This window comes from Schistocerca americana, chromosome 1 (genome assembly GCF_021461395.2).
Source record: "Schistocerca americana isolate TAMUIC-IGC-003095 chromosome 1, iqSchAmer2.1, whole genome shotgun sequence".
NCBI lineage: Eukaryota > Metazoa > Arthropoda > Insecta > Orthoptera > Acrididae > Schistocerca > Schistocerca americana.
Window position 1 is genome coordinate 1,148,199,288 of NC_060119.1, and position 144,179 is coordinate 1,148,343,466.

General features: G+C 42.7%; 1 protein-coding gene and 1 pseudogene across 1 annotated transcript; both read right to left on the minus strand.

The window, feature by feature from the left end:
- Positions 1-519: 519 nt before the first annotated feature.
- LOC124619374 (SPARC) lies at positions 520-100,990 on the minus strand. The gene is made up of 8 exons (XM_047145704.1): positions 100,917-100,990; positions 19,992-20,077; positions 7,530-7,740; positions 7,186-7,301; positions 6,037-6,183; positions 5,172-5,374; positions 1,035-1,182; positions 520-947 (listed from the first exon to the last, which is right to left on the minus strand). Exons 2-8 carry the CDS (start codon positions 20,061-20,063, stop codon positions 906-908), a joined length of 939 nt encoding a protein of 312 aa, XP_047001660.1. The 5' UTR covers positions 20,064-20,077; positions 100,917-100,990; the 3' UTR covers positions 520-905.
- On the minus strand, positions 83,484-83,601 carry LOC124560140 (annotated as a pseudogene).
- Positions 100,991-144,179: the final 43,189 nt, after the last annotated feature.

Here is a 144,179-nt window from a genome sequence, read left to right on the forward strand (position 1 = left end):
GTAAATGGCTGATCATAGATATCCAGAAATCAATTTATCTAATTTTCCTTTCATTCACGTACATGAAATTGCAATCCAGTGATAACTACCAAAAGCACACAGAAATGCTGATTGCAAAATAAAAGGACATTTTGTATCCAATCAATGATAGCTAATGTGACAGCTTCTTATTATCCAGAAAATTTGTTTTGGCTGTCAACCCCTCTGCAGCTAAAACTCTGAAGCTTTGTTGACAAAATGAGAATCTACATTAAGAGAAACATAAATGAAAAAAAGAAGCATAAAGAAGATAAATTTGAGTGAAAGTGTAGATAGTATCCTAATAAATTAAGGATATTTAAATGCAAGAAACCAGCAAGAAAGCAATAAAAATGACAGCAGCAGAATAGACAACTATTATTAAATTTGTTCACGAAGTCCCATATGTTATAGTGTGTTGAAGATAATCTCATTTGTTCTATATGGTTACTGAAAGTAATAAGAATTTTTGTTGTAATACAGTAAATAACAAAGTATAAGTATTTTGTTGACATTTTATTTTCAAATGTACAGTATAATAATAAAAAACTTATTATTAAAACCTATGGCAGTGTTGTCAGATAATAATCACAATAATTAAATCAGTTTTCATTTAACACTAAAACTAAATATTTCACAATGCTGCACTTTTCTTTTTGTCTAGTTGGTCGGAAGTAGTACGGCAGTTGCACATCTTAAATATATAGTGTTAAAAACACGTTAACTTACAAAACTAAAAGCTTAGCACCACATGTTTGATTTCACAAAGTACTGAATAGTACTAATGCAAGTATTATCAATTTCAAAAGTGTGAAGTTACTTTGTACCACACTTTACTCCAAACAAAAAGGCCAAACAGGATTGGAGCTTTCAAGGAGTATAGCTCCTTAGCCTTCTCTCAGTTCATCACACCTTTCATCCAGATCATCCTAAAGGAAAAGAAAATGTACTTATTTATTTCATTCCACATGAAGAACAGTTTATTAAAATTGATATGCTGACTGAAAGTGCCTTACCTGATCCAATTCAAGACATTTCCCCCATTCTACCAGGGAGATGGTGTGATCGTCATTAACATCACAGCTGTCAAGGAAAGGTGCTATACAGTGCTCAAGAGCCATAAGTGGAGCACGGATTGGGAACAGCTCATGCCTTGACACGCTCCTGCAGACAGACATAGATTTCAAAGTAAAAAAAAATGTTCTCTAACCCATATTTCTCAATAAAAACTATGTTAATAAATAATACCATTACATGACTTATATGAGCAACCATTTTCCATAAGAGTTACAGAGGACTGTATTTTTTAACAGAATATGAAGGAACAGTGCAACAGAAAGTACATTGCTGAATCGCAGAAGAAAAGATATTACTGCATTAAATTGGGAGTACATCTCTAATATGAATGCCAGCCATAATCGATTGAAATGCTGTTAGAATGACATGAGTTAAAATAACCATAGTTGCATGCTTTTAGTTCTCCATAACAATGCTGTATTCCAAACAATCCCGTTGGAAGAACATCCGCAACTGCGCATTGTAGCAGAGGTTGAAAATACCGCTTCAGTTGTAAATTACTTTATTTTCACATGACTGGTTTCAGACTGTTATAAGCCCCAGGTGTCGTAGCTGTGCTGTGGTCCCCGAGTGCCATGTGTACCAGGCGCAGTGTGCTGCCTATGAGTGCTCATAGGCAGCACACTGTGCCTGATACATGCGGCACTCTGGAACCACAGCACAGCTACGACACCTGAGGATGGGCTTATAACAGTCTGAAACCAGTCATGTGAAAATAAAGTAATTTACAACTGAAGTGGTATTTTCAACCTCTGCTACAATGCTGTATTCTGTGATGCAGTACAATCAAAAGAACTAGAGTGCCTACAATTTCTTGATCATTAGCCACTAATAGCATGATGTGTAAGGAATGGTGAAAGTGAGGTCTGCGAAGTTCATAAGTTACCACAGGGAGACAACCAGTGTTGGAGGCACAAGCAACCCTTCCTCATGCATGCAGTGTATGTGCTTTGGTACTATGTATGTGCTTTGCAGCAAGTATCAATACAAAAGTAGAGAAGACTCATCCTTCACTACAGATTGTAAACTACTCTGCCACTTATGACTGACCCAAAATTGTTCCCTTACTTTTTTTTAAGCAAAGGACCGACAGCACATTCAGTGTATAATCTCCTGACACCTGCCATTTCAGAAGTGGTAACCTAACAATAAAATAGGTTTGACAAATACTACAAAGAAGTTATACTTTCTCTCTCTCTCTCTCTCTCTCTCTCTCTCTCTCTCTGTGTGTGTGTGTGTGTGTGTGTGTGTGTGTGTGTGAATGTGTGTGTGTGCGCACCTCTTTTTCCCAAAAGTGATGTTATATATTTCCCTCCTCTTCATAAATATTAGCGGAGTCACACATTACAGTTATACTGTGTCTTAAATCTATCATCTTCTCTAGTTTGCTGTACCAGTATTTGAATATGTCTTATGTAACCTGTCATATTTGTACAAAACAGTCTGCCTGCTTAGCTGCATGGTAACATGCTTGCCTCCCATGCAAGTGGGATCAGGTGCAAGTCCCGGCCGGGTTGGAGATTTTCTCCACTCATGGACTGGGTGTTATGTTGTCTTCATCACCAGCATAGTATATGAGGAAGTCCAGTTATGGCCATTATCCCTTAAATGTAATATCAATCACTTGTAATTTGTTTCATATGCTTCCTTCATTCTTAGTTTTTCACAGATACAAATTAAATATGTGATAAGGTAGGACATTATCTATGCAAATCACATTCGGTATGCATATAAAAACATCTGACAATTGCATATTAAATACTGAATATGAAGGAAATTATGTCAGTACTGAACCTACACTGTTGTTCAACAATTGCCAACTTACTTGCTGTTGGTAAGGTGAATGACACTGAACATTCATGGTATATATTATTCCTGTACCTTAAAATCATCATATTAAAAATTGTTTCACGTTAGAATGGTGTGATGAACCGTCATTGAATATTCCTACATACAAAAAAGACCAATCAACTGGTCTAGATCTGATAAAAACATGATGGGCTGGTTGAATTTGAAAACTAGAGCAACAAAAATGGGTAGTTCTTTTGCAGGAAGCAAACTGTAAGGCAAGAAAGTAAATAGGTTAAAAAGTAGTACAGAGTGTGTAGTTGCAGAATGGTAGTGCAGTTTCTTGTATCAGGAGATACACACAAATTATTCGAAAGAGTTACGAGTAACAGTGGTTCATTAGATACAGAAAGTGGATCCATTTTTCTACTGACTTCATTTGTTCACATACTGATGAGTACTAGAATTACCTTCTGCAGGATTTTTTCCATCACTTCACCAAGTTACTTCTGCCAAACGCTGGGATGGGTCCTTCTATAATGCCAAGACCAATTAACTGTCCCATACTTGTCATAGAAGATCTCTAAGTATGTAAATGACTGTACATACGAATGACTTTATTTTGTTATTTCTAAAGTGTAACATCAACAAGACATATCCAAAAAGATTGTAAAAGTGATCTACAAATGATTAAAACCACCACCATCACTACTACTACTACTGCTTTTTTTCATTTATGTATTATTTACTCCTGATTCAAGTCAACCTTTACGTTTCTAAATCACTTCAGCTATTGAATTTAAAAAAAATACACTAGCTCCTCTCTGTTGATTTTGGTTATCTTGTGAAGTATCTTTTTATGAGTTGAGATGTCTTTCAGTGATCAAGGACATAAGTAAGTAACTGATCAAAGACCTAAGTCAGGCCACATCAGAGGCGAGGACACCCATGTAAGCAACCTTGTCCTATACCAATTCTGCTGCAAGCACTGCACAACTTTTTATGTTGGTATGACTACCAACCAGCTGTCCGCTAGGATGAATGGCCACCACCAAACAGTTGGCAGGGACAAAGCTGACTACCCGGTGGCAAAACTTGCAGCTAAGCATAACACAATCAGTTTCAGTGGCTGCTTCACCGCCTGGGCCATCTGGATCCTTTCCTCTATCACTAGCTTTTCTGAACTATGCAGATGAAGTGATCCTTGCAACACGTCCTTCACTCCCATTATCATCCTGGCCTTAATCTCCAGTAAGCCACTACCCCAAACCCTCCACCCAACAGTTTGCCCTTCCTCCATCGTGTCACTCCCTCCCAAATTCACGTGTTGACATCACCTTCAGTGTGCACTTTTCCCCACCGCCTAGGGCTAGCTCATGCACCTGCCACCCCTCCCACATTTGCAGCCAGCAAACTGGTGAACCACTAGCCACCCACACCCAACCCCTCTCCCTACCTCCCACCTCTCTCTTCCTCTACCCACCCCACCCAACACAAACCCCACCACAACATAATCCACCTGCTGAATTGCAGAAATGTGCATCTAGCCGACACTATGTAGAGGCATAGATAGGTGTGTGTGTGTGTGTGTGTGTGTGTGTGTGTGTGTGTGTGTGTGTGTGTAGATAAAATCTAATGATGCTGTCCAAGTTCAGAAGTGCACTTGGTGATGGAGAATAAAATTATTTAAAAACTGTGTGTGTTTAGTGGCAAATAGCTGATTCTTAAATTACTTATGTTTTGATACAGCCCAGGCTCCCTCAACACATCATCCAGTGACAAAAATATCTTTAATAATTAAAGCAGTGCCAGGTATGTATCTAGTAGACAGAAAAACTTATAAATGTTGTGTGTGAACTGTGTAGTTATTTCATATATGTAGAAAGATTGTTTCATTACTGTATAAAAAGCAAATCACATGATTATAGAGGACAGTACATGGCCAAACTATGTGAGTTAAATTCTGTCACTCATTCTTACTCTACAGTGTGTTACTTATCTGTATAGCATTTATTTGTTTGTAGGTTAAAAAAAGAAAATAAAATAAAAGAGAGAGCAGAAGTGGTAATAAAAGCAGAGAGAGACAGAGGGAATGAAGACACTACTGGAGTGATGGAAGTCTCCTTCTGTATTTTAGTTAAGATGTTATCACAACAGAATAATTTTAATTCATTATTTTAAATTGTGAACCAAAAAATATTTAGCTGAAAAAATATATTTTACTGCAGCTAATGTGACTTTAGTGCTTGTATCCATGAAACTACATGAATCAAATATTAATATTCTACCTGTCATGTGGGTGTCCATCCAAGTCACACCATTTCCAGATGGCAGCATTGGTCCATCGGCGGGTCATATTATTTTCAGCTTCGCGTTCCATTTCCAGGTAGTGAGGTGTCAGTTCACGACGGTCAGCCAAATCACGCATTATGTTGAAAAGCCAGTCACGCATTCGGCGTGGGAAGTCAGCCATTTCATCAGGTGTGCATTCCTATTTAACATAATTTTAGACAATTTATGACAAATCAGTTTTTTGCAGTTTATTCTGATAATTACATTATCTGTGTCATGGGGTTTCTGTCAATAGCTATGGTATTCCAAGAATCATCTTCCCATTGCTTCAGTTTCCTGAAGATTTGCAAAAATTGTCTTCTCTAACTTTGGAACTGATAGGCACCAAAATTATTCGCACTGCCATCTGGGTTGGTCCAGAGCATGATGAAGGCACTGCGGTCACTTCTAAGCTCACATAACAACCATATCTGCAGTTGATCTTCAGATCTCTCCCACACAATGGCCTCCCAGTTCCTTGGATTACGAGTTTTAGTGTGCTCCTGTAATCCATGCTACTGGGAGGTAATTGTGTGGGAGAGATCTGTAGGTCAATTGCAGATATGGTCGTTTCATGAACTCAGAATCATCCGTGGTTACTTCATTGTGCTCTGGATCAACTGACATGGCAGTGCGAAGAAATTCAGTGACTGTCACCTCCAGAGTAAGAGAAGGCAAATCTCACAAAGCATCAGGAAACTGAAGTGATGGACAAATGATCCTCACAAAACCGAAGCTACTGATGGAAACTCCATCAGTCTGTTGTTATTTGTTTCAAGAAGAGCATATATTTTTCACTGTAGAACTATAAAGTAAACTCACAGGCATGTCTCTGCATTCACCATAATATTCAATGTGAACATGAGAGTATTCATCACCCCGGCAGCCATCCATGCCATGCTTGCACCAGCAACGCATCTGGTAGACCTCACAGTCTGAGCCCCAAGTCTCATTGTGATTGGAACACACCTGTTAACACATATTGTAAATTATTTGGGAACAAAGGAAACAACACATATTGTTAGGTGTACATTCATACACTGTAAGAAAAATTTCATGTAACTGGTTGAGTGTCTCATAACACAGGCAGTATCCAGTCAGGTAAAGAATGATTTTGAGATGGCATATTAGTTTAAAAGGTACCAAAGTATACTAAAGATGTTTGAGTACTCTAGGTATTGTGATGAATTTCGAATCACACACAAGCAAATTGTTGCAACTTCCAGAAATATGCCACAAGAAAATAAAGCAATTTATTATCAAACTGGGAAAGAGCTGTGACAAATATTACAGGCAGATGTGACATATCAGTTAACTAGGTAGAAGTTTGTGGAACAGGAACATGACAAACAGAAAAGAAGGAACGAGTCACATAATCACATAGAGGAAACCATATTCAGTGTCAAACATTTGGGCACTAGAGCCAATATTTGTACAGGACATAAAAGTTTTATGATGGGAAAACGATACCATCTACTTGTGGAAACAACAGACAGGTCTCTTACTCAGAATACAGGATTAATGGCATGGCTGTCATTGTTCCTGGATCACTGAGACTCATAAGCATTGCAGGTTCTAGATTTATCCATTCAAAAGTGTCTTCTAAATCTGTGAATCAACATTAGAAGGTCCATCTTTCTGTTTACGTAAGATCTGTAGATGCTCCAGCAGTGTGCTTTTATCAGTTCTCTGAGTATTTTGTATTTCAGTGTGTATGTAGTCTTGAGAAGGTCATTGAGCAACATAATGTGCTAATAAATTTCACTCTTAAAACGAAAGTTACATAAGAGTTCTACTAAATGTGTTTGTATACTAGATCATTGTGGGTTTGAGCATGAAGCAAAATAATTGTTTGGCAGAGAATGGTCATGAATGTGTTACGATGTAGCTTCCTAGCTATCTGTAGTAGAACAACCATTGCCACAGTATGTAGTGAGTGAAATACTAATTTTAAATAGCATCTAATAATACCTTCCTGCGAGGATCCACTTCGACAGGACAGTCAGGAATACACACACAGTGCCCTTCTCCTTGTTCATTCACTTCACACACTTGACCAGCTCCGCAGTGCTTCTCTGCACAAGGATCTACACCAGGCAAGAGTAAGGAATTGTTACAAAACTATAGAGATATTATGCATGTATAAAAGTAAAAATAACTACTCAAGAGTGATTCTGTAGAGCAAAACTGTAAAATGTCACATGGAAAGTATTGTATATGAAAGCTTACATTTTAGTATCTCAGTTTCTGTCATTCATACACAAAACGTGATCAGACAAGTTCGAATTTGATATTTCATCGTATGAAATTCATACCAATGGCTATGACTTCATTATCGTCTGGTTGCTGTGGCTCCTCTTCTTCCTCTTCTGGTGTCTTTTTTAAATCTTCATTCTCCTGTGCTTTTTCTTCTTCTTCTTCATCCTGTGCTAGTACTGAAAAAACATCACCATCCTCTGCTCCTTGAATGGCTTCTGTTGTGGTAGTAGTTGTAGTGCGGACTCGCCGATATTTCTTGTGTTTCCTCTAAAAATAATGAAAATTTTGTACATTGAGTCAATTAGTAATGGATTATTATATTTTATTAATGATAAACAAACAAAATAGATTCCAACTGGATCTCTCAAAACACCCTTCTGGACTTAATCTCTATTAGCATATCCCCACCCTCTGTTCTCAGTACACTTTTTATCACATACAATGTTTCCCTGATTCTTAATTGCACTATGCCTTTCTCTTCTTCACCCTAACCTATCTTTACTTCTCACTCCATCCTTATCATCTCTAGGTGGAAGCTGACATTTTGCTTAACAATGTACTATGCCACAAGATTCCAAAGAATTACATGACATGCTATCATTCATCCTTTTATTGGAATATTGTTCCCTGAGAAGAAAGATAAGTGAAGCAGAATGGAATGCACTGTTGTCATAACTAGAGCCACTTCTAGTACTCAGTGAGGTTTCCAGCGCCAACAGCAAAAGACCGGGGAATTTGTATAAAGACTGTCTGGGACAAAGCTTAGCCAAAGCAATAGAAGATAATTACGTTCTAATCATCAATGATGGGTCTCCTACCCTGGTATCTCTTACTCACAAAAGTGGCTCTGCTGTAGCTCTCTTCTTATACTTGCCACTAATTCCCAGTGTTTCTATCTGGTCGATACTGCATGACACATTAGGAATAGATCATGTCCCTGTTATTCTGACAATAGTAGTGATAGGAAGACTTGTGAAATTTGTTCCTAATGGCCTGTGGAACATCAGCAGAGCAAACTAACATTTCTTCCACAAAGCACTGAAGAATAAAATTGCTAAAGTACCAGAAAGAGGCCTTGTTGTTGTGGTCTTCAGTCCTGATACTGGTTTGATGCAGCTCTCCATGCTACTCTATCCTGTGCCAGTTGCTTCATCCCCCAGTACCCACTGCAGCCTACATCCTTCTGAATCTGCTTAGTGTATTCATCTCTTGGTCTCATTCTATGAGTTTTACCCTCCATGCTGCCCTCCAATACTAAATTGGTGATCCCTTGATGCCTCAGAACATGCCCTACCAACCGATCCCTTCTTCTAGTCAAGTTGTGCCACAAACTCCTCTTCTCCCCAATTCTATTCAATACTTCCTCATTAGTTATGTGATCTACCCATCTAATTTTCAGCATTCTTCTGTAGCATCACATTTCGAAAGCTTCTATTCTCTTCTTGTCCAAACTATTTATCGTCCATGTTTCACTTCCATACATGGGTACACTCCATACAAATACTTTCAGAAACGACTTCCTGACATTTAAATCTATACTCGATGTTAACAAATTTTTCTTCTTCAGAAACGCTTTCCTTGCCATTGCCAGTCTACATTTTATATCCTCTCTACTTTGACCATCATCAGTTATTTTGCTCCCCAAATAGCAAAACTCCTTTACTACTTTAAGTGTCTCATTTCCTAATCTGATTCCCTCAGCATCACCCGACTTAATTCGACTACATGCCATTATCCTTGTTTTGCTTTTGTTGATGTTCATCTTATATCCTCCTTTCAAGACACTATCCATTCTGTTCAACTGCTCTTCTAAGCCCTTTGCTGTCTCTGACAGAATTACAATGTCATCATCGGCGAACCTCAAACTTTTTATTTCTTCTCCATGGATTTTAATACCTACTCCGAATTTTTCTTTTGTTTCCTTCACTGCTTGCTCAATATACAGATTGAATAACATCGGGGAGAGTTTACATCCCTGTCTCCCTCCCTTTCCAACCACTGCCAAGAGGCCTAGCGCACATAATAGTCTATGCATTCCTAAAAGTATTAAATGAGGGAGTAGGCCTCTCTATTCCCAGAAAAATTCTACTTTGTTACACGTTTGAAACTCCATGTATGGTATAATACAGAATGCTCTCAAGTCATTACCCACCACTGACCAGCCTGTAAGCGGTATAAGATATCATATTGGGAAGATTATCTTCAATACCAGAAGATAGTATAAGATCTCATATTGGGACAATTATCTTCAATACCAGAAAATAGACGCTTAAGTCTCAACTAGCTAAATTACTGTGAAAATATGAACAGAGATACAAATAAATCTGGTGTGTGAAATACAATAAGTAAATTCAGAAACCATAACAGCAATCTGGATTAGGGCAGTATGGAAGTCAACTTAGAAGTTATTCTTGGCAACTTGGCTGATGGCAATTCTACAAACCTTTAATGGTATCTGGATTGAAGAAACTTTTGTTCCTGACTTGATAACTCAAATAATTGTTCCAGTTTCCAAACAGAAAGCAACACATGTAAATCCAATGTTGTACAGACCCACAGTGTTGTCCGCATGTATTGGAAAAATGCATGAAAGGCTTATTAAGGCTCATTTAGAATGGTGGCTGGAATCCGAGAATTTACATTCAGAAAACCAATTTGCATTTTGAAAGGGTAAAGGGATCCTGTAGTCTGAAATTCTTTGGGCATCAACAATAGGCAACATCTTACAGTAGCCTTCATTGCCATTAAGAGTGCATATGAAAATTTCAAATTATGATTCTACTACAAAAATTAAGCAATATGGGATTTCAAAAGATTCTGTGTTTGGCATTCAAACCTTTCTAGAGCACAGAACTATATATGTAAAATTCCACAATAAATTACTCAGCCCTCATACAATGTCGTCATGAGCACTGTCTCAAGGCTCAATTCTCAGCCCTCTTCTATTTTTAATACAGACATGAGATAATGCACACTATCATATCACCAGGCCTGTATGGTAAGTACATGATTATGGCTTTTCTCTGCCCATGAACATCTTTAATCTCTTGTCCTACTTTTAGACTAGGTCATTTACAGATTAACCCACTGGTTGGATGTTAACAGCCCAACAGTTTCAACTGAGAAAACTGGTGTAGTTTACTTCAGTTGTAAAGGGATATGATCAACCAGCTCAGGCATTTTATATAGGAGGTATCTCCTTCACACTGATGACGAAATTAAAAATTTTAGGTATGGTATCTGACATGTGCTTCACATGGGCTGATCACATATTAGCCATAACCAAGAAAATAAGAAACAATATTAACACAATAAATTGAAGATCTCAATAAGATCTGTTCCTGGAGCTTGGTGAAGTGCAGGTCCAACATTTTTTTGATAGTGTACAAGGGTGTCGTCCACTCAGGTATTGATTGTGGAGCTTTTCATATCAAAATGCTGCTAAACGTGCACTTCATGAACTTGACGCAGTACAATTTCAATGACAGTGAAATGCTTTGAAGCAATGCAATTGATTCCAAGAAACACCTTTATTATTAGAAGCTGCTGAACCTCTGCTGCATCTTCAACTTCAGCACTTTGCGGAATTTTTTTTTTGCCAGAACCGTCAACAGTCCAGTAATAGACTAATCACCCAGTGTGAAACAAGAGTTCTGCTCATAGGGTGAACATTGGAAATGCTGAGCTTTTGCCACCTTGTAGTGGTAGCACTAGACTCAGCGTGTACCATCAACTGTTGGATTCAAACAGATAGCTATATAACCCCATTAGGAATTCCATTCCAATATCTGTTGGAGAACCTCGGTATTGACAATTATAGTTTTATGAAAAATTCAAAGAGACTTTAGCACCAGAATGTGTATTTCTTGTCCCCCGAGCTGAAATATTTCCAGCAATTTCGTCTTGCCTCCATATTGTTCAGTTTTTACTGTGATTCAAGAGGCTGTCAAATTTGATTGCTGTACAGGGTATCAGTCTCAAAAAACATATTGCAGTCTACTGGAAACTCAAAAAGGAAGCGTAAATGGATATTCAAATACTGGAAATTATACAAGAACCATTGCTAAATAAACAAATAGGTGTGAGACTCCCCTTTCTATGGGCCTCAGATCATTTTGGATTGACTTAACATGACAAGATTGACCAGATGGTGAAGGAGGACAATGTTTCTGGCCTCGTAATGAACCTCGGTCTGCCATTTCCTGATTTCAAATTATGGATGCAGAACCGGTGAGGAAGAATTGGCAGGGGATTGGCATCTTTCAATTTGCCAGGAAAGTCAATCCCGCACAGTGATTCAACTGGCAGTTAAAAGCTCCCCTAGCTTTGAAAATTTCAGGTGAGCAGGAAGTTGATTACTATGAGGGTTGACTGAAAAGTAATGCCTCCACCTTCATAACTCTTCAACAGTGGGCAGCATTGGTATGCCACAGGTACTAGCTTGTTCCATAGCCTCTTCTCTATGGCTCCAGTTGGCGGGAAGCCTTAGCATTGAATGGTTGTGTTGTTAAAGTGTGAAATATGGAATCCTGCACAGACGGTCAGTCAATACGGTTATGGGGATTGTGTTGATGTGAATACTGTGCATTGTTGGGTGAGTAAGTTTAAAGATGTTGAGGTGGGAACATCTGACCTGTGTGACAAACAAAGAGTTGGACATCCTGTGATAGCAACCACCGAGTGCACAGATCTTCTGATATCTCAGCAAAGCAATAATGTGACCCACATGTTCTTATGAAATGCCGATTGTGCTTGCAGTTTCTCTCTGAGTGATACGGCAATAATCCTGAATCAATCTGTCAACATTTTGCTCATGGAACTCAGTGGTTGCTGTCATAGGACATCCAACTCTTTGTTTGTTACGCAGGTCAGATGTTCCCATCTCAACATATTTAAACTTACTCACCCAACAACGCACAGTACTCACATCGACACAGTCATCGTAAACTTCTTTCATTCTCTGATGAATCTTCTTTGGGGTGACACCCTCTGCTGTCAAGAATTCAAAGACTGCATGTTGTTTAAATTGCATTGACCGACTGTCTGTGCAGGGTTCCATATTATGCACTGTAACAATACGACCATTCAATGCTAAGGCTCCCCGCCAACTGGAGCTGTAGAGAAGAGGCTACCGAACCTGCCACATATCAATGCTACCAGCTGTTGAAGAGTTCCGAAGGTGGAACATTACTTTTCAGTCACCCCTCGTACTTTGATGTGCATAGGTACCAACCATAGTTCAACTCCTTCCCATTTACATTGGATAGGCATTGAGGATAACTGTTCTGTGACTGTTTACCTGCCGTTACTTCGAAGCACATAAAAACTGCTTACCAGGAAGATCCTCAATTATAAAATCCCTCTTTTTTTTTTAAGGTAGTAGCATGCCTATGTGAAACTTGGTGTTCTATCTGTGGTTGCAGGTGTATGCTTTACAATCTCTGGTGAATTCTCTTTTCTATATTCTATTTTTTCCACTGTTGACATGTCAAGATTCATTAACTTTAAGTATCGACCTATGTGGAAATTCTAAAATACTTTAATATCATTGTCAAAATATTTATATTGTGATTTCTCTGCATAAGTGGTTTTATATTTATAACAAGCTGTTGGCAATATTGTTCAACAACCCCAACACAAATAAAAAACATGTGTTTTACATTCTGTTTTATCTTACTGTTCTGAGTATTTTCTTGACACCCGTCTCAATCTGTTACTGAGCGGGTGCTGAAGACCTTGCCGTCGTGCGCCCATACAACCCTCTCCACCCATCATTCATCCAAATAAAAATTCTCTCTAACACCTCATCCTTCATCTTTGCCTACTACCATCCTGACTACAGGCAGATCCTTCTGATCCTATAGTCTGAGTGACTTGCCATTTCTTGTTTACTTTCTTTGACCTGTCCCTCTGCTGTGCAAAGAAGGAACTATTAGCCCTGAGAGCTAGAAAGTGTATCACTTTTACTTTTATACATTTCTGTTGGCAGTAGGCTACTACACATTCAACCTTCTGAAGGTAAGTACTCACTAGCAATTCTGTCAAATAATTTCTTATTGCATTACCAGTATAATTTTTTCTCTAATTCTCTGATCATTTTTCTTAAACACACAACCTGTAACTCAATTTTATTCACAATTTGAATTTTAATGTGACATCCACCCATAAAACATTCTTTAAAATGTCTTGCTAGCATGATAAATAGCACTTCCACATTTATAATAGTTGTATGAGGACAGATCACTATTCATCAAAAAGAAGAGGTTTTGATAACCATTGCCTTCTCTCTCTCTCTCTCTCCTCTCTCTCTCTCTCTCTCTCTCTCTCTCTCTCTCTCTCTCTCTATCTATCTCTTCTAACACACACACACACCACTCTTGGCTCACCTACTGATCACACAAACAAATGCTCTATTTGTCACTGAGTACAGCTTAGAACAACTGAATCAAGTTCTCTGTCTCCCATCCGGCCTTGAAATGGGGAAGATTCTCGCCATACTGCTATCCTTCCCGAAGTGATATTCTGTTGCCCATCAAATCTAGGCAACAAATGTGTCCGCCCCAGCACCCTCAATGCTCTCGACACCCAGCTGGATAGATCATATCCATGTGGGAGGACCAAGTACAAAACCTGTCCCATCATAAAATTTTTGATTGTGTATCTTTATTTTCATATCTAATATTGTTTTTGCAGATTCAGTTATGTAATGTTATGAATATAAAACACAGTAATCAGTAGTGACATAATTAGGAGCACTGAAATTCTACATTAATTTGTTTCTGAGAGCCTCTTTTTTTTGTCTGCCATTAATTGTTCGCGGCTCAAATGTACCACTAGCATAAGAGCAACTTGTACCTGAAAGGGAAGAATTATCATATATGCAAGAGTGGAAGATACTACAGAAAAGATTTTGATTAGAAAGATTTTCACTTAAAATCCAGAGACCACATTTTTTGCTACTTACCATTTAAGGGAGCTGCTGAGTCGCAGTTAGGTACTATAAAAAGACTGTCAGAAAGTGAGGTTTCGGCCAACAAGCCCTTTATCACGCACACACACACACACACACACACACACACACACACACACACACTTATGACCACAGTCTCTGAGTGCTGAGGCCGTGGTTTGCGTTATGGTGTGTTTGTGATTGTTGTTTATTTGCTCCGATGGCCTTGGTGGACAAACGCTCACTTTTTGTTGTGCCTATCTGCGACTGAGCTTCTCCGCCATATGGTGGGTAGCAACTATGTTTTGCATAATATTGCTCCATTGCATTATGGATTTTCCATTGTTTGAGAGACCACAGTTTAAAAGACGAAGAAAAACATTATTTCTGAGTTACATCACATGGAATGATCAAGATACTAAATAAGAGAATTCGGGGCTTATATTGACACAAAACAATAGCCTTTCATCCAAAATAGTATCTGTAAATAGAGGGAGAAGCGGATGAAATAGTAGTAATTCACTATGCTTCGTCTGTCACATGTCATAGAAGGTCTGTTCAAAAAATTCCGGACTATTCGTAATTTTGCGCCAATGGTGTGTTGGAGCGAAATACAGTTGGCATCCCTGCACATGCATGTAGTTAATGTGTAACTGCCCAAGTTTCATTGTCAGTTTTTCTCAGTGTTGTAATGAGTGGAACGTTGGGTCGCACAGTTTGCGAATTTCGTGGTGGCAGAGTTAGAGGAGCAACGCATCTGTATTAAATTTTGCGTGAAACTCAAGAAAAACTTTAAAGAGACACAGCAAATGATACAGGAACCATTCGGTGGAGTGCTTAACCCTAGGACTCACTCTGGGGTCATAGGTGATCCCAATCATCTTGACTATGGATAAAATAATATTTCTATTTCTTGTAAAAATCCAGAATTTTATGACTTTTACCACACAGTATTGTAATTCTCTCACAAAAATTTTTAGAGCGCTTGACGCAACATTTAAATCAATAATTAACAAAAACTACTGTTGGGGTCAATTATGACCCCAGATAGATTATATGTAACATTCATAGAATGTATAGATTATCAACTATCAATCTCTTTCTTAGGTATTTTGAGTTGGTAACACTGAATTCAGGTGTTACTCAGAACTAACCTCAAACTGGAAGTTCGTTTGTACGTTTGTTGTTGCAGTGTAATTTCAGCATGGATGGAATATGTTTTGCTCCTGGCTATAGTGTAGAACAAGCTATGGAAGACTTATTTCGTTGCAGTAGTGATTCAGAAGGTAGTGACGCCGAAGATGATGGAACAGAGATACATGTAGACCAAAGTGATGAAATTTGTTTACATGAATTAGAAGAAAATGATATTCTTGCTGAAAATGACGACAGTGGAGAAGATGAAAGTGCAGTACTGGTAAGCAGGGGTCGGGATATTGCATGGAGTACAAAAGAACCATCAATTCGTAGATTTCCAATCCGCAACATACAACGATTTTCAGCAGGTATTCCTAGTACAGTTAGTGTTAGCTCAGCTGTTGACTGTTTCAGGCAGTTTATTACTAATGAATTGCTGGATATAATAGTTCAGTTCACAAATCAACGAGGAAATGAATTGAAAGTGTCTGGAAAATTAGTTGACTGGCGTGATACAGACAGATGCGAGCTTCTTTCATTTTTAGGCTTGCTGATTCTGTATGGCGTACAGAAGAGCGGGGGGAAACCTATTGACGAATTTTGGGACTCTGAATATGGCCCTCCTCTATTCCGTGCTACTATGTTGAGGAGGCGATACCAGGACATTCTGCGTTCACTTCGTTTTGACGACCGCATCACAAGACTTGAAAGGAAAGTGAGGACTGGAAATAAGGCTGAAGCTGTACAGGAAATATTTGATTTGTTTGTCGAGCAATGTCAAACATCATTTATACCTTCCAGCAAAATTATTGTTGATGAACATCTTTGCATATACAGAGGTCGGTGCAGTTTCAAGGTCTACATTCCTTCAAAGCCAGGAAAGTATGGCATCAAGATATGGTGTGTAGTAGACTGTGTACATGGTTATCTGACAAATCTTCAAATGTACACTGGAAGGAGTGGTGATGTGAGAGAAGTGAATCAAGGCAAGAGAGTGGTCGTAGATTTAGTGCATCATCTGGCTGGCAGTGGTAGGAGTATTACCACTGACAATTTTTTCACGAGCTATGACCTTGGCCAAGAATTGTTGAAAATGAAGTTGGCACTTGTAGGTACTCTACGTTCTACAAGAAAAGAAGTCTCAAAAGAGTTTTTGCCTTCGAAAACTAGGGAAGAATGCACTACCAGATTTGCATACAGTGGTAAAACCCTATTAGTTTCGTATGTTCCAAAAAGAAATAAGGCTGTGCTACTCCTGTCAACACAACATCAATCATTTGAAGTGCCCAAAGAAAACAACTTGAAACGAAAACCAGAAGTAGTGTTGTATTACAACTCAACAAAATCATGTGTTGATACGCTAGATCAACTGAGCTCTTACTATTCTGTGAAAAATGGTACAAAACGTTGGCCATTAGCAGTATTTTATGATCTTGTCGATCTAGCTGCACTCAATGCCTACAGACTCTTCTGTGTTGCTGTTGAAAAAACAGAGAGACGTCTTTTTCTAATGAAGTTGGCCAAAGAAATGGCAAAGCCCCAAGTGGAACGTCGTTTGAGTTTACCACAAGCAAGGAACAAGGATGTTATTAGCAGTATCATACGGTGTAGATTTGATGATCTGTTAACAATGGACATCCAGACGTAACACCCGACAATCAGAAGAGAAAGCGAGGCAGATGCTCCATTTGCCCCCCGATCAAAGGACACAAAATACAGTTCAACATGCAAAAAGTGTAACAAATTTGTTTGCAAGGAACATCCTGAAATAGTTACTACTTGCAAAATACGTGCAGATGACTATGGTACGGATTCCGGTTAGAATTATGTTTCCTGTTGAGTTGTTCATCACATTTTCTGTAAATTTGAAGCCATTGTGAAACATTTATGAGTGAAACAAATTATGACTTAGAGTAATATTGTAACTTCTGATATGTAATTACTCTGCCATATGTAATTTAATTCTACTATGTACATACCTGTTAAAAAAGCTGTGAAATGTGTCTAAATAATAAATAAAATGTAAACAAACAGTATTAAACGACAGTACGTTGTTCTCTGAATGATTAGTACACACAGTCAATTATATATTGATTGGGGTCATGTATGACCCCAGATGGAGTACTAGGGAAATTTTAGCAGAGTGAGTCCTAGGGTTAAGCCGCACTCAGCGTTACGAATGGTTCACACGGTTTAAAAACGGCCGGACAGAAATTAAAGATGATCCTTGTTCAGGACTCCCTTCGAAGTCTACCGACGACGCTCATGTCACGAGCATCAACGAAATTGCGCGTGCCAATTGAAGATTGACTGAACAAGATATTGCAGAAGAATGTAACATTTCAGTTGGATCATGTCATGAAATCCTGACACAGCATCTTGGAATCCATCGTGTCGCCGCCACGTTCGTCCCAAGACTCGCGAGTCAAGATTGACACGTCAGTCTTATTCTATGGGAGTGAATCTAATGAGCTAGAATCTCTTGCTACTAGTGGTGTAACAGAAGTAACAAAATAGTTCAATGATCAGGGACTCAAGGTGAATGTCACCAAATCTCAATTACTGACATTTAAAACAGGCAGTTCTCACCACAACAATATGAATAGTGTGTGTAATATCTCTGCAGCAGAAAACGGTAACTGTAAATTCCTGGGTGCGTAAGTTGATGAAAATTTGCGGTGGACATACCACATTAATTTCGTATGCGGAAAAGTCAGTAGTGCCATATATCTCCCAGCCAGCTCGCAAAGATAGTTCCTAGCAAAGCACTGAAATTAGTATATTATGGAACACTTAACCCCTTTGTCATTACGGAATTGAACTATGGGGCTGTGCAGATGATGTACATTTAAAAACAATACTACAACTACAGAAAAGAGCAATAAGACATATACATGGGATGGGACATAGAGATTCATGTCGTGAAGTGTTTGTGCAGCACAAATATCTGACAATATATTCTCTGTACATCTTCAAAACAGTTGTATTTTTTGTAAGTCAACCAACAGAAGCTATCAAGGACAGTGATGTACATGATCACAACACTAGAACAAAGTGTAACTATTTCCGTAACAGAACAACGTTAAAATTGACTAATAGAAGTCCATATATCAGTGGTTTGATTTGGTATAACAAGCTCCCAAACTCTCTAAGAACGTACACGGGAAATGTTTTTAAAACAAAATTAAAATCTTTTCTAATAGAAAAATGTTTATACTGTTTCAACGAATTTTAAGGTAGTGATTTTGCATGAGGCATTAGCATATCAGTTGTAATGTGATAAATGTAAAAAATAGACATAAGAAGCAACAGCTACAGAATATAGAGTATTTTGTTTGTGTAAATATAACCATAGTATTAAGTCTGACGTTTGCAAAAGCCATCATTACGATGGCTCCACGCAAAGAAAATGTAAATAAATAAATCAGAAAGACCGCCTCGCAATCTGTGAAGAGCTTTTGGATCGCGCAAATGAGAACGAGATGGTCCTTAAGAGAATCAAAATTGGTGATGAGACCTGCGTCTACGGTTATGACGTTGAGACCAAGGTTTAATCTTAACAATGGGTCCTGAAAGGTTCTTCAAGACTAAAAAAAGCTCGTCAGGTCAGGTCAAATATCAAAGCCATGCTGATAGTTTTCTTTGTCTTTGAAGGATTAGTTAATCTTGGATTCGTCCCACAGGGACAAACTGTTAATGGATGGTACTATGGGGACGTGTGGCGGAGCCTGCGAGAAAATGTGAGAAGGAAACGATCTGAAATGTAGCGAGACAATTCATGGCTCTTGCGTCATGATAACGGACCCGCACATTCATCCCTGTTGGTGCGTGACTGTTGCACAAGAAACGAAATCACAGTGCTGCCTCATCCTCCGTATTCTCCAGTCCTGGCCCCTGCGGATCTTTTACTTCCAAAGTTGAAAACCCCGTTGAAAGGACGAATATTTGCAACGACAGATGAGATAAAAGAAAATTCGCAGTCGGGTCTTCGCGCGATCCATCAAGAGGTGTGCCAAGACTACTTCCGGAAGTGGAAACCTAGTTGGGAGCGGTGTGTCAATTGTGGAGAAAAGAATTTCGAAGGATACTATGCAGAATAAGTAAAAGATAAACGAAGAAAATAGTTCCGGAATTTTTTGAATAGACCTCGTATTGTGGTTTGTGAGGCACACTTGTTGATATATTTAGATACAAGGACCACTTTTGGAGGGTGTTTGTATCTTTCCAGTGAGCTGCCATTAGTACATAATCTCAGACAGTTCAGAGGCTGCCATTATACTGCAATATGAACTGTGGCATTTTTATTACGATCGCCAGGAGATCTCTTTTTCATTTACCTAATCTTTAAATTTCACACCCAGAAATCTTGTTCCTTCTAGTGCTGCTTAAATGCGAACAGAAGTGAAAAGAATAATGTAATCGGTTGTCTTACCACTTTATCTGCAAAAGCATCAGAAACCAAAAGGCAAAATACAAGAGCCAGTAGTAGAAGATGTGACTTCATCTTGATCACTGGGTCTGTAACAGTAAAGAAGCAGACTGTAATGAAAGAATGCAATCATACACATAAAAAATTTGAGTGGCAGAATGAAAGACAGATATTGCAGTTGATAAAGCATAAGCAATGTTTTGCTATTGAGTTTCGAAAAATAAAGTCTAAATTACTACCTTGATGCTATCATTTTCTGTTGCCTCTTTTGCTCGTGTTGGTGGCCTATTATTTAGTGACTGACCTTAATGTTAAATTTTCATCCTAAATTGCACTTATACAAGAGAAACCAATCAGAGGTGCAGACAAAATTTAGGACTTTTCAGAATACCTTGTTTGACAACTAGAATCTTGTGTCATCATCTGTGCTCTGCAAACCACCTAGAAGTGCATGGCATAGGGTACATCCCATTGCACTAGTTATCTTGGCCTCACGATCCCTATGTGAGTAATATGTATGGGGTGGTAGTACATTCCTACAGTCATCGTTTAAAACCGGTTCTTGAAACTTTATAAGTAAGCTTTCTCTGGATAGTTCGTTTTCCATGAAGAGTCTGTCAGTTCAGTTTCTACAGCATCAGTGACACTGTCCCAGTGGTGGTTACTTTTGCCTGTTAATGTATAACTTGAGCGTTCCACATCTCTGAAGGCTCTCCTACGTGACGGTATTTATGAAAGACAATGTGTGAACGAGTGTACCCCTGTGTTTGATCAACTGCTACAATTCAAACTGTGTACATGTCTCAACAGGAACAGCTCTTTGCGATGTTAGAGGAACATACTGGCTGATTTCAGAATGCTTTGAATTTATGGATTAAAAGCGATTCAATACTGCAGTGTTGTTATTTACTTTTTGCTGAGGTGAAAATGGACATATGATACAAATGCTTGATATTAAGAATTTAATAAGGTAGCCACAAGTGTCTGCAATGCAAAACTTTCTTCTTCTCTGCTGGAGAAATTTGACCCTTCAAATGACTCAGACTCAGGGACTCTGTCCAAAAAATGTCACCATTGGTATTCTATGTAACGCTTGGTGTTCGCTAGTAGACGCACATAACCGTGCAAAGAGTAGTATTAGTGGATATATAAATCTGATAGCAATCAACAGAAACGTGTAACCAATTTCGTGACTGCATAGTTTGACAAGTTACGCCTCTCTACCCTCATATAAGTCTCTTGATTAACAAATAGGGGCTTATACTATTTTCAAAGTTCTCGCCTGCGCTCGTCAAGAGTAGTGCAAAAGACCGAATACCATTAGGCATTACAGAGCTGTCAAGTAAGAGGTAGCGGTAGTCCATTCCCCAATATTCGTTCGCTCCATTCTTCTGTCGCGACAAAACGTGCCACAGCCTACGTTTTTAGGTCCAAAATTATCTACAAACTCCCGCCTTGTTTGAAACTGTACAGCTGCGCACATTATTAATAGGTCGTTCACCATTGACAGTTAAATACGGCTTAGAAGCGCTATATAACTGAAATATAGTGGCTGACTAATTTACGTGTTTACCTGTAACAACGGAAGTACCGTATCGATGTGAACAGAAATTCTCAGGATCTAAACACCCTCAGAAGCGGCATCGAAATGTAGGGCCCTTTGGTAAAAATGGCGCGTATGTGGCCCTAACGGCTGATTTGCAGACGCAAAAATTCACAACAAAACTGCCTATGTTGTGTAGGCTCTAAAACAAAATGGAGCTTCAGAAATGAAGTTCACGCCCCGAATTGAAGAAGCTCAATGAGAACGAGATGCAACAATTTGATCTTAACGCAAGAATCTTATGGCCGAGGCACACGTTGACGTAATAAAGGTGCAAGCCGTAACAGAAAATGGGTCTCCTCATTCATGCTTCCACGTTAAAACGCAAATGAAAGGACAGGGATTACGCATTGTAGGTTTAGGGGCAGTTAAAAACGCGCAGTAATTTGATTTACGACGTAAACAGACAAGTGTCGCCTTGGCTGAAAAACAGGAAATATAGCGAAAACTGAAACTACAATTATACTGTCCATCGCTTCTGCAGTGATAGTAACTACGTCAATTGAGAGAGTCTTCAGCCGGACTATTGGTTAGCCCTCGTCTTCTTTCGAAGCCTGGACGAATAGGAGTTCATCATGAAATCTGAATCGCAGCGCACCAATAATCGTGGCAACGTGAAAAATGTGCCGTCAATTTTTGAAACTTTCGTTGCTTTCGGGACACCAGAAGTGAAAAGGTTCACACGAGGTGACACACAATAGTGTGTGAACAATAGAAAAACCACGATTTTTGGAACTCCGGCCTGAATTAATGTTTTGAAACTTATATTTACATCTACAGGATACTCTGCAAATCACACTTCAGTGCTTGGCAGAGGGTTCATCGAGCTACCTTCACAATAATTCTGTTATTCCAATCCCGAACAGCGCTCGGTAAAAGCGAACACATATCTTTCCGCGCGAGCCCTGATTTTCCTTATTTTATTATGATCGTTTCTCCCTATGTAGGTCGGCATCAACAAAATACTTTCGCATTCGGAGGAGAAAGTTGGTGATTGAAATTTCGTGAAAGATTCCGACGCAATGAAAAACGCCTTTGTTTTAATAATGTCCACCCCAAATCCTGTATCATGTGTGACACTCTCTCCCCTATTTCGCGATAGTGCAAAACGTGCTGCCCTCCTTTGACCTTTCTCGATGCACACGGTTAATCCTATCTGGAAAGGAGCCCACGCCTCGCAGCAAACTCTAAAAGAGGACGGACAAGCGTAGTAGTCTCTTTGGTAGACCTGTTACATTTTCTAAGTGTCCTGCTAATAAAACGGAGTCTCTGGTTTGCCTTCCCCACAACATTTTCTACGTGATCTTTCCAATTTAAGTTGTTCGTAAATGTAATTCCTAAGTATTTAGTTAAACTTACGGCCTTTAGATCTGACTTATTAATATCGTATAACCGAAGTTTAACGGATTCCTTTTAGCACTTATTGTGGATGACCCCACACTTTTCGCCATTTAGGGTCAGTTACCTATTTTTGCACCATAGAGATTAATCAAGCTGAGGAAAGGAAAAGAAGCTCATAGCTAATTTTTAAACGATCGGAACTGTCAGCAAGTTCACATGCGTACTTTAATGAGTGGTTGCGAGAAGACCATGAAGATGGTTGCAATCAAAAAATTAACTGCGACTTGCGAAGACAAGGCAGAAAATATGATACCGATGCATAATATTTTGGTTTTTGGTGTCGCTTTCTCGCTGTGACATATAGGCTTGGCCAGCTGTAATATGTGGCAAACTCTGGCTGTGAAGTAATCGTATAATTTGGATTGGTCGGGTGGACATGGTCAGGTCAAACGAGATGTCAAACCGTGTGTTGTGTCTCCGACGAACTCTTGTTGGCCCCTGTCACGTGCCAGATAGTGTTTGGCGAAGCAGCCCGTAACTCGCATTGTGAACTTTGAAGATTATAGAGCAGGTTGCTAAAGAGCGAGATGTGTTTGACTTTTTATAGCCTTACGTGGGTTGATCCCATGTCAGTCGAGCAGTCGAGAATACATTGACAATGCTGCACTCCTTCAATGCAAATCCACAAGATTGTCCGACGTTTATTGTGTTAAATACACCTATATTTCCTATAATATTCGTTGCTGCTACCATAAACGCATTAGTAATGTAATTTTTTTGTACCTGTAATATTTCTTGTGAATATGCAAGGGTAAATGAATTTTCCGACAGTTACGTAGTACACTCCAGTGAAAAAAAAAAAAAAAAAAAAAAAAAACGCTGTTACATTCTATTGAACATCTGCAGGAAGAGGCCTGTGTATGTATGTTTCCGTAATTGTTCTGGTAGATTTTGTTTGGTTGTTTTGAAGGCCCCAGATTGAGACTGCAAGTTCTCATTTGCGGCCGTTAACCTCTGGGGGGAGCAGAGTTCAACGAAATAAGATAAGCTTTTGAAGGATCGTTGCGGTTCACGAAATTCGCGCCATCAAACGAGGCCAGCTTACCGCTTTTGGGCTCGGAAGATGAATACAAACATAAAGCAAGCATTGGAAACTTTAAAGCCTTTTATTGCCAAAATTAGAACATTTATACACGTATCCGTGAATTTAATCCAATAAATACATTTAACGTATAAAAGCAAGTCACGCAAATGGAGTTGTTGGTTGTTGTAAGCAACGTCCTCGTCTGTTAAGGCGAATTCAGTGAATCCCACATTTATTAATGGTACATTTCCCCTGCCATTTGGACGCAATATCAGCGCTATTTTTACAACAGCCGTATAGTATTGTATTTCGAATTCTGATAATTGCAAATTAATGTATAAAAAATTCTCTCTGCGCACATTTTCATTTTCTGTGCTGTCCTTGATGTAAAACGAAGGTTTGTACACCCGTAAATTTTCCCTTTCAACTCAAGATAGTATGTGTCGATTAAAATTACGAGTTCGATGTTACAAAGAGTTCTTTACATAGCATTAGCCCCTTACCCAGCTTGCATTTACCACGAATCTCTCGCCCAGCACAAAGTCCCAAGCGACTGAAAAAAAAGCGCAGGAAAAAAGAACGGACCCGCAAAATTACAGACCAATATCCTTAACTTCTGTTTGCTGCAGAATCCTTCAAATATTCCCAGTTCGAATATAATAAACTTTCTTGAGACTGAGAAGCTTATGTCCACGAACCAGCATGGTTTTAGAAAGCATCGCCCTTGAAAACTCAGGTTGCCCTTTTCTTGCATGATATACAGCGAGCTATGGATGAAGGGCAACAGGCAGATTCCATATTTCTAGATTTCCGGAAAGCTTTTGACGCTGCACCCCATTGCAGGGTGTTAGCGAAGGTACGAGCATATGGAATAAGTTTACAGATATGTGAGTGGCTCGAAGACTTTCTTAAGTAATACAAGCCAGTATGTTGTCCTCGACAGCGAGTGGTCATCCGAGACAAGGGTATTCTCGGGAGTGCCCCAGGGAAGTGTGATAGCAGCGCTGTTGTTCTTTGTATACATAAATGATTTCACCGACAGGATGGGCAGCAATCTGTGGTTGTTTGCTGATGATGCGGTGGTGTATGGTAAGGTGTCGAAGTGTAGTGACTGTAGGAAGGTACAAGTCGAATTAGACAATATTTCCAGTTGGTATGATGAATGTGGAAAAATGTAAGTTAATGCGGATGAGTAGGAATAACAAACCTGTAATATTCGGATATAGTATTACTAATGTCCATCTTGACACAGTCAAGTCGTTTAAATATCTGGGCGTAACGTTGCAAGGCGATATGAGGTGGAACGAGCATGTGAACACAGTGTTAGGGAAGGCGAATGGTCGACTTGGGTTTATTGGGAGAATTTTAGGAAAGAGTGGTTCACCTGTAAAGGAGACCGCATGTAGGACGCTGGTGCGACCTATTCTTGAGTACTGCTCGAGTATTCGGGGATCCGTAGCAGGTCGGATGGAAGGAAGATATCGAAGCAGTTCAGAGGTGGGCTGCTAGGTTTGTTACCAATAGATTCGAATAAAACTTAAAGTCTTAAGGAGATGCTTCAGGAACTCAAACGGGAATCCCTGGTGGGAAGGCTGCGTTCTTTTCGGGAAACTATTGAGAAAATTTAGAGAATCGGCATTTGAAGCTGACTGCCGAACGATTCTACTACCGCCAACATACATTGCGCGTAAAGGACCACGAAGATAAGATACGAGAAATTATGGCTCATACAGAGGCATACATAGAGTCGTTTTTCCTTCACTCCATTTGAGAGTGGCTTGCAGTGTGTCTACGTAGATGTAGATGTAGATTTTTCTCTGGAATGGGCACAGTTATCAAATTAAAATTTGTGTCAAATACGAGGATCAATGGTCCCATGGCGGTGAAAATAATTTAAGCCTGTAAGCCAACGCAATCGAAAGATGCTGATATATATATATATATATATATATATATATATATATATATATATATATATATATATATCACATATTTTGGTACTCATAGACTCATTATCAAAGCCTATAGGTTAAGTATCTACACACAAGGGTCACTCCAAAAGAAATGCACTCTATTTTTGTAAAAATACAGTTTTCACTCAGCATGTGTGAAAGTTTTACAGTGTGTAGATACATCCTTCCCGCTTGTTTTCAAACTTAGTTCAACCTGTTCCCGTGAGTGGCGCCGTCACAGCATGTCTTCAAGATGGCTGCTACACTTGACGTTCGACAGAAGCAACGTGCTGTCATAGAATTCATGTGCTGTGAAAACGAGACAGTGGGAAACATCCACAAGAGGTTGAAAAAGGTATATGGAGATGCTGCTGTCGATCGCAGTACAGTTAGTCGGTGGGCAAGCAGGTTACGTGATGAAAGCGGGCACGGCAATATTTGAGGATTGTCCTCGCAGCGGCAGGCCTCGTAATGCACACACTCTAGACAATGTGCGGAGAGTTAACGAATTGGTGTCTGCTGACAGACGCATCACTGTGACCGAATTGTCACGATACGTTAGGATTTGGCAAGGACGTGTTTGCAGAAGACTGAAAGTGTTGGCGTTAAAAAAAGGTTTGTGCCAGGTGGGTTCCCAGTATGTTGACAGTGGGTCACAAAGAAACAAGAAAAACGGTATGCAGCGAACTTTTGGAACAGTACGAGAATGGTGGAGATGAATTTCTTGGAAGAATTGTGACTGAAAGACTCACTTCGTGGCACAAGGTTTGAAGATGATGACTCCCTTGTGCACGCTGCCAAACAGTGGCCGTTGGTCCAGAATTTTACCGTGCAGGTATACAGGCGCTGGTTCCAAGATGGTGTAAGGCAGTTGAGAGGCATGGGAATTATGTGTAGAAATGAAAATATTGTTCCTAAAGGATGTATCTACACACTGTAAAACTTTCAAACATGTAGAAAAAAATATGGATTAAAAAAAAAAATTGTGTGCATTGCTTTTGGAGTGACCCTCGTACAAGTTGGGCCTAACGGGGCTGACACGGTATCTCAGCGTCTTTGTTCAGAGGGCTGCATATTCTGTAATATATATATATATATATATATATATATATATATATATATATATAAACCTGTATCAGGTATTCAGCGATGAACTTGAAGGGGTGTCCTGTGACGTCCGCCCAGACCAAATTACGAGAACAGCGACAAACGAAGCGAGGAACAAAAACGAAAGTGGTTGAATCGAATCTTGGTCGCACCACAGATCTTCCAATTTTCTTTATAACCTAGCCTTCGCTTCTCAGCGATGTGAGGAGTCACCAGAAGCAACAAGTGTTTCGAATTCCAAGTTAAACTGTGGGCCCCCTTTCTCCAGTTGGACAACTGGGATAGTTTATGGACGTGTAAGTCGCCGAAGTGGCGGCCATTAGAAAGGCTTGCAGCAGACCACTATTATTATTATTATCTATATACATAATGAAGTGCGTATGGAGCCATCATCAACGATATGATGCGCTATAGTCATATTTTTCTTTACCTGAAAGGAAAGCACAACCCAGTTTCGGGACACGTGCCCCATCTTCAGGTGCGTATAAAATGTGAGTCCATAAAAGTCGAATAACAGAGGTTACGGAGGTTTTCTCCGTCGGCGAAAGCAGCCCGCTGCGGCGTGAGTGCGCTGCCTCGAGTCAGTGAGATCGGCCGTCCGCCCCCGCCTTCCGGCGGAAACCAGACCGCCTCCGCGCTGCCCCGTATCTGGAGCCGCACTTCCGCGACGCCGCGTTGTTCTCTGCTCTCCGCGCCTCATCTGGCACACCAAACCGACTTCTGGACCGTCGCCGGCCGCGAGTCGACAGCGGGCGCCAAACGCGAGTTCTGCCTTCCGCTCACATAAATGCGCCACCGACGCTAGTTTCAGCCCGACTCCTCGCACAAGACGCCCTCCTTCTTCAAAATTCTAGCAATCTCCCGGGTGGTCATAATTAAAGTGCAGCTACTCATAGAGGTCCAGTATATGCTGTAATTATCGCACGCCAGCGAAACTTGTAGATACTTTAATGCGTTAATGCGGAACCGATTTATGCTGGAAAAAATTAATTCCAATTTTGGCCATCAGGTGCAAATCTGGCGCTTTGAATGCTAGAAAGACATATACAAATGTTTCCATATGTAATGGCCTAGCTTAGTTCCTGCTGCTTTACTCGCGTAGACTGTATGGCCTGCAAAGATTTTTTTTGCTTTTATTTAATGGAATTTTTTATGTCGTTCACAAATTGCAACACCTTCTAAGCTTTTCAGCTAATTAAGGCCATATGAGCGTGGTCTTTTCCGAATGTACTTCTGACCAAAAAGCGGTTCTGGTAGCTGGAGTCCAAATTATTCATGACAAATACAGGGATTAGCGACCACAACCATCAAAAAGAAACGCAAAATACATCTATTTAAAAAAGCTGATAAAAATGCTCTTAACGCCTTTTTAAGAGACAGTCTTCACTCCTTCCGATCTGATCATGTAAGTGTAGAAAAGTTGGGGAATGTTTTCAAAGAGATAGTATCGACAGCAATTGAGAGATATATACCACATAAATGAATAACTGATGGTACTCATCCCCTACGGTACACAAAACGTGTCAGATCATGGCTGCAGAAGAAACGAAAAAAGCATGCCAAATTTAAAAGAACGCAAAATCCCCAAGATTGGCAAAGTTTTACAGAAGTTCGAAATGTGGCGCGTACTTCAATGCGAGACGCTTTTAATAATTTCCACAACGAAATTCTGTCTCGAAATCTGGCAGAAAACCCAAAGAGATTCTGGTCATACGTAAAGCACGCCAGTGGCAAGACGCAATCAATACCTTCACTGCGCGATAACAACGGTGAAGTCACTGATGACATTGCCACTAAAGCAGTTATTAAACACGGTTTCCCGAAACTCCTTCGCAAAAGAACACGAACTAAATATTCCTGAATTCCAATCAAGAACAACTGCCAAGACGAGAAACATAGAAGTAGATATTCTCGGAGTAACGAAGCAGCTTAATCACGAGATGATGTACAGCGCCAGATTTGCACCTGGTGGCGAAAATTGGAACTAATTTTTTTCCAGCGTAAATCGGTTCTGCATTAAAACATTAGCATAGTTACAAAGTTTCGCTGCTATACGATAATTACAGCCCACACTGGACCTCCATGAGACCTGTGGTAATAATAATACACGGTGGTTACAATTAAACTTTTGCTACTGGAGAGGACCCCCATGATAAACGATTGGGTGTAGGACATTGAAACTTTGTGGAAACATTTGTAAGGAGATGCAAAGAGGAATAACGAATAACCCCAGACAAACGCATTTTAATTTCCACATGAGAAGGTAACATTTGTTAATTGTACCTTGTTTACGTTCCAGATTACAAACGTTGCTCCTTCATCTGCATCCAAGACAGCCTGGAATCGCGTTATAGATTGCTCTACTGCTGTTCGAAACATCTCAGGTGGGGTGTTGGCTACTTCCGTCACTATACTGATATTCAACCTCCGATGTGTGTTAGTGTCCCATTGATAAACTCTGTCATTCTGGTAACCCCACAGCAAAAAAATCACACAGATTCAAATCTGGTGATCGTGGTGGCCTCGCGGTTTGGAACAATTAGCAAATCATTCGGTTTTCTCCAAATGTGTTACAGACTTTTCGAGTGACTTCATGAGCAATGTGACGGTACTCACAAAAAGTGGCAACATTATTGCTGTCGTTGTGAAAAAACAGGGTTATTAGTAAGGTCCCGCTTACGTTATCCAGACCCACTTTCAGTTTCTGTAATTGTAATCCACACTGGTGCTTGTATTTCAAAGCTACATCGCCGCACCAGTATCAACGCCTAACAGCAAGTCATGGTGGTAACACTGCTATCAAAGCAAATCCTGAAGCACACAGGCTGAACATCTTTCACACAAACTTGTGTACCCATATGGCCTACGATGTCAAATATGGTAAATAGTCTTTCATCTACATTGGCTCAAGTAGCGAAAGTTTAATTATAATCATCCTGTAGAAGGCATCGTGACAGCTGAGGACCACATGAACGTTTTTGGGGACCACTTGTACACTTGTATCCCTTCATGCTCGATACCTTCCCCGACAGCAGTGGCATCTGCCAGTACGACAACTGTCCTTGTCACAAGGCCAGAATATGCCGTGCTACATCGGTTCGGAGGGGGGTGGGGGGGGGATGACGGTGAACTCACATTGATGTCTTAACCATCAAAGTAGTCTGATGTGACCTCAATAAGCGCATCTAGGACTCTACTGAGCACCAGATCCGAGCCCACTAACCTCCGGCCAATGGTTTGTGAGAACTGGCACGTGCCTCAGGAAACTACCAAGGAGTTGTCGAATCTATGTCATGCAAAATCACTGCTGCATTGTATTTCAAAGCTTGCCCAGCTGCCTATTAAACAGATGGCCATAATGTTTGTCATCCCCTTAACGGAAAATACTGTTCATTTTGGAGCTCTGTAGATGGTGTAGAAATGGTACGAGGCGATCAAGTGGTCATCCACCACTGGCATAAATCATGGCAGTGAAGTCGTGTGGATAGCCCATTCGGTTGTATGGAATCAGTGCAGTATACAGGGTGGATGAGAAGACGTGACTGTTGGCAGAACAGAGCCATCGTGCTTGGATGTGCTCGTGGTAACACTGTGAAAGGATTTTCCCAAATTGTCGGTGTAGTGAAGCAGGCTGTTCAATATGTCTACAAGGAACGGTGCTCCACTCCCAATCGAAAACGCAACATAAGAGCAGGAATCGTAAAAAAGGAAAAAAATAAGAATCTTAAATGACACGTGCCAGAGAGGAATTTCAGGCTGTATCAATGACAATCGTTTTCAAATTCGGCAGGAATTACTGCGAATGAATGCAGGTCTATCCAAACCGGTTTCTGAGCGAACATTACGGAGGGAAACGCATGCAATTGGCATTTGGAACCGGGAAGCTCGCAAAAACCCATTACTTACAGTGGCACATGAACCTGGATGTCTTCACTGGGCCGAACATTACAGAAACTGGACAATAGTTCACTGGTGGTCCAACGAGTCGCGAGTTTGCCTCTGCCGGCCAGAGTGGCCGAGCGGTTCTAGTCGCTTGTCTGGAACCGCGCGACCGCTACGTTCGTAGGTTCGAATCCTGCTTCGGGCATGGATGTTAGCGATGTCCTTAGGTTAGTTAGGTTTAAGTAGTTCTAAGTCTAGAGGACTATGACCTCAGATGTTATGTCCCATAGTGCTCAGAGCCATTTGAACCATTTAGTTTGCCTCTGTTAGACTGATGCTGTGGACACTTACTGTCTTCCAAGATAATAGGAGCCATGTTCATAGGCTCGTAGGCATAGAAAATATCTGGAACTCTTTGGAACGGCAAGTGAAATGTAGAAATCAACATCCTCACTATTGGTAGCTCAGTGGCTTCAAATCATCGACATGAAATACCTGCAGAAACGGTTGGACCCTCTTCCTCCCAGAACTGAGGCCATTAATGGGAGATGCAGTGACATGGTATTAGCGTTTCGTCTCCTGTGACAAATTTTTTGACACGAACTCTCTACCAGTGATGTATAAAGCACAAGAAAGGCAGGAAACTACTTCTGATTCAGTATCGTCATAACCTTAGCAAATTAGTGAGGAACGTGTTTAGTGTGGACAGAAGCACACGATCAGCTTCTGCTGAGGGCGTGTTCAATGAGCAGTTCACGAGTTTTTTCTTCCACATTGAGATTTACGTGCCTGAAAGGTACTAAGTGTGCTCCATCCACAACGCATAACTCGCAATCTTCATCATGTGCTCTCTCGGTCGAAATATCGTGCAAGTACAATGCAGATTACTGGAGAAAACCCGATTTTCCAAGATGACAACGTCCCACTGGGAAAACCTGAAGACCTACATACGCATTCCTGTAAATGGGACTCAAAGAAGCGTGTATTTGTGACATATTAGTAACGTGAAGATCAAATTTATTATATTATTTAATCTGTCTTTGTTTTTATAGAAAAGAAAGATTAAATAACAAAAGACAATAATATAATATATTTATTGGAATACAAGTTCCATATTATCGTTATTTACATATAGGAGACGAGCAGTGTCTTAAGATAAACAGAATAGGCTGTGTGGCTTTTTCAGTAACCATTCAAGCATTCTCCTACAGTCATTTCGAGAAAAATCATGAAGAACCAGAGTCATAATGGTCATACGCGGATCACACCCTACGTAGATTGTGAATTAGTTGTCTAAACATATGCGCCACTTGCTCGGTGGAACGCCTGAGGCGGTTCCATTCCGTCAAGTAACTGCTGTCGTGTTTGGTCATCTCGCGACGGCCGTTGGGTGTTGGCGTTAATGTTTGGCAACCATGTGGGCAGAGAACGTGGGCGCCTGCCTGTATCTGGCACGTGGGAGCAAGGACGTCACACGCTGGCCATTATTTGCTGCTGCACGCTCCACTTTCATGGAGACCCATCCTCTTCAGGGGCTCTCATTCAGAAATGATGTCTCTTTCACAAAGCTGTATGGTACAAAGCAGACAGTGGTATTAATGCCCTGTTTACTTTCAGCAAAGTGTGTTTAACGGAAAGGAACCGTTCCATTCCCTTATCAACCCCCCTCTCGCGCGCTTCACATGTTACCAAATTTAAGCAACACATGGGCTCCCACCGTGAACACCTTGATCCTCAAGAAATGTAGCTTCTGTGCATAAGGCGCACAATGGACTGTGACTGCAAATATTTCAATGAAATGGTGTACCTTGCGGTACAGCTGGAATGACTTATATCACACAGAGAAGGCCAAATTATATGTGAAGACTGACGCGCATAGTAGTAGTTTATTTCTGTTAATTCACTTTGAGGGCTATTAACTTGACATTTTTTCCAGATTTTCATTTTTGTTGTCTAAACGATTGTCTTCACTCGTTTAAATATTTTTGCCTCAGATTTTTAACTTTCAGCTAATACCGTACTTAACATTATTAGTATGGTACGTTAATGAAATTTTTGTCTTGTGAATAAGTCGTTGAATACCCTGTATTTAATTATAAGGAAACTGTAATTTTAGATCATTGAATCAAAATGATTGTATTGATACCAATAACATAAAAATATGCACATAGCACGTGCTAAAAAATATGCATACCATTTTGGTATCAAAGTTCAGAAATCGCTCTGAGCACTATGGGACTTAATTTCTGAGTTCATCAGTCACCTAGAACTTAGAACTACTTAAACCTAACTAACCTAAGGACATCACACACATCCATGCCCGAGGCAGGATGCGAACCTGCGACCGTAGCGGTCGCGCGGTTCCAGATTGAAGCGCCTAGAACCGCTGGCACCTCCGATCGACCGGTATCAAAATAATTTACCTAAAAATCATTGAGTCGATCCCTATCAGCCGTTTGAGATACAGTAAGTTTTGCGTAATTTTCGTCAAATTTAGTTTTTTGAGGCACTTATATGTTCTCTGACTCCCTGAATCAGTTGCACAAAAAACAGGCGATATTAGAAATTTGTCATCTTTTGGATAAACTTCTGCGAACTTCCTGGTGACGTAGCATCTATGATCTATTGAATCTCTGTGAGCGCTGAACGTAACTGTTCAATGCAACTTCAGAATAATTATTGTCAGTGAATATTTTGTTTCATACTGTTCTTGGTGGTTGTTATTGGCCTCTTCTTGTAGACATTCATCATGTATTATGCCTGTTTCGAGAGTGAAAGAGTAAGACAACAGAGCTGATCGAGAAACTGCTTTTGAGGTTAGATTTCAAACATTATCATATTCATGTTTGCGTAATTCTTCATGAATTCACTCATTTTAACTACAAAGTTTACGAGCTTTCATTCGTGGCACTGAAATATGGATGGCGTTAATTACAGTACTATGTAAATCGACAATTAATTCGGGATTTACGACTTTAAAATATTTGTTTAGCGTTTCTAACATGAAAATATTGTATGACTCTGAAAACACGTATTTACTACTTCCACTCCGTGGCGCCTGGGATATGACAAAAGTAGTCTCTGGTGGTTACCAAACGGAAAAAAAATTAAATTTAAAAACTAGTCGGTATAAGAAAAATTTTCTACAGTGAAGCCATAACGCAAGTTGCTTCTCTTTCTCGAATTAGGATTTCAGCCTCTTTCAGGTTGAAGTTTTCGTCTCTGTCAGCCTTGTTTTCCTGGCAATTTAAATGGAAGATTCGTGTCATTCAGAATGAAATGCCTGCAGTATCATTATTGGCTATGTTTATTAAAATTTTACTAGATGAATTATTGTATTATGTTAGTTGCGTTTCAGTTTTCCATTTCGTTGAGCAAAAGAAATGGACGCCACACCATGGCTTCCCAAGTGCCTTCGTAGATTTAGGCACGAAGCTCATCGGCTAATGCAGGACATATCATACGTAAAGAATCAAAAGAAAGGTTTTTCAATCCAGACCTCATCGTGTTTCCTAGTTTCCGTGAGCATATACCGAGTGGACATCTACAGTGAATGCTATTGATGACCGTGGGTTCGTCCCCAACGAGAAATTTCGTCCTCATGAGAAACAAAGAAAGCTGGTACCTAAATTTCTTTTAGTTGCAACTAAATTCGAAAGTGCGTCAAGTTGCAGTATCTTCAGGAAAAACAAGTGAACATACTAAGAACGTATCTGATGACCCATTTTTTCCAGAGAAATACGATGTTCGTAAAGTGTATGAAATTCCGTTCCCCTTCTAACTGAGACTGAGCCGAAAAGAGCATATAGTATTAGGAACGGAAAGTTGGTTAAAACCGGAAGTGAACAGTAACGAAATCCTAGACACAGAATGGAATATATACCGCAAGGATAGGATAAACGCCAATGGTGGAGGAGTATTTATAGCAGTAAAGAATTCAATAATATCCAGTGAAGTTATTAGCGAATGCGAATGTGAAATAATCTGGATTAAGTTAAGTATCAAAGGTGGGTCAGATATGATAGTCGGATGCTTCTATAGACCACCTGCATCAGCAACCGTAGTAGTTGAGCGCCTCAGAGAGAACCTGCAGAACGTCGTGAAGAAGTTTCGTGATCATACTATTGTAATAGGGGGAGACTTCAATCTACCAGGTATAGAATGGGACAGTCACACAATCAGAACTGGAGCCAGGGACAGAGACTCTTGTGACATTATCCTGACTGCCTTGTCCGAGAATTACTTCGAGCAGATAGTTAGAGAACCAACTCGTGAAGCTAACGTTTTAGACCTCATAGCAACAAATAGACCGGAACTTTTCGACTCCGTGAATGTAGAAGAGGGTATCAGTGATCATAAGTCAGTGGTTGCATCAATGACTACAAGTGTAATAAGAAATGCCAAGAAAGGAAGGAAAATATATTTGCTTAACAAGAGTGATAGGGCACAAATCGTAGGATATCTGAGTGACCACCATCAAACGTTCATTTCTGAGGAAGAGGATGTGGAACAAAAATGGAAAAAATTCAGAAACATCGTCCAGTACGCCTTAGATAAGTTCGTGCCGACTAAGGTCCAAAGCGAGGGGAAAGATCCACCGTGGTATAACAATCATGTACGAAAGGTACTACGGAAACAAAGAAAGCTTCATCATAGGTTTAAGAGTAGTCGAATCATAGCTGATAAGGAAAAGCTGAACGAAGCGAAAAAGAGCGTAAAGAGAGCAATGAGAGAAGCATTCAACGAATTCGAACATAAAACATTGGCAAACAATCTAAACAAGAACCCTAAAAAGTTTTGGTCATATGTAAAATCGGTAAGCGGATCTAAATCCCCTATTCAGTCACTCGTTGACCACGATGGCACCGAAACAGAGGACGACCGAAGAAAGGCAGAAATACTGAATTCAGTGTTCCGAAACTGTTTCACTGCGGAAAATCGTAACACGGTCCCTGACTTCAGCCGTCGCACGGACGCCAAAATGGAAAATATTGAAATAAACGATATCGGAATTGAAAAACAACTGCTATCACTTAGTAGCGGAAAAGCATCCGGACCAGACGAGATACCCTTAAGATTCTACAGTGATTATGCTAAAGAACTTGCCCCCTTTCTATCAGCAATTTATCGTAGATCGCTGGAAGAACGTAAAGTACCTAGCGACTGGAAGAAAGCGCAGGTCGTTCCCATTTTCAAGAAGGGTCATAAATCAGATGCGAATAATTATAGGCCTATTTCGCTTACGTCAATCTGTTGTAGAATAATGGAACATGTTTTGTGTTCTCGTATTATGACGTTCTTAGATAATACAAATCTCCTTCATCATAACCAACATGGATTCCGCAAACAGAGATCATGTGAAACTCAGCTCGCCCTATTTGCCCAAGAAATTCACAGTGCCGTAGACACTGGCGAGCAGATTGATGCCGTATTCCTGGACTTCAGGAAGGCATTTGATACGGTTCCGCACTTACGTTTAGTGAAAAAAATACGAGCTTACGGAATATCGGACCAGGTTTGTGATTGGATTCAGGATTTCCTAGAAGAAAGAACACAACATGTCATTCTTAACGGTTCAAAATCTGCAGATGTAGAGGTAATTTCGGGAGTACCGCAGGGAAGCGTGATAGGACCTTTATTGTTTACAATATACATAAATGACTTAGTTGACAACATCGGTAGCTCCGTGAGGCTATTTGCAGATGACACGGTTGTCTACAAGAAAGTAGCAACATCAGAAGACTCGTACGTACTCCAGGAGGACCTGCAGAGGATTAATGCATGGTGCGACAGCTGGGAGCTTTCCCTAAACGTAGATAAATGTAATATAATGCGCATACATAGGGGCAGAAATCCATTCCAGTACGATTATGCCATAGGTGGTAAATCATTGGAAGCGGTAACGACCGTAAAATACTTAGGAGTTACTATCCGGAGCGATCTGAAGTGGAATGATCACATAAAACAAATAGTGGGAAAAGCAGGCGCCAGGTTGAGATTCATAGGAAGAATTCTAAGAAAATGTGACTCATCGACGAAAGAAGTAGCTTACAAAACGCTTGTTCGTCCGATTCTTGAGTATTGCTCATCAGTATGGGACCCTTACCAGGTTGGATTAATAGAAGAGATAGACATGATCCAGCGAAAAGCAGCGCGATTCGTCATGGGGACATTTAGTCAGCGCGAGAGCGTTACGGAGATGCTGAACAAGCTCCAGTGGCGGACACTTCAAGAAAGGCGTTACGCAATACGGAGAGGTTTATTATCGAAATTACGAGAGAGCACATTCCGGGAAGAGATGGGCAACATATTACTACCGCCCACATATATCTCGCGTAATGATCACAACGAAAAGATCCGAGAAATTAGAGCAAATACGGAGACTTACAAGCAGTCGTTCTTCCCACGCACAATTCGTGAATGGAACAGGGAAGGGGGGATCAGATAGTGGTACAATAAGTACCCTCCGCCACACACCGTAAGGTGGCTCGCGGAGTATAGATGTAGATGTAGATGTAGATATTCTAGCCTCTGTTAGCATTACGACACTGCGAATATAACTCTTTTAAAGCGAAAAGTGTGGATGAACGCGGTTATAGTGGATTGCAAGCTACAGTATGTGCTGCAAACTGAGCGAGCTGTAAGAAAAATATCACTAAAACACAAGCGACTGGGAGGTAGGCGGGCGGAATGCAAGACAATTTTTGGCCTCTAGGATATACACTTTTTAGCCATCACAAATTGAAAGAATTTGAAAATATATCAAAGTAACATTAGACCATCTTCATAGATACATTTTCAGCACATTATACCTTGTTGTGCACCTAGCTATGGCGTCATAATTGTGCACTCCTTGCTTTATCTCTTAACAGCTGGGGTAGTGCAAAGCGACAGGCAGTGACCAAGTTTCCAAAGCTTCTTTAAAATATTTAGTATTCTTTTTCATAGCGCTTGCACTGAAATATGATGTTATTTACATTACCGATTTTGTTTTCAAGTTTTATTAAGTGTTAGAAAGAGCGACAGTGCATCCACATCTAATACGATAATCCCCAGTTCTCGTAAGAGCAACGCAATTTCTCTTTGCGAGATATCCGTTGCTTAATTTTCATAGTGGCTTAAAACTGTCTTCCTAATCGAAATAAATAAATTTTACGCCTGCCATGTTGATTAACTTCCGAAACACTTTTCAAACGAAACGATCTGCTACCTTACCGCTTTCGCGTTTAAAAAGCCGTTAATAACCGGGAGTTGTGGAGCGGGCCAACTCCACCTAACGGCCAAGGGCAACATGGGAATGGCGCAAAGTTCTGCTCTCCCTAGTTCGTTGAATTCAGCGCATAACAAATCTTTCCGTGTTTTGCTTGTAATAATATTCATAACGTATCAATATTTATCTGTGAAACAGGTTGTGGCAGCTCTGCTTAAGAAATCGCTTCGGTTGTCAAGGCAAGATGTAGGCTGTGGAGAGCGTTCTGTCAACATGTTTTCGCTTAATACAGCTCAATAGTACCATGTGCGCTCCACATGCAGATGTCCCTAATTTGGCTATCGATGGGATAGATAAATTACTGTGTTAAGACAACGGCGCTCCGCCGGCCGCGGTGGTCTAGCGGTTCTGGCGCTGCAGTCCGGAACCGCGGGACTGCTACGGTCGCAGGTTCGAATCCTGCCTCGGGCATGGGTGTGTGTGATGTCCTTAGGTTAGTAAGGTTTAAGTAGTTCTAAGTTCTAGGGGACTTATGACCTAAGATGTTGAGTCCCATAGTGCTCAGAGCCATTTTGAACAACGGCGCTCCTCATTATAGAGAATTAGACGGATTTTTGATGACAACTTATACACAAATCCTTGGCCAAACATAATCAGTGTGTAATTAGTGAACTCACTATCGGCTGATAAATATGTACGTCAATTAGTAGTGAAATATTTCACGAACGAGACGTAAGTCCATTAACGACAACGCGAAAAACACGCCGGACTTATTTATTGTTGACTGAGTCACAGCGAGAAATGTGTCCCGCTTAGCTGGTAAACATAACTCGTGCATTATATAGCGTTTTCTACCTTCAGAAATTTGTGAGTGGTTTAATTAAATTGAATGGTGTTGGTATTTGCGATTGATTTCAAACAAGGACTATACAAAGAAGAACTTTAAACACGTAGCTTATGAAAAGTAAATCAAATGTGAGAAAGAATGTAATGTGAACAACATAAAACAGATTCACAGTCTTAGGAAAATGTTTCGTAATGAAGAAATCTGAAAAGACGAAATAGAGTGGAAGTGCTGTTGATATTTACAAACCACGCTTGCCGGGCTGTGAGTTTCTTACTTATGTTTGAAGTTCTCCAACCAAGTATGGGAAGTATGCAGATTTTTAGCTTGTTTCCTTTTGTTCGGAAGTTTGTATCCCATTAAAGCAACAACGACAATTAGTAATTCATTGGACATTGTAGTTACAACTTACTCAAGTTTCGTTCAAGTTGGACAGTAAAAAGCGACCAGTGATGAATGGTATGCCATTAGTATTCAGCAAAATGTTTGTGGTCATGAGCAGTTACGAACAGCCACCAAGCTATCTCGCCAAGCGATCAGACCCGGCTGATAAGTTACAATTCACACCAGTGTTTGTTCGTGACTCTGTAAAGATAAAACTGTCTGATTTATCGTCACTAAATATAGTCTCACATTTCTGTGTGGTTTATCTGCACAAGCATGCAAAGAATTGTCTCTGGAAAGTATGTAAAATTGCCAACCAAGGCTGCGGTACCCTCTTTATTGAACGATGTCCAGCCACAAATTGCTTTAGATGTGGGAGCAGGTGAAACTCAGAGGGTGCCAAATCTAGCAGACAGGACAAATGACCCAGAATTAGGATTTGAAATTTCTTTTTTTTATATTACCAAAACATTTTTGTGGCCTGATTGCCTTGATGGAAGATTTTTTTCTTTTTCATTTACAAGACAAGCCTTTTCTTACAAGTTTTTTCGAGCAGCATGTTAGAAGACAGTCGTATTGTCTGCCATTTGTTGTTTTACTTTTTGTAAGACAGCAAATAAGGATCATCCCAGAAGACACCAGCCATAAGCTTTTTATGGCTTCCATCCATTGTTTTGAGGCCGGCCGGTGTGGCCGAACGGTTCTAGGCGCTTCGGTCGCAGGTTCGAATCCTGCCTCGGGTCTCGATGTGCGTGATGTCCTTAGGTTAGTTAGGTTTAAGTAGTTCTAAGTTCTAGGCGACTCATGACCTCAGATGTTGAGTCCCATAGTGCTCAGAGCCATTTGAACCATTTTTGAGCCATTGTTTTGATTAGCGTTTCCCTGTGAGCTGACATGGACCCGTGTGTCATCCAGAACGGCGATTCACAGCTGAAAATAAGTCTGATTCTTTTAAAAATGATCCAGACATCGCTGAGAAATTCATTTTCGCTTTTGCTTTGAGTCAGAATTTGACAAAATGGCACACATCGAGCACCAAAGTTCTCACTTAGTCAGTTGTTTTGTGTGGAGTATTGTACTCTTTCTCCTGATACACCAATGGTTTTATTTTTCGTAGACCTTCAGTACCGTAAGTCCATTTCCCTGTTGGAAACTCCTTCGATGTTTTCATCTATTGTTTTAGTTTTGGGACGTCCTTCGGAATATCTCAACAGACAAGTCACATTTGAATTCAGTCCCTTGTTAATTAAATAGCGAATATGAAGAACAGACTCCTAACAAACCTTTGACATCTGCAAATAAATTCTTGTTGGCAGTAAAACCACAAAAAGAAAGAATTTTATGAAGATATGGTATCCATAAGAATCTCACATAAGTATTTTAAAGCCCTTTAAACAGAGCTGCTCTGCATATCAGGTACTGTAGCTCATCAGTCCGAAGATTGTTTTGAATACCACAGTGCTTTAGTAGGCGTGAATGGCTCTGTTGCAGGTGACATGCCGTTGCCTTCATCTGACCTTTCAACTGACTTACCCCGCCCCCACTTATAGTGGGATCATCAGTTTAACGTAAGATTCCGAACCAAGGTGCAACTCGGTATTTCAGTGACAGAGGTGAAAGAAGTGATAAGCGACTTGTAAATATCATAGAACTGATCGGAGTCGAAGTCGAGACTTTTGGATGTGTATTCAGGCATTTTTTATCAATGAGCCGCTGACCAAGTACTCTGCTTAACGTTATTGAGCTGCATATATGAACAGAATTTCATTGATATCAGTGCCATCTCTGGCTGACCTTATGTCATCTTGTCCGTATTCTCATCTCATCTTTTCAGTAAAGTTTGGTCATGTGTTAACACTACCCAGGCGGCAGCACACATCACAACGGTAATGCAAAAGCAACATAATCAGCCTCTTTAGTGCACGAAATAAGTTGATTTTTTTTTCTACATTCCAAGTGGTAGTACACTTTCGCAAAGTGTGATAATCATTGCGAAAACGTTGAATATTGCAATTTTCATTAACACTGTATTAGATTTAAAAAAGAAAATCTGTTTTGTGTAGAGGTTCCTACATCTTCATCTCACCTCAGTGTTACCTGCAGCAAAACTTAATTGAAACGTGTGGTGTTCAGAAATAGTAGTAAAATTAATTATACTTCACGCAAAAGTCGGCTGCAGATGTTACTGTGTGAAAAATGATTTTATTTTCCACAGAAGTAGGAAAAATACTCCTATTTGTATACAGAATAGCAAACTTATGGTCTAGAAGATTGACACGTTCTGGGAAGTACGTTAGAAGTTTAGACAGGAGTAGGGCCTAGAAACAGCGTGCTTATATTTATTGCGTAAAACTGACTAGTTACATTTTTATTTACCAGTTTTTTCGTGTAATTACTTACAGAGTTCGTCCAGTGTGGATAAAATAATTTATTAGTACCAATGTATACCTTGAGTTTTGAACTTTGTTTCCAGTCTCCCTTCCTGGCACAACACACTTTTCCGTACGATGAAAAGCTGGCGAGATATTGGGAATTCGGGTCGACAGTGTAATCATTACATTTGAAAACTTTCTCAGACGAGACAAAACATAACGACTGTTTTATTTAATGGAACAACGAAGCACCACTACCCCCGCTCCCCACCCAAATAATATAACGAAACAATGAAAAGGATTATCTGAGACGAAAGTGAAACATGATCATTCGCATTGGAAATAAAAAGCTTTATAGTAGCTCTACATCATTTCATACTCTCTTGCTTCTGCTAAAGTTTTGCTTCTGTGCTTCTTTCACATTTATACCTTGGAAGCGTGGTCACTTCGTTTATAGACCACGTTTTCGAGAATATATCATCTCTGTGAGAACCGTTTCCGTGTTAATAAATACAAAGTTAGCACACAGTAAATCTTCCACGGATCGTTTATTTATCTTTGGTCGCTGGAGGGCGTGGGGGTATGGACTGCGAAGGTAGTATTTGGAGGGACGTTCATAGAGCTTCACTCAACGCAAACTTCGCCGCACGGTGGCAAGAAGTGCTTGCTGAGGGCGAACTATTTATAGCGCAGTTTGGCAGTTAACTGGTAAGACGAAGGAAATTTCCGGCCTTCCCCTCCGACCGCTTCTTCGCGTTCCTATGCGGGCACGTAACGGTTCAAGCTATCAAACGGCTGGCGCGTATTGTTTGCACAATCCCAGTACATAACTGAATTGCTCTTCTGTGAATAGTTCTGGTTAGGTATATGAGTAACACAAGAGCCCAACAACACCGCCAAGAGATGATCGCCGTGGTGGGGTTGGAAGCTCCAGATCGCGTTCTTTTCGTGTTTGCAAAAAGGACATGTGATAATTGTTAGGCTAAAAATAAAAAGAAAAACACGGACTTGGTATAATTTTGCACAAATAGAGAGAGACACATGGAAGATGACACACAGGTGTCAATACACGTCTGGGTAAACGCAAAAAGATATACATTGCGTTTCGCAGAAAGCGGAGTTTAATAACACCCTAATCGTCCAGAGAGACCATTGAATGACATGGGGATATTGGGTAATGAAAGACATCATCAGTATTAATGCACAGTATATAAAACATCTGCATGCGAATTCGACGTGGAATAACAATCGATCGGTGCTAGTCTGGTGTGGTACTATAGGCTACATTTCGATGTCTGGCAGAAGGTACTTCTGATACCACTATGCCCTTGCCTGTCCAAAATGCTAATGGTGTGTGTGTGGGGGGGGGGGGGGGGGGGAGAGGTTGAACTGCTGTCGGCGAATCCCCGTGTGAGCCCATATTCTCTGATTTTCTCGTCGTGGTATTTAGAAATGTACGGCGGCAGCACCTAATACGTCGCCTGAGTCCAGTACACTCCAGGAATTTTAACAGTAAACCTCTCCGTGTTGCAACTCTTCTAGCGTCTTGTACGGAAATCTAATGGCCTTAAATTTGGTGAGGCATGGTCAGGAGTTAAAAATTCCCCATCTGTTTCTATTCAGTGGTCTACATACTATCCACCATTTGTGGCCGGCAAAACAGTGTCTGGGATAAAAAATGGTTCAAATGGCTCTGAGCACTATGGGACTCAACATCTTAGGTCATAAGTCCCCTGGAACCTAGAACTACTTAAACCTAACTAACCTATGGACATCACATACACCCATGCCCGAGGCAGGATTCGAACCTGCGACCGTAGCAGTCCCGCGGTTCCGGACTGCAGCGCCAGAACCGCACGGCCACCGCGGCCGGCTGTCTGGGATACTCAGTACACGTTTCATTTCTCCAATTGTAGGGTAGAAAGGAGTCGCTCTGATGGATACAGGGGTATGTGAGAGTCAGTGGGAATGAAGAAAGAAGCAGTTGCCACAGCCGAAGGCATGTAGACTGTAATCCGTTCATGATAAGAATTAAGAATGAACCTGATGTAAACAAACACAAACGCGATGGTTCAAATAGTTCAAATGGCTCTGAGCACTATGGGACTTAACATCTGTGGTCATCAGTCCCCTAGAACTTAGAACTACTTAAACCTAACTAACCTAAGGACATCACACACATCCATGCCCGAGGCAGGATTCGAACCTGCGACCGTAGCAGTCGCGCGGAAACGCGATGATTGGTCAGAAGCTGTAGCACAGGTACACTGGTGTTGTTACGCTCTTGGAAGTAGGTCCTACTTACGTTAAGAGGTATCTTATTACTAAGTTACGTTAAATGAAACTTTAAGCTATTCTAATGTATAAACAGCTATCAACGTTTTTCTTAATCACGCTTTAGCTACGTAGTTTTTATTTCAAAAATCGTGCACAGTTACAGCCTCTGCATGGTTGTAATCTGATTGACGCGCTGTTAATGCGCAGTATGAAAATGGCTGAGGCTGCTTTCTGTTCCGTAGTGAGACACGCGCGTGGAACACGATTAAAAAGCGTCGAGAAATAGGCTGTTCTTAATGTATTCCATAAATTTACGGAGATATTCGGCTTTGAAGTTTTCCGAGCCTTGTATACAATGCAGTTGACGAATTACTCATACTGCACGTGTAGTGCAGTCTGTAGCGTAATGGAAAGTAAACTAACTGCGGTTTTTTCGTGCGTGGGTTCAAATCTCCCTGGTGCCACTTTATATTTCTCGTTCAATTTGAAACACCTACATCTCGTAATTGTAAAACTCATCACACTTTTTTATGAATAATGCATGTCTTATTGTTTCTAATTACATATTGGACGCGAATTTCCGGTTTCCATTTTCAATTATCGATGTTTTATGAAAGAATGTTCATAAAAGTTCTTTTAATTACGAAAACATAATTTAATTTTGTAAGGCAAAAATAAGAAACCAAATCCTCTTTATTTGGACTATGTCCATCGTTTTATACCGCAGAGATAGATAAGTATCGTAGTAACATGAAAAACAATCATTTTCACAGCATCGAGCACGTTATACAAACGCTGCATTTTTACGTTTACTACTATACCATCACAATATGAACCCTGCAGAACTGATTTGGAGCCAAGCTGCCGGCCGGAGTGGCCGAGCGGTTACAGGCGCTACAGTCTGGAACCGCACGACCGCTACGGTCGCAGGTTCGAATCCTGCCTCGGGCATGGATGTGTGTGATGTCCTTAGGTTAGTTAGGTTTAAGTAGTTCTAAGTTCTAGGGGACTTATGACCACAGCAGTTGAGTCCCATAGTGCTCAGAGCCATTTGAAACATTTTTTGAGCCAAGCTGTTGGATTTGGCCCGAGAAGTAACAAGATTGTTATGCTGCCAGACGTACTGGAACTAACGCACGCAGCTTTTTCACATGTCACTGCCGAACGCTGGCGGGATATAGAACGGCTCGTCGTAAAAAAAGAGAAAATGCTGCGCCTGGCTGGCTTCATGGATTCTGTTGTTGATAGGCTCGTTATCAACGTAGCAGGTAACACTTCCAGAACTGAAATGTATTTCTCGGATTCGGATAAGGAAGGAGCTAAGAGATTACCAGACGACTGACTTGTATGAAATACCTTCAGTGGCTTCAGTATTTAACTATACGGCGAAGTCCTTCAATACTCTCTTACGCTACACACAGCTTATGCAGAAAAATTACCATGTGGTTAAGTCAGGAATTTTCATCATTCTTGTTTTTAATTACAATAGTACTTTAGATAAAAACGATACCGTGTTGCGGTTTTCGTCTAGTCGTCTAAGGAGCGTATTGTGGGAGATTTAAAGTGTATTATTTCATTCTGCTTAAAAACTATATGACATTCAAAGCTGTATTGCTCCTCTGCTCGTCTCTTTTTATGTGTGAACTACAGCTGGCCACGTCACTGCAGGCTGACCGGCCAGTGCTGTCCAACTTAAATGCACCGGTAAAGCTGTGTTGTCCCGTATTGTCGCCAAGTCGATGTGCGGGTAACGCACAGCACAAAACATACCCTCATTGTTGTACTTGACAGTACTCGAGATAGCTTGGCTGCAGTCCCACGTAAAGTCCAATGAGGTTCCAGCAAACGCGGAAGAATAGATAGTGCAATGTTTACATCAGGTTTATTCTTATGGTGAACGGATTATACATAACAGGGTTATGAATGAATCAGTGAGGGCGAAGCTGCAGATATCAGAGCTGAAGAGGCAGTAGTCATGCATAATGGGACTCGGTGTGCTACTGTTAAGTGTCGCGGTGTGCTTTTGGAAGAGGGGTGCACTCAGCCCTTGTGAGTCCTATTGAAGACCTACTTGACCGAGAAATAGCGCCACCGGTCACGAAAACTGAAAACTGCCGGAAGAGCGGTGTGCTGATCACATGTCCCTCCGCATTTGCATCCGGTGACGCCTAAGATTTGAGGATGACACGGCGGCCGGTCGGATCGTTGGGCCTTCAAGACCTGTCCAGACGGTGTTTGTTTGCTTTTGCTATTGTTAAGCGTCCTGTAATCTTGTAGTTGAGGCCTGTCATTTCTGAATGGGACGAAGATTGCCAGGAGATGAAAGAAAACAACAGCTGTCGGGAAAATCAGCTGTAACACGATGGTGTACGGCCCTGCCTCTAATTAAAAGGGATGAAATCATCTGGACATTCCTTCCAACACAGCTAACAACTCAAGGAACCACGATGTGGGCATTCAGCAATCTCAGTTGATTGTGGTGTACAGATTACTGTATGCAACACTTTAACTGTGCTCGATATTTTGAGATGAAGCCAGCCTGGCTGTGTATTTTATGGGTGTGATGCTTAATGAATATATTTATGTCATCAGCAAAGTTGATCGGTTTTTGAACAGTCTTCCAATATTCCGGATAAATTACTTTTTTAGATCGAGAACTAGCGCGCCAAGTACTGAACTTCGCGGAACACATTTAACGTTACCCCACACTCAATTTTGTGTTATTTCCGTCGTTTCATTTGCTGTGTGGCCGTCTGTTTTCTATTTTTTGATAAGACCGCAACCACGTAAGGGGAACGCCTTTAACCCCAAACAATTTTAAGTTCCCTACTAGAATTATGATCTATTCTGCACAATCGAACATCTTGGAAATCTATCAGAAGTCCATCTGTCCGATCGTATATTGCTTTCTCAGTGGAGGAGCCATCAAAAATGTCAAACTGAACTGTCGTTAACAGATTATTCTCAGAAAGATGGAAAGAAAGAAAAGGTCTGGGGAGCCACCGTGGGCAAGAAATCATCTTAGGCTGCATGGAGGGTACGTAACTTTCACTTTTCGGGAAGTCGTAAAGTCAGTACCGGTGCAGCTCACGATTTTTATTTCTGGCGAGAGTTCGTGGAATCGCAGCGACTGCTTGGCTTTGCAGCTGTTGATATACGGCATTGCACTTGGTTGTAGAGTACGCCCCGTGTCCGAGGAAGCGAATGCCGGCAGTAATTGCTTCCTCTGCAATTACGCTGTAAGAGGGGCTATTTACTGTTACAGGGAAGTTGTATTCGTACCGACAGCAGTAGTATACGTCTATGAAATCGAAAAAACTGCAGAAAGAGAGTATCTCGCGTACTTGTTATTACGAATAAACTAAATTCTGTTTCCAATTAACTCGGCACGCGAGCATTCCACTGATTTGGGTATTGATAATACCTAACATGTTTACGAGTTACATGAGACGACATCTTCCGTTATTTTGTAATTTACAATTTAATACCAATTTTCATTTATATTCTGGTCAATATTTTTATTGTCTCAGTTTGGGTCCTTACAGTGGTCTGCAAAGACGGCGTAACCTGATCCCTGAAAGCTCGTAGCGCTGTTGTCTAAACACCAGAATCCTCCAACTAGACGCGTTTCCACGAAAGACCAGTTTATAACTTTACATCAAGCTAACTCGTAACTATGAAGAGCATGCGCCTACAGTGATACAATGACGTCACAAGAAGAGCAAGCAGCAAAGGAAACAAAAGAAAAATTTGGAATAGGAATTAAAATCCATGGAGAAGAAATAAAAACTTTGAGGTTTGCCGATGCCATTGTAATTCTGTCAGAGACAGCAAAGGACCTGGAAGAGCAGTTTAACGGAATTTACAGTGTCTTGAAACGAGGATACAACATGAACATCAACAAAAGCAAAACGAGGATAATGGAATGTGGTCGAATTAAATCAGGTGATGCTGAAGGAATTAGATTAGGAAACGAGGCACTTAAAGATGAATTTTGCTATTTGGGAAGCGAAATAACTGATGATGGTCGAAATAGGGAGGATATAAAATGTAAACTGACAATGGCAAGAAACGCGTTTTTGAAGAAGAGAAATTTGTTAACATTGAGAATACATTTAAGTGTCAGAAAGTTCTCTCTGAAAGTATTTTTAAGGAATGTAGCCATGTATGGAATTGAAACATGGACGATAATTTGTCGTTGCCATAATCTCGGAATCCAAAACCAGGACAAAACTTACGGTCACCGTAGCCGATCGAAGGAAATAAGAGGAATAAGGAGTCCTCATGCCCATAAGCTAAGGGAAATGTGCATTTAATTAATGATCCAGAGTTTAGGAAGGACTGCTTCATTAAGAAAGCATTTATTACAAAAAATAAGAATATGCATTACATTATTCAGTACACGAAGTTCTATTGTCTGAGCTTTTCTTTTACCAATCGTATTTCTCAGAACCTTGAATAGATGAAAGGAACTTAATCTGGTTCTCAATCAGTTTATGAAATTCACTGCAACTTACATTTTTCATATTGTACTGTATTTGCATCATTGCATTAACTGATTTTACTGTTAACCTATTCCTTTCTTCTGTCCACTGAGAATTCGTGAGGGAAAAGACTCTCTCTACATTGGCGTTATGACTGGGAATGGAGAAATAAAATTCCACAATTTTCAGCAACTCTGAATACTGCTCACTAGAAATACAATTGTGAATGAAGAACACCCATTTCTTATGTGACATCATATTCTCAAAACTTTCATCTTTGTCCTCCCCCAAAACACACTTTAATTTCAGTACTTGGTCAAAGAGAAGGGACTCATTCAATTTCCAGCTTGTGTTTTCATGCATCCACTTGAATGTCTTTTCAACATTTTCCCATGAAGGTACAGTCTTTAGCTGTAACGAAAACACACTGTTTTCTCTCTCCTAAAATTTGCAGTATATTTTCTAGCTCCAGTCTTACCTCATTCACTGATATGTCTTCCCTCTCAATGCTGCTAACTGCCCTCTGGAAAGGATTCATTTGTGCATACAAGAAGAGCAGATACATTTCACCAACAGAATCAGAAAAGAATTTCTTGAGAAGGGAAGGACATGTATCAAGTGAAAGAAAGTAAGACTTAAGTGGCTTAAACATGTGGATGAACCTCTATAGCAGGAAACATGGTGAACCACCTGGTTGGTCCTGATGTGTCACTTCAACAAATTATGAAAATTCTTTTTGTGATGCTACACGAACAGTATATATGGAGAAATAATTAAAAACCTTTATGACAATGCTCTCAATATCATAAGAGAGGACATCTGCACCAGTATGAATTGCATTATGCAAAATATGAGCTGGACAACCCACTCCTAAAATTTCCCTATTCAGCTTCTTCTTAAGTTTCTTGTACACATTGTTTTCTCCTTTTCTCGTAACACCCCCAAAGGTAGTATTTGTGTTATCTCCACCAAAAGCAGATACCTTATCACTAAGCCCATGTTGTAAAATGGCACTGTATACACACTCAGTTATTGTACTAGAATCCTCACTGTCACATTCATTTAAATTTAACAATCTACTTTGGACAGCTTCGTCATAATCAAAATACTGCACAAGAACAGGAAATCTTTTCAAATACTTGTGATTGCTAGCATCAGTGCTAATACTAACATAATTGGCCTTCGATAGACTGTTCCTTGTTCTGTCTTCAATGAACGGTGATATCACTTTATTAACGATGGCTTCTGTTTTAGTTTTGCCGCTGGAGAAGTTTACTGCAACTTTCGAGTCACTAAAAACTGTTCAGTATATTCCTCCCTGTACTTAATCTTACGTTAGCCGACATTATTAAACCACCAGGCAAATAATAACAACTATTTAATACAATATAACACAACGAAATCGCAAGCACAACAAACCATGCGAACATTCAACAAGCTAATCAAAGAGGATAATACTCTTCATTGCCAGAGATGACTGACCGCCCACTGTATCGACAACTCGCAAATCGAAGAGGATGTATCATACGCCTGAGCCTGACTGCCCATTGTTTCCATATCTCGAAAGCTGTTCTGTTCTGTTTGGATTTTATATAATGTGAAGGGAAAGAGATAATATATTGATGCTTCTTTGACAGCAATTTTTGAAATTACCGGAAGTTGACTTCAAATCCAGCAAATATCGCGGACATTTGCCTTTTCGGCCCGGACGTTTTCATTTACCCTAAAATCGCGGACTGTCCGTGAAATCCGTGGCGTATGGCAACCCTAACGATAAACAGTTTAGACAAGAAGAGAACAGAAGCTTTTGAAATGTGGTGCTACAGAAGAATGCTGAAGATTAGATAGGTAGACCACGTAACTAATGAGTAAGTACTGAATAGAATTGGGGAGAAGAGGAATTTGTGGCACAGCCTGAATAGAAGAAGGGATCCGTTGGTAGGACACATTCTGAGGCATCAAGGGATCACCGGATCACCAGTTCAGTACTCGAGGAAAGCGGGAAGCGCGGCGGGGGGGAGGGGGGGGGGGTTATAAAATCGTCGAGGTAGACCAAGAGATGTATACACTAAGCAGATCCAGAAGGATGTACGCTGCAGTAGTTACTCGGGGATGAAGGGGCGTGCACAGGATAAATTAGCATGGAGAAATGCACCAAGTCAGTCTCTGGACTGAAGACCACACCAACAACAACGTGAAACACAAATACGTGTTTTCCTTTACAGTTGCACACATATAAAATTTTGACCATGTTTAAGAGTTTTCAACTACTTCTACGGTACATTTTCTAAAATTTAACCACGTACTGATGGTGGCAATTTACATGTGATGTGTCACCTCAGAGAAAGGAGCCTGTGGTCACTGGAGGTATTCTATTTAACTGTTTTATTTTCACCTTTATAAGTTCAATTTTTAGTAAAAAAAGAAACCCAAAAGCATGTTCTGAAATAGTGTTTTTGTTTCTCCACTAGACAGTGTCATGTATTACTCCAATAGTAACACAACACATACATACCGAGAAAGGTGGCGCAATGGACTCGCATCCAGGAGGGAGACGGTTCAAACCCGTGTCTGGCCATCCAGATTTAGGTTTTCCGTAATTTCCCTAAATCGCTCCGGGCAAATGCCAAGACGGTTGCTTTGATAGGGCATTGTCAGTTTGCTTACACATCCTTGTCGGAATCCGAGCTTGTGCTCCGTTTCTAATAGCCGGCCGTGGTGGCCGAGCGGTTCTAGGCGCTTCAGTCTGGAACCGCGTGACCGCTACGGTCGCAGGTCCGAATCCTGCCTCGGGCATGGATGTGTGTGATGTCCTTAGGTTAGTTAGGTTTAAGTAGTTCTAAGTTCTAAGGGACTGATGACCTCAGCAGTTAAGTCCCATAGTGTTCAGAGCCATTTGAACCGTCTCTAATTATCTCGATGTCGACGACACGTTAAACCCAATTTCTTTCCTTACTTCCTTCCAAAACGCACACATGTCATACTAACACACGTAAATCCACTGGATGATGGAGGTTTAAAACTTCGAAACGCATTGTGGATATAAACAAACAGTAAACTTGTTGTTCCATTCGATAACAATTATAGTCACGGTAAAGCCTAACCCAAAATGTTCGCATTTAAACTAACTGATGAGTATTCTTCATACCCAACACACAGCGTACGCAGTTAAACAGTGTGTTACGTTTAACACCTCGCTAGAAAAATTATGTGATTTTTTTTGTATTTCTAACCGGCATTTCCCGATGGAAAATGAAATAATTCGGCCGGCCGGAGTGGCCGAGCGGTTCTAGACGCTACAGTCTGGAACCGCGCGATCGCTACGGTCGCAGATTCGAATGCTGCCTCGGGCATGGATGTATGTGATGTCCTTAGGTTAGTTAGGCTTAAGTAGTTCTAAGTTCTAGGGGACTGATGACCTCAGCAGTTAAGTCCCATAGTGTTCAGAGCCATTTTTTTTAAATAATTCGTAAATTATAGAATTAAAATGTTTCATAATTAAAGTAGAATAATAACAAAAATCTTAAATTTCTATTCGTTTCATTCAGTTTAATAGAAAGCACGTTTTTATTCAATACAATAGGGTTTGTTCTTTCTGGTTTCACTACAAGGTTTTGAAGATCTCAGGAATTACCTTAAAAGGAATTAATTTTTTTTCGGATTTTAGTATTTAGCACTGGATTGAGATTCAGGAATTTATTTCTGTTGCAGAGTTATGTATATATAGTACTTATATTAAAAGCGAAAATAAACAACCCATTATCAAGATCACAGGAATTAGATTTATTTTTAAGAAGTCTTTCCAAGATCTCAAGGAAACGCAACTGATGTCTGAGAGGATGGAGGGTGTGGGAGGGCGATTGTGCGAGAAAACGTTCTCCAACCGGTCCAGTGTAACTGAGAGATGCAAGGCTTTGGAAGTAGGCTATACAGAGTGTTTGGTGACGTGGCCACGTCGCGAGTGCCAGCGTGGCAGCAGCACACGCCTGGCCTGCTAGCAGCGCACAGCTGCAGCTGCTGTGACAGGCTGACGTGATGACGTCACTGCGGCAGCCAAGCTGGCAGGGGCGCGGGAGGGAAGGCCTGTTAAAGCAAACAGCGCAGCGTGCGCTGCCTGCAAAATGCTCCACTCCGTCGCCGAGTCGCCTGCCACACTGCACTGCACTGCACGCTACATCACGAAGAAATCGTCGCTGAGTAACCGTACGGAATGTAGCCACCTGCTGTAATAAATGATTAGCTCGAATGTGATCCGATGGAGGATCTGTACTACGAAAAGACTAAAATGATGCACAGTCAGAGTTGCAGGTTACCTACCTAACGCCTACCGGGGCAAAGAAAATTTAATTTTAAACAATTCACGTAATTATTGACCGATTTTAAAAATTTAAAACGCCGTCACGATCTTCTCATTAACAAGTAGAACCTCACATTAAAGCTTTAACACAACAAAGCATCAGCCGCGCGGGATTAGCCGAGCGGTCTTAGGCGCTGCAGTCATGGACTGTGCGGCTGGTCCCGGCGGAGGTTCGAGTCCTCCTCGGGCATGGGTGTGTGTGTTTGTCCTTAGGATAGTTTAGGTTAAGTAGTGTGTAAGCTTAGGGACTGATGACCGTAGCAGTTAAGTCCCATAAGATTTCACACACATTTGAACATTTGAACAACAAGGCATCAAGTATTAAAGTTAGAAACTGTCTGTATGTCTTGAGTCAGCGGACTATATTCTTGTAGTATTTGAGAATTAGACCACTTACCGACATCCAACAAACTTTACACACAATTTCAAACATTTTTGACACTTGTTCTCGCTGGCGAGCGCCCCCCCCCCCCCCCCCCCCCACTTCCACCTCCCAAAAAAAGAAAATTAATAAAAAGGAAAGGAAAACAGTGTGAGTATTACTAAATGTATGTAGTTCACGCGGCAAAACTTTTATACCAAGCATGCCGTTTTAATTCATCGTTTCCTCAAAAAATTGTTCAAATGGCTCTGAGCACTATGGGACTTAACTTCTAAGGTCATCAGTCCCCTAGAACTTAGAACTACTTAAACCTAACTAACCTAAGGACATCACACACATCCATGCCCGAGGCAGGATTCGAAGCTGCGACCGTAGCAGTCATTTGGGGTAACCTGTGGCACTATCTCCATTCCCCAAGGTGCGCGTTTTTTTCTCGCCACATTGCCAGTCTCACATGCTGCGGTGTCCCGACGATGTTTTCTGCTGTGTGCAGGAAGCTTTTTCTAGATTTAGTCGACGGCGGGCTGGCTGGTGTTTGTACAGCGGGTGGGCTGGTGAGGTCAACGCCTTTGTCTTTTCCTTCCTGGCCGCCACTTTCCTTCAAACATCTGGTGGGGCCACGCCTGCCAGGCAGTACAATTTATCAGTCGGGGTTGGTCTCAGGCAGCCTGTGATGATGCGGCAGGATTCATTAAGCGGTATGTCCACTTGCTTGGCGTGGCTAGAATTGTACCACACTGGGCACGTGTACCCCGCTATTGAATAGCACAAAGCAAGAGCTGTGGTTCTCACTATTCCAGGCTGTGCCCCCCATGTAGTGCCCGTTAGTTTGCGCACAATGTTCTTTCTCGCGGCTACTTTGTGTTTAGTGTTCATGCAGTGCTTTTTATAGGTGAGTGCTCTATCCAAGGTGACGCCTAAGTATTTTGGTGTTTCGCAATGTTTCAGGGGCACTCCTTCCCAGTTAAGTTGTAGTCTTCTTGCATATTGTCTGTTCTTTGGGTGGAAGACGCAGGTTTGGGTTTTCCCTGGGTTGGGTTTGAGATGGTTCCCCTTATAGTAGGTGGTAAGCTGTTCGAGGGCTTCTGACAGATTCTGTTCAACAGTTTCAAAGCTGTCTGCTTGAGCGCTAATGGCGCAATCATCTGCATATATGAAGCTTTCGGTGCCTTGGGGTAGGGGCTGGTCATTAGTATATATATTAAAAAGTGTTGGGGCCAGTACGCTTCCTTAGGGGAGGCCATTTTTCTGTATCCTCCACCGGCTTCTCTGTCACTGAAAATCCACGAAGAATCTTCGATTCTGGAGTAGGTTTCCAATCAGTAAGGTTAGTCTATAGTCCCTACTCATTGCGTATATTTTCCCCAGGAGCAGTCGGCGGTTGACTGTGTCGTAGGCTGCTGATAGGTCTAGGAAGACAGCCCCAGTGATCAACCTGTTCTCGAACCCATCCTCTATGTATGAGATTTTAACTCTGCAGCGGAGTGTGCGCTGATCTGAAACTTCCTGGCAGATTAAAACTGTGTGCATATCAGCGCACACTCCGCTGCAGCGTGAAAATCTCATTCTGGAAACATCCCCCAGGCTGTGGCTAAGCCATGTCTCCGCTATATCCTTTCTTTCAGGAGTGCTAGTTCTGCTAGGTTTGCAGGAGAGCTTCTGTAAAGTTTGGAAGGTAGGAGACGAGATACTGGCAGAAGTAAAGCTGTGAGTACCGGGCGTGAGTCTTGCTTCGGTAGCTCAGATGGTAGAGCACTTGCCCGCGAAAGGCAAAGGTCCCGAGTTCGAGTCTCGGTCGGGCACACAGTTTTAATCTGCCAGGAAGTTTCATCCTCTATGTGTTGCGTTAATTTTAGCACCTGTGACGTGCAGCATTTGCCCTGTCTGAAGCCTACTTGATGTGTAATCATGAGGGGCTCGATGGCATCGACGTTAGTGTCTTCTGTGGCATTGATTAACAAATGACAATGCCACGTCAGTCTTATTGTAATTATTTGCCGAGCCAGTTTTGTTTTACCCTCAGCGTGTCACACGGTTGACGGTGGAGAGCGTCTTTTCCGTGACACGCTGGGAAGAAGGGATGGGAAGTGTAGCTAACTGAGATGCGGTCCCCTCGCGGCGACCTTTTCAGATTTGCTGCGGCCACGCGTGCGGGCTCGAGCGCAGGGCGCGGCCCATGTGGTCACGGAGACGGAGGCGGCGTCAGCGGCTGAGGTCACGCCCTGGAGGCGGCGGCGGCGGTTTGCGCAACGCTGAGCTCACTCTGCCGCCGCCGCTATTCCGGGCCCGGCCGCTGACATCACCGCATGAACCTCATTACTGCCTATCGAGGCGCGCACGCACTCCTTGCCGTCTGAGAACGACGCCTCTGCTTCCCTCTGCTCGCGGCATAGCACGGGCCCTGACCTCCCTACAATGTACCTTGGGCCTTTGCCACTTGTCCGCTGTCACAGGGGCGAGGGACGCGACTGAAAAAAAAGTGCCCGTCCTCTGCGCATGCGCAACTCGTGTATCGCTGCACGCACGAGCGGCAGATCGCAACAGTCCGTCGCCAGGTCGTGCGACATATCCGTGTAGGGCTCGCGATTACGCCAGGAGTTTATCGCTAATGTCTGGTGGGCCCTCCTAGCGGTAAAGATCAGCCGTCTCATTGTAAAGGTCCCCAAATACCAGCGACGAATCGCGGCAATCTGTCTTGCGATCAGTAAGCAGACACGAACGTTGAAAGGTGGCTACACTGAGTCACAGCGCCAGAGATTGCGCCAAAGATTATTATTCCGCCGCCTCCACTGGGGCAGTAGTAGTTCAGTGGTTGCCGTGGGCAGTACTTGTTGGGAGGATGTCGAGAGCAGTACTAGTTCAGAGGATGTTGTGTGCAGTTGATGTTCTGTTGGACGAGACAGTAGATGCTGCTCGGTTGGTGTAATGTATAGATGGGAGATGTTGCAATGATCACAGTGTATTTTTCGTCAATATATATGGAGGTAAAAAAAAAAATAATTATTTCACATTTCCTTAATGACAATGCCTCTTGGTCACAGGTTCAGTCAACAAAGCATCTGGCTCGTGTTCATTGTAAATGGTGTTTAAAATATCTTGTCGTATTGAGGAAGAACCGTGCCAGATACATATATGTTGAATTACACTACCACACACAGAACAGTTACACTTGTGCTTTGTTCTTTCGTAGCTTCTATAGTTGCAGGGGACTTAATTAATCTATTGTGTTAACGGAAATTTCCTTTCAGACTTTCTTGTTATTTCATGCGGTCAGATAGCGTACTAATACTAGTCAGGGCCAACCGGTTACGAGACTTCGTAACCGGACACACAGCGAATAAAATTATTGCGTTTTTATAATTAAGCCCCCATGCAACGTGTCGGGGCAAATCACTACGATGGAGCGCTGATCGGTCGTGATTCCGAAGTAATCTGATGAAGTGCCGGCTACAAATAGTCAGAGTGTCGCTGGGTAGCAGTGACCCATTTTCTTATGCACAAACAACTTTATCATCTATCACATTCGCAAACTGGGACTGAAAATAAAAATGTTTAACGCTGCTCAAAACAATAACATGGGCAAGACTTTGCCCTAGTGCACCATGTTCGTAGTGCGTGATTAATATACCGGGTGATCAAAAAGTCAGTATAAATTTGAAAACTGAATAAATCACGGAATAATGTAGATAGAGAGGTACAAATTGACACACATGCTTGGAATGACATGGGGTTTTATTAGAACAAAAAAAAAAATAATAATAAAAATAAAAATAAAAAAATAAAAATAAAAAAAATACAAAAGTTCAAAAAATGTCCGACAGATGGCGCTTCATCTGATCAGGATAGCAATAATTAGCATAACAAAGTAAGACAAAGCAAAGATGATGTTCTTTACAGGAGCCGGTCGGAGTGGCTGTGCGGTTCTAGGCGCTAGTCTGGAGCCGGGCGACCACTACGGTCGCAGGTTCGGATCCTGCCTCGGGCATGGATGTGTGTGATGTCCTTAGGTTAGTTAGGTTTAATTAGTTCTGACCTCACACTGATGACCTCAGAAGTTAACGCATAGTGCTCAGAGCCATTTGAACCATTTTTTTCCTTTACAGGAAATGCTCAATATGTCCACTGTCACGTGCGGTAGCGTTCTCGCTTCCCACGCCCGGGTTCCCGGGTTCGATTCCCGGCGGGGTCAGGGATTTTCTCTGCCTCGTGATGGCTGGGTGTTGTGTGATGTCCTTAGGTTAGTTAGGTTTAAGTAGTGCTAAGTTCTAGGGGACTGATGACCATAGATGTTAAGTCCCATAGTGCTCAGAGCCATTTGAACCATCCACTGTCATTCTTCAACAATAGCTGTAGTCGAGGAATAACGTTGTGAACAGCACTGTAAAGCATGTCCGGAGTTATGGTGAAGCATTGGCGTCAGATGTTGTCTTTCAGCATCCCTAGAGATGTCGGTCGATCACGATACACTTGCGACTTCAGGTAACCCCAAAGCCCATAATCGCACGGAATGAGGTCTGGGGACCTGGGAAGTCAAACATGACGAAAGTGGCGTCTGAGCACACGATCATCAGCAAACGACGCGCGCAAGAGATCTTTCACGGGTCTAGCAATATGGGGTGGAGCGCCATCCTGCATAAACATCGTACGTTCCAGCAGGTGTTTATCAGCCAGGCTGGGAATGATGCGATTCTGTAACATATCGGCGTACCTCTCACCCGTCACGGTAGCAGTTACCTGCTGTCCAGCGCCATCTGTCGGACATTTTGTGAACTTTTTTTTTTTTTTCTAATAAAACCCCATGTCATTCCAAGCATGTGTGTCAATTTTTACCTCTCTATCTACGTTATTCCGTAGTTTATCAAGTTTTCAAATTTATACTGACTTTTTGATCACCCAGTATATCCATATATACACACTTGTGATTAAGTTATGTACTATTGTTCTTAGTCTTCCGACGTGTTTTAATAATGAGAAAAATCCTCCACAATACGTTTGGGTGTCATGGCTTAGTGGCAGTATTCAAATATATCGTGCTATCCCTAAGAATGAGATGAATGAGTAATGTCTTACGCTGTCATCTCGTGTGTGTAAGTATACTCTCTGTGTAGGTTTCATCAGTCACCATGAGGCATGTGACTGAGGCAGAACGCCTTGGGGCAGTGACATTACTGCGGGAACGATAGACTATTCGTGCAGTGTTCAAATGTTCAAATGTGTGTTAATTCCTAAGGGACCAAACTGCTGAAGTAATAGGTCCCTAGACTTACACACTACCTACATTAACTTGCGCTAAGAACAACACAAACACCCATGCCCGAGGGAGGACTCGAACCTCTGGCGGGAGCGGCCGCGCAATCCGTGACATGGCGCCTCTAACCGCGCGGCCACTCCGCGCGAAGTGGAGCGTCTACATAGCTTAATGTGGCTTCATCCGTTTTTGGGAGGGTCTGGAAACGATTTCGTGGAACTGGTACACATACAAGAATCCAGGACAAGGGTTAAAACAGAAAACATCGGCCAGTGACGACCGATATGTGGTAACTGTCCTGTCCGCTGGCGCAATGCGACTGGCTGGGGGACATACAAAATAGCTAAGAGCAGTAACTGGTTGCAGTGCCAGTGACCATACAATACGCAACAGACTCTGAGAGACCGAATTAAGACTAAGAAAACACCATCATGTCCCTCGATTAACTGCTCGGCACATAAGAGATCGACTTCGATTTGCTCAGGAGCATAGACGCTGGCAATTGCATCACTGGCGCTATGTATTGTCTCCAAACTAGTCCTGCTTTCGTCTACCATAGTGTGACGGACGTCTACGTGTATATCATTGCCGCGATGAACGTTACGACGAAGTAGCAGTCCGGGAAATGGACAGATTTGACTGCGGCTCATTCGTGGTGAGGTGTGGCATCACAGTTGATCGGACTTTCAAATGCTCAAACGCCGACTTGATGCTCAGTGGTACATCAACGAGATTCTGTTGGGTCAAGTTATACCCATTGCACCTTAGACTTGAATAACTTGAGCAGGTCCTTATTGAGGAGTGGGAAAAAATTCCACAACAAAATGGTTGTGGACGTCTCAGGAGCATGCCTCGAAGATGTAGGGCAGCAGTACGGGTACATGGAGGGCCTACCAGGTACCAAAATGTTCCTTTTTGTGCCTTATGTGATTTAAGAGAAGGCGTTTCCACATTGCTTTACGACAGTGTTTTGAATTTCTGGTTCAAATGGTTTAAATGGCTCTGAGCACTATGGGACTTAACTTCTGAGGTCATCAGTCCCCTAGAACTTAGAACTACTTAAACCTAACTAACCTAAGGACATCACACACATCCATGCCCGAGGCAGGATTCGAACCTGCGACCGTAGAGGTCGCGTGGTTCCAGACTGTAGCGCCCAGAACCGCTCGGGCCACTAGAATTTCTGGTCAAGGAACAAACATGTGTAATGAGAAGAGAATAGGATATATATATATTTCTGTTAAGTAAATATTTGCTTTACCAGAACACAAATTCTGTTTTACTTCAAATGTTCCTGCAAAAATAATGCGGTTGGCTGAAAATGTTGTCCCTCTAATTTTTTTGAACAGTGTAGAATAGCTGACAATCTCTGATGTTCCACAATATGTCTGCGATTAGGGCTGAAAATAAAGCTGCGTTCAACTAACCGACAGTCGGTAATGCTTAATGTTGCTGTATTGTATAGTGCAGTTCGTTTAGTATGGCTACCTGGAATAAGGATTTTACACTTGACTGTATCTGGTTGTTCAGAAAAGAGGAAGCACTATCGAAAACTAACTCCAAAGAATATCCGATAAATTAAAGAGTGAGAAATGCTTAGAGCTTTTGCTCAATAAAGTTTATTTTCCGCAGCAGAACATGGCGCTGGAAATACTGCTTGAAACTGCTTGGTAAATCGCTCGTCTGTCGTGGCGGCTAGAATGCGATCAGTGTCGCTTCCGAGATTGCCAGCGATTTATCGCTCGTGTGTGGGACCCTCCAGTGTTTTAAGCGGGTGACTGTGTTGATACAAAAATTTAGTTCACTTTGCATCGTCGACACCACATGACATTCCTACAAGCCGCTGCGACTTCTACTGGCAGGCGCACAGTACGTAGCTGCTCCATACCCTCCTTGAATCTACGGATAACCTCGCCCATTGGGCAGACATCGGGAGGCAGTCACGTTCATATGTCTTTGTACTTCGCAAGCCAGCGCACGACCTTGTCCCCGACCCAGAGATTGCCAATTGACTAGGCATTGTCCTATTGAATGTGCTATGCAGTTGCTTTCTCCGTCCCGGCGGAGGTTCGAGTCCTCCCTCGGGCATGGGCGTGTGTGTTTGTCCTTAAGATAATTTAGGTTAAGTAGTGTGTAAGCTTAGGGACTGATGACCTTAGCAGTTAAGTCCCATAAGATTTCACACACATTTGAACATTTTTTGCTTTCTCACGACCTTTGTATTGACTTTCTCAGCTAGTTGTAGCGGGCCTACTGTCTAGTGTGGATCGGGAATAGTAATATACGCCATTTATGTTGGGTGATGCTAGTACTGCAGGTGATGAATTCGGTCGTCGCGGAGCATGTGCAATGTGCTGCCAAAGCAGATTTACTAAACACAGCCTTCCGAAATGCTTTCACAAAGGAAGACGAAGTAAATATTCCAGAAGTCGAATCGAGAACAGCTGCCAACATGAGTAACGTAGAAGTAAATATCCTCGGAATAGTGAAGCAACTCAAATCACTTAATAAAAGCAAGTCTTCTGGTCCAGACTTTATACCAGTTAGGTTCCTTTCGGAGTATGCTGATGCATTAGCTCCAGTCTTAACAATCATATACAACCGTTCGCTCGACGAAAGATCCGTACCCAAAGACTGGAAAGTTGCACAGCACACACCAATATTCAAGAAAGGTAGCAGGAGTAATCCACAAAATTACAGGCCCATATCCTTAACGTCGATATGCAGCAGGGCTTTAGAACATATATTGTGTTCCAACATTATGAATTACCTCGAAGGAAAGGTCTGTTGGCACTTAGTCAACATGGGTTTAGAAAACATCGTTCCTGTGAAACACAACTAGCTCTTTATTCACATGAAGTGCTGAGTGTTATTGACAAGGGATTTCAGATCGATTTCGTATTCCTGCACTTCCAGAAGGCTTTTGACACTGTACCACACAAGCGGCTCATAGTAAAATTGCGTGATTATGGAATATCGTCTCAGTTATGTGACTGGATTTGCGTTTTCCTGTCAGAGAGATCACAGTTCGTAGTAATTGACGGAAAGTCACCGAGTAAAACAGAAGTGATTTCAGGCGTTCCCCAAGGTAGTGTTATAGGCCCTATGCTGTTCCTTATCTATATAAACGATTTGGGAGACAATCTGAGCAACCGTCTTCGGTTGTTTGCAGACGACGCTGTCGTTTATCGACTAATAAAGTCATCAGAACATCAAAACAAACTGCAAAACGATTTAGAAAAAATATCTGAATGGTGCGAAAAGTGGCAGTTGACCCTAAATAACGAAAAGTGTGAGGTCATCCACATGAGTGCTAAAAGGAATCCGTTAAACTTCGGTTACACGGTAAATCAGTCTAATCTAAAAGCCGTAAATTCAACTAAATACCTAGGTATTACAATTACGAACAGCTTAAATTGGAAAGAACACATAGAAAATGTTGTGGGGAAGGCTAACCAAAGGCTGTGTTTTACTGGCAGGACACTTAGAAAATGAAACAGACCTACTAAGGAGACTGCCTGCACTATGCTTGTCCGTCCTCTTTTAGAATACTGCTGCGCGGTGTGGGATCCTTACCAGGTAGGACTAACGGAGTACATCGAAAAAGTTCAAAGAAAGGCAGCACGTTTTGTATTATTGCGAAATATGGGAGAGAGTGTCAAAGAAATGATACAGGATTTGGGCTGGAAATCATCAAAAGAAAGGCGTTTTTCGCTGCGACGGAATCTTCTGACGAAATTCCAATCACCAACTTTCTCCTCCGAATGCGAAAATATTTTGTTGACACCTACCTCCATAGGGAGGAACGATCACCATGATAAAATATGGGAAATCAGAGCCCGTACGGAAGTGTTCATTCTTTCCGCGCGCTATACGAGATTGGAATAATAGAGAATTGTGGAGGTGGTTCGATGAACCCTCTGCCAGGCACTTAAATGTGATTAGCAGAGTATCCGTGTAGATGTAGATGTAGAATGTGAAGCCGGTCACATAACAAAATCCGCCACCAAGAAGGTTGTCGCTATGGAGGGGATCTACTACGCCCTTTGCTAAGGAAAGCCATAGAGATTCACAAACAAGAAAGAATGAATTCTTAGCGTAATCGGAATCTTGATTGTCGTACCACAGCAAACGACCTTTGCACGTAAGAAGGGGAGAATGGGAGAACCACGGCGGTAATGAGCAGGGGGAGATCCTCGGACGTTGGTGCGATAGGTATAACCCCAGCTCTGCTGACAAAGTTTCGGGAGTTATTCAGGGATACCTTCTGAGTATTTTGGTATAAGGGACCTGTAATCACTGGTGGCTCGTTACAGAGTAACAGTGTAATTGTGATTTATTCGGTTTGTTACCACAGTCATCTAGTTTCTGTGAAAATACCTTAACGACAGTGGACAAGCCTATAATATGCAATAATCAAAACGTACATTACAAACAGAGAGTAATGCAGTTTTTTCTTTATTGTTTTTTCATTCCCCTTGTCTCAAATGGGCAGGGGGCGGGGTTCGGCCTGTCAGCGAATACACTTTTCCGCTCTTCAGCAACATGACAGTAACGATTTTAAAAACATGGTCTAAAAACTGGACATGGCGGTTGACGAAAATGAATTTTTTGCGCAATAAAAACACAGATCTTCAGTTGCATAAGTTGAAAAATATAAAAGGCAGATTTGTTGATTAATCAGATTATAGACACAAATGAAATGGAAAATGAGTGTTGCACACGAATACATAAAAACAGATACACATTTGCATAAAGTGAAACGAAAAGGCCATTGTGTTGGTTGATTTAAAATGGATGCGTAGATGGGTGAAGCGATGAGTGGATGTATGCTGCAAGGGAGAAGGGTACATGGGAACTTCGCGCTCAAGCGTAGGGCATAGGAGGGTGTTTGTGTGGGTGGATGTTGGAGGAAGGATGGGGGAAGAGTGGAGAGAGATGACGCTCCGAACCAAAACGTGAGTGCAGGGGATGGGCGCCCTGAGAAGGGGAGGGTGAAGGGGGCGATAGGGATCTGTTAGATCTGGTAGGACGGGTAATTACCAGGGCGGATTTCATGGTCGGGTAAGGGAAGGCGATTAAAGTTTCGTTGGGTGAGGACATGGAAGGTGTGGAGGTGTAGTGCTGGGGGAAGTAATGCAACAACTCCCGTCCGCTAAGGTGCTGTGATGTAGTCACAGAAACAGAACAGCGTCGTCGTGCTGGTTTCCTCTGCATTCAGTGATCCGATACACGAGGTGCATATCTGCCAAACTCTTTACCAGTAAACCTGTCCACAGTAATGCTGTGTATCGGTGTCAACGTACAACTAGCACAGCCGGAAAACAAAACCCTGGACAGAACTGAGCAGTTTCGAATGCAAACTTGCGGGCAACAAGTTAATGACGGCGTTACTGTTGTCAACAGCAATTACCGTGAGCGAACGATAAAAACACACGTAGCTCGTGTCATCGAAAATTGCACAGTTTTGCACTATTTTCAATGCAATACAGATACGAAGCTAATTGGGGCAAGAAACCACCCGAAATGCAATAACTGTGTAACCAGCCGCCAGAGATCCTGGATATGTTATACCAAAATGCACAGAAAGTACTTTTGAACAGCCTCTGAGTGTTTGTCGGTGGTGGAGGAGGAGGAGATTAGTGTTTAACATCCCGTCAACAGCGAGGTCATTAGAGACGGAGCATAAGCTCGGATTAGGGAAGGATGGAGAAGGAAAGCAGTCGCGTCCTTTCCAAGGAGCCATCCCGGAATTCGCCGTAACCAATTTAGGGAAAACACAGGAAACCTAAATCAGGATGGCCGGACGCTGGTTTGAATCGTCGTCCTCCAGAATGGGAGTCCAGTGTACTAACCACTACGCTACCCCGCTAGCTTTTGTTGGTGGAGTTCTGGCTTACTCTGTAGAAGGGGTAGTCAGGAACAGTCACGGTGAGTTCTGCCGAGTAATAACTGCTAAGAAAAAAATTCGATACGTTATGCCGCTTCCGAGTTAATTAGCATTGAAGTTTGCCAATCGGACCGTTGCAAGCGCAAATTCAAGCGCCCCTTCAGAGACGGTTTGCTTCACTAAAAAACGAACAAGAAAGCGATACGAAAATTGGTCCTGGGGCGGTAGTAAGGATCGAACCCGAGCCAAAGGCTGAGCAGTCTCGTGCGCTGTCATCTATCGCTTCGAGAGCAACTGATACTAATTTTATCTGATAGGTCTCATGAATTTGTGCGCGCAGCGGCCTGATTGGCTAACCTCAATGGTAATTAACTCCGAAACAGTGCACTGTATGGAATTATTTTCTTAACAATTACTTCTCAGCACAACTTACCCTGCAACACTCTTACATCTGCATCTACATCTACATTTATACTCCGCAAGCCACCCAATGGTGTGTGGCGGAGGGCACTTTACGTGCCACTGTCATTACCTCCCTTTCCTGTTCCAGTCGCGTACGGTACGCGGGAAGAACGATTCCCGGAAAGCCTCCGTGAGCGCTCGAATCTCTCTAAGTTTACATTCGTGATCTCCTCGGGAGGTATAACTAGGGGGAAGCAATATATTCGATACCTCATCCAGAAACGCACCCTCTCGAAACCTGGCGAGCAAGCTACACCGCGATGCAGAGCGCCTCTCTTGCAGAGTCTGCCACTTGAGTTTGCTAAACATCTCCGTCACGCTATCACGCTTACCAAATAACCCTGTGACGAAACGCGCCGCTCTTCTTTGGATCTTCTCTATCTCCTCTGTCAACCCGACCTGGTACGGATCCCACACTGATGAGCAATACTCAAGAATAGGTCAAACGAGTGTTTTGTAAGCCACCTCCTTTGTTGATGGACTACATTTTCTAAGGACTCCCCCAATGAATCTCAACCTGGTACCCACCTTACCAACAATTAATTTTATATGATCATTGCACTTCAAATCGTTCCGTATGCATACTCCCAGATATTTTACAGAAGTAACTGCTACCAGTGTTTGTTCAGCTATCATATAATCATACAATAAAGGATCCTTCTTTCTATGTATTCGCAATACATTACATTTGTCTATGTTAAGGGTCAGTTGCCACTCGCTGCACAAAGTGCCTATCCGCTGCAGATCTTCCTGCAGTTCGCTGCAATTTTCTAATGCTGCAACTTGTCTGTATACTACAGCATCATCCGCGAAAAGCCGCATGGAACTTCCGACACTATCTACTAGGTCATTTATATATATTGTGAAAAGCAATGGTCCCATAACACTTCCCTGTGGCACGCCAGAGGTTACAAGCTTTTCAGACTGTCGCGGACCACCTTGTATAATCTCCGTCCGCGGTCTCGACCCCAGTCCGCCACTAGTAATGTGTGGTGAATCTGAACAAGTCACTCCTGCTGGCGAAACATTAGAAAAATCATTAAACAAACGGGTAATATCTCACCAAGTCCGTTTCTTCGATCCGTGGATTAACAAAAACTACTGCCGAATAATAGCATCAGTTTGAACAAAAACACGGCCACTCGACTTTGGAAGACACAACTGCCAATTATTTATTATTTCAGCACAGCTGCTCCCGTAAAATCATTTGTATCTGCGCTGAAATGAAGCATCGAAATTCGGGAGTGCCAATAACATTTCGTGTTCACGTCTAGCTGGACCTGCCTCCTTCTCTCAAAAGGGCCCGCGACAATTCCGTATTTCTCAACTTCCTAGCAACTTTCGAAATTTCTTACGTATTTGAGAACCGTTAAGGAATTAACAGTAGGGCTTCAGAATTACTAGTTTGTTCCCCGTGTACAAGAATTCACACTGATTCAGCTTCCTCTGCCGTTAATAATTACCCCTATACTGCGTTTGACAGAAGATCTTGGTCACCTAGTAGCGCTGTTGCCAGCTTTCAAACGTAATTGCCGTTGAACCTACGACTGTTGCTTAGCAATGTATTCGGAAATCTTCGCAATTAAAATCGTCTGAAGATGGGAACTGAACGATGTGAAGGTGCGAGGGGCAAATCAAAATAAAAATTTCCCATGTACATGGGTCTATTGCTTATTCTCACTAAATCCTTTCCTTCAGCCAGCACTTGCTTCGGCACTTAACGAAACTACGTAACAAATACCGGCGCCAAATAATATCAGCTTGGAATAAATTAACGTACAAATGTTACGTGCATGCGCGAAAATGAAACTATGAAAACTCTGCATCCTGGTCTCTCTGGATCTGCCCTTATCACTCCACGAGCGTCCGTGACCGACTTTCAGATTTCACGAGTTCGGAGCAGCTGTCGAAATTTGTTTTAAAAATATGAGGCCTTTTATCGACTGATTAGTGGTCCGTCACAATGACGTCTGTCTCGCCCATCGTCATTCTCACTGGGTTTGCTGGTAACCACTCTCGAGCTCTTTAATTTATTTCCACAACGCGTTTCAATGGTTTAAACCTCCATTATCGAATGGAATTATACGTATTAATATGACATGTGTATGTTGTGTAACAACATTTGGGGTAAAAAAAATGGTTCAAATGGCTCTGAGTACTATGGGGCTTAACATCTGTGGTCATCAGTCCCCTAGAACTTAGAATTACTTAAACCTACCTAACCTAAGGACATCACACACATCCATGCCCGAGGCAGGATTCGAACCTGCGACCGTAGCAGTCATTTGGGGTAACCTGTGGTACTATCTCCATTGGCCACAGGCGCCTTTCTCTGTCGCAATACATCACATATAAATTGTCACTTTGTTTACAAAGTGTGGCAGTTTGTGTGTGACTTTTACGACAAACATCACTCCCAAACAGCCTTGAGAAAACAGTCTGAAATTAAAAAGCAAATGGACACTTGAACGACGACGGCTCATAGCGATAAGATGAAATTTTGGAAAGATAAAATGAACAAGGAAACTAACTAGTGGTTTATTATGTGCTCTTTAAAGAACTAAATGAAATAATAATAATAATAGTTCGAATCCTGCCTCGGGCATGGATGTGTGTGATGTCCTTAGGTTAGTTAGGTTTAAGTAGTTTAAGTCTAGGGGATTGATGAATTCAGATGTTAAGTCCCATAGTGCTTATAGCCATTTGAACCATAATAGTTAAGGAACACCACAATAACATTCGTCAACTTCGACAAGGGCTACGACTCCACGGATGGAGAAACACTCTACCACACACTGGAAGAAATGAAAGTGGACAACGAAACCAGAAACACGAACAAATACAACATCCAAAGTGAAGTTTATGGGAGAGAGTTCGGTACGATTCGAAATCAAGACAGGAGTGAGGCAGGGCGATGACCTGTCAACCGTTATATTTAAATTGGTTTTGGAGAAAATAATCAGGGCATGGGACAAAGGAGTCAATGGTGTAAAGATGGGGAGACAAGTATATAACCGTCAACATAAAATATCTGGCCTTTGCCGATGATACAGCCATCATAACAAATAACGGAAAAGAATGCAAGGAAGCTCTAGAGATACTGTATGAAATCTCAGCTAAAACAGCACTACAAATCTCGTGTGAAAAAACGCAAAACACGGATACAAAATCCACCCACTGGTAACAAAGTATGGAAAGCTGACATAAATAGATAGTTTCAAATACCTGGGAGAGATTATACAGAAAACAGTATTTCCACCAATGCCAAATTACGACACTACAGTATAGTAGACTTACCAGGGGCCAAGTATGTCTCAGAAACAACAACAATCAAGGGAAGGACGAAAATTAAGGAGCTGGAAAAACAAGAGAGGAAAATACTGAGAAAGATCTACGGGCTCGATTAGAAAAAGGGGATCTGGATAAAGAGACCGACAAAAGAACTTTATGAACAGACAGAGACGATTACAAACGACTCAGAAAAGGAAAATCAAAGTTCTACAGACACATACATATGGCGAACGAAAATAGACTGCCCAAGAAAATTTTTAACATAGTGACAATTAATACAGTGAAAACCAACTCGATAAATAAAACCATGGAAGACCTCAATAAACTGAACATCTCCACAGAAGACATGACAGACAGGGAAAAATACAGAGAAAAAAATCAGAAACCAGAAATTTCAGCAAACGCCCAAAGTGAACAAACAGGAATGAAGTGGACAGAAGAGAGGAAGAAGAAACACAGTGAATATGTGAGAGGTTTTTCGGAAGAAAACAGAGAGGGAAAAAAACGCCATGAAAATTGTATTTTAGCGCTCTCTATAACGGGGAATTAACTTTCATAATAATAATAGAGTGTCAGGAAGTTGTTTCTGAAAGTATTTGTATGGAGTGTAGCCATGCATGGAAGTGAAACGTGGACGATAAATGGTTTGGACAAGAAGAGAATAGAAGCTTTTGAAATGTGGTGCTACAGAAGAATGCTGAAGATTAGATGGGTAGATCACATAACTAATGAGGAGGTATTGAATAGAATTGGGGAGAAGAGGAGTTTGTGGCACGACTTGACTAGAAGAAGGGATCGGTTGGTAGGGCATGTTCTGAGGCATCAAGAAATCACCAATTTCGTATTGGAGGGCAGCGTGGAGGGTAAAAATCGTAGAGGGAGACCAAGTGATGAATACACTAAGCAGATTCAGAAGGATGTAGGCTGCAGTACGTACTGGGAGATGAAGCAGCTTGCATCAAACCAGTCTCAGGACTGAAGACCACAACAACAACAATAGTTAAGACTATTAGCTAAAATCCAGAAGAATACTCGTTCTTTAGCCTACAAAAATTTATCGAACTTTGGTTCTGGATCTTCAGCCTTTTACAGGGTGTTAGATGTTCACATTGCGATCACAACCTGTAAAATGGCAGACAGTAGTATTGTGACTTTCGTATCTCAAGTAACACCGCTAGTTGCGACGATTATAAAATCTATTACAGCGCAATCGGTAGAGAATATGGGCTTCTACCAGGCAAACTTTAATACGTTTTGTCAGTGATGTCACCACTGAGATACCAGGCTCTGTAACTGTCCACAGTAGGTTTCTCTGAGTCACAAGACGCGGTCGTGCCTGCCTCTTAAGCGGCCGGAGAATGAATGCCAAACAAATGTGAACTCGGCTTGCCTCATCTGTCACCATCTGTGAGCTCACGATGCGCTTCCCGACGGCGAGTTACTTTGAGAACCGAGGAAGTGCTTTCGTCCCACATGGAACTGTGTAAACGTTGCGAGTCGGCAGGCGGAGGGGTTTCGTTTTTTTGTGGAGGCGGCGGCGCACATTCCAGCTGGCTCGCCGCTCCCTAGCAGGCCTGTGCGCGTGTGTATGTGTGTGTGTGTGTGTGTGTGTGTGTGGGCACGCTTGGGTGCTGTCTGCTGCCTACGGAGTGGGTCAGCTTAGCCTCTGCAGTAGGCTTCTAAAACGTGCATTGTCTGTCTGTTGGGACTGCGGTGAATACTCATACGACCTGTCAGCTGTTGGGAGGCAAACGAGTAACAGAAAATGCTATTTCAGTATTCTGCACAATAAAACTATGCCCCCCTTCTTGCAGCGGTGTCCCGTAGGTCTCTAGAAGAGCGTAGCGTTCCAAAGGATTTGAAAAGGGCACAGGTCATCCCCGTTTTCAGGAAGGGACGTCGAACAGATGTGCAGAGCTATAGACCTATATCTCTAACGTCGACCAGTTGTAGAATTTTGGAACTCGTATTATGTTCAAGCATAATGACTTTTCTGGAGACTAGAAATCTACCCTATAGGAATCAGCATAGGTTTCGAAAAAGGCGATCGTGTGAAACCCAGGTCGCGCTATTCGTCCACGAGATTCAGAGGGCCATAGACACGGGTTCCCAGGTAGATGCCGTGTTTCTTGACTTCCGCAAGGCGTTCGATACAGTTCCCCACAGTGGTTTAATGAACAAAGTAAGAGCATATGGACTATCAGACCAATTGTGTGATTGGATTGAAGAGTTCCTAGATATCAGAACGCAGCATGTCATTCTCAATGGAGAAAAGTCTTCCGAAGTAAGAGTGATTTCAGGTGTGCCGCAGGGGAGTGTCGTAAGACCGTTGCTATTCACAATATACATAAATGACCTTGTGGATGACATCGGAAGTTCACTGAGGCTTTTTGCGGATGATGCTGTGGTATATCGAGAGGTTGTAACAATGGAAAATTGTACTGAAATGTAGGAGGATCTGCAGCGAATTGACGCATGGTGCAGGGAATGGCAATTGAATCTTAATGTAGACAAGTGTAATGTGCTGCGAATATATAGATAGAAAGATCCCATATCATTTAGCTACAATATAGCAGGTCAGCAACTGGAAGCTGTTAATTCCATAAATTATCTGGGAGTACGCATTAGGAGTGATTTAAAATGGAATGATCACATAAATTTGATCGTCGGTAAAGCAGATGCCAGACTGAGATTCATTGGAAGAATCCGAAGGAAATGCAATCCGAAAACAAAGGAAGTAGGTTATAGTACACTCGTTCACCCCCTGCTTGAATACTGCTCAGCAGTGTGGGATTCGTACCAGATAGGGTTGATAGAAGATATAGAGAAGATCCAACGGAGAGCAACGCGCTTCGTTACAGGATCATTTAGTAATCGTGAAAGCGTTACGGAGATGATAGATAAACTCCAGTGGAAGACTCTGCAGGAGAGACGCTCAGTGGCTCGGTACGGGCTTTTGTTGAAGTTTAGAGAACATACCTTCACCAAGGAGTCAAGCAGTATATTGCTCCCTCCTACGTATATCTCGCGAAGAGACCATGAGGATAAAATCAGAGGGCTTAGAGCCCACACAGAGGCATACCGACAATCCTTCTTTCCACGTACAATACGAGACTGGAATAGAAGGGAGAACCGATAGAGGTACTCAAGGTACCCTCTGCCACACACCGTCAGGTGGCTTGCGGAGTATGGATGTAGATGTAGATGTAGACGTAGAAGTTCTTGTATAGAATTGTATCCTATAGAACAGCAATAAAAAAAGTAACCTTCTAACTCAGAAAGGTGGAAGTTCGTTCACTTAAAGGAAGGAACAGTAGCTAACAAGTGAGCAAGGTCGCAAAACCCGTGCATTACTCTTAAAAGGTATCCGTGTATCGCGACCGAAACGGGATCTTAGTTTGTAACGTGGTTAGGTACAGCCACGTTCTAACTCTAAGCCTCGGACCAAAGATGACATAGACCACGCATGACGTCAATAAATTGAAACCAACATCTGGATCAGCTGTCTAGTCGCGGCAGCCAGTTGCAGAGGAATTTTGGAATATCAAATGTCTCTGAGCACTATGGGACTTAACTTCTGAGGTCATCAGTCCCCTAGAACTTAGAACTGCTTAAACCCAACTAACATAAGGACATCACACACATCCATGCCCGAGGCAGGATTCGAACCTGCAACCGTAGTTTTGGAATATCGCTCAACTCATTTTTGTCTTGGTTGCAGTATTTTCAGTAAAGGTTTCTTTATTACAATGATCAATTCTTGTGCAGCGTTTGGTTGCGCCGAAAGATATGTGAAAGCATGTAACATTTCCTTCCACAGTAAATATGTTTTAAGAATAAGAAAATCACCGCAAATTTATTATCACTTGACAGCTTGCAATGCCTTTCGGAAATTACAAAGACGAGAATATCTATCTCTCTGTGTTCCCTATTTGCGCCGCCCGGGATTAGGCGAGTAGTCTAGGGCGCTGCAGTCATGGACTGTGCGGCTGTTCCCGGCGGAGGTTCGAGGCCTCCCTCGGGCATGGGTGTGTGTGTTTGTCCTTAGGAAAATTTAGGTTAAGTAGTGTGTAAGCTTAGGGACTGATGACCTTAGCAGTTGAGTCCCGTAAGATTTCACACACATTTGATCTTTCTTTTCACTATTTGCAGTGTAAATTATAGATCAAGGGAACCAACTGCGTGTCATGTTAGCGTTGATTCACAAGTTCGTCCTTCTTGTTGTTCCAAATGAAAATCAAACTACGGAGCGTAAACTGAAATGAACTTTCTTGGCACCCCTACAGTCACTTTTTTTTTTTTGAGTCATCAGCCTGGTTTGATGGCAACACGTCACGAATTCCCCTCCTGTGCCAACCTAATCATCTCAGAGGAGTGGCAATTACAACCTACGTCCTCAATTATTTACTGGATACATTCCAATCTCTGTCCTCGTCTACAGTTTTTACCGCCTACAGCTCTCTCTAACACGATGGATGTTATTCCCTGATGCCTTCACAAATGTCCTATCATCCTGTCCCTTCTTCTTGTCTGTGTTTTCCATATATTCCTTTCCTCGCCGATTCTGTGTAGAACCTCCCCATTCCTTACCTAATTTTCAACATTCGTCTGTAGCACCACATCCCGAAGGCCTCGATTCTCTTCTGTTCTGGTTTTCCTACAGTCCATAATTCAATACCATACAATGCTATGCTCCAGACATACATTCTCAGAAATTCCTTCCTCAAAATAAGGCTTGTGATTGATACTAATAGCCTTCTCTTGGCCAGGAATACCTTTTTCGGCAGTGCTAGTCTGCTTTTGATGCCCTCCTTGCTCCGTGCGCCACAGGTTATTTCTGCTGCCTAGGTAGCAGAGATTCCTTAACTTCGTCTAGTTTGTGATCGGTAATGTTAATGTTAAGTTTCTTTCTTTTCTCATTTCTGCTACTTCTCAATACTTACGTCTTTCTTCGATTTCCTCTCAATCCGTATTCTGTACTCATTACTGTTCATTCCATTCAACGCGCCGGCCGCTGTGGCCGAGCGGTTCTAGGGGCTTCAGACTGGAACCGCGCTGCTGCTACGGTCGCAGGTTCGAATCCTGCCTCGGGCAAAGATGTGTGTGATGTCCTTAGGTTGGTTAGGTTTAAGTAGTTCTAAGTCTAGAGGACTGATGACCTCAGATGTTAAGTCTCGTAGTGCTTAAAGCCATTTGAACCATCCAACACATCCTGCAGATCTTTACATCTGTCTGCCGGACTCGGAATCGAGTCCGATTAGGTTTTTCTGTCAGACGTGTTGTTGTCGTTGAAGCATTAAGAGATGTCGCAACAAGCGAAGCAAATTTCTATCAGATCGCCATATAGTCGCACTAGTACACATGTGGGAGGGAGAGATAACGTGCGAGCTCCAATACTATCATCCTACTAATGCGAATGGCGTGGTTTGCTGCAGAATTCTTTAGCGTATTCTAAGTTTCCTTGAGGCACGAAAGTTTCTGTCCACAAATCAGCACGGATTTAGAATGCATCCCTCCTGCGAAACTGAGATTGCCTTTTTCTCTCACGATATTATGCGAACCATGGATGAAGGTAACACGCAGATTAGACAGTTAACGAAGGTTCGACCATGTGGAACAGGTACGCAGATATGAGAGCCGCTCGAAGACTTCTTAAGTAACAGAACCCAGTATGTTGTCCTCGACGGTGAGTGTTCGTCAGAGACAAGGGTGTCGTCAGGTAGGACCGCTGTTTTTCTCAATGGAGAGGACATCCGAAGTAAGAGTGATTTCAGGTGTGCCGCAGGGGAGTGTCGTAGGACCGTTGTTATTCACAATATACATAAATGACCTTGTGGATGACATCGGAAGTTCACTGAGACTTTTTGCGGATGATGCTGTGGTATATCGAGAGGTTGTAACAATGGAAAATTGTACTGAAATGCAGGAGAATCTGCAGCGAATTGACGCATGGTGCAGGGAATGGCAATTGAATCTCAATGTAGACAAGTGTAATGTGCTGCGAATACATAGAAAGAAAGATCCCTTATCATTTCGCTACAATATAGCAGGTCAGCAACTGGAGGCAGTTAATTCCACAAATTATCTGGGAGTACGCATTAGGAGTGATTTAAAATGGAATGATCATATAAAGTTGATCGTCGGTAAAGCAGATGCCAGACTGAGATTCATTCGAAGAATCCTAAGGAAATGCAATCCGAAAACAAAGGAAATAGGTTACAGTACACTTGTTCGCCCACAGCTTGAATACTGCTCAGCAGTGTGGGATCCGTACCAGACAGGGTTGATAGAAGAGAGAGAGAAGATCCAACGGAGAGCAGCGCGCTTCGTTACAGAATCATTTAGTAATCGTGAAAGCGTTTCGGAGATGATAGATAAACTCCAGTGAAAGACTCTGCAGGAGAGACGCTCAGTGGCTCGGTACGGGCTTTTGTTGAAGTTTCGAGAACATACCTTCAACGAGGAGTCAAGCAGTATATTTCTCCCTCCTACGTGTATCTCGCGAAGAGACCATGAGGAAAAAAATCAGAGAGATTAGAGCCCACACAGAGGCATACCGACAATCCTTCTTTCCACGAACAATACGAGACTGGAATAGAAGGGAGAGCCGATAGAGGTACTCAAGGTACCCTCCGCCACACACCGTCATGTGGCTTGCGGAGTATGGATGTAGATGTTGATGTAGACACAAGGGGCGTTTGAAAAGTCCGTGCAAAGTCCAAGAGATGGCACCGCCGGCGCGTATCGAGGTCACGTTTAGTTAGTAGCTTCTTTAGCAAGAATGCACATCAAGTTTAGGCCATATTGGTCTATTTCTTTGTGTTTGGCATTCGTGTGTATCAAGGAAATCGAGTGATTGTCAAAAAATGGACGAAAAAGAACTTCGTGTGGTGATTAAAGATTACTTTATGAAAGGCAAAACGCCTCAGTAGGCTAAAGAGCAGCTTCATAAACATTACGGTGACTCTGCACCTTCGGTTAGAACAGTTTAGTCCTGGACGCTCTGTAGAGGTTTCGACTCCAGAAATCATTGATAAATCCATGATATGGTGACGGACGGCAGAAGAGTTAAAGTGCGTGAGATTGCTAGTGTTGTGGGTATCTCGAATGAACGGGTACATAGTATTTTGCATAAACATTTTTACATGAGAAAGCTATCCGCAAGATGAGTTCCCCGATTGCACACGCTTGACCAAAAACGGAATCGTGTGAAGTGTTGCAAGGATGGTTTGCAGCTGTTCATGAAGAATCCGCAAGACTTTAAGCGTCGTTTCGTCATTGTGGATGAAACATGGATACATTACTATACTCCTGAGACCGAACAAGAATCTAAATAATGGGTTACCAAGGGAGAATCTGCACCAAAAAAGGCGAAGACCATTCCTTCGGCCGGAAAGGTTACGGCGACAGTCTTTTGGCACTCGCAAGGGATAATCCACAACGACTATCTGGAAAAGGGTAAAACTATTACAGGTGAATATTATTCATCGATATTGGACCGTTTGAAATCCGAGCAGCAAGAAAAACGCCGGCGATTGGACCGCAAAAAAGTCCTTTTCCATCGCTACAATGCACCAGCACAAACCTCAGCAGTTGTGGTCGCAAAGTTAATGGAAATAGGATTCCAACTCGTTTCACATCCCCCCTATTCTCCAGACTTGGCTCCCTCGGACTATTATTTGTTCCCCAAATTGAAGAAATAGCTGGCGAGACAAAGGTTTTATTCAAACAAGGGGGTGATTGCAGCAACTAATAGCTATTTTGCAGACTTGGACAATTCCTATTATTCGGAAGTGATCAACAAATTAGAACAGCGTTGGATGAAGTGTTTAAGTCGAAAAGAAAGCTATATCGAAAAATAAAAAAAGTTTACCGCAAACATGTATGTAGTTTTTATTTCTGCACGGAAATTTCAAACGCCCCTTGTACATAAATTATTTGGCTAATACGCTGGGTAGCGATCTGAGATTGGTCGCTGATGACTCTATGCTGTACAGGAGGTGTCGTTGTTGAGCAACTCTAGGAGGGTACAGGGTTATTGGACAGAATTTCTATTTGGTGTGATGAATGACAGCGAGGGCTAGCTGTAGGAAAATGCAAGTTAATGGAGATGAGTAAGAGAAACTTGATCGAATACTGTACTGGTCCTGGTGGTGTGCTGCTTGACACAGTCACAATGATTGAATGTCTAGGCAGTATGAAATGGAACAAGCACGTAAGGACGGTAGTAGGGAAGGCGAATGGTCGACTTCGATTCATTGGGAGAATTTTACAAAAGTATAGGTCAGCTATAAAGTGGTCCGCGTATAGAACATTAGTGGGACGCATTCTTGAGTACTGCTCGAGTGTTTGGGATCCCCATCGGGTCGAACTGAAGGAAGACATCGAAACAATTCGGAGGCGGTAGGTTCGAACAACACGCAAGTGTTAATGAGGTGCATCTGGAACTCAAATGGAAATTCCTGGCCGGAAGTCGACGTTATTTTCGAGGAACACTATTGAGAAAATTTAGAGAAGTGGCATTTGAATCTGACTGCAGAACGATTCTACTGCTGCTAACATTCCGCGCAAGGACCACGAAGATAAGATACGAGAAATTAGAGCTCGTAAGGAGGCATAAAGACATGTGTTTTTATCTGGTTCCATTAGCGAGTCGACCACGAAACTGGATGATTAGTACTGGTACAAGGTTTCTTCCGCCATGCACGGCAAAGTGGCCTGCGGAGTTTGTGTGTAGACGTAGACGTACGGATGGTGAAAGCAAATTGTGTGGAGTGAGACAGCCTGGTCCCAAGAGCTGCACCTTCCACGAAGCCAGAGGCCGGCGCTTGCGTGTTATTCCGCAGCACGCACGTGGGATACGGCGTTACCGGAGAGCTGACAGCGAGGAGCTTGGTGTTGTGGCCTTCGTGGTCACGGAGCAGCCGCCAGCAGACGCTGCAGAACTCGAGAACGTGCCACCTCACGCCGCTGCAGAAACAGGACTCCGGAAACTGCACTGCGCTTGTCGCCCTCTCTGCCTACCCAGACCGGTTCGCAAAAGGTGTTATTTTTTTACTGTCACCACAAGCAGCTGACTCCAGCACAAACATCTTCGCACACGACACCAAGTACTACTTCAAACTGTGCGGCTGATCCCGGCGGAGGTTCGAGTCCTCCCTCGGGCATGGGTGTGTGTGTTTGTCCTTAGGATAATTTAGGTTAAGTAGTGTGTAAGCTTAGGGACTGATGACCTTAGCAGTTAAGTCCCATAAGATTTCACACACATTTGAACATTTGAACTACTTCAAAATGCTGTATATTCCACTCTTCGGTTTATATTCATACTAGCTGACAAACTCGGCATTGCCCGGTTATTCATTTCGTCAATTTTCTATTAGAAAGGAAAACAAAAAATTGACTGTGTTTGTATCGAAAAAAGTGTCGAAAAATATGCATAATGTACAAATGTATAAGTACAGTGTCCAAATTAAGAAACTTGATCCCACACAAATTAACTTCTCACGGTCGAGGTTCACAGTCATGTAGAATTTTTTTTAAAGGAATTCATATTCCCCGTTGACAGTAACTATTCATTTCACAGTTGCAACTTCGGCCTTTGGGCCATTGTGAAGTGGTGCTGCAAAAGCTGAAAGAATGGAAAAATGAACCAGAGTGTACTCGTATACTTTCCAGAACGAGATTTTCAACTCTGCAGTGGAGTGTGCGCTAATACGAAACTTCCTGGCAGATTAAAACTGTGTGCCGGACCGAGACTCGCACTCGGGACCTTGCCTTTCGCGGGCAAGTGCTCTACCAACTGAGCTACCCAAGCATGACTCACGTCCCCTCCTCACAGCTTTACACCCGGCAGTACCTCGTCCCCTACTTTCCAACTTCACAGAAGCTCTCCTGCGAACCTTGCAGAACTAGCACTCCTGGAAGAAAGGATATTGCGGAGACATGGCTTAGCCACAGCCTGGGGGTGTTTCCGGAATGAGATTTTCACTCTGCAGCGGAGTGTGCGCTGATATGAAACTTCCTGGCAGATTAAAACTGTGTGCCGGACCGAGACTCGAACTCAGAACTCGTATAATTTGTTGGCTTGACATCGCTTGTTAAACGTTATACACTCTGTTATCTTTGCAATTGTGAAATAAATAATTTCTTCAGTCAACAACAAATATGATGTCCTTAAAAAAATCCCGCACAGTTTTTGCTTCGCGTGTCTAGAACACGATTTTGTAAACGCCTCTACGGCAATGCCTCTTCGGAGCTCTACAGATGGGTATCGTCTTCGCCCACAGCCGCTTGCGCTTCGCGGTTGAAAGCTGTCAAAAGCGCTGCCAGGTGTTAGGGATTTTCCTAAGTCGATCGGGCTGTAGGAGTGTCTTAGCAGTAGAGAATAAATGTATTAAAACTGGATGCGTGATGCGCGGTAGTTTTGCACATATCTCAACGTTCATGACGTCATATATCTTGAACTACGTGTCGTACTATGATGATTATATTTCGTAGGTGCAGTCAGTGGCATATGTGGGTACTGCCAGCGAAATATGTTGCGAATAGAGATACTAGCAAAGAAGTAATAAATTTAAACGCCACGCAGGATGTGGCAGTTTTTCACGATCCTCAGCGATTATGAATTCATGTCTCCCGATCTATGTGTCATACAGTGATCTAATACTGTAGGTATATTCAGCGGAATATGTCGATACTGCCTGCAAAATGTCTTGCGAATATAATTAGTACAAAATAAGTAATAAATGTAAACGACATGCACAATGTAGCAGTTTTTCTTGCATGTCTGTGTGTATGACGTCATACCTCCTGAAATATGTATGGTACCATGATATTGTTCGCCCACTGCTTGGATATTGCTCACCAGTGTGGGATCCGTACCAGATAGGGTTGATAGAAGAGATAGAGAAGATCCAACGGAGAGCAGCGCGCTTCGTTACAGGATCATTTAGTAATCGTGAAAGCGTTACGGAGATGATAGATAAACTCCAGTGGAAGACTCTGCAGGAGAGACGCTCAGTAGCTCGGTACGGGCTTTTATTGAAGTTTCGAGAACATACCTTCACCGAGGAGTCGAGCAGTATATTGCTCCCTCCTACGTATATCTCGCGAAGAGACCATGAGGATAAAATCAGAGAGATTAGACCCCACACAGAGGCATACCGACAATTTGGAATAGAAGGGAGAACGGATAGAGATACTCAAAGTACCCTCCGCCACACACCGTCAGGTGGCTTGCGGAGTATGGATGTAGATGTACGTGCTTCTAGCGGCATATGTGGTTACTGCCTGCGAAATTTATTGCGGATGGAGTTAGTAGCACAGAAGTAATAAGTTTATAAGTCATACATGAGACGGCAGTTTTTCTCGCATCTCATTGTTTATGATGTCATATCTCATGAATTATGATAGGCACGTGGTTCTTACCACCACAGTGGTTGTTGCCTGTTCCAACTTTGGTTGTTACCGGGGCAGTGGTTTAGGAGGAGACGTGTAACAAACGGACAAACACATACATACGCTGATAAGCCAAAACATTATGACCACTGCCTACCGCGACGTTGGATGCCCGCTGGTGGCGTTGCGGCCAAGTGATGCGGTATCAGAAGTATGTAATCGGAACAGACACGGACGGGGGATCAACCTAGTGAAGATATGGGCTGCAAATTGGGGAAATCCATTGAGATAAGCGACTTTGACAAAGGGCAGACTATAATTACGCAGAGCCTCGGAACCGAGTATCTCCAAAACGGCAAAGCTGGTCGAATGTTCACGTGCATCTACGGAAAGAGGCAGTAGGACAGTGGCGCTAAGTGGTTGGGCGTCCACGTCTTTTCACATAATGTAGGGTTTGAAGGCTTGTCTGTTCTGTGAAGTAGGTTACATAGCTGTCTGTGGCATCTCTGCCTAAAGAGCACAATGCTGATGCACGCACAAGTGTTTCGGAGCACACATTGTTGAACATGCACCTCTGCAGCAGACCACCCCTATGTGTTGACCCAAGAATATAGTCAATTACGATTTCAGTGGGCACAGGATCGTCGGGACTTGGCCTTCGATCAGAGGAAACGTGTCAGCTTTTCGCGTAAATCACATTTTTGCTACGCTAGGTTGTCGACGGTCGTGTCCACAAACGCCATCATGGAGGTGAACGGCGGCTCGAAACATACAGCGCGCCGCGGACGCAGGCGATGGGAACAGTATTATGCTATGGGAGGCATTATCCTGTGCTTGCATGGGATATGTGGTAGTAATCGAAGACACGCTGACAGCTGCGAACCACCAGCAACCCGTCGTGCTTGATGTCTTCCCGACGGCGTTGTCATCTTTCAGCACTGTAATTGTTTCGGAGCCGGAGCCGTGCTACAGTGGTTCGAGGGACATTATAGTAAACTCACGTTGATGTCTCAGCGACCAAATTCGCCTGATGTAAATCCTGCGGGACCCATTTGGGTCGCTAATGGGCGCCATCGCTGCGTATGCAAATCAGCGGCCCGTTATTCACGTGAGCTATTTGACCTGTGCGTAGACATCTAATGCCATATACCTCTACAAACCTGCCAACAAACATTCGGATCTCTGACACGCAGAATCCGTGACATATTCTATTCCAAAGGTGGACAAATAAGCTGTTAAGCAGGTGGTCATAATGTTCTGGCTCGTCAGTGCACATACACTTTTATAATATTCATGGATTTATTTGTTTAATTGAGTTCGCCCCCTTATCTGAGTGGTCAGAGTGTCTGACTGCAACACGGAGGGCTCAAGTTCTGTCTCCAGTGCCGCCAGGTATTTTCCTGGTGGGAGCAGTGGAAAGGGATCCTGTCAGTTTGGCGAGTACAACTAAAGAACTACAAGGAGGAGAAGCATCGGCTCCGGTTTTGAAAACCGTCATTGACGTAGGGAGAACTGTGGTAGTCACTTTCTATGCCACAGTTATCGTCACAAGTCGCTTTGGCGCACAGTTAGATTCGACTAACAAGCCGCCGAAGTGGCGTCAATTAGAAAGAATAGTCCAAAAATCACAAAAAAAGAAACTGACGAGGTTCCGTTACATCCTTCCTGTATATTCTCCCGCTCCAAGCCTCTTCTTTCCACAGTTTTTGAGCGTCCTTTCGTTGCTCTTTCGCGCTTTCATTTCTCTTTACAACCAGTTTTAATTTTATTCTGTCATTCTCTTCACATACAAGTGACACTGAAGTTTACGACCGGCTGTAACACCAACAATATAAATTTTAATGCTAGCTTCTATTCTTTGTGACTTACTCATAATTCTACCCTTCTTGGTATTCTGTTAATGGTTTCTGAAGAACTACGTTTTTACCGCCTGCATTTTACTCACTTTTTTGAACCCATCCTTCCAACGCGTAAAAAGACGTGGCAAAAGATACGAATTCAGTGTAGCTAGTTCTGCTGCTGTCTCAGTAACAGAGAACAATAAGGTATTGTTCAGTTCCTTGACTGTTGCGGAAGAGAAATGATCATAAATCCTAGGATCTATACTGCACTGTGAGACTGTTACGAAAGAACGGTTCTGGTTGCCAAGTTTTTCCATCGTGAATTCAAACAATTAATAGAATAACCTACCAACTTATCAGCGACCGAGGAGGCAAAGTATTATATTGGAGAAGGGAGGCAGGGATGGCATTTGCAGGCATGGATGTCGGAAACGCAACCTAATCTGTTAGCTCTTGCCTAAATCTCTAAAGCCGGCCGAAGTGGCCATGCGGTTAAAGGCGCTGCAGTCTGGAACCGCAAGACCGCTACGGTCGCAGGTTTGAATCCTGCCTCGGGCATGAATGTTTGTGATGTCCTTAGGTTAGTTAGGTTTAACTAGTTCTAAGTTCTAGGGGACTAATGACCTCAGCAGTTGAGCCCCATAGTGCTCAGAGCCATTTGAACCATAAATCTCTAAGCTTCCTTGTGTTACTGGAAGCCAAAGTAGAACCATCAGTACTGTTAAACAGTAAATACTTTGGGAACGGTCACATAAGCAACTTTGCTTGCTAAGACGAGTAGGCGATATTCCAAAGATAACACGTTCTCACCCCACTCTGATCGTAGGCGAGATTTCAATCCGTCACGGCCTTGGACACTCCATGTCATCATGCAGCATGCTGCGGTCACACCTCTGTGGAGGACGGAGGTGTATTACTTTTAGAAGTTTTGCGTGTGTCCTTTCCCTCTATCTAGATTTTTCTTCTTATTGGCTTTATCGGCCCCTCCCGCCGGAGGTTCGAGTCCTCCCTCGGGCATGGGTGTGTGTGTTGCTCTTAGCATAAGTTAGTTTAGTTTTGTGTCTAAGTCTAGCGACCGATGACCTAAGCGGTTTGGTCCCTTAGGAATTCACACACATTTCAACATTTTTTGGATACTCACAGCTGGTCATGTGATCAGGTATCATCGGGTTGTTGCTCTTTGTTAAAAGTGTTTCTTACATATATCTACATTTAAAGAGAGCTGCCATCCCTTATATCAAGAGGAAATTTTGTCGACGTCTTTCTGCAGCTGCTCACAATCACCAGCAAACAGTCTTATACACCCGCAGATCCTGTCTGATAAATCGTTTACTCGTGTATTAAGAACACGAGAGGTCGTGTTACGCTTCTTTCGGATGCACCCCATTTTACGTTCACTTCTGTGCAACATTCGCCGTGAGTATGACGTACTGGCTTCTCTTCTGTCTTCTACGTATTCTATATTAATAATAAAAATGTAAAACCGTCATGTTTGTCTGTTTGAACACGCTACCTCCAAAACTACTAGACACATTTTGATTGGGTTTCCATAGGCGACTTGAGCGTAGCTCGCGGCAACGTATATGCTTTATTTAATCAAAATTGTATCACGGAAAGGAGATACCGTAATAAAATTTTTTATCTAAAACCATCGTCTCTGAACACGAAATCTCCAAAAATAATAGACAACTTTTCATGGGGTTTTCACAGGTAATGTGAGCATAGGTTTGGGCAAAACGTAGGCTTCATTTCATGAAAATAGGATCACGAAAAAAAAAGAAAAAAAGATATCGTAATGTAAAGCTTTATAAAAGCGAAAGTGTGTCTGTTACTTTTCACGACTAAATTGTTGAACCGATTTTGATGAAATTTGCTATGGAGATCGATTGCACGTCTTCAGGCCACAAACGGCCCATCGGGACCATCCGACCGCCGTGTCATCCTCAGCTGTGGATGCGGATAGGAGGGGCGTGTGGTCGGCACACCACTCTCCCGGTCGTTATGATGGTTTTCTGTGACCGGAGCCGATACTGTTCGGTCGAGTAGATCCTAAATTGGCATCACGAGGCTGCGTGCACCCCGAAAAATAGCAACAGCACATGGCGGCCCGGATGGTCACCCATCCAAGTGCCGGCCACGCCCGAGAGCGCTTAACTTCGGTGATCTGACGGGAACCGGTATATCCACTGCGGCAAGGCCGTTGCAATAAAGAAATAGGCTACTTCAGAAAGTGTGTAGTACAAGATAGATATTGGTTTGCAGAATATTACGCGAATTAGCGAAATATATTTACTCTTTGAAAATGCTATTTATTCTTTGACTTTTGAACTTTATCATATTTGTGAAATGCTTTTATTGATTGATACGTTCTGCATTATAGATTGAGCATAATGAATATAATGCTTATACAATCCTCGGTGTGTTAAATCTATACTTCCGGACCATTTGGGGGAAAGTAACTCTGTTACGTTTTCACGATTGAACCGCTGAACCAATTGCGATGAAATTTGATATGGAGATAGCTTAAACCGGTAGGAAGAAGGTAAAATTAAGCTATACTCAGCCCGAACAGGGCATGATTGCCCAACGGTACCGACCGGCCGCCATGTCATCCTCAGACACAGGCGTCACTGAATGCGGATATGGAGGGGCACGTGGTCAGCACAACGCTCTCCCGGCCGCATGTCAGTTTACGAGAACGGAGCCGCTACTTCTCAATCAAGTAGCTCCTCAGTTTGCCTCAAAAGGGCTGAGTGCACCCAGGTTTGCCAACAGCGCTCGGCAGACCGGATGGTCGCCCATCCAAGTGCTAGCCCAGCCAGATAGCGCCTAACTTTGGTGATGTGACGGGAACCGGTGTTACCACTGCGGGAAGGCCGTTGGCAGGAAGAAGGTAGACTACTTTATAAAATAAAAAAGGCAAAAGTCGACCCTTAAAAGTGTGAAGTTGGAGATGGAATAATTTTTTTTTACATCATTGAACATAAACCGTGTTAAAAATTTATTAAATTTGTTATATAATGTACACACTGTATCATGTATAGTTACTTCAACACCACGATGCATAGATGCGCCTACCTACCGGCGCCCATCCGCATGCACTGCTCAACAGCAGCGCTATTTGTGTGCCACATAGTCATCCGGGGTGTAAGCTGGAGGGGAGGCGCGGGGGAGAGTTCGACGCATCTATGCGTCGTGCTACGCTTACCCAAACCGACAGACACGTGAGAGCAGCTGACGTTATCGCACGTGCAATAATTATAAGATATGGGAGCGTAGCCACGGGTAACAGCTAATAGTTAAAGAATCCTCGAGCCAATCGCTTATGCAGAATTTGCTGTTGCTGTTGTCTTCAGTTTCAATTCTACATCTACGTCTATATTTATCCTCCGCAAGCCACCCAACGGTGTGTGGCGGAGAGCCCTTTACGTGCCACTGTCATTACCTCCCTTTCCTGTTCCAGTCGCGTATGGTTCGCGGGAAGAACGACTGCCGGAAAGCCTCTGTGCGCGCTCGAATCTCTCTGATTTTACATTCGTGATCTCCTCGGGAGGTATAAGTAAGGGGAAGCAATATATTCGACACCTCATTCAGAAACGCACCCTCTCGAAACCTGGACAGCAAGCTACACCACGATGCAGAGCGCCTCTCTTGCAGAGTCTGCCACTTGAGTTTGCTAAACATCTCCGTAACGCTATCACGGTTACCAAATAACCCTGTGACGAAACGCGCCGCTCTTCTTTGGATCTTCTCTATCTCCTCCGTCAACCCGATCTGGTACGGATCCCGCACTGTTGAGCAATACTCAAGTATAGGTCGAACGAGTGTTTTGTAAGCCACCTCCTTTGTTGATGGACTACATTTTCTAAGGACTCCCCCAATGAATCTCAACCTGGCAACCGCCTTACCAACAATTAATTTTATATGATCATTCCACTTCAAATCGTTCCGCACGCATACTCCCAGATATTTTAAAGAAGTAACTGCTACCAGTGTTTGTTCCGCTATCATATAATCATACAATGAAGGATCCTTCTTTCTATGTATTCACAATACATTACATTTGTCTATGTTAAGGGTCAGTTGCCACTCCCTGCACCAAGTGCCTATCCGCTGCAGATCTTCCTGCATTTCGCTGCAATTTTCTAATGCTGCAACTTCTCTGCATACTGCAGCATCATCCGCGAAAAGCCGCATGGAACTTCCGACACTATCTACTAGGTCATTTATATATATTGTGAAAAGCAATTGTCCCATAACACTCCCCTGTGGCACGCCAGAGGTTACTTTAACATCTGTAGACGTCTCTGCATTGAGAACAACATGCTGTGTTCTGTTTGCTAGGCGGATGAATGAGAGATGGAACCCCGGCACATGGTGATGACAGTCGGAGAGACTAATCGCTCAGTTGCCGAATTGCTGGTAGCTGAGACTGGCAGCTGCAGCAGGTTGCGTACTGCAGCTGCAGCTGAGACAGAGAAGCACAGGAAGGGGAGCAGGCAGTACATCTGGCGGCGATAGCCTGGCTGGGCCGGTCATTGCACCCGGCGCCACCGGCTCTGGGCAGTGCCTGCTACATCTGTTGCCGCCCACTGCGTGCAAGTAGGAGTCCCCATACCGGCCTCTCTCGAGATACTGGTCTTGAAGGTTGGAGGCGACAAACGACAAATTGGCACGAGATGTGTTGCGAGTTTTTGGATACACAAGTGATTAGCGGCTTCAGCGCAGCTGCACGAAGATTATGTTCAAAATGGTTCAAATGGCTCTGAGCACTATGCGACTTCACTTCTGAGGTCATCAGTCGCCTAGAACTTAGAACTAATTAAACCTAAGTAACCTAAGGACATCACACACATCCATGCCCGAGGCCGGATTCAAACCTGCGACCGCAGCGGTCACTCGGCTCCAGACTGTACCGCCTAGAACCGCACGGCCACACCGGCCGGCCGAAGATTAGATAACAGTGACGCCATCTACATAGTGCATACAACGTTTCCTGCATAGACAACTTTTTCTCACTAAAGCAAATAACGAAAATGAAGATAATACAGTTTAACAACCTTTATAGTCTTTAAATGGAGTGAGACAGGGTTGTAGCCTATCCCCGATGTTATTCAGTCTGTGTACTGAGCAAGCAGTAAAGGAAACAAAAGAAAAATTCGGTATAGAAATTAAAATCCATGGAGAAGAAATAAAAACTTCGAGGTTCGCCGATGACATTGTAATTCCGTCAGAGACGGCAAAGGACTTGGAAGAGCAGCTGAACGGAATGGACAGTGTCTTGAAAGGAGGATATAAAATGAACATCAACAAAAGCAAAACGAGGATCATGGAATGAAGACGAATTAAATCGGGTGATGCTGCGGGAATTAGATTAGGAAATGAAACGCTTAAAGTAGTAAATGAGTTTTCCTATTTGGGGAGCAACATAAGTGATTATGGTCGAAGTAGAGAGGGTATAAAATGTAGACTGACAATGGCAGGGAAAGCGTTTCTGAAGAAGAGAGATTTGTTAACATCGAGTATAGATTAAAGTGTCAGGAAGTCTTTTCTGAAAGTATTTTTATGGAGTGTAGCCATGTATGGAAGTGAAACGTGGACGATAAATAGTTTGGACAAGAAGAGAATATAAGCTTTCGAAATGTGGTGCTACAGAAGAATGCTGAAGATTAGATGAGTAGATCAGATAACTAATGAGGAGGTATTGAATAGAATTGGGGAGAAGAGAAATTTGTAGCACACCTTGACTAGAAGATCGGTTCGTAGGACATATTCTGAGGCATCAAGGGATCAGCAATTTAGTATTGGAGGGCAGCACGGAGGGTAAGAATCGTAGAGGGAGACCAAGAGATGAATACGCTAAACAGATTCAGAAGGATGTAGGTTGCAGTGGTACTGGGAGATGAAGCTTGCACAGCATAGAGTAGCATGGAGAGCTGCATCAAACCAGTCTCTGGACTGAAGACTACAACAACAACAACATAGTCTTTAAAGACTATAGCAAAGCTGCTGATAATGTTCAAAGAGGAAAACTGTGGAGTATTATCGAAGAAAGACGAATACCACTACATCTACTATACAGTGGAAAACAGATGAACGCACCGTAAAGCTAAACCTGGGAATATCAGCCAACGAAATGTCAATAAAGCGGCCAGACATGAATGTTGTTTCACCGTTACTGTGTATTTACATTTACACAGCATTGTGAGGGAATGGAAACATCGGGTTATGAAATTTAGTGTAGAGGACAGCTTCAAATGGAGAAATTTTATCTTATGTTTGTTGACCAGATTCTAGTTGCAGATAGGGAAGATAATTTACAGAGAGTGCTATATGAACTACATAAAATAGGAACGGAAAATAATTTAAGCACGGTCCATGGCATTCAAGGGCTCGCAACCTTTAAGATGTACATTCATATTAGAAAACAAAACCGTGAGTAAGTTAACACCTCCAGACTCTTGGGCTGTGACATGTCAAGTTGATACAGAAAGAAAAGAAAATAATAGGGGGAGAGAGAGAGAGAGAGAGAGAAAGAGAGAGGGAGAGAGAGAGGAAAGGGGAGAGAGAGAGAGAGAGAGAGAGAGAGAGAGAGAGAGAGAGAGAAATTGATAACATGAGTGCCACCATTACAAGAACGCTTAGGGGAAAAGTACGAAAGGACTCGATGCTAAATGTTTATAAAGTTACGGCTGTTTCTTGTGGACTGTACGGAAGTAAAAACTAGGCTATGAGCTCTAGAACGCATCGTAGATTCCAAGTAGCCTAGAAGAAATTTTTGAGAACACGCAGCCAAGTCGCTGAAGAAACAGTTCGGTGTAAAATACAATTATGAGCAACGGTTTCAGAAGTGTCATAAACGAGGCTTTCTTTATCAGAAAATTAAACAGGTGTGTGAGACAATATATGAGTACGTGCAATACTTGAAGCATCAACATGTAGACATGCTACATCGTTTTCGGTGTTTCCAGACTGTTTGATTCAAAGTCATTGCATTGTGGAGTTCTATTCTGCGAGCTGTTCAACATTGGTTGTACACAAACGCAGATTTTTTACGGTTGAATGACCTTCATGTCTGATGCAGTTGACACTTTTCCGTATTTTGAAAACTTTTGATCGACTGTAGCCGTTGGACATAGAGCACGTCCCTTGTCAGTTTCATAATTTATAGTGTACAGCAAGCTAGCTGACAAGATGCTCTTGAAACCCTTTGAACAGCTTTTTCCTCATAGAAGCACGATTTAACACAATTTTTACGACGAACATCAACGCACAATTGCACCCCAACCTGTATCATACGAGTCGTCCTCACCAGAGCCGACAATTACATCGATCAGTGAGAGCGAATTAGGAGGCAGAAATAATTACAGATTCCTGTGTTCCATCACCTTCTTCTTGTGTACCCTTTGAAAAGGGAACGAACAATTCCTTTGCCATCCATGTCCTATATGAGCTACTGCTCCATCTCTAATCACCTCGTTGTCCACGGGGCGTAAAAACCTAATCTTCCTTCTTTGCTCCTCTGGTGTACGAGAACACACAGATCTGTGCCGGCCGGGGTGGCCGAGCGGTTCTAGGCGCTACAGTCTGGAATCGCGCGACCGCTACGGTGGCAGGTTCGAATCCTGCCTCGGGCACGGATGTGTGTGATGTCCTTAGGTTAGTTAGGCTTAAGTAATTCTAAGTTCTAGGGGACTGATGACCTCAGAAGTTTAGTCCCATAGTGCTCGGAGCCATTTTTGAACTGATCTATGGTAAAATAGAGCACACGCCAGGCGTTTGTGGAATTTTGAGTACAACAGAGATATTTGCGTGTGTGCAATGAGGTGAGCGTGTGCGTAAGGAAGTGCGTCTGTGCGTACACTTGCCTCACGAATTCTGCCGTGAATTGTTCTGTGTTTCTTATGCACTGTTAAGCAGGCTGGCAGTTCTTCAACTTTTGATTACCGTGTAATAGGCTGCCAGTGTAAAGAGCTGACCCCGGCAATTGCACACAGACGGCTATTCCACTGCGAGTACTTAAGCAGGATATCCCGAGGGCGAAAGAGTGCTGCGCCGACCTAGTTGCGAAGTCGCCGCTCTCTCGGGTATAGAAAGACGCGCCGTACTGCGAACAGCTACAGACAACTCCTACAGTTCGTTCTAAGATAGACCTGCTTGATAAGATTATCTCCGAGGAAGGTGCTTCACTACAGTGGACAAGGACTCTTTATTCTCATGGTCTGCCTTGATGGCAGAAATACAGTGTTATTTTTAATGCTTACATCACAGTTGTATCATCATAGGGGAATTAGTTTCAGAATTTAAAAAAAAGATACACAACTCTGCATACTTATAGTTTAGTCGAAGCGACTCATCTCTTAACCGTACAGCAGTTTCGTTACATTTTATGTCGTATTTGACGGAGCATAGAGTGTAACAGAGGAATGCAGTTATGCTCCACTTCTGTTCAAACTCTGAGTCGAAGAAGCAATGACGGAATTAAAATATAAGTTCATTCGTGCGATTAAAATTCATAGTTAAAAAACATCAGTGGTAAGATTAGCTGATGACATTGCTATCCTCACTGAACGTGAAGAAGGATTGCAGGCCATACTGAGTGGCATGAACAGTGTACTGAGGACAGAATATGGATTGGGAGATAATCAAAGGAAGACAGAAGTAATAATGAGTAGCAGTAACGAGATTATTGAGAAACTTACCAACAAAATTGAGGACCACGAAGGAGTCATGATACCCAAGAAGCAGGATAACATATGATGGAGGAAGCGAGGGGGACATAAAATGCACACTAGTACAGCAAAGAGGGCATTTCTGGCCAAAAGAAGTCTGGTGGTATCAAACGTAGGCCTTAAATTGAGGAAGAAATTTCTGAGAATTTACGACTGGAGCACAGTATTGTATGACAGTGGCGAAATCGAAGCTTTTAAGCTCTTTATTCGCAAGAAGTAATGGCCGCTATCGACAGGGGATCTCAGGTTGATTCCGTATTTCTAGATTTCCGGAAAGCTTTTGACACCGTTCCTCACAAGCGACTTCTAATCAAGCTGCGGGCCTATGGGGTATCGCCTCAGTTGTGCGACTGGATTCGTAATTTCCTGTCAGGAAGGTCGCAGTTCGTAGTAATAGACGACAAATCAACGAGTAAAACTGAAGTGATATCAGGTGTTCCCCTGGGAAGCGTCCTGGGACCTCTGCTGTTCCTGATCTATATAAATGACCTGGGTGACAATCTGAGCAGTTCTCTTAGGTTGTTCGCAGATGATGCTGTAATTTACCGTCTAATAAGGTCATCCGAAGACCAGTATCAGTTGCAAAGCGATTTAGAAAAGATTGTTGTATGGTGTGGCAGGTGGCAGTTGACGTTAAATAACGAAAAGTGTGAGGTGATTCACATGAGTTCCAAAAGAAATCCGTTGGAATTCGATTACTCGATAAATAGTACAATCCTCAAGGCTGTCAATTCAACTAAGTACCTGGGTGTTAAAATTACGAACAACTTCAGTTGGAAAGACCACATAGATAATATTGTGGGGAAGGCGAGCCAAAGGTTGCGTTTCATTGGCAGGACACTTAGAAGATGCAACAAGTCCACTAAAGAGACAGCTTACACTACACTCGTTCGTCCTCTGTTAGAATATTGCTGCGCGGTGTGGGATCCTTACCAGGTGGGATTGACGGAGGACATCGAAAGGGTGCAAAAAAGGGCAGCTCGTTTTGTATTATCACGTAATAGGGGAGAGAGTGTGGCAGATATGATATACGAGTTGGGATGGAAGTCATTAAAGCAAAGACGTTTTTCGTCGCGGCGAGATCTATTTACGAAATTTCAGTCACCAACTTTCTCTTCCGAATGCGAAAATATTTTGTTGAGCCCAGCCTACATAGGTAGGAATTATCATCAAAATAAAATAAGAGAAATCAGAGCTCGAACAGAAAGGTTTAGGTGTTCGTTTTTCCCGCGCACTGTTCGGGAGTGGAATGGTAGAGAAATAGTATGATTGTGGTTCGATGAACCCTCTACCAAGCACTTAAATGTGAATTGCAGAGTAATCATGTAAATGTAGATGTGGTGCAATAGAAGAATTTAGAAAATTAAGTAGACTAATAAGGTAAGACATGAAGAGCTTCCCCGGAAAAACGCCGACGGAATAAATGTGCGGCAAAAGACTGACAAGTGAAGGGACATGTGTTAAGACGTCTGGGAATAGCTTTCGTGGTACGAGAGACACATGTACAGTGTAAAAAAAGACTGGAATATATCCAACGAATAACCGAGGATGTAGGGTGAAGTGCTACTCTGAGATGAAGAGTTTCGTACAAGAAAATATCATTTGGTGAGTCGCATGAAACCAAAGCACTTTGTAGAGGAAGATTAATAAAATATAAAATAAATCACCAGGTCCGAATGGAATCCCAGTTCAATTATATGAATAATACTCTACGGTATTGGCCCCTTCCCTAGCTTACATTTAGCGTGAATCTGTCGCCCAACAATAAGCCTCAAGCGACTAGAAAAAGGCGCAGGTGACTCCAGTGTATAAGAAGGGTAAAAGAACGGACCTGCAAAATTACAGACCAGTATCCCTAACTTCTGTTTGCTGCAGAATCCTTTAACATATTCTGACTTCGGATGTAATAAACTTTCTTGAGACTGAGAAGCATATGTCCACGAATCAGCATGTTTTTAGAAAGCATCACCCTTGGAAAACTCAGATTGCCTTTTTCTCACATGATACTCTGCGAACTGTGGATGAAGGGCAACAAGCAGATTTCATATTTATAGATTTCTGGAAAGCATTTGAGATGGTGCCCCATTGCAAGCTGTTAACGAAGGTACGAGCAAATGGAATAAGTTCACAGACATGTGAGTGGCTCGAAGACTTCTTAAGTAGTAGAACCCAGTATGTTGGCCTCGACAGCAGGTGGTCATCCGAGAGAAGGGTATTCTCGAGTGTGCCCCAGGGAAGTGAAAATAAATGTGTGTGAAATCTTATGGGACTTAACTAACTGCTAAGATCATCAGTCCCTAAGCTTACACACTACTTAAGCTAAATTATCCTAAGGACAAACACACACACCCATGCCCGAGGGAGGACTCGAACCTCCGCCAGGGAAGTGAGATAGCAGCGCTGTTGTTCTCTGTATACATAAATGATTTGACCTACAGGGTGGGCGGCAATCTGTGGTTGTTTGCTGATGACGCCGTGGTGTACGGTAAGGTGTCGAAGTTGAGTGACTATAGGAAGATACAATACGTAGACAAAATTTCCAGTTGGTGTGATGACAGCAAAAGCTAAATTTGTAAAAATGTAAGTTAATGCCGATGAGTAGGAAGAAGAAACCTGTAATGTTCAGACACGGTATTACTAGTGTTCTGCTTGACACACTCAAATTGTTTAAATGTCTGGGCATAACGTTGCAAAACGATATGAGATGAAACGAGCATGAGAGAACTGTGGTAGGAAAGACGAATGATCGACTTCGGTTTATAGGGAGAATTGTAGGAAAGAGTGGTTCACCTGTAAAGGAGACCGCCGGCCGGAGTGGCCGAACGGTTAAAGGCGCTACAGTCTGGAACCGCACGACCGCTACGGTCGCAGGTTCGAATCCTGCCTCGGGCATGGATGTGTGTGATGTCCTTAGGTTAGTTAGGTTTAAGTAGTTCTAAGTTCTAGGGGACTTATGACCACAGCAGTTGAGTCCCATAGTGCTCAGAGCCATTTGAACCATTTGTAAAGGAGACCGCATATAGCACGCTGGTGCGGCCTATTCTTGAGTACTGCTCGAGTTTTTGGGATCCGTACCAGCTCGTATTGGAGGAAGACATCGAAGCAATTCAGAGGCGGGCTGCTAGATTTGTTACCGGTAGGTTCGAAAAACACGCAAGTATTATCGAGATGTTAGGAAACTCACATGGGAATCCCTGGAGGGAAGGCTATGTTCTTTTCGAGAACCTGGAGAAAATTTAGAGAAACGGCATTTGAAGCTGACTGACGAACGATTCTGCTGCCGCCAACATACATTGTGCGTAAGGACCACGAAGATAAGATGCGAGAAATTAGGGCTCATACGGAAGCATGCAGATAGTCGTTTTTCCGTCGCTCTATTTTCGAGTGGAAGAGGAAAGGAAATGACTAGTAGTGCTATAGTGTACTCTCCAGGAGCATCTATGTAGATGTAGATGTAGATAAGTACGTTTGAAGCAAATGTCACACTTGTACATCGCAATGGGAGGCAGTTACGGGGTTTCGAAAAAGTAACCCTTTTGTACATCTTTATGATTACGCATTGTACTGCCCCAACTATAATGAGAAAAGTCGGGAAGAAATCAGAAAAATTTCTGCTCCGAACACGTGTCTATGTGCTCACAGAAGTGGCGTGTTACAATGTCTCGGCCGGCTGGTGTGGCCGAGAGGTTCTAGGCGCTTCAGTCCGGAACCGCGCGACTGTTACGACCGCAGGTTCGAATCCTGCCTCGGGCGTGGATGTGTGTGATGTCATTAGGTTAGTTAGATTTAAGTAGTTCTAAGTTCTAGGGGACTGATGAACTCGGATGTTAAGTCCCATAGTGCTCAGAGCCATACGATTTTGAACAATGTCTCGTTATACAGTTCACTTTCCGCAGTGCTGGATGTACTTTCTAACATGCGGCTGCAAACCGCCTCTGCACAAGACTTGGCTGCGTCTCATGGGTCTTTGTGTCAATGGTGGGGCACGATCTATCTGCAGTTGAGTCATAGGCCTACACTCGCCCCTAGGCGATCATCGTCGTTGCGTTATTAAGACATTTGCTCGCGCAGGTAGAAGCGCTGTGTGTTTCGTGGGACGTCGCGGCGCAGGTGTTTGCGAGGGAGAAAGCTGCTTGCCTGGGCTCACAGCGCCTTTTACGTCTGCTTGCCTGCGTGGGCGGCTACGGCCGTCGCTGTCGCCGGGTGACTGTGATATAGTGAACGCCGCTCCGGCTGCCACGCCCGGCAGCGCAAACCGGCGGCTGCGGCGCGGTCTATGCCCGGCTCATGTGAACGGGCCGTACCACGTAGTCTACCTGCAGACCTGAGGGCCAGTGAGCGATGTGCGGTATGAAACTTCCTGGCAGATTAAAACTGTGTGCCGGACCGAGACTCGAGCTCAGGACCTTTGCCTTTCGCGGGAAAGTATTCTACCAGGAGTGCTAGTTCTGCAAGGTTAGCAGGAGAGCTTCTGTAAAGTCTGGAAAGTAGGAGACGAGGTACTGGCAGAAATAAAGCTGTGAGGACGGGGCGTGAGTCGTGCATGGGTAGCTCAATTGGTAGAGCACTTGCCCGCGAAAAGCAAAGGTCCCGAGTTCGAGTCTCGGTCCGGCACACAGTTTTAATCTGCCAGGGAGTTTCATATGAGCGCACACTCCGCTGCAGAGTGAAAGTCTCATTCAATGTGCAGTACGTTACGCGTAGATCATTACTCATATAAAGTTACAAAATGGAGTGCCGAAGCGTCCGTGACAGCCACAAAACATACGCGATTTTTATGTAATGCACATTTTATAAACTGTTGGCGCTATCACGGCCACTTCTTGATGTGGTTGGCTGGCGCTCGTCTCGAGATCTTCGGCCGACTGTCGTTCAGTGGTTTCTTTGAAATTCCGCCAGCACAATGCGAAAGATTCACGCTCCAATGTTCGATACCACCAATCGGAGGTGAATCTTTGACAGTGCCAGCCACTCGTGCTGATAAAACGTCAGAAAAACCACTTAACGACCGTCAGCGTAGCCTCGTGCAATGGGAACCAACAGCTAACATGTTAATGTACTTTCCGTTCTTCTGCTTAACTTGTAACTGGTTCAAATGGCTCTGAGCACTATGGGACTTAACATCTGTGGTCATCAGTCCCCTAGAACTTAGAACAACTTAAACCTAACTAACCTAAGGACATCACACACATCCACACCTGAGGCAAGATCCGAAACTGCGACCGCAGCGGTCGCGCAGTTCTAGAATGAAGCGCCTAGAACCGCTCGGTCACACCGGCCGGCTAACTTGTAACTAACCCTGCTCTTAAAATAGTGTAAATCGCCATCTCTTCCACAAAATTTTTCGAATTATACAATCATCAAACTGAGCGAGGTGCTGCAGTGGTTAGCACACTGGACTCGAATTCCGGCTGACGACGGTTCAAACCCGCGTCCGGCCATCCCTGATTTTCCTAAATCGCTTCGGGCAAATGCCGGGATAGATCCTTCGAAACGGTACGGTCGATTTCCTTCCCCATCCTTCCCTAATCCAAGTATGTGCTCCGTCTCTAATGACCTCGTTGTCGACGGGGCGTTAAACACTAATCTTCTCCTCCACAACCACCTTGAGCTGTTGCGAGCTCGCAGTCCCACTGAAATAGTATAATTAAGCAGGTATCATCTATATGACAAACTCAGCGTCTCAGTCACGTAATACTTTATTGAAACTGATTACCGGTTTCCGTTTAGCAGCCATTATCAGTTCTAAAAATTTAGCAGCGTCACGTGGGCGTGTAGCCAGTACATGACATACATTGTTTAGGCTGTGAGGTACTGGCGGGAGTGGAGCTGTGACGGCAGACCGTGATTTACGGTCGGGTAGCTCAGACGTTAAGGCAACGTCCCGGGTTCGAATACTGATTCGTAATCTGCCACGAAGTTTCGCAACAGCGCACACTCCGCTCCAGGGCGGAAAGTCTTTTCGGTATGCATGCCCGCACTATAAAATATATGATGTCCAGTCTGATATAGCACAGAGGACAAGACAGGTTTCAATACGACCAAGGTAAATAATTGAATATGGGAATAACAAAACGCAACTCACGGACAGGGTCGACGGCAGAAAGTGATTCGAGAGGGGACAAGATTATAAAACTGACATTTTTTGTAAAACTACACTCTGCAACAAAATTAAAGGATCTCTTTTTTTAAATTCCGTAATTGTCCCCCGTTGCGAAGCTCAAGTTTGAAATGTCGCTCAAAGGCGCCCACGACCTTTCTCTGTAATGGCGCAAAAACGTGGCGCCATGCGATGTAACCGTTTGGCTCGGCAAGGCTTCAAACAGCAAGATGTCGACACATCGAAAAAAATGCGACAGCCTGGAAGTTCACGTGAGCTGTAAAGCGATTAATGCTGTCAATATGGCATCAAGCTTCACCACAACTTTGCCCAACGTCACCGTGGACGCGTCACCCTATGAGAATGTCATCAGAGACCCTCTGCCCACATTTCATCCCTTCTTTTGACGTCTTTGCGATGGTGTTTACAACTGCTACATCTAGTTTTGAAATCACGCATTTCAGGCACACCGAATGTAGTGAAAAGCCTCTGGGGATGGTATAATCGGTGTCAGTGGAACAACCACTTTCCATGGGTCGTTGATTCCTACACATTTCGTGGTCGAAAACAACAGTTCTTAGTGTGACGAGCAACAGGTAGATGTTCTTGACAGCCTTTGACAGTGCTGGTACCGTCGTACACTTTGGAACGAGTAGGGGCCGTTCAAAACCATCTAGCGAATTTTCGAACGTGATCCGAAGCAGGAAAGGGTGCTCATAGTTTTTCGGCCCCCTATTTTTCCTTCCTTCTGTGGCATGATCACGCGGGAATACAACGTTAAGGTGTGCGTGAATAAAATGGCAGAGGGTTCTTCTAGGACTCTCCAGTTCGGGAACACCCTCAGGCCACCCAGGCAGTACTTGTGTACTTGTTAGAAATTTCGACACATTTCGGCCGGGCAGCTGCTCTAGCGCTTGAGGCTAGGCAAACCCCAGACAACGGCTGGCGAAGGTGTTGCCCTCAGACGCTAGAGCACCTGCCAGGCTGAATTGGTGTCGAGCTTTTTGACAGTTCGCAGAGACGTCAAAAGAAATGGGGAAATGTGGGTAAGAGGCCCTGTGACGACGTCCCCATGGTCTCAGACGTCCATAGTGGCACTGGGCAGAATTGTGGTGAAATTTGGTGCCAATGTGATATTATTAACCCGCCTAACAGCACACAAGAACTTCCGATCTTTGGCCTTTCTTTCGCACGTGTCGGCACCTTACTGTTTGAAGCGACGCCGAGCCAAAGGGCGACGTCGTAATGCGCCACGCTTTTACACTCCATTACAGAGGAGGGTTGTGGGCACCTTTAAGCCAAATGTCAAACTTACGCGTCTCAATGGGATGCAATAGCAGGATTCCAAAAAGTGGTGCTTTAATTCTGTTGCGCAGTGTATTTCGGAGAATCTCAGAACCTGTCTTGCCGTGTGAACTAAATTTGACAGTACGTTCACGAATCTTATTATACTTCAAACGACTGATAAGTATCCTATCAATAACTTTTTGTGAAGGTATTGTTTTTTTTATTATAAACGTGAATATGAATGACATCTTTATAAAACAGTGACATGACATTACATTCTCTTCATTTAATCCAAGGTATCCAAGGAGTTAGTAACAGAACAATATTTTTATTTGTAAACTAATTATGTTACGATTAACATAGAAAATTACGAATCCGAGACAGAAAAAAAATCGAAGTGCTCGAGGAAATGCTGTTAGACAGGGAAAAAAAACAAAAAAAAATTACCATCAAAAAATGCCGCATTAATTCTTCTGAATGGTAGTCACAGGAAAGAAATGGGGAACAAAATTTAAAAAAAAAGGAAACTCTTATACAACTGTGATTCCATCTGTATGTAACACTGTTTGCTTACACAACTGCACATTTGAGCATCTTAATGGACTTATTACATTATTTTCATGCCTTTTATTATTTAGTGAGCACTAGAATTTTCAAACGACTGATATGTATCCTATCGGCCGGCCGGAGTGGCCGAGCGGTTCTAGGCGCTTCAGTCTGGAACCGCGCGACCGCTACGGTCGCAGGTTCGAATCCTGCCTCGGGCATGGGTGTGTGTGATGTCCTTAGGTTAGTTAGGTTTAAGTAGTTCTAAGTTCTAGGGGTTCAAATGGCTCTGAGCACTATGGGACTTAACAGCTGTGGTCATCAGTCCCCTAGAACTTAGAACTACTTAAACCTAACTAACCTAAGGACATCACACACATCCATGCCCGAGGCAGGATTCGAACCTGCGACCGTAGCAGTCGCGCGGTTCCGGACTGCGCGCCTAGAACCGCGAGACCACCGCGGCCGGCTGTTCTAGGGGACTGATGACCTCCAATGCTAAGTCCCGTGGTGCTCAGAGCCATTTCAACCATTTTTGTATCCTACGAATATTTTTGTGAAGGTAGGTTACTTAGGTTCCTGACTTCATTTTTTTATATTATGAACTTGAATATGAATGCCAGATTTACAATACAGTGATATGACATTTCATTCTCTTAAGATTTAAGCCAAGGCCGAATCCAATGTCTTTTCAAAGGTGCTTTTTTCGGGTCTTTTGGGTAAGCCGTAACCTAGGATCAGCATTGGCTGTATAAACATGAGAAATGTCTTAAAATCATCCTGAAATCGGGCAATACAATCGACTTCTAACAGCCTAGGACTGAACCAAGGCACCTGTCGTCGTCCCCCCCCCCCCCCCCCCCCCCAGTTTGACACCATTATTTGGGATCCCTACCAACTAGACTGCAGGATTCGTAAGTCGGTGACTAGATGTTGCGCTTTGTTATACGGGATAGACTACGAGAAGGTCCCAGTTCCTGGAGAAGGCACTTTTCCGAGCTCGAAATTCAACATTGTTCTGCTGTCTTTTCGAGTGGTTCGTTTCGGTCCTTGGATGTATAAGTGTACGTACGTACTGAAAGCATAGACGTGTTTTTCGGAGCCTCCAACAACGGCTGTGTCGCATAGAGACTGCAGGTTCAGCAAGCCTTTACGGGTTCCCTTTGTCCTCAGACAAATGGTAAACTACTGTTGTGATTACGTAGTGCGGCAAGAGGAGGGACGTCCTTGTGGGCACTAGGCAAGGACGGTGGCCGGGGGTACCATGTTCATGAAGTGCTGGGATTTATCGGATCTTGGACAGATACTTCTCTTCAGCTCGATGAGGCCTGTACGGGAAAGGGGGGGGGGGGTTTACACAGAAAAGATCGGCAACTCTTTTTTTTTTTTTTTTTTATTCAGGCCCTTTTCTGGAAAGTTTAGTATCTACCTTGACTGCAGCACAGTAACGAAATTGCCGCCGTGCAAGGAAACGGTCTAATATTTGGAGAACCGCGTTATAGCCAAACAAATCCAAGTAGTATAGTGATTGCTAAAACCACAGAATGTCCCGTAGCGCTGAGTAGGTCGAAATCTGTAGTTTAATAGAATGGCATACAAATATTGCTACGAAAGCGAGATCGTGTTGCAAAAAATAAAAAGAGTACACCCCCAGCTTCCAGGTGACTGGATTGGATTGAAGAGTTCCTAGATAACAGAACGCAGCATGTCATTCTCAATGGAGAGAAGTCTTCCGAAATAAGAGTGATTTCAGGTGTGTCGCAGGGGAGTGTCGTAGGACCTTTGCTAATCACAGTATACGTAAATGACCTTGTGGATGACATGGGAAGTTCAGTGAGGCTTTTTGCGGATGATGCTGTGGTATTTCGAGAGGTTGTAACAGTGGAAAATTGTACTGAAATGCAGGAGGATCTGCAGCGAATTGACGGATGGTGCAGGGAATGGCAATTGAATCTCAATGTAGACAAGTGTAATGTGCTGCGAATACATAGATAGAAAGATCCCTTATCATTTAGCTACAATATAGCAGATCAGCAACTGGAAGCAGTTAATTCCATAAATTATCTGGGAGTACGCATTAGGAGTGATTTAAAATGGAATAATCATATAAAGTTAATCGTCGGTAAAGTAGATGCCAGACTGAGATTCATTGGAAGAATCTTAAGGAAATGCAATCCGAAAACAAAGGAAGTAGGTTACAGTACGCTTGTTCGCCCACTGCTCGAATACTGCTCACCAGTGTGGGGTCCGTACCAGATAGTGTTGATAGGAGAGATAGAGAAGATCCAACGGAGAGCAGCGCGCTTCGTTACAGGATCATTTAGTAATCGCGAAAGCGTTACGGAGATGATAGATAAACTCCAGTGGAAGACTCTGCAGGAGAGACGGTCAGTAGCTCGGTACGGGCTTTTGTTGAAGTTTCGAGAACATACCTTCACGAGGAGTCAAGCAGTATATTGCTCCCTCCTACGTATATCTCGCGAAGAGACCATGAGAATAAAATCAGAGAGATTAGAGCACACACAGAGGCATACCGACAATCCTTCTTCCCACGAACAATACGAGACTGGAATAGAAGGGAGAACCGATAGAGATACTCAAGGTACCCTCCGCCACACTCCGTCTGGTGGCTTTCGGAGTATGGATGTAGATGTAAATGTAGATGACAAGTGATACAATTGCCCCGCCTTGTGCATGCCTGTGCTTACGTGTCAACTGCCCAGTTAGACGCCAAGAGTGTTAGAGGGGTCTGCGCGTTTACTGGCGAGAGCAGTCCCTAGTGGGGACGCTTAGTGGTTGTTAGTGCGAGATGAGCCCCCTGGGGCTGTTAGTAGGGCAGAGAGACGGGGACTGACCTGTGACGGGGACGGAGACGATAGCGCGTGCTGGCCGCGCCGCTTCCAGCCGCCGACTGCCGCCCGCCCGCCGGCCGCTCGCTGGTCCAGCCGCAGCCGCCTCCGCCCCTACCACCGCCGCCCCCCTCCCGTCCCCGCCGCCTCCGGGAATGCTGGACGCGATGCCATCGCGCGCTGCCCACACGACCCTCCCTGCCGGCCGACCTCTGCCCCTTCTAGAAGCGTAGCCCAGTTTTCGCGTCGCTCGCTTCTCCGACGGCTCGAGGATGCTGCGAAACTCCTTATCAGCTCTGTCACCGCCGCCAGCTTTACACCAAGTCAACTGATCCCTCCATTTCGACCAGCTCGCGTAGCTCGACGCGCAACGTACTTGCTTGCGCTACAGGGACTAGGGTTAGGCATGCGCATCTACACTACTGGTCATTAAAATTGCTACACTACGAAGATGACGTGCTACAGACGCGAAATTTAACCCACAGGAAGAAGATGCTGTATTACGCAAATAATTAGCTTTTCCCAACATTCACACAAGGTTGGCGCCGATGGCGACACCTACAACGTGCTGACATGAGGAAAGCTTCCAACCGATTTCTCATACACAAACAGCAGTTGACCGGTGTTGCCTCGTGAAACGTTGTTGTGATGCCTCGTGTAAGGAGGAGACATGCGTACCATCACGTTTCCGACTTTGATAAAGGTCGGATTGTAGCCTATCGCAATTGCGGTTTATCGTATCGCGACATTGCTGCTCGCGTTGGTCGAGATCCAATCACTGTTAGCAGAATATGGAATCGGTGGGTTCAGGCGGGCAATACGGAAGCCGTGCTGGATCCCAACGGCCTCGTATCACTAGCAGTCGAGATGACAGGCATCTTATCCGCATGGCTGTAACGGATCGTGCAGCCACGTCTCGATTCCTGAGTCAACAGGTGGGGACGTTTGCAAGACAACAAACATCTGCACGAACAGTTCGACGACGTTTGCAGCACCATGGACTATCAGCTCGGAGACCATGGCTGCGGATACCCTTGATGCTGCATCACAGATAGAAGCGCCTGCGATGGTGTACTCAACGACGAACCTGGGTGCACGAATGGCAAAACGTCATTTTTTCGGATGAATCTAGCTTCTGTTTACAGCATCATGATGGTCGCATCCGTGTTTGGCGACATCGCTGTGAACGCACATTGCAAGCGTGTATTCGTCATCGCCATACTGGCGTATCACCCGGCGTGATGGTATGGGGTGCCATTGGTTACACGTCTCGGTCACCTCTTGTTCGCATTGACGGCACTTTGAACAGTGGACGTTACATTTAAGATGTGTTACGACCCGTGGCTCTACCCATCATTCGATCCCTGCGAAACCCTACATTTCAGCAGGATAATGCGCGACCGCATGTTGCAGGTCCTATACGGGCCTTTCTGGATACAGAAAATGTTCGACTGCTGCCCTGGCCAGCACATTCTCCAGATCTCTCACCAATTGAAAACGTCTGGTCAATGGTGGCCGAGCAACTGGCTCGTCACAATACCCCAGTCACTACTCTTGATGAACTGTGGTATTGTGTTGAAGCTGCATGGGCAGCAGTAGCTGTACACGCCATCTAAGCTGTTTGACTCAATGCCCAAGCGTATCAAGGCCGTTGTTACGGCCAGAGATGGTTGTTCTGGGTACTGATTTCTCAGGATCTGTGTACCCAAATTGCGTGAAAATGTAATCACATGTCAGTTTTAGTATAATACATTTGTCCAATGAATACCCGTTTATCATCTGCATTTCTTCTTGGTGTAGCAATTTTAATGGCCAGTAGTGTACATTCTTACTCTGCAGACAACTGAAGTACCGTCACATTATACCAGTTATTAGGGTTTCCGCCCGTCCACACGTACTGAGCGCGGGAAGAATGATTGTCTGCATGCCTGTGTGAGTACTGTAATTAATCTAATCTTGTCCTCGCGATCCCTATGTGAGCGATACGTAGGACGTTGTAGTAGACTGAAGAGCCGAAGAAACTGGTACACCTGCTTATATCGTGTAGGGCCCCCCCGAGAACGCAGATGTGCCGCAACACGACGTGGCATGGACTCGACTAATGTCTGAAGTAGTACTGGAGGGAACTGACATCACGAATCCCGCAAGGCTGTCCCTAAATCCGTAAGAGTGGATAGAGATCTGTTCTGAACAGCACGTTGCAAGGCATCCCATATATGCTCAAGTCTGGGGAGTTTGGTAGCCAGCGGTAGTGTTTAAACTCAGAAGAAAGTTCATGGAGCCACTCTGTAGGAATTCTGGATGTGTGGGGTGTCGCATTGTCCTGCTGGAATTGCCCAAGTCCGTCTGAATGCACAACGGACATGAATAGTTGACTAGGGCCTCCCGTCGGGTGGACTGTTCGCTGGGTGCAAGTCTATCAATTTGACGCCACTTCGGCAACTTGTGCGTCGATGGGGATGAAATGATGATGATTACGACAACACAACACCCAGTCCCTCAGCGGAGAAAATCTCCGACCGAGCCGGGAATCGAACCGGGGCCCTTAGGATTGACATTCTGTCGCGCTGACCACTCAGCTAAAGGGGGCGGACAATAGTTGCAGGTGATCAGACAGGATGCTTACGTACGTGTCACATGTCAGAATCGCATCTACACGTATCAGGGGTCCCATATCATTCCAACTGCACATTCTGTCGCGCTGACCACTCAGCTAAAGGGGGCGGACAATAGTTGCAGGTGATCAGACAGGATGCTTACGTACGTGTCACATGTCAGAATCGCATCTACACGTATCAGGGGTCCCATATCATTCCAACTGCACATGCCCCACACTATTACAGAGCCTCCACCAGCTTGAACAGTCCCCTGCTGACATGCAGGGACGATGAATTCATGAGGTTGTCTGCATACCGCTACACGTCCATCCGCTCGGCCGGGGAACATGTTTCCAGTCGTCATCAGTGCAATGCAGGTGTTGACGGGCCCAGGAGATGCGTAAAGCTTTGTGTCGTGCAGTCATCAAGGATACACGAGCGGGCCTTCGGCTCCGAAAGCCCATATCAGTGATGTTGATTGGTTCACACTCTGATACTTGTTAATGGCCCAGCGTTAAAATCTGCAGCAATTTGTGGAAGGGCTGCACTTCTATCACGTTGAACAATTGTCTTCAGTCGTCGTTGGTCTCGATCTTGCGCGATCTTTTCCCGGCCACAGCAGTATCGAAGATTTGTTGTTTTACCGAATTCCTGATATTCACGGTACACTTGTGAATTGGTCGTACGGGAAAATCCCCACTTCATCGCTACCTCGGAGAAGCTGTGTCCCATCGCTTGTGCGGCGACTGTAACACCACGTTCAAAGTCACTTAAATCTTTATAACCTGACATTGTAGCAGCAGTAACCTATGCAACAACCGCGCCAGACATTTGTCTTACATAGGCGTTGCCAACCGCAGCGCCGTATGCTGCCTGCTTTCATATCTCTGTATTTGAATACACATGCCTATAACAATTTCCTTGGCGCTTCAGTGTATATTCCTAGAATCATCATTTAAAGTCAGTTCTTGAACCTTAGTCAATAGCCTTTCTCAGGGTACCTTACGTCTATCTTCAAGCGTCCGCAAATTCAGTTTCCTTCAGCGTATCTGTTACACTCTCCCATGGCTCAAACAAACCTGTGACCAGTCATGCTGCCCTCCTCTGTATACATTCAATATTCCATGTTAGTACCCTTCGGTATGGGTCCCACACATTTGAGCAATATTGTGGGAAGGATCACACGAGTTATTTGTAAGCAGCTTTCCTTCTACACTGATTGCATTTCTCCAGTATTCTACCAATAAACGGACGTCTACCACCTGCTTTACCTGCAGCTGAGCCTATGGTCCCTACACATTGTTACACCCAGATGTTTGAATGACGTGGCCAATCCAACAGTGACTCGTTGATACTATAGGAGTAGAATACCACGTTTTTTCGTTTTGTGAAGTGCACAGTTTTACATTTTTTAACTTTCAAAGCAAGTTGACAATATTTACACCACTTTGAAATCTTATCATGATATGACTGTTCCTGGATCGGATCAACACGGCGAATTAACAACTGTTGTTCTGAAACATCTGGTAAGCCTGAATGTAGTTTTTAGGCTGTGTTCCACGCTCGCTTAGGCAAACGCTGGGCTGGTTTCCAATCTCTGCCTTAGAAAATAGAAATCGAAACACTGCTCACCGGCCATCCTGTCAACCATCTTTAGTTGAAGCTCCGTGTCAGGATAATGTACACCAAAGAAGAGAAGGTAGAAATGCTATTCATTTTGGGTGGTCAAAATTGTGTTTCAATTTATTTACAAACTCAAGCAAGTGGACGAGTTACGTTACCCTGGGACCGTCAGTATACGCTAGTACACGAGAGCCATAGTCAGTTTTGTGTTACGTTTTTAATAACGTCATATTTACATAAATGGCAGACTGTGATACATATCTGAACGATCTTGAGGAGAGGGAATAATTTTTTTTAATGATGTGACTCCTAATTGGTTTGACGCGGCTCGCCACGAATTCCTTACCTATGTCAACCTCTTCATCTCAGAGTAACACTTGCAACCTACATCGTCGATTATTTGCTGGATGTATCCAAATCTCTGTTTTCCTCTGCAGCTCCCTCTCGTATCGTGGAAATCATTCTCTGATAACAGATATCCTATCATCCTGTCCCTCCTCGTTGTAAGTGTTTTCCACATATTCCTTTCCTCTGCGATTCTGCACAGAACCTCCTCATTCCTTACCTTATTAGTCAACCTAATTTTCAACATTCGTCTGTGGCACCACGTCTCAAAATGCTTCCATTCTCTTCTGTTGCGGTTTTCCCACCGTCCATGTTTCACAATGCTATGCTCCAAACGTACGTTCTCAGAAATTTCTTCCTCAAATTGAGGCCTATTTGTGATACTAGTAGACTTCTCTTGGCCAGGAATGCCCTTTTTGCCGCCGCGCTGTCTGGGGCGCATTGTCACGGTCAGCGCGTCTGCTCCCGTCGGAGGTTCGAGTCCTCCCTCGGGTCTGGGTGTGAGTGTTGTCCTTAGCATAAGTTAGTTTAAGTTAGATTAAGTAGTGCGTAAGCTTAGGGACCGATGACCTCAGCAGTTTGGTTCCGTAAGACCTTACCACAAATTTCCAAAAAATTCCCTTTTTGCCAGCACTAGTTCGCTGTTGAGTCCTCCTTTCTCCGCCCGTCATTGGTTACTTTGCTGCCTAGGTAGCACAATTCCTTATTTTCATGTACTTCGTGACCATCGATCCTGGCCGGCCGCTGTGGCCGAGCGGTTCTAGGCGATTCAGTCTGGAACTGCGCTGCTGCTACGGTCGCAGGATCGAATCCTGCCTCGGGCATGGATGTGTGTGATGTCCTTAGGTTAGTTAGGTTTAAGTAGTTCTAAGTTCTAGGGGACTGATGACCTCAGCAGTTAAGTCCCATAGTGCTCAGAGCCATTTGAACCATTTGAACCATCGATCCTGATGTTAAGTTTCTCGCTGTTCTCATTTCTTTTACATCTCATTACTTTCGTCTTTCTTGGATTTACTCTCAATCCATATTCTGTAGTCATTAGACTGTCTATTCCATTTAGCAGATCATGTAATTCTCCTTCACTTTCACTCAGGATAGCTATGTCATCAGCGAATGGTATCACTGATATCCTTTCACCTTGACTTTTAATTCCACTCCTGAACCTTTCATTGCTTCTTCAATGCACAGAATGAATAACTGAATAAAAATGTAGGATGGTATTTAAAAAACACTTACTGCTGTTCATATCAACGTACGAACCAAGTTACAAGCAATGAAATGATGCTGGTTAACGTTCTTGTGGTAGCTAAACACCATTTTCTTCATACATTTTTTTCTTTATTTTGCTCCTGGTGAAAAAGTTATTTCGGGTGGAAAAGATAAATGGGACGCCATGTACGTAAAACAAAAAACTGAAGTCTGTGCTGCAAGCCCGTGACCGGACTGTTTGCTAGACTGCGAGAAGCCGGCCGGAGTGGCCGAGCGGCTCTAGGCGCTACAGTCTGGAACCGCGCGACCGCTACGGCCGCAGGTTCGAATCCTGCCTCGGGCATGGATGTGTGTGATGTCCTTAGGTTAGTTAGGTTTAAGTAGTTCTAAGTTCTAGGGGACTGATGACCTCAGCAGTCCCATAGTGCTCAGAGCCATTTGAACCATTTTTGAACTGCGAGAAGAATGCAGTCTTGTTTCACAGCGACACTAGGAGCGGGAGGGTTGGGGATCATCGCTCCGCTACCGTGCCCCCCCCCCCCTTGCCCCCCACCGCTCACCCGGGGATAGATCGGCGGTACTGATCTGAGAGGAGAATGAATGGACCTGGGGCCGTCCTGTAGGACTGGAAAGAGGAAAAGTTGCCCGCTCCTATCGGTGATGGAACCCAGGACTTGCAGGGCCCACGACGTTCAGAGATCAAGACGCAGGTTTTGTTCCCTATTTGGTGACTGCTGTGCTATTTCAGACCTTTTTACCGTTTCCAGTGGCTGTTCCGGCGGGTAATTATTTGCAGGTTGAAACGAGGCATTTCTTGATGTACCTTTGCGTATCCTTCGTCTGTCCATTATACGTAATTTAACATACAGTGAGTCCAAAAAGTATTCGTCTAGCTGCATATCATTTATAAACCAAAGTCTGTGTAAAATGAAAATAAATGTATACAAAATCTAAAGAGCCAGTCGTGTAAGAAGTACCTCGGTAAGACATTTGTGTTGAAAAGCATGGAAAGAAATACATCCAAATCGACAGCAAGGTTAACAAAATAGTAAATGTAATACAAGAGCTAGTTCATAAAGTACTCGTCCACCACGTGAGCATGTCGAAATTCTGCGCGCAGTGATTAAATATAACGCTGACCCACGGCACACACTAGAGTCAACCGTGCGCGGCCCCATTCTATGGCCAGTTGTGTTTCTGAAAGGCGCCGATACAGTGCAATTAGCGCCATGGGCCTTAAGGGTAGTGAGACGACGCTGATCGAAAGGAAGCTTATTCTGCGCTTACATAATGAGTGCAAATCTTCTTAAGGGACTGCTAAAGTAGTCGGTAGACCTAGATCGACGGTTCAGTCGATTCTAGATCGATTTTGAGCAATAAAATCATTAAGAAACCAACCACGTACCGGACGCCCTCACACTTTGACTGATGCAGACATAGAGATTTATCTAGTGGGAAATGAAGAAGAAACCTAAAATCAGCGCCCTTAAGTTGGCTGGGGAGTTAGAGTCTAGGGGAAAGAAGGTATGTGCCAACACAATCAGAAATATCTTAAAAACGTATGGGCATTACGGTCGGGTAGCGTGCAAGAAATTTTGGGTCAGTGAACAGAATACAACAGGAACGTTTTTATTTTGCGATGGAACATAGATTCAAAAAGGAAGACTTCTGGAATAGAGTAATATTTTCTGATGAGAGTAAATATAACGTATTCGGGTCGGATGGCAGGCGAATGGTGTGGCGTAAGAAGAATGCGGAGATGTTGCCACGCAATCTTGCCAACGGTTAAACACAGTGGTGGCTCCCTGATGGTGTGGGGCTGTACGAATGCTGAAGGTGTTCGAAAATTACATTTCATAGAAGGTACAATGGATCACCATATGTATATCAACATCTTAAAGGACAATCTGAATCCTAGCGCCGAAAAATTAGGTCTGCAAGGAAATTAAATTTTTCAACACGATAACGACCCAAAGCACACGGCTCTAAATACAAGGCTGTGCCTCCTGTACAACTTAACACCCCTCCTCAGAGTCCAGACATTAATCCTACTGAACATCTACTGGAAGATAGCATCAGGAGAAGACACATTTCTAACAAGAGAGACCTAAAAGAAGCACTTCAAGACAACTGGGACAAAATTCCAGCCTCTCTGACGGCAAACTTGATCAATTCGATGCCCAGACGACTTCAAGCAGTAATAGCTGCAGAGGGAAACCCCACAAAATATTAATTTTTGTAACTGAAAACATATTTTCAGATTGAAAATTTAAAAAAATATGAGCTGACGAATACTTTTTGAAGTAGCCCTTGAATAAATTGTCCATTTTGTCAAATTTGTAATTGCTATGGATATATTTATTTCCTTGTCCATCAATGAAAATGACTTACCAAGGTTCATTGCATATGGCTGGATGTTCACATTTTATGTTTCCTTCCTTTCACGTGACATATACTTAATTCTTTAAAAAAATTACAACCAAACGAATACTTTTTGGACTCACTGTAGCTATAAGTTTCGTATTATAAATCGGATCTGTAGCGATAATTTTCACAATAAAGTTCCACATCAATTTTTGTAGACTAGATCTTGATTGAACGAAACTGATATGACTTACGTAATTTTTAATGTCAATCAAGTGCAGTGCCAGTTTGTTCCGGTACTGACTGTAAAAATCGAATATAATGTTGCTTTACGATGCTATCATTTGCAAGAAATACAGAACGTCGCCGACAGCGGCCAGCGAAAGTTAACTGGGAAGGTGGGAATTGTGAAGGCGACATTTTTTTAAATTCTTTCTTGCTGTCATATACTATTTGTAATGTGTGTGACATTTCGGTCTATGTACTACTTGTCAAAGATTTGTCAACGTTGCGTTGTGCAATTTGTTTATTTGTAGCAGGAAAAAAAGGCACAGTCTCGTTACTAATAGAGCTGTCGTGCTACGATTTCAGTAGTGGACGTACACACATCGTAAACAGAATCTCTCATTCAGTGCATAAGACGCTGTACCTGATGAGAAGCTAATGCCGTGATGTGCAGTTTGGGTTCCCGGCTAAGTGCCAGTCTGCAGATCCGAAGACCTCAGGTTGTTTTGCCAGTAAGCCCCACTGAACTCATCGCCGCTGAGATGGGAGAGATGTGACAACTGGCTAGAGATTGTATTTGTCGCGACAACGTCCCTATTTCACGCGTGAAGTGTCGCTGACAACTATTTTGAGTAGACTGTAGCGTCCACTGATGCCACAAAATAGCCATTACACTTATCCTACGTTATGGAAAAAACAGTCGATACTTTTTAAGGGAGAAGAGTGTACGCACCACATTTTCTTACAGTGACCCACTTTGAGTGAAGAAAGATAGGAGAATTTTTATTCTGAGACTACATCTTTATTTCCAAGAACACGACCCTAACATTAATAAGTTTTTAACACTTTCGAGTCTGTAGGAGTGGTGCAGCAGTAAATGATCTGTTTCGGATTTTAATTCGGGGAGAGTTGTTCCTTACGTTAAGGGGAGTGAGGGACAGAGCGACAGTTTGAGCGGAATTTCGTTGTCGTTGAGATGAGCGGCGGATGTTCAGTGCACTTGCAGTGGGCAGCCCCATTCCGGACTACTAAAAAAAAAATGGTTCAAATGGCTTGGAGCACTATGGGACTTGACATCGATGGTCATCAGTCCCCTAAAACTTAGAACTACTTAAACCTAGCTAACCTAAGGACATCACACAACACCCAGTCATCACGAGGCAGAGAAAATCCCTGACCCTGCCGGGAATCGAACCCGGGAACCCGGGCGGGGGAAGCGAGAACGCTACCGCACGACCACGAGCTGCGGACATTCCGGACTACTGATTAATCGTAGCTAATCATGGGGATGTAGGTGAACAGGGATGACGGTATTACCGTCACAACAAAGGGAATACCCCAATTCGACTCCATAATTGAGACATATTTTGCATCCAAGGTTTGCAAGGTAACAAAGCGAAGATTAAGTACTGATATCAGGAGGAAAGAATGTTCAGTATCAATAAGTATTCAATATCAAGCTCACGGGTTATGAGCAACGGCGTAAAAGTTACAAAACTACAATTAATAGAGCCATTACACGACTGAGATGAGCTAGACAGAGAAATATTGTCAACGAAGAGCAACAGTGGAGCATGACTGCGCGTTACCGAGCTTGTAGACCAGTGATTTTCAACATTTCTGCGATCATTATCCTTGAGTGCAAGCAGATATTACCTACTACCCCATCCCCCTTCCTCTCACCACAGTTAGTGTTGTACCTAGGAATCGTGCATTACTCGGTTCGCTAGACAAAAAAATCAAACAAGTTAATGAGTTTTATTACATAAGAAAATTACAGATACTTAACTTCGGCAATTACACTGATGTGTCGCAAGCAAAGGGTGACATAACCAGTCTTTGCAGTGACTGCTAATCTCTAACTTACAAACGTCTTTCCTCAAATGCTATCGGACTGCCTAACGTTGACGCTGCTATCCAAGTGGCTAATCTTGAAGCTGCTATTGTACTCAAGCATCACCAGTCGGTTGCGGCGCTTATGTCCTCTTCACGTAGGGGCCGCTGCTGTCGCGTTGTCGTCCTGGAAAGGGCATCCTCCATCGGCAATGCTGGAATTCAGTATGGTGTTGACCCACCATTAGCCTCGATGACAGCTTCCACTGTCATAGGCATGCGTTCAATCAGGTGCTGGAAGGTTTTATGGGAAATGGCAACTCATTCTTCACGTAGTGCTGCACTGAGGAGAGGTATCGATATCGGTCGGGGAGGCTTGGCACGAACTTGGAGTTCCAAAACATCCCAAAGATGTTCTATAGGATTCAGGTCTGGACTCCCATTACAGGGAAGTTATTGTCGTGTAACCACTCCGCCACAGGCCGTGCGTTATGAATAGGTGCTCGATCGTGTTGAAAGATGCAATCGCCATCCCCGAATTGCTCTTCAACAGTGACAAGCAAGAAGGTACTTAAAACATCAGTGTAGGCCTCTGCTGTGATAGTGCAACGCAAAACAATAAGGGATGCAAGCACCCTCAATGAAAAACACGACCACACTATAACACCACCGCCTCCGAATTGTACTGTTTCGCCACAATGTGTACCGTGATTCGTCACTCCATACAACGTTTTTCCACTGTTCAATCGTCCACTGTTTTGCACCTTACGTCAAGCGAGGCGTCTTTTGGCATTTACCGGCGTGATGTGTGGTTGATGAGCAACCGCTTGAGCACGAAATCCAAGTTTTCTCACCTTCCGCCTAACTGTCATAGTACTTGCAGTGGATCCTGATTCAGTTTGGAATTCCTGTGTGATGGTCTGGATAGATGTCTGGCTATTACACATTACGACCCTCTTCAACTGTCGGCGGTCTCTGTCAGTCAGAAGACGAGGTCGGCCAGTACGCTTTTGTGCTGTACGTGTCCCTTCACGTTTCCACTTCACTATCACGCCGGTACCAGTGGACCTAGGGATGTTTAGGAGTGTGGAAATCTCGCGTACAGACGTATGACACAAGTGACACCCAATCATCTGACCACGTTCGAAGTCCGTTGAGTTCCGCGGAGCGCCCCATTCTGCTCTCTCACGATGTCTTATGACTACTGAGGTCGCTGATATGGAGTACCTGGCAGTAGGTGGAAGCACAATGCAACTAATATGAAAAACGTATGCTGTGGAATCACTCAGCCACTTTCTCGAAGTGCAGCAGGAAGGTGACCCTGGAATAACGTCCATCTTTACTCCAGAGAGCTGGACATCATCTCCAGCTTCAAAAAACATTACTGAGTATCTAGTGAAGCAAGAACAACGTCTACCATTGTCTCTGTACGTACTCCTTTCCCCATTCACAACCAGATCTTCCTCATTTCCCAGTGCTCGTACCAGGTGCAGTCAACTTAAATTTCGCTCCCTCATAATTTGCTATATCAGAAAATATCAGTTTCCTACGCTTATAAATACTTTTTGTATCTACCACTATCACTGTTATTAGTGGCAGCAGTAGCAGTGATGGAAGTACTGCCAGTATGAACTTCATTTGTTCTTAGACAGTACTGTTTACTCACATTGTCTCTACACGCCCCGCCGCGCGGAGTGGCCGCGTGGTTTGAGGTGCCATGTCACGGATTACGCGGCCCCTCCCGTCGGAGGTTCGAGTCCTTCTTCGGGCATGTGTGTGCTGTTTTAGCATAAGTTAGTTTAAGTTCGCTTAAGTAGTGTGTAAGTCTAGGAACCGATGACCTCAGCAGTCTAGTCCCTCAGGAAATCACACACATTTCTACATACAATGAAATCATTTTCAGTTCGATTAACGCTATTTCACAACTATTTGTCACATAAAATTTATTGTTACTTCTTAGGTAACTGCATATGTGAAATCCGGTCCTACGTAAGAGAGGTCCTGAAGATCTTAATTTGAACATGTTAAATTAATAAATAGAGTAAATAAAAGTAAATAGCATTGTCGCCGAACAATCGAGGTGCTGTAGATCTCGTCTGATAAATCGTTTATTTACATTGAAAATATATGCGGTGTTATTCTTAACACTTGAGGTTCACTCGATGTTACTTTCATTTCTGTTTAACATTCGCCATCCAGTATAACCCACCATTAGTCAAAAATTCGTCGAGAAATTCAGATATTTGCAAAGATCCTTCGTATGGTTGATTATCACTAGATAATGTTGTTGTGTCGCTCGTCTCTCGGTTATTATAGGACACGGTACTTACCTGTTCACCTGCATAGCCTATTTGCAAGAGAGTGTGTGTAAAAAAAGAGTGAGATTTAAAAGACGTGTTTCTCTCGAATGTGTGCTCAATCTTTGAAGAACACACTAGTGCAGGCATTTCTCTCTGAGAAGCAGGCCTTAGGAACCAAGCGTCTTTCTATTCATGGGCACTCTCCGTATTCGCCAGATCTTGTCCGCATGCAATCTTTATCTACTCGCCACCAAATGAAAACTGCGTTAAAGGAAATAGATTTTCCGTCTGTGTAAGCGCTGACAACAACAATGGCACACTTGTTACTGCAATGGACGCTATGTAATGAGCTATAGCATTGACTTGAACAGTGAAAGACTTGTATGCAACTGTGTGGAAACAGAGGAGAAGAAACAAAATTGCGCGCTGATTTTTTTTTTTTAATCGGAAGTTTCATACCAGTCTACATACTTAGTTGCCATAGTTTTTTTACTGGTGCACATGACTGCCTGTGCTGTTTTCCTGGATAACAACGGAAGGACGGCGCAGGGAACGCGACCCAGTTAGACTGCGAGGGCTGATTATTTATCTGCCATTCCTTTGTTGAGGCAGCGACGAGAGTTCTTATCGTGAGTCAGCGGGAAAGCGCAACCTTTGCGGTGCTCAGGATCTCGTGTTTGCTCCAGCTGCAACCACGCTCTCTTATCACCGAGCTTGCAAACACCCTTCGCACTTAACATTCCTGTTTCCCTGCTGCGGCGTTTGTGTTCCAGGAACCCGTTTGAAACTGTTTTGCGAAAATGCGTCGCTACTATGTTTGTTTCATACATATTTACCACAGCAGCCGCCATAATCGTACTCGGCAAGGTGCTAGCACGTAGTTCCCTATTATTATTTAGCCATTTCAGCACTATAGTGGTACCGCAGCGGACACCAGCAGTTATGTTAAACACGGCATAACAGGAAGCGCAAAGCATGCCAACTCTTGACATCTTGGGTTGTCGGGTGTTCTGCCGGATATCAGCGTCGTACTTGCACGATATTTCGGTCACGTAGCTCGTAACCTTCATCAGGTGCGACCTGAGACTGCTCCTCGAGTGGAGGGGGAAGGCCATAGCCATAAATACTGGACCAGGTCCACTCGAGGAGCAGTCTCAGGTCGCACCTGATGAAGGTTACGAGCTACGTGACCGAAATATCGTGCAAGTACGACGCTGATATCCGGCAGAACACCCGACAACCCAAGATGTCATTAGATCGCCGGGAAAGCCTGAAGAGTTACATGCCAACTCTTATCTAGATGTGCTTCATTTCTTTGTAAAGTATGTCTAGCCCGCGCGGTTGGCTTTCCGGGCGGGAAGGAGCGCCTGGTCCCCGCCACGAATCCGACCGGCGGATTTGTGTCGAGGTCCGGTGAACCAGCCAGTCTGTGGATAGTTTTTAGGCGGTTTTCCATCTGCCTCGGCGAATGCGTGCTGGTTCCCCTTATTCCGCCTCAGTTACACTATGCCGGCGATTGCTGCGCTAACAAGTTCTCCACGTACGCGTACACCACCATTACTCTACCACGCAAACATAGGGGTTACACTCGCCTGGTGTGAGACGTTACCTGGGGAGTCCACCGGGGGCCGAACTGCACAATAACCCTGGGTTCGGTGTGGGGCGGCGGAGGGGTGAAGTGGACTGCGGTAGTCGTGGTGGGGTTGTGGACCTCTGCGGCTGCGGCGGGGGCGTTTCTAGGTCCCCGGTTAACATACAATACAATACAGTTCAAAGTATGTCTCCTTTTCTTTTTTGTCTGCCTCGGATTAAGTAACCTAGACCTCGTCGAATTAGGCTGTATGATAAAAATATGTGGATCGCTCTGGGAACGGTGACAGTTGTAGTGTTTAGATGTGAAACATTTGCACTGTTGATGGCTGAAGTAGAATTTCAGTATAGCTACGTATACATAAGTCATACTTTCCGTTTGCTTTACCGTGTGGTCAGTTGCTGTAGTCCTTCCAGTTTGTCTCCGATCCTAGCACACCTGTATGAACACCTGAATCCTTTTTTACAGAATCGGTTTGTTTAGAAAAAACTGTTTTTGGTGGAACGATCTACCTTACAGTTTCAATCTAGCTTCGTACGCGAGGACGGTGGCGCCCGACTCGGAGGTAAGCCGGTTAGAATCCCGGTGGTGGATGAAATTTTCACTACCAATATTTGGCCAGCAAGCGGAGGAGAGATGGTGGGGTGAAGCTGCTGACCGCCAGTCTCTGCGCCAGAGTCCTTCATTTAATTCCAAACATCTGCGTAGTGTCTCACGAAGTCAGGGCGCTTTAAGCTGCCGGTGATGGTCCATCTGTCGGCTAGGGACGTTAAGCTCGTCGGCTTCCATGAGTAGGCGCCTATGTGCCGACACTGAGTTGCACCTTCTCCCTTCCCTTCATGCGTAACAACACAAACCCGACACTACACATCGCACGCATCCTCACGACACATATAGCCTACACGTTTGACACTTCATAACAGGTCGAATGAAGGCAATGACAAACCATCTCCACAAGCAGCTCGCCTAGAAAGACGATATATTATTCCTGCATCTGCTCCCCTGTACCTATTTCCTGAATGTGTCGCTACATGGACATTTCTGGTCTTACAATTTCATTGAACAGATACACATTTTCAGCGTCGGAAGAAAAGTAATGTTTCACCTACAATTACAACTACTGTAAACAACAGCGATAAAAAGTTTTACGTTTACAGTATTTATTAGTATATACGTTGAAACGGCAAATCGGGAGTTACGGAAAACGGGAAGGACCAGGCCCGCAATCAACTGGTTATTAAGGCTCTGAGCACTATGTAACTTAACATCGGAGGTCATGAGTCCCCTAGAACTTAGAACTACTTACACGCAACTAACCTAAGGACATCACACACATCCATGCCTGAGGCAGGATTCGAACCTGCGACCGTAGCGGTCGCGCGGTTCCAGACTGTAGCGCATAGAACCGCTCGGCCACATCGGCCGGCCAACTGGTTGTTATTTCATGCAATTAACAATTTACTGATACGTTACAATTTAACTTAAAATCAAAGAAATAAATACTTCAGTTTAAATATTAAGGCCACAGTTTGGAGAAATATGACCACAAAGTTACTCTTTTCAGATTACTGTAGTCAAACGAGGCCACACTTAATACTCATCTTGTGTAAGGTGTCGGCGCTGCATGGATGCAGGAGGTGCCTTGAGATGGTAATTTTTAAGCGAACAGTCGGATGGCGTATTCGGTAGATCGGTCCAGGGGGAAGCAGACGAACCAATCCATACAACCCGATTAATTGCGGTGTTCGTAACCAACGATCGGGCGGCCACAAAGTTGCCACTTTCCACTGCCGGAAGCCCGCACTAGCTGGCGGACGCGAGGAAGGCAGACCCCACCAACCGACGGGCACGCTCCACACACCACTCGTCCAACAGCCAGTTTCCTGTGTCGGACGGATGCGGCTTTCGCAGACCAACTTGGCTCAAACAGCCCAACTCAGCTCTCACACAGGAACCCGATGTCACAAACAACTCGGCTGTAACCGTGCAACTTCACTGTCTCAGATCAACTGTCTTCCCACCCAGAGACACACCACACTCTCAGCACTTCCACCTAGGCCGACTTCGACCACAGGTGCTTACTGAACAAATAGTAAATCGATAGAAAACTCGAGTCAGTGGCGCCAGAAATTATCCAAGGGAAGTAAAATAAGGTGCCACGGTTCATACGTGTATACTAAAATTTTGTTATTGTCTTGATCGCAAAATGTTACTGCAGAAGGTGCACCATTATGGAACTAGAGAAGTAGATCACGATTGGTTCTTCTCATACATTAAGAACAGACAGCAAAAGGTCATTCTCCACAGTAATGAGAATGGCTATGTGTTGGCGTGTGATTGCGGCACGGGTAAGTAGGGTCAGGGGTGGTGTGATGCCCCAGGGCCAGTGCTGGGACCACTACTGTCCCTTATATATGTAAATGATATGCCTTCTAGTATGAGAGATGATCCTAAAATATTTCTTTTTGCTGATGACACTAATTTGGTACAGAAGAATATTGAGTGCAACACTGACAATGAGTCAAATACAGGTATTTATGGAATAAATTTGTATCCTGTATAAAACAAATTGATGCTGAATCAGAATAAAACACATTTTTTACAGTTTCTGACATGCAATTCGACTAAACCCGACATTTTGATTACACAGAATGGACATATGAATATTGAGTCCCTACAATTAATACCTCTATGTGTTCAGGAAGATAAAAAAAATCATCGTGTGGCATTCATTGGCCGGAATATCCCCTTCGGGGTTCGGCCACCACATTGCAAGTCTTTTTAGTTGACGCCACTTCGGCGTATGCGTGTCTATAATGATGAAGGACACACAACATCCGGTCCCCTGCAGGGAATCGAACCCGGGCCCCCTTGCGTGGTAGGTGGTAAGGCTACCGCTGCGCTACGGAGACGGGCTTTAGGATTTTTGGCTCAGAAACAGGCATTTCGAGCAATATGGGATGTAAGTTCGCGCCTCTCGTCGATCCTTTGTTCAGGAGTCTGGGAGTTCCGACATTGGCTTCTCAGTATACAGAATATACCAAAGCGAATCATCCGACTTGGTACATATATCTTTCTGAAACTAATAAACATATAAATCAATGTTTGCAACTTCCTGCCCCAATGTTTCGGCGCAGAGTCTTCTGGTCACCTTCAGGTGATACTGGCGAAAACTTCCTGCGCTCTGGTATTTAAGGCCCCTCCGGCACATGCGTGGTGGATTCACTTGGCGTAGTTCTGTGATGGAACCGCGGGAAGACAATCGAATTGATATCGATGCGGCGAGTGTTCACCACGGAGGGCGCGTGGCGCAGCAGAATCGAACGCTCTCAAGTAGCGCACGCGCAACACCAAGTGAATCCGCCACGCCGGAGGGGCCTTAAATACCAGAGCTCAGGAAGTTTTCGCCAGTATCACCTGTATACCGTTTCATAGGTGTTCAATATGCCCCCCTTGAGATGCACAGCATTTGTAATGTGGTATTCAAATTGTTCCCACACTGCAGCTTCCACAGCTGCTGTTATGCGATGTCTCAGTTCATTCATTGTTGTTGGTAACGGAGGCACATAAACAGAGTCTTTCACTAACTCACACAAAATAATAACATACAGTCAGGACCGGTGACACTGGAGGCCAGTAATGTAAGGCCGAATCATTTGGTCGAGTGCGACCGCTCCATCGTTAAATAATCCACGGAATTAAAAATTCCCGCACATGCAGATGTCGGTGTGGCGTTGTCCCATCCTGTTGGTAAATGAAGTCGTTCGGATCAGACTCCAACGGTGGGAAAAGGAAGTTCCCGAGCATTTAGAGATCTGTGCTTCCTGTAGCAGTGTTCTCGGCAAAGAAAAATGGACCATACCTTGCACAAAACACATTAAATTTTGGAGAATCCCTCTCATATTGTACAACTTTATGTGGTTTTTCAGTACCACATATTTTCACATTATGACGGTTCACCTTTCCATTTAAGTGGAATGCTGCCTCGTCACTATACATCAAGCGTGGAAGACAACTGTCATCTTCCATCTTGCCAAGAACGAAATTACAGAACTCCACACTTTGTTCGTCACCCCCACGAAGAGCTTGCAGTAGCTGAACTTTGTATGGTTTCATGCGTAGACGTCGACACAACACACGCTAGATGGACATCGGCTGCATGTTGAGCTGTCGAGCTGGACGGCGAACAGATTTCTGCGGACTCCTTGTGGAACCATGGCGGATACGTTCGACGTCTGTGCCAGACACTCGGGGACTGCCAGGCGATTTGCCTTTACACAAACAATCGGTTTCTCAGAATTGTTCATGTCATCGTCTAATGCTTTGTGCTGTAGGAGGATCCACACCATATCTAGTACGAAAGTCACGCTGAACAGTTATTATAACCCGCACTACGTCAAAAGTAAAATACGAAACGCTTTCTGTTGTTCCGACACCATTTTTACTAGAACTGAAGTGGGCGCACACTGCTGCTACATAGCGGGAACCTTGTAAAACTCGAGAATTTTCCCTTTGCAACAGTACGTTGTTCACGCCCGTATCTCAGATAACGTAATAGTTACGATTTGTTTTAATCGGATGGTTCGTTTTGGTACACTTGTATATTTCCTATAATGGCGTTTTTGTTAACAGTATGAGTCTATTCCCAAAAATTAGCAGCTTTCACTCAGTTAATACTAAACAAAAATCCCGCCTGCATTTGGATCGCACCTCCTTGACTAATGACGGGAAAGGCGTACAGTATTATGTTGCGCCCATTTTCGATAAGCTACCACAAGAATTAAATATCTTAGCAGTAATCCTCGCACATTCAATTCTAAACTGAAGAATTTCCTCGTGAAACACCACACCTGTTCCGTCGGGGAGTTCCTGAAAAAAAAAAAAAAAAAGCTAATCTCTGTGTCATATTGTTGATTGTGGTTACATATACTCACAGCTTGTCATCTGCATGGGATTCGGGAGTCGTGTGTACGTTTTATTTTATCTATGTTAATTACATGTACTGGTTTGTCCCGTGACAATGAAGATTTGCTTCTGAGGAACTAGACGCGTAAAATAAAAAAGATGAATAGCAGACAAAAGGCCATTAGAAAAATATTTGTCTTAAAGTCCCAGAAACATTTAAAAATTCTAGTTGAGAAATGAAAAAGAAAATGAAGTTAGCGTCCTTTTAAAACTGGATAGAAAATACGCTGAAGAGTCAAGGAAACTGGTACACCTGCTTGATATCGTGTAGGGCCCCGGCGAGCTCGCAGAAGTGCCGCAACACGACTTGACATGGACTCGACTGCTGTCTGAAGTAGTGCTGGAGGAAACTGACACCATGAGTCCTACAGGGCTGTCCATAAATCCGTAAGAGTATGAGAGCGTGAAGATCTCCTGAACAGCACGTTGCAAGGCATCCCAGATATGCTCAATAATGTTCATGTCTGGGGAGTGTGGTGGCCAGCGGAAGTGTGTAAGCTCGGAAGAGTGTACCTGGAGCCACTCTGTAGCAGTTCTGGACGTGTGGGGTGTCGCATTGTCCTGCTGGAATAGCCCAAGTCCGTCAGAATATACTATGGACATGAATGGATGCAGGCGATCAGACAGGAGGCGTGCGTACATGTCACTTGTCAGAGTCGTATCTAGACGTATCAGGGGTCCCATATCACTCCGACTGCACACGCCCAACACTATTACAGAGCCTCCACCAGCTTGAGCAGTCCTCTGCTGACATACAGGGTTCATGGATTAGTGAGGTTGTCTCCATACCCGTACGCATCAAACTGCTTGATACAATTTTAAACGAGACTCGTCCAACGAGGAACATGTTTCCAGTCATCAACAGTCCAATGTCGGCGTCGATGGGACCAGGCGAGGCGTAAAGCTTAGTGTCTTGGAGTGATCAAGGGCACACGAGGGGACCTTCGGCTCTGAAAGCCCGTATCGATGATTTTCCGTCGATTGATTCGCACACTGTCACTTGTTGGAGGCCCAGAATTGAAATCTGCAGAAGAGTTGCACTGTTGTCACCTTGAATGATTCTCTTCAGTCGTCGTTGGTCCCGTTCTTGCAGGATCTTTTTCCGGCCGCAGCGATGTCAGAGATTTGATGTTTTACCGTATTCGTGACATTCACGGTACGCTCGTGAAATGGTCGCACGGGAAAATACACTACGGGAAAATACACATTTCATCTCAACTGCCATGCGGGGTAGCCACGCGGTCGGGGGCGTCTTGTCACGGTCCGTGCGGCTGTCCCCGTCAGAGCTTCGAGTCCTCTCTCGGGCATGGGTGTGTGTGTTGTCAAATGGTGCAAATGGCTCTGAGCACTATGGGACTTAACATCTGAGGTCATCAGTCCCCTAGACTTAGAACTACTTAAACCTAACTAACGTAAGGACACCACACACATCAATGCCCGAGGCAGGATTCGAACCTGCGACTGTAGCAGCAGCGCGGTTCCGGACTGAAGCGCATAGAACCGCTCGGCCACAACGGCCGGCTTGTGTGTTGTCCATAGCATAAGATAGTTTAAGTTAGGTTAAGCAGTGTGTAGGCTTAGGACCGATGACCTCAGCAGTTTGGTCCCATAAGACCTTACCACAAATTACCAAGAAAACTTCATCTCCACCTCGGAGATGGTGTGTCCCATAGCTCGTACGCCGACTATAACACCACGTTCAAACTCACTTCAATCTTGATAACCTGCCATTGTAGCAGCAGTAACCGATCTAACAACTGCGCCAGACACTTGTCTTATACAGGGTGGTCCATTGATCGTGACCGGGCCAAATATCTCACGAAATAAGCGTCAAACGAAAAAACTACAAACAACGAAGCTTGTCTAGCTTGAAGGCGGAAACCAGATGGCGCTATGGCTGGCCCGCTAGATGGCGCTGCCATAGGTCAAACGGATATAAACTGCGTTTTTTTAAAATAGGAACCCCCATTTTTATTTCATATTCGTGCAGTACGTAAAGAAATATGAATGTTTTAGTTGGACCACTTTTTTTGCTTTGTGATAGATGGTGCTGTAATAGTCACCAACATATGGCTCACAATTTTAGACGAACAGTTGGTAACAGGTCGGTTTTTTAAATTAAAATACAGAACTTAGGTACGTTTGAACATTTTATATCGGTTGTTCCAATGTGATACATGTACCTTTGTGAACTTATCATTTCTGAGAACGCATGCTGTTACAGCGTGATTACCTGTAAATACCACATTAATGCAATAAATACTCAAAATGATGTCCGTCAACCTCAATGCATTTGGCAATGCGTGTAACGACATTCCTCTCAATAGCGAGTAGTTCGCCTTCGGTAATGTTCTCACATGCATTGACGCATGTTGTCGGGCGTTGCCGGTGGATCACGATAACAAATATCGTTCAACATTCCCCACAGAAAGAAATCTGTGGACGTCAGATCAGGTGAACGTGCGACCCATGGTATGGTGCTTCGACGACCAATCCACCGGTCATGAAATATGCTATTCAATACCGCTTCAACCGCACGCGAGCTATGTGCCGGACATCCATCATGTTGGAAGTACATCGCCATTCTGTCATGCAGTGAAACATCATGTAGTAACATCGGTAGAACATTACATATGACAATAGCATACATTGCACCATTTAGATTGCCATCGATAAAATGGGGGCCAATTAGCCTTCCTCCCATAATGCCGCACCATACATTAACCCGCCAAGGTCGCTGATGTTCCACTTGTCGCAGCCATCGTGGATTTTCCGTTGCCCAATAGTGAATATTATGCCGGTTTACGTTACCGCTGTTGGTGAATGACGCTTCGTCGCTAAATAGAACGCGTGCAAAAAATCTGTCATCGTCCCGTAATTTCTCTTGTGCCCAGTGGCAGAACTGTACACGACGTTCAAAGTCGTCGCCATGCAATTCCTGGTGCATAGAAATATGGTACGGGTGCAATCGATGTTGATGTAGCATTCTCAACACCGACATTTTTGAGATTCCCGATTCTCGCGCAATTTGTCTACTACTGATGTGCGGATTAGCCGCGACAGCAGCTAAAACGTCTACTTGGGCATCATCATTTGTTGTAGGTCATGGTTGACGTTTCACATGTGGCTCAACACTTCCCGTTTCCTTAAATAACGAAACTATCCGGCGAACGGTCCGGACACTGGGATGATATTGTCCAGGATACCGAGCAGCACACTTAGCACACGCCGGTTAGGCATTTTGATCACAATAGCCATATATCATATCAACACGATATCGACATTTTCCGCAATTGGTAAACGGTCCATTTTAACATGGGTAATGCATCACGAAGCACTGGGGAATGTTACGTGGCCGGCCGCGGTGGTCTAGCGGTTCTAGGCGCGCAGTCCGGAACCGCGCGACTGCTACGGTCGCAGGTTCGAATCCTGCCTCGGGCGTGGATGGGTGTGATTCCTTAGATTAGTTAGGTTTAAGTAGTTCTAAGTTCTAGGGGACTGATGACCACAGATGTTAAGTCCCATAGTGCTCAGAGCCATTTGAACCATTTGAGCCAATGTTACGTGATACCACGTACTTCTATGTTTGTGACTATTACAGCGCCATCTATCACAAAGCGAAAAAAGTGGTACAACTAAAACATTCATATTCCTTTACGTACTACATGGATATATAATAATGAAACGTCCCTTAGAAAAATAATACATGACTGTGCTTAAACTGACACACAATATGTTTAGCGCAACGGAATCTGATTTTCAATCATCCCTACAAAAGAATGACCCTGACTAACATTAACCTATACCTTTCACAAATCACTTACCTCACAAAAATCTTCGTTACTCAAGCTACTGCAATACAGCGAGCGCCACTACCGCCAGCTAAATAAAAGATTCAAACTACTGAAGGCACTAACTACTGATAGGCATAGTTAGCAAACGAAAGATTTTGATAGAGAACAAACAATGTATTTACCTTAATAGTGTTCAAAAGTCATAATATATATATCAGTTCATGATATCCAGTCTTATAAATTTACTGTCTCTGTCCAGATCATCCGCTCTCAAAACTCCGCCATCTCACTCCCCACATCCACCACTGCTGGCGGCTCACCTCCAACTGCGCAACGCTACGAGCTGTTAACAGCCAACTGCCCAACACAACAATAGCCAACAACAATGCAAACTAGCCACAGACTGCACACAGTACAGCCAGTGATTTTCATACAGAGCGCTACGTGGCGTTACCAATATAAAAATCTAAACAGCCTACTTACATAGCCCCCATGCTCCCCACAAAAAATTTTACAAATTGTTTTGGGCAGTGGCCAATACAGATTTGAAAAAATTTTTCACAATTACTATAACAAAGAAATCAAATGCACACACTTATCGATACAATTTGGTCAAAAGCTAAAATTTTCTCACAGTCCATAAAGACAGTTCTGATCGTTCATCACAGTAAAATTGCACTGTTTTTCTCAAAGTCTGAGCAGTAAAAGAAAATGCACACGGAAATAGTGGATTTCCATGCAGTCTTGAAGAAGTAGTGTTGTCCTTCCAACGGCAAGACAGTGCTGACTCTTGACATGCAGACAGGTAATGGGCCACAACAGAGCAAACTCACAGCAGAGTCATTCGAAGTTTTGAAGAATATTGGTAGGTAGGTCATCACAGAGCAGACTCACTATAGTCTTGGTAGAGAGTATGGTATTGGTGGGCCACCAGAGGTGCAGACCCACTGCAGTCCTTGTAGAAATAATGGTATTGGTGGATCATCAAAGGTGCAGACCCACTTCAGTCCTTGTTGAGACGGCCAGCAGCCATCTGTTGCGACTGTGCAGGTGCACAATCACCATCGAAGAGTGTTGTACTATATAGCAAGTCCATAAACCACCACTTGTGCACTCACAAAGTTTTTGGAATTGCCCTTAGAACCAGCAATGCTGTTAACCAGTCCTTTGGTGAATTATCAACACACGTGCAAACACTAGCAGTCCCTACTTCTCACATATTGTCCATGTACTATGACCAACAGAAACGTGTGCAGTGAAATGTAACTTACAAGTTACTTAATTTGATGAACTGGTGTCAATTACAATTTTATAACATAAGAATACAATAATAAAGGTACAAAATACATCATTAAAGAACATAACAATACAGATAACACTTGTAGTAAAACAGACTTTACAAAAGAATAGAAATAAACATGTACATCAGTGTTACAAGAATTATGACATTAGTACATACATAAAAGATCAGAATAACTTTTGAAACATCAACTTCACACATCAGCATTAAAACAAAACAGAATAAATAATGTCTAAACATCTTTATCAAGTAAATAACATATTATAAGAAAAATTCTACAACATAAATCTTATTAGCTAAACACATAAAGACAGGAAAAACACAAATTCAGATAGTGTAATAACACAAAAGTACAGGACAGGGTTTGTTTTCAGTGTGACATTTGGTACTGCAGTCCAACCCAAAACTTCATTCTGTAGATCTTTTCTCTTATTTCAACATTTGTTTCCACCAAAAAAAAAAAAATACTATCCAAGCATGCTTTCTGTATTCTGTTCACATCCTCTTTCAAAAATAGTTTTTCTCCACTGTACACTACTTTTTTGGCCAAACCATTTGCTTATAGCTTCTCAATGCATTTCTTCCAATTCATCATAGTTAGTTTCTTATATAGTCTACCCCCTCTTAAGCTAACTTAAATCTACTGAGCTCAGATATATATACCAAGGGACGAGGCAATGCAGCAGCACATAACAAATTAACACAAACAGCAATGACAAAGAAATGGAGATTGGCAAAGCAAGCAGCAGTATATATAAATTAGCAAAGCAATTGCAATATTACAACTAACATAAGGCAATGTGCAGCAAACAAGAAAAATAAATCTGTAGTAAAACTGGCTTAACCGAGTAATACAAAGTCAAATTCAGCAACACTATGCCTGGCAAACAGCAGCAGCAAATGCTATAACTTGTACCTAAACATGACAAAGCTCAAGCAGAAAGAATATTACACTAAAGACAACAATGCAGATAAGGGAAATGTATATTCACATCTTAATGTCTATGTAATTAAAGTGGTGCACCACAACTTATTCTACGAAAGAAATTACCAAGTACTTGAAAAGAAAATCCTGTATGCAGTTCCTGTGAAGGGAAATGTCTTTTTGTGCTCCTTTTTTTTTAAGTAGAGCATAGAGTTATTATTTACTGGATCTGTAGGCATAAAATATTTATATTAGTACATCTATAAAATTTTATTTTAACCAATTCTGCAGTGCAGCTAGAAACTAGATATTAAACAAAATGGGCAAAGCAAGGCGTGAAACGTCATTCACTAGCCATATGGCATTTCATAATGCAGTAAACAATATTTCAACTAGCAAGACAATAGACGTGAAATGTTTTTCATAATTTCATTTCAGTAAATATCATAAATTAAGAACTCTACAGTGTAATCATGTTTTCAAGTTTGAGCGTGTCGTATTTGCGATGCTTTCTACAAAGAACTGTCAATATCGAGGTTAATGGGCTTTTTTTTTCTCCACCTAATGGCTTTTTCTCCAGGCGACGCACAGCTGCGCGTCAACGACGCATTACGTCGAGGTCACTTAGCTTTCTTACCGAAATTTACAACAGAAGTTTCCGCTACAGTGACAGTTTGATACAAATAAAATTTCACAAGTCGAGAAATTACAGTAGAGATGTGTAGAAACAAAATCCTATAAATATAACAGTGCCCAAAAAATTTTCGCCGGCATTGTGATACATTCACGCATTTACACACATTTCATAACCGTTAAAGTACAATTCTTGGTTTCCCACATCCTTTTTCTCAAATCAGAGTGCCTAACCACTACTCATTATTCCTTACCTTATTACCTATATACATATTCGTCGATACTTCAATATTTCATCATAATAAATACATAGCATAATCAAATTCCTCATATAGCATCAGCTTATTGATCATAAACATACCTCAACAGCATAATAGACATTGTCATCTTAATAATATCATAAAACCTCAGCCAAATCTCAAAAACGTCGTAGCTTTCTGCAATAATTTCAAACCTTGAAAAATATTCTCTGCTCATTTCAATAGTGTCATCTACCTCAAACATACTTTAAAAATCATGATCTCATACCAAATACATCATTCAAAGCTCTCATAGTATCACAATGGTTCTGAAAAAGTATGAAGAGTTCACAAAGTGCATACAAAATACAGTTTCATAAGTGTGAAGTTATCCACCTATGTAATTGCGTAAACATCTGTCACTGGCGTAGTAAAAAAATGTTTGTTTCTCTGTTAAATAATCAGGTAGCTGTGTAATTCTGTGTTGGAGAAATATGGTACCGATGTGTAAAGTTGTATAAGCAAATACCACATTAGCTAGGGCTCCAAGCTACTGCAATACAGCGAGTGCCACTACTGCCAGCTAAATAAAAGATTCAAACTACTGAAGGCACTAACTACTGATAGGCATAGTTAGCAAATGAAAGATTTTGATAGAGAACAATCAATGTATATGTCAGTTCATGATATCCAGTCTTATAAATTTACTGTCTCTGTCCAGAACATCCGCTCTCAAAACTCCGCCATCTCACTCTCCACATCCACCACTGCTGGCGGCTCACCTCAAACTGCGCAACGCTACGCGCTGTTAACAGCCAACTGCCCAACACTACAATAGCCAACAACAATGCAAACCAGCCACAAACTGCACACAGCACAGCCAGTGATTTTCATACAGAGCGCTACGTGGCGTTACCAATATAAAAACCTAAACAGTCTACTTACAATAAAAATGGGGGTTGCTATTTAAAAAAACGCAGTTGATATTAGTTTGACCTATGGCAGCGCCATCTAGCGGGCCAACCGTAGCGCCATCTGGTTTCCTCCTTCAAGCTAGACGAGTTTCGTTCTTTGTAGTTTTTTCGTCTGATGCTTATTTCGTGAGATATTTGGCCCGGTCACTATCAATGGACTACCCTGTATAGTCATTGCCAACCGCAGCGCCGTATTCTGCCTGTTTACATATCTTTGTTTCCCGTTACAAACAAAATGATAGTCTCGTGCGACGTTTTTATCGGCGTATATTAACAGGGACAGCAAAACACGAGGAATAACCAGTACGCTAGCAGCGACTGAGCAGCGTTGCTTTATGGCGATAGCACGAAGCGAGGGCCCAGTCGTTGCTGTCGCAGCTGCAGTACTGGTACCCTTCGTGTTTTGCTGTCGCTGTTAATACGTATCGTTAAACCGAATATCGCAGCAGATTAATTTGGGGACCCTCTAACGAATAGGCACGTAAAATTCCAATTAAAAAAGCATTTTGCTCGTAACGGGAAACGAACCGGGTATGAAAGACGTGATGAGCAGTATATGTTTGGGCTGACTGCATTTACACACTGGATAAACCACACAGCTACCGGGGGTGGACAACTAAATAAGTAATATCTACCGAAACATCAGCGAAAATACGCCTGACGGTTCTAAGTAAGGACACGCGGAATTTTTTACACATTTTCTAGAATGTCGACCTTGTTCACTTTTTCCGTTTGGGATCCCACTCCATACCTTCTTCGGTCGTCTGTTATCATCCATTCGTTCTAAAAGACTATACCATTTTAAGCTCTTCTCCTCAATAGTTTCCATCATGTTCCCTTCCATTTCCATTTTTTATCATTTGTGGTGTCTATTACCGAGACTCCAGAACTTCGTCCTCGTTAATCTATTTCCATGGACAGCAGTTAATCCTTTCCTCTTTTTCTGATTTTCCAAATTTCTGACCCACATATATGTATAGTTACTACTGTTGTCTTTTAAATAATCTTTTTAGTTTCATTTGTGATGTTATTACTCCAAGATGTTGAGTTTATTTGCTGAATTATGTTTTTCCTGTCCAGACTTATTTTTAATATCTTCCGCACACCTTTCATACGCAGGTGTAGTCACAACTAGGTAATTAAATGAAGAGAAACGTTTGTACTAAAATTCCCACCGTCTACATCGTGCTGTTTGCCACCATCCAGTATCACATATTCAGTTTTCTTTGCGTTTATATATATATATATATATATATATATATATATATATATATATATATATATATATATACACACACACTACTGGCCATTAAAATTGCTACACCACGATGCTGACGTGCTACAGACGCGAAATTTAACCGACAGGAAGAAGATGCTATGATATGCAAATGATTAGCTTTTCAGAGCATTCATACAAGGTTGGCACCGGTGGCCACACCTACAACGTGCTGAAATGAGGAAAGTTTCCAACCGATTTCTCATACACAAACAGTAGTTGACCGGCGTTGTCTGGTGAAACGTTGTTGTGATGCCTCGTGTAAGGAGGAGAAATGCGTACCATCACGTTTCCGACTATGATAAAGGTCGGATTGTAGCCTATCGCGATTGCGGTTTATCGTATCGCGACATTACTGCTCGCGTTGGTCCAGATCAAATGACTGTTAGCAGAATATGGAATCGGTGGGTTCAGGAGGGTAATACGGAACGGCGTGCTGGATCCCAACGGCCTCGTATCACTAGCAGTCGAGATGACAGGCACCTTATCCGCATGGCTGGAACGGATCGTGCAGCCACGTCTCGATCGCTGAGGTAACAGATGGGGACATTTGCAAGACAACAGCCATCTGCACGAACAGTTCGACGACGTTTGCAGCAGCATGGACTATCAGCTCGGAGACCATGGCTGTGGTAACCCTTGATGCTGCATCACAGACAGGAGCGCCTGCGATGGTGTACTCAACGACGAATCTGGATGCACGAATGGCAAAACGTCATTTTTCCGGGTTCATCCAGGTTCTGTTTACAGCATCATGATGGTCGCATCCGTGTTTGGCGGAATCGCGGTGAACGCACATTGGAAGCGTATATTCGTCATCGCCATACTGGCTTATCACCGGCGTGATGGTATGGGGTGGCATTGGTTACACGTCTTGGTCACTTCTTGTTCGCTCTGACGGCACTTTGAACAGTGGACGTTACATTTGAGATGTGTTACGACCCGTGGTTCTACACTTCATTCGATCCCTGTGAGACCCCACATTTCAGCAGGATAATGCACGACAGCATGTTGCAGGTCCTGTACGGGCCTTTCTTGATACAGCAAATGTGCGACTGCTGCCCTGTCCAGCACATTCTCCAGACCTCTCACCAACTGAAAACGTCTGGTCAATGGTGGCCGAGCAACTGGCTAGTCACAGTACCCCAGTCACTACTCTTGATGAACTGTGGTATCGTGTTGAAGCTGCATGATCAGCTGTAACTGTATACGCCATCCAAGCTCTGTTTGACTCAATGCCCAGGCGTATCAAGGCCGTTATTAATGCCAGAGGTGGTTGTTCTGGGTACTGGTTTCTCTGGATCTATGCAACCAAATTGCATGAAAATGTAATCACATGTCATTACTAGTATAATATATTTGTCCAATGAATACCCGTTTACCATCTGCATTTCTACTTGGCGTAGCAATTTTAATGGCCAGTAGTGTAGATGCAGGAGGACTATCGAAGATGATCGTTTTGGTGGTCCAGATGCTATGGTGTGGGGAGACATAACGTTGAATGCGCGTACTGACTTCAGATCTTTGAAAACGGTACAATCACCGGTCAACGTTCTTGTTCCACTGTAGTCTTTCCCCATGTGCGTCTCTTCATGGGTGCATTCAGCCGTGACTTGATTTTTATGGATAACAATGCGCGACCGCATCGTCCTGTGCAGGTGGAGGATGTCTTGGAACGAGGTGATATTCGGCAAATGGACTGGCGTGCCCGTCGCCGCGTCTTAAATTCCATGGAGGACGCGAGGGATGTCTGGGTTAGACGTAATGCTGCACTTCGAAATGCACCGAGGACGGTCCAGAAATCGTCAACGGCGCTGGTGGAGGAATGGAAAGCCCTGCCACAAGAACTCGTAACCAGCCATGTGGCCAGCGTTGGAGCACATTGCAGCGCATGGACTGCCGCCCGTGGTGATCACACACTCCATTAAGAACCAATGCCCGGAGAACGTCGAAAAACCGCGGTGACTTCATTTTATACAAAGGGTGTTCAAAAAGTTTTGCACAGTCGTCTCTACTTTTTTTATTTTTTGCAGGAGGAGAATGAAATTTTTTGTGAACATATTTGGAACATTTAGTATAAGTTGGTGAATAAAAGTATTTTCTTTTGTTTACAGGTGAGCCATAATGGACCGTGAAGTAGATGCCAGGATGCGACGACGGTCGGTGATGGAGTTCCTCTTCTTGTCCGGCGATGACTCTTGAAACACGTATGTAACATAGCAGCGATGGCGAGGCATTGTAGCATCTGTGACCAGAGAGTATGCGCTTGACCGCGCGAGTGTTGCGAGCGGTTCTCAGTCGGTCAGTAGTCGTTGAGTAGTCTGTCAGTAGTAGTTGCGAGTCTGTAGCTCTGTTTAGTTGCAGAGCAGTACGCTAATAGTCGTCATGCAGAGCGGTCGGTCAGTAGTAGCAGCCCAGTGCGGTTGTGTGATGTAGGCGGTCGGCAACACTGGTCAAGATGGTGAATAAGGTATACTATTAATTAATATAATCATTAGATAATGTAAAAATTTATTTATTGTAATTATTCTCCAACAAGTCCCCCAATAATAATTTTTATTTCAAAAGCATTTTCTCAAAAATTTAATTTTTTATTGAACTAAAGATTTCGTTGCACTTCCCATTTCATTCCACTTCTTTTGAAGAAAAATTTCACTAAAATCACAAAAAAAAGAGAATATTATTATTTGCAATGCAGTTCCTCCAAGCGGTGCGCAACAACAAGAGCAGAAATGTGACATCCATTTATTCTGAGGTAAGACTTTAATTCTGATTGTTTTACACAGGGCCAAAGACCGATATTTCGGTTTAATTAAATTTTCTTATCACTGAATGGACTTTAATTTTTCATGAGGAATTTATATTTGAGTCAGATTGCGTATTTCACATTTTTGTTGCCGTTGTCAGTACATTTCATTGTGGGCAAGTTACGCTTAGCACAATGTCCATTAGCATCCCTAATTAAATATTGTCGTGTTTCTTTCTTTCAAATTTTTGTGGGGAGGTTACACTCGGCTCCCATTTCTATTAAGTATTGTCATGTATATTTCTTTTTTTAAAATTACGGTGGGGAGGTTACACTTGGCGACCCTGCCAGGATCGTATTTCGTTGAGAGTCTTTTGAACAACAGTCAGATATCTGCTCTTGTTTGCTTAGATATAATTAGGATTTGGCGCAACGCTTTTATTAACTTGTAACTTTTTTCTACAGGTCAATGGCAATTCGTTGCTCTATTGTATTTGTGTGTTGCTTTTGCATTTGTGCTTATTGTTTTGTGAATATTTGTGACTGTTGCAAAAATGCCGCGAAAGACTGTGAATAGTGTATCGCGAGGTATTACGAACGAAATTACCGGCTCAAACGACTTTACCGATAGGACATGTGACACGCAGTGTAATGATGACAATCCTGCGTTCACTAACAATCAGTGCATTCCAACCACTAATGATGACTTTTACCCTCATAATGAACAAACGAACTCAATTGTCTCGTCTGTTAATTTGACGACAATTGATGGCGCGGAGCGGTCTATAGTAATGAGCGCTGCCGAGCTTAACACACCCGATTTAGAAAATTCACGTGACGAACAGACAAATATTTTTAATGAAAATGAACAGGATACCCAAAGTAGGACGGATTTATATAATACCGAAATAGTGTCAGACACTGTACATCCGACTGACAAACCTTTTTGTAAATTACAGAATGACCAAATGGTCACACAGAACGTGATAATGGCAGATACACCGTCAAACAGTACAGAGAATAGAGCAGGTAATGCTACTGAAGCTCAAATTATAGCATTTTTGCAACAAATGTTCAAACAACAAAATGAAAATTTTAGACAACTTAGGGAACAGTTCAAACAACGAAATGAAAGTGTCGACAACCATTACAAACAACTTAGCGAAACAATTAATGAAAGTTTCAAACTGACGAACGAGAAACAAGACAACCTTAACGAACGGAGCAGACAAGTTAGTGAAGAGAATACAGCTATTACCGTGCAATGCCAGGACAATAAAGAACAATTACGTGAGGATACTCAGGCTTGTGCTAATAACAGTAATGAAGAAGTTGGCACTGTTGCACAAGAATTAAGTAGTACACGTGTAGGTACAACAGAGTCACATAAAGACAAGATTGATGCAATCACTGAACAATGTTTGGCGAACGAAACACAGATACACGAAATTAATGCAGTCACCGAACAATGCCCTAAAAACGCAGTACAGATTCGCGATGATTTGGAGTCAGTGGAAGCTTCACACACTCCGAATACGGAAGTTGACGAGAAAAGTGAACGACACAATAACCAGATTGACGAAAGTATTAAAGTAACAGAATTAACAATTATTTCAGTCACCAATACGTCACAGAATCCGCCACGTTTCGAGCATTTGCCTGACTCACACAGCGTGTATAATGTGAACAATTTACAGAGACTACGAGACGTAAAATCCGAAAAGCCACGTGACTTAAAAACTGAAAAGCTACGCAGCTTGAAGTACGAAACGACACAGACAAACAGATTCACACACAAACCCGAACGTGTTTTCAAATTCAATGACGAGAACGTAGATTACGAGCAAATTTTATCCGCCAGAAAATGTAAAGAAAGTAATAATGACAGCGTACGACAATTTATCTTTGTACATTCACCGCTATTACCTGTAATGCAGAAACTAGCTTTGAACCAGATGCGACAATTTATTTTTGCATTTTTATCAGCATTGCCTATAATGCAGAAATTTGTATTAGCAAGAATACAGCGATTTACTTTTGGAATTTTACCGCTGTTGCGTGCAACGCAAAAGCTAAAATTTATTTGCAGTGCGTAAAAGACCTCAGGGGATTCATTACGCTTTAATGAATATGTGCCGTAGCGAGCATAGGGCCCCGAGCTGTAGTAGTGCTGTTTCATCTTTAGTTTTCTGCACTGCTGCCTTCTCTTCTACTATCCTTTATATCTGTCAAAACTGCTCTTTAACTATTGCTCTTTGTAGTATTAAGAAACGAGTAATGAAAACCCGATCAGACAAATTTTTACAGAATGTGACAATTTTATTAAGCACTCCCGTAATAACAACTACCGCCGTAACTTTAATTACAGATAAAATCGTAATCATCAGTATGTATAAAATTTTGAGCAGTCGCAACCACATTTTTGTAACAATAGATGTTTTTCACCACAATAGCATGAAAGTCAACCGCTTAGCATACCTAACCAACAATGCAGTCTACAAGGTCAACCAGGCTTTAATGTTTCGCCGCGTGCACATATAGTCCCAGCTCCAACAAGTGGTAACGCATGGCAGCAAAGAAATAACTACGTACAGACAACACTCTATTTCAACTCGTATCGCAATACACCGTATAGGAATGACTATCACGACAGACGTAAAAATAATGAGCACAATTTTCAGCGTACATTTAATAACAGTCGATCTTTTCAGCAGCAAGAACATCAGCAACACATTATCATGAATGATCCAGACAATAGGTATCATCCATAGCGTAACACGTCAGTAAGAAATAACAGAACAGTTCACATAGTGGATATGCCACAACATTCTCCCGTAAATAATAACACGTACGATAGATTTTAACCAGATACAGCACAGATTGCATATTACAGTAACGCAAACATTACTTTTGACACGCAGAATTTTGCTCACGAGAATGTTATTTGAAACATGCTTTGTTGAATGCTCCACTTTTATCGCACCCAGATCTTACCAGAAATTTTTCCATTGCCACTGACAGTTCCAACACCGCTTTAGGCGTACATATTTTCCAGGAAATTGAAGAAGATGGTTCTACAGTAATTAAAAACATCGCATTTGCAAGTCGCATTTTGTCACCCGCTGAACGAAATTATTCCGTTACAGAACTGGAAACATTATGTGTTGTATGGGCTTTTACGAGATTTCGGCACTTTCTTTATGGCAGACATACCACCGTTTACACAGACCACAGAGCGATACAATTTTTACTCTCGGCTAAATTTACTCACGACAGGTTAAGTAGATGGAAACTTTATTTACAGGAATTTAATTTTACAATAGTTCACATTCCTGGCACACAAAATGTTATAGCAGACGCACTATCGCGTTCTCTCGGCAACAATCAGCAAGACGTAGCAACCAACTTCTGCAAAACAAATTTCAGTGTCATGTACATTCAACAAGTTGCATTTGAAAACTTTATTTCATCGTCATTACAGGACATAGCACAAGAACAAAACAAAGACAATGTGTGGAAAGAAATTAAACACCTTTGGCAAGATAGGAAAAATGTTACGATTAGGAACCACTACACTGTACGCAATGACATTTTGTTTCGCCGCTCTCATCCTGACAGCAACAATTGTTTATTATGCATACCTGACGAATTGGTCAACAAATTAATTTGGTACACTCATTTAAGCTACGCACATTACGGAGCACGAAAATGTTTTCTTATACTGAGACAGAACTGTTATTTTACCAACATGGAGAAACGTATACGACGAGTTTTAGCGTCTTGTAAAATTTGCCAGAAAGCTAAATCAGACACCACTTCACATATTCCTCCTTTATATCCCATTATACCTGTTAAATTAAGACATATGGCCGCAGTAGATATTTTTGGTCCGATTCCGAGAACTAACAGAGGTTTTTGCTACATTTTTGTCGCTGTTGAGCTCACTTCAAAATTTGTTACTTTCACTCCGTTACGCAAAGCTACTGCTAAAACTGTTTCGAAAGCATTTGTAAAACATTTTCTATCTCATGTAGGGCATGTAATGAAAGTAATTTCTGATAATGGATCACAATTTCGTAGTAGCGTATGGACACGCATGTTACGAGCTAGAAACATTTCTCCGATCTATATATCCAAGTACCACGCTTCTTCGAACCCCTGTGAAAGATTAATGAAGGAAATTGGTAAACTGTGTAGAATATACTGCCACAAAAGACATATTGATTGGGATACACACATACTCTCATTCCAAGATGTAATTAATTCCATTCCAAATGAATCCACTATGCTATCTCCGTCTGTTATACTGAAAAATGCTGAACCACCTAACAAAATTAAAGAATTAATAACATTTCCTACATCTCGTCGATTACGACACCACGAAATAATTGACATTGCGCTGAAGAACATCAAACGTGCCGCAGAGCGCCGGAGAAGACAGCAAAAACAGGTTTGTACACGCCGCGACTTTCACGTTGGACAGAAGATATTAGTACGTACACACTATTTATCCAGCAAATTAAAAGGTAAGTGCAGTAAATTTGAACTTCTATACGCAGGTCCGTATCGGATTCGCAGCATCCCTCACCCCAATGTTGTACACGTCGAAACTTTGAGAACTAGAAAATCGAAAGGCAATCACCATATCTCAAACATTAAACCGTTTATTGAGTGAAACCACTGTATGATTCAACACACTATGATGTCATTTACTAATGCAATTAATTCACCTGACTAATTACTGATGATTATCGTATTTTTTCTTGGCAAGTGCCCGGCAAGGTAAGGTTAGCAGGTCGCTTTTCTTGTCGTTACACATCAGACCGTGCATATTTTTCCAAATGAACTTACGTATTTTATGAATAATTATGCAATTCTATGTAATGACGTATTAATTTTATCAAATTCTCTCTCCATTAAAGTCTTTAATTCTCGCCTCGATTAACTACACTACATACAAGCTGAACACAACGAACGTCACATTTTGTCTTTTTATGTATGATTGTATTCCAGTTTTGTTTATATGCACTGTGAAATAGTTAAGATATAACACACACCAGTCGACGTTGACATTTTTTTTGCCCTATGACACCTCAAGATCGTGACTGTTTTACATTTTTTTTTTTTTGCTGCTGCATTGTATTATTCTGTGTACATTTTTGCATCTGAACACTGTCAACGTCTTTAACATATTACGTTTTCTGTCATGTTATGCTGTATGGTTAATTGTGTCACCATAAACCAGTCATTATTTAGTGGGTATATGATTTGAATGCAAGACATTAATCTCTGTTCATCAATTTCAGAAAGAAATGATGCATGTAAGAAATAAATTCAACAGAAATGGGAATTTCACCTACGGGATAAACGAAAGGAGATGCAATAACTTTATGAGGAAGAGTAAATGGATCAGGATTAACAAGCATTAACAAGACTATACTGTACTCATCACAGAATAGCAGTCTTAACTAATTTTTTCTTTCAGAATACAAGGTGATTGATGCAGGCTGTCAGAGAGAACTACACATCTTAGTTTTAGTGATGAAATATGCTAGAGATAAGGAATAGTTATGTAATGAGTAATGAAGTGATTTTTTTGCAGATGATAATGAATACTGATGAATAATGATGAAGGATATGGTATTATGAATAATGAAGTTTTTCTTTACAGATGATGATAATAGTGAAGTTATGATGATATGGATAATGAAGTTTTCTTTACAGATGAGGATAATGTTGAAGTTATGTATTTATGTTATGTAGTTATTTAAGTATTTGTTGCAGTTTGCTTTGACAGCAGGTGTAATATTGCATAGTAGGATGACGGAAAGTTTTGGAAAGGACAGCTATGAAACACATTTTTATACACATTTCGCTACCTGTTAATTCGAAGTTCACTACTTTTCAGCATAGTGTGCGTTTCTTCTTTCAGGTCAATAATCCATTTTGTAATTTTTCCAGGAGAAGTTTTTCATGATACTTACTAAACCTGTTACTTATTATACCTGTTCTAGTACTTGCATTTTTATATTTTTTACCCATTTGTGTCTATCGTTTATAAATGTGATCACATGTACTGCCTTGTTACATAATCTTGCTACAGCTGACTCATGACGAATGACGTTACCTATCCTCATTTGCAGCAATAGGTCAAAAGCAAATAGTGTTATGCCTCACCAATTAATTATCGATCCCAACGCAATGCATTGCTAAAAGAGGTATTACCAGTCCCACATAATGTCAATAGTTTATGATAATTCTGAATAATACTGATCAACTCTGAATAGCATGTCACTTGAGTAATGACCTCTTAATGAGACTATATTCAAAATAATGCTTTGTCACTAGCTAATAACTGCCACTGTTTATTGTAATGATACTACTTATAATGCCTGTGATTACTAATGATTTGACTGTAATTAACTGATTTTAATAATGACTTTGTAATGATCTGAATACTACTGAAGGAGGAACACTGTTTATTGTAATGATACTACTTATAATGCCTGTGATTTTTAATGATTTGACTGTAATTAACTGATTATGACTTCGTAATAATCTGAATAATACTGAATGATGATTCTATTCAATACTTGCTGGCCACTGAGTGCCAATAATTAATGTCACTTGAAGAATTGTTATTAATTATGCCATTAATTAGCCCTTTTTTTCCATGTTGAGTTTTCATGTTTTGGTTAATGGCCAATGAGTGCCAATAATTTGTATCACTCAATGTATTATGTTAATGCTAGGCCAATAATTGACTCTCCTTTTCAATTAAGGCTTCTGATGAACATTATTCTGTCTTACTAAATATACTTTGTAACTGGCCAAGGACCGCCACTGTTTATTGTAATACGATTACCCATGATGCCAGCTAGTGATTCTTAATAGATTGTAATGACACATAATTAATTAACTATGGTACTGTTTAATAATGCTTTGTAATTAACTATGGTACTGTTTAATAATGCTTTGTAATTAATTAAGGCTAATAATCCTTACTATATTCGAATGACAAATGATTAATTAATTAACTGTAATTAGACAAATGATTAGTTAACGACAGATGATTAATTAACTGTAATTAGACAAATGATTAATTAATGACAAATGATTAATTAATGACAAATGATTAATTAATGACAAATGATTAATTAACTGTAATTAGACAAATGATTAATTAACTGTAATTAGACAAATGATTAATTAACTGTAATTAGACAAATGATTAATTAACGACAAATGATTAATCAACTGTAATTAGGAAAAGGCTAATGATTATTATTGGAATGACAAATGATTAATTAACTGTAATTAGGAGAAGGTTAATGATTCTTAATTATACTCTGTGACAAAAAAGAATGCGATTATTTCATAATGCTTTGTAACCAGGAAAAGAAGGCTACTGATTCTATGTAAAACAATTAATGAACATTTTTCTGTAATACTACATACTTGGTACAGAAATGTTCAATAACTGGGCTATGAATGCCACAAACTGCTAATTAAGTCTGTAACTGTCAATATTATGTGACTTGATGTCCTTCACCTCATAAGCTGACTACCCTAAGTTACTGCAATGTCCATTTGTCCTGTTTATCCTAGTGATCATGGAGCACTATCTTTGGTTTTGCACTAATTCTACGTGGGTGTGCCTTGTAAGAGCGTGGTGTTGACACGACATGCTGTCCACCACCGTGAGCGATGAAGACATTATTATGGTCGCACTGTTTGGTGTACGTAATGTACTGCCAAAATGAAAACATGGAACATTACTACGACAGTTCAGTGTCTTGGCTACACTGATAAATTCTGATGGGAAAAGAACTTCAAGTTGTGTCACTTGGTGTTGTACTTCTGTGGAAAGATATGGACTTTCAGAGCAGCTGTGTGCAATCTAAAGTGCTACAACCATGATGCAATCCTTCCCTTTCCTATCCTGATTCTTGTCACATAAAGAAAAAAATTTTTTTTGGTAACATCATTTATGTTCATAGGTTATACATTTTTTCGATTCCTGAACTCCAGTGCGAGTACACTTATGGCACTGGTCGACATGATGTTTGCCATTATGTTTATTTGTTGTGAAAATGCTAAAGACATTTTTCAGTGCATGTGCACTTTGGACATGATTTTCTTGCCATTAAGTTTATTCATTGCGAAAATGCTAAAGACATTTTTTTGATTTGTTCTGAAGTACAGTATATGTGCACTTTTGTCTTTTATATTGTATATACATTTTTTTATTTTCTGAACTGCAGTGCATGTGCACTCATGTCACTTGTCAACATAATATTTTTTGCCAGTCTGTTTATTTGTTCTGAATATGCTAAAGAATTTTTTCAGTGCCTGTGCACTTTGTTATCTGTCAAATAATTTGTATATACATTTTTCTGATTTGCTACTATGTTTTGTACTCACATTTTGTCTTTGTCTGATATATTTTGTACTTAGTGCGTGTGCACAACATTTAAATATTCTGTAAGTTGTAGGATTTTGTTAATTAAAGAAAAATTTTGCCGCGATTGGCAAGTCCAAATGACTCACCATCGCTGCCAAATTTTTGCCCCCCCAGTGGAGGGTTATGAAACACGTATGTAACGCAGCAGCGATGGCGAGGCATTGTAGCATCTGTGACCAGAGAGTTTGCGCTTGACCGCGCGAGTGTTGCGAGCGGTTTTCAGTCTGTCAGTCTGTCGTTGCGAGTCTGTAAGTCAGTCGTTGCGAGTCGGTCAGTCAGTCGTTGCGAGTCTGTAGCTCTGGCTAGTTGAGGGCAGTACTCTGTCAGTAGTAGTCGTGCAGTGCAGTACGCTAATAGTCGTCATGCAGAGCGGTCGGTCAGTAGTAGCAGCCCAGTGCGGTTGTGTGATGTAGGCGGTCGGCAACACTGGTCAAGATGGTGAATAAGGTATACTATTAATTAATATAATCATTAGATAATGTAAAAATTTATTTATTGTAATTATTCTCCAACAAGTCCCCCAATAATAATTTTTATTTCAAAAGCATTTTCTCAAAAATTTAATTTTTTATTGAACTAAAGATTTCGTTGCACTTCCCATTTCATTCCACTTCTTTTGAAGAAAAATTTCACTAAAATCACAAAAAAAGAGAATATTATTATTTGCAATGCAGTTCCTCCAAGCGGTGCGCAACAACAAGAGCAGATATGTGACATCCATTTATTCTGAGGTAAGACTTTAATTCTGATTGTTTTACACAGGGCCAAAGACCGATATTTCGGTTTAATTAAATTTTCTTATCACTGAATGGACTTTAATTTTCGCTAATAGTCGTCATGCAGAGCGGTCGGTCAGTAGTAGCAGCCCAGTGCGGTTGTGTGATGTAGGCGGTCGGCAACACTGGTCAAGATGGTGAATAAGGTATACTATTAATTAATATAATCATTAGATAATGTAAAAATTTATTTATTGTAATTATTCTCCAACAAGTCCCCCAATAATAATTTTTATTTCAAAAGCATTTTCTCAAAAATTTAATTTTTTATTGAACTAAAGATTTCGTTGCACTTCCCATTTCATTCCACTTCTTTTGAAGAAAAATTTCACTAAAATCACAAAAAAAAGAGAATATTATTATTTGCAATGCAGTTCCTCCAAGCGGTGCGCAACAACAAGAGCAGAAATGTGACATCCATTTATTCTGAGGTAAGACTTTAATTCTGATTGTTTTACACAGGGCCAAAGACCGATATTTCGGTTTAATTAAATTTTCTTATCACTGAATGGACTTTAATTTTTCATGAGGAATTTATATTTGAGTCAGATTGCGTATTTCACATTTTTGTTGCCATTGTCAGTACATTTCATTGTGGGCAGGTTACGCTTAGCACAATGTCCATTAGCATCCCTAATTAAATATTGTCGTGTTTCTTTCTTTCAAATTTTTGTGGGGAGGTTACACTCGGCTCCCATTTCTATTAAGTATTGTCATGTATATTTCTTTTTTTAAAATTACGGTGGGGAGGTTACACTCTGCCATATCGATTCGCAGGAAGTTGCTCCCTGTTTATGGGGAGGATACAGTGGATCGCAGCAGTATCCAGCGGTGGTTTCAGAGGTTTAAAAAAGGTGATTTCTGTCTACTGGACAATCCACGATGTGGTGGACCATCAACGGCAGTGAGTGATGTGAATAAGGAGACCATTGATCAAGTCATCCAAAATGACAGATGTGTGACGACACGACAGCTTGCTGAAATGACTCGTTTTGTCATTGGGTAGTGTGGTACAGTCACTAGGGCGCAGAAAAATCTGTGCACGTTGGGTGCCTAGATTATTGACAAGAGAAATGAAAACGATGAGGAAGAATGTGTGCGAGGGTCTCACGAAGACCTTTAATGAAGAGTGCAAACAGTGTTTTGACGGCATCATTACCCAAGATGAAACATGGTTGTTTTTGTCCAAACCTGAGAGCAAAACCCAATCCATGGGCCGAGCGAGGTGGCGCAGTGGCTAGCACACTAGACTCGCACTCGGGAGGACGACGGTTCAATCCGGCTTCCGGCCATCCTGATTTAGGTTCTCCGTGATTCCCTTAAATCACTCCAGGCAAATGCCGGGATGGTTCCTTTGAAAGGGCACGGCCCACTTCCTTCCCCTTCCTTCCCTAATCCGATGAGACTGATGACCTCGCTGTCTGATCTCCTCCCCCAAAAGAACCCAACCCCAACCCAATCCATGGAGTGGCGTCACCCGGATACCGCTCGGAAGAAGAAACAAAGACTTTCACGAACTGCAGGCCGAATGGTGACGGCCTCCTTCAGAGATCAGTGTGGTGCCATTTTCATTGACTTTTTGGAATCTGGCCCACAGTTAACTGGAACCGTTACAGTTTGTCATTGGACAAGCTGCGATGTGCCATGAGAACCCACAGACCACAGCTTCAGGGTCAGCTCATCAGACTACACCATGACAATGCTAAACCCCATACAGCCCTTTAGGCGCAGGAAAAAATCAGGAAAATGGGTTGAAAAATTGTTCCTCATCCTCCTTGCAGTCCGGACTTGGCTCCGTCTGATTTTTACCTCTTTGGTCGTGTGAAGGCCCACCTGCGCGGTAAAACATTCGATAGTGAGAAAGACCGTAATTCCTGTGTCAAGCGATAGTGTAAAAGACAATCCCCAGAATTTTACCGAAGTGCATTTACATCATGGAAAGAACGTTGGGCCAGGTGCGTCACAGCTGGTGGATGCTACATTGAGTAGGCTCAATGTATAGCTAAATGTTCCAAGTATGTTCACAAAAATTTTCATTCTCCTCCTGGAAAAAATAGAAAAATTAGAGACGAGTGTGCAAAACCTTTTGAATGCCCTTTGTAGTATCTTTGAATAAATATGTCAGGTATGTGCGTCTCTCTGCGTATTTCTTTCAGTTATCTTCTGCGCTATATTGTAACAGTTCTTCCTATGTGTGGTCCAAGTTTCGTCGAGTTAGGTTACTTGGCAGTGACACATCCTGCCGAAGTTACTTTCGTCCTTAAGTTTCTCGTATTTCGTTCTATCGTACACTCATGTCCAGGAAAAGCAGAATACCTTGAACGACTATAAATAGGACGTTAATGTTCACAGGACATGTACATTAGTGAGTTCTGCAGAAATGATTAGCATCTGAAACCACGTCGCCCCGCGGGTTTAAGGTCAGCATCTATCTCGGGGCGCAACAGCACCTACTGGGAAAATGAGCCTGTGTCTCTCGTTGTCGCTATAAACCGAAGGTAATGGATCAATGTGACTTGAGCAAACTTTCGGGATGCCTCGTAGACGTATGTGCGAACCGTACCTTCAAATCAGTGAGCTTGAAAGAGGGCGCATTTTTGGCACAAGAGAATGTGTTGCATCTATCCGGGAAATTGCTGCTCGTGTGGGACGAAGTGTTTCGACAGTGCAACGGATGTGTGCAGAATGGTTCACGGGAGGGCGTAGAACACGACGAGATTGGGTCGGGTCGCACCATCCCCGAGAAGATCGATACCTCATCCGAATGGGATTCGAGGACAGATCTGCGTCCTCCTCCGCTCCGTCGTGACAGTGGAACAGTCTAAAACTTCGTCTACTACCAGGGGTGACAAACCGTCGCCGTTTTTCCGGCATGGGTTACATGCGCGTCGTCCACTTCTCCGCCTACCTTTGACGAATGTGCAGAAACATGCTAAACGGCAGTGGTGTATGGAACGATGTCACCGGGGAAAGGAATGGCATCAGGTGTTATTTTCGGATGAATCCAGGTCGTGTTTGTTTGAAAATGATGGCCGCATTTTGGTTCGCCGTAGACAGTGGGAGCGGCATCACAGTCACTGCATTCGCACA

What these genes read in the sequence shown, in the direction of transcription:
- LOC124619374 (XM_047145704.1), bottom strand. Translation starts at nt 20,063, where the DNA reads ATGAAGTCACATCTTCTACTACTGGCTCTTGTATTTTGCCTTTTGGTT. An exon ending in ATGCTTTTGCAGATAAAGTG is followed by an intron (nt 7,741 to 19,991) that starts GTAAGACAACCG and finishes CATTATTTTTAG; the next exon opens with AGGAAACACAAGAAATATCG. An exon ending in GATGGACACCCACATGACAG is followed by an intron (nt 1,183 to 5,171) that starts GTAGAATATTAA and finishes GTCTGTCTGCAG; the next exon opens with GAGCGTGTCAAGGCATGAGC.